Raw genomic sequence first — 125,624 nt, forward strand, 5'->3', positions numbered from 1 at the left:
CAAGTCCTCACGAATTTACTTTTGGTACCATTCCAAAAGGTCTCTTACCAATGAAGATATCTTATATGTATATAAACTCATGTCCATCTCTTATTTTATCCGATGTGAGACTTTGTTTATATCCAACAGAATCAATCAAACATACATAATTCATACGATGGATTAACTTTTTTTCTTCTGAAATTTGGTTTATAACCTAATATGCTGTCAAGTGTTGCGCATCAAGATTTTTTTTAAAGAAAAACTCAATATAACATCATTTTATCAGTTTATATAAAAATCTTAACTTTTCTTTTTTAAGAAATAGCAAGCAGTAGTTGAACAGAATATGAAATTAAGTTTTTTTTTTAAATAAGATTTTGTAATATGATTCTTTCATTGAATATTGTTGTATTTACGTTATTTATTGTTCTGTAACACTTTCTCTATAGATATATATACTCCATTATTATCTTCACGGAAGGATAGGAGATGGATAAAACATAATAGTTTAGAGAGAAAAACAATGACGGAGAAACTCTACAAGGTTTGTTTTAATTTCAAAACAACAATCACACTATCTTAGCAGTATGGGAATTTGGGTAATAAAAGGGCACGAGAGTTAGCTTTATTTTGACGATGAGAATTAGAGTTAGAGGACCTTAAGTTAGAAATTGTGAATACATCCTTACAAATATATATGGATATGAGAGGAGGATGTGCATGAAAGCTATATATTGCGTGGAAATATAAGGTTGATTGGATGATAAAGTTGGAAGAGATAGTAAGAAAAGTTATCTATGAAACTCTTTTACTAATATTTAGGAGATATAAAGTTAGTTCGATGGGTTTGAAAGAGGGTGAAGTGACAATGCGGGACGAGCTTGTTAAGATACAAACAAAGTCCTAAATAGAATAAAACAAGAAATGAATATGAGTTTATATACATATAAGATATCTCCCTTGATAAGAAGTTTTTTGGAGTAGTATCAAAAACAAATCCGTAAAAACTTATCTCTCCAGTGTGGAGATCTATGTGTTTAATGAACCTCCCTACAAGGCTAGTTCGTAGCATTGTCATTGAGAGTGGAAAATTAAGACATTCGAATAATGTGGTTTGCAGTCATTTGAATTATTTGAAATGAAAAAACTAGGTGTGTGTTTCAAGATGATGTCTTTTATAGTAGAAAATGGTTCAAGAAATTAGGTTTCATTGTTGAGGTTAAACTAATTCTTTGAATCCCAAGGAATGCCCGTAATAATAATCCTAAAAATTGTCTTAAAAAGTAACAAGTTTATATGAATTATGTATTTAGCCTATCAGCTGGTTTTAGGCTAGTAAACCATATGATTTGGTGGTATACCATGTTTATATTTTGTCCAAAGTACAAGTCTTAAACAAATATGAAAAAATTAATATTATATAAGAAAAAAAACATATAAATTTTATTATATTAAGGTTTTAGTTTTAAATGGGATCAATCTTTTATATAGATTAGATATCAGTTTCATTAATACTGTATCTTTCTAATAATTATTTTTTAAAGATTAGTCAAAATAATAATTGGTTGTATAATACTTTTTTATGAATGATTCATTTGAATACAAAATTATGTTTGCACAAATATTTTCATAGAGTTCTTTTTTCACCAAGTTAAAAGTAAGGATTTTATAAATTAGTTATGGGGGTAAGATAACTTTAATTTAAGGGTAAAATTATTTATTTATTTTCTTAAAAGTATATTTGTAAAATTGTTTTCTGACCTATGGAATTCAGTCTTCCTGGGAAAGGTTTAAAAACACCATGAAAGATTGGTTTATATACGATATATGATTCTTAATTTGGAAGGAGTGTTTGTTCTCTCCTTGCTAATTTAAAGATCATGACAAGATGCAGCTTTAGTTCCTTTTGAATGCTATGATCATTTTGGTTCGTTGATGCTTTTTGTGAGGGGTTCATCGTTTTGGGTATGTGCTGACATAAATATGTGCCTTTACCACACATATGTAGGTGTCTGTATGAAGAGGGTCCAATCAGATGATCCTTTTCTATGTGGACAAAATGTGTCCGTGAACCTTTTTCTACAGGATTATGTGTCTTCGTTGTACCAAACAATGGAAAAAGTCTTCATGGTTGGCCTTTAGAGTGAAATGAATCATAACCAGTATGCCCTTACGAGTTTTTCAACAACCATTAAAAGACCTACAAAATCTACTCACATGGTTAGCTCTAATGGAATCTGGCTTTTAAAATAATATGAAAATTTAAGGTTTAATTTTTTTAATGATTTGTAGTGTTTGTTTATATTTAGTGGACTTAAATTTTAAATATAAATTTAGATATCTTTAATTTATATTTTATTCAATTTTTTGTTTAGTACTTAAAATTTTTACATTTTTTAATTGAGTTATTAGTTTAATTTCTTTATAAATGAATTGACTGTTATTCTGTTCCATCATGGTTAAAAGATGTGAATTTTTTTATTAATATAATGACTTGAAAACCATAGAGAAACATCAACAACCTTATTGTCCAATATATTTTTAATGAAAATAAAAAAATTATTTATCAATTTATATTAATTATGATATTATTTTACATTTTATATTAGGCAAAAAAGCTTCATATTTCTTAATAAATTGTTTTTTTTAATAGGCCATGAAATTATAAATACCAAACTTTATTATATATCTAACTTTATTATAGACATGAAACTTAATTAGACTCATTCAAACTTATGGTTTTTTAAACATAACTTGTTCATTTATGATGTAGCATGACTAAATAAATAACTCATATTACTATTAACTTTTGCGAGTCTTAAATCTGAATAAACAATTTAACTCTTAAATTAGATTAAAAATAATAAAGGGCTAAAATGTGTAGAATAGTACGTAAATGAGAATTAAATCGATGACTTTAGGCAAAATAAATAAGGACGAAAAGGAAATAAAAAAAACACGGATACCTAGCAAATTTTTGCAACACACAAGTTACAATGTCAAAGTTCAATATAAGAAAGTAAACTATATAAAAAAATTAAAGAAAGAAAGAAAACAAAAGAAGAAGAATGAATATAAAGAAATGACAATTAAATAGTTAGTTTTGTTACGTTGTGGTGATATTGTTACAGACAAGGGAAATATATGAAAATCAATATTTTTGATTTAATTTATTTAGGTTTTAATCTTGGTATGAGGACTATAATGGTTTCTTCTCATTTGTCATGTTTGATAAAAGTAATTAAAATATCGTAAAATTATTTCATATATTGGTATAAGAAAAAGTTATTATTATGTTATATGTCACAAATATTCATTAATGTGATATCAGGACAAGTATTTAAGATGATTTGACAGATTATACGTTTCCATCTACCGAAGGGTAAACATTTTATTGACATCAAAAGGATATAATCATGTGTACGTCATGCTTCATAGCTCATGAAATAAATACACAATCAGAAGAATCGTGTTCCCTACATGTTACAGTACGTTGGATCTTATGGTCATTTGTGTTTGAGTTGAGTGGTACTAGTACTGGACCAATGTATTGACTTTATTTATTTCAAGGATAAATTCTTTGAATGAGATCCAAACAAACAAAACAAAAATATTAATATAAAAAAATTAAAAATAATTTATTTTTAAAAGTAATTATTTTTAGAGGATTTAAAATGTTTTATGGTTTGGTAAGAAATTTTGAAAGAAAATTCTAGAATTTCATTAGTAAATTTTATGTATAAAATTAAATAATTTCAAATTTAATAGAAAAAAAAGAAAGAATTTGAATATTTTTATATTTTAAAATTTATATTTTAATATTTATAATTTGAGTTAATTGAATTTAAGTCGATCTGGCTCGACTTAGGTAAATATATTTTGATCTGACATGAAATCAATTTAATTTCGTATAACATGGTCCCAACCAATGTCACGATTTCATACGGGTCAAACTAGATTTAGACAAAGCTGATTTGAATTGTCTTGGTCCAATTTGAGCTTCTAATCCAATTCGGTTGAATGTGAGTTTGTGTTAACCCGACTTAACTTAAATCCAAGTTAACTTTAGGTTTAACCTGGTTTTGATCGAACAAGATTCTACTTGGGCCTAACTCACCATGATTGAACATGTCTTGTTCAGGCCTCATATTAAAATGAGATCGTCCTAAACTCTACTTAGACTGACTTAGCTTGATTTAGACTCAAATTGACTTCACTTGACTTGGCTCACTCGGGTCAACTTGATTGAACCTAGGCTTGCTCGACTCAACTTGGACCAAGTAACAATGGCTTGACCTAGCTTGACTTCGTCTTGATCGGGCTTGGCCCAACCCGGTCTTGATTGAATTAAGACTAACCTATAGGACTAACCTAACTTGATTGAGTATGGGTAAGCCCTACCATAAATAAACATGTACTCATCTTGATTCAACTTGATGTAGGCTTGTCTCAATTAAGCTTAATTTGGGTCTAGATCAAATTGGTTCGACCTAGACTAGAATTGACTTGGCTGTACCAAAAGTGAAACTAACTTGTCTTGAGTTGGATCCAAATCAACTAGACTTGATCCTAGCTTGAAATAATTTGATTCGAGTTAGACCTAAGTTAACTTAGCTTAACTGGCGCTCAAATAAACTCAACTCAATTTGAATTCAGACCAACACGACTTGATTAAAACATGAGTCTACTTAGTTTAAGCTAGGTCGAAATCAAATTGAGTCAACTTAAACTTAAGTCGACTTGACATGACTCTGGTATAAGGTGACAAGACCCAATGTTATGTGTGTCTAACCTTATTAAATTGAAATACTTAATCAAACAAAATCAATTTTAATTTTTAAATTTAAATTTAAATTTATTTATGTAAACAAAATATCTAAAAAGTTAAATTCAAATTTAATAAATCTAAATATCTTTTTAAATTATGAATTTTCTTATAAAAATAATGTAAAGGTATCTCACAAAACTTAACACTCATTTTATAGTTGTGCAAATTGTAAATGTATAAACACATAAAGTTATAGGAAAATGATATATTAATATAGATTTTTAAATAAATGTATCATTTTTTCATTAAATTTAAAATATATCAATATAATAACAAATAAATTATAAATCAATAAAAAAAATGACATATATATATATTTAAAATGTTGTAAAAAAAATCTGTGTCATAGTATTTTTTTTTTCTTAAATTATATTATTATAGATGGTCTGTAGATAGACAGAGAAGTGTGACTCCAGGTCCCATTACCAATTTCATTGCTGTTACTATACGTCTCATCCTTTCTATCGGTTTTCTATACTATACATTTTCTCTCTCTATCTCTCTCCCTTTCTCTCTCTATATATTTAGTGATAAGTTTTGTACCTCCCTCATCAAACAAAACATTCAGATGGAAAAACAATTACAAAACAAAATGTAGGGACAAATGGCTTTACGTATGTAGCGAAAATTACACAATATAAAATCAATTTTAAATTTAATATTAAATACGATGATTAATATAATGTCTATTTTGCTTAGAGCTTAGCAAACAAATTAAAGTCTCTTATATATACCCGTGTTAAATGTATTTTTTTCAATGACAATTTTAAAACTATCCACTAAATTTGTTTTTTTTAATTTCATACACATTTAAACTTTATATGAAAAAACCTATATCGTGTTATCTTAATATTCAAAACTCCATATTTGAGTTTTCTTTTTTCTTTTTACGTTCTTTATTACTCAAATCGTTACTGGTAAATATTAGTTATTTGCGTATGTCCTGAAAGACGTACACCACATAAATGCAATGAATTAATCTTGTTCAAACTACCTAATAATCTAATTTAAAAATGTATTTGAATTTCTATTTTTATGTTGTTTTTTGGCGACGATATTTTGATAACATTTTTTTTACAACATTTTAATAATATGTATATGTCATTATGTAATTAGTCTATATTTGTGTTTATAATTATTATTACTAATTTAGAGTAATTTTAGACTAATAACAAAATTATACATGACAGTAAAAAAAATGTTGTCAAAATATGATGATAACTATAAAATTTCCAACCTGTCATCAAGAGTTCTGACAGGAAAAGCGCATCATGTTACATAATTCTGCAAAGGCCATTCAATAATATATGGGGGAAATAAATAAAACAACTCATGCCTCGTCTCATCTCAAAAATGCCTATTTGCAATCAAGAAAACACTGCAGATGGTACTATTCTCGTAAATACATATATGAGAAATCACTATCATTATTTTCATAAAAACATATGAAATCTCACCAGAACTGAAGATTATTTTTTTTTTCATAGAATGCTAATGATTTTTTCCCTAAAAAATATTGATATAAATGACATCAATTTTAATGAGTTTAACACTGAAAATAATTAACACTAAACTTGTGTCAAATAAGTTTTCCTCATTTCAAAAAATAAAATCCAATACTTATCTTTTTAACTTAATATTTAAATTTTAGAAATCTCATATCAATTAGAAATAAGATCAATTTATAATATATAAATAAATACAAACCTCATTTTAAAAACTGATTTCGTAAAATTGAGTTAAATTTGAAGTTATTTTTTAACTTGATATAAGAGCTGTATTAGTTAAATTAGTTTTTGTTATATGTTAAAATGTTTAACTCAGTGAAGAGTAAGTTAAATCTAGTAAGAGAAGTTAACTTTAACAATTAAACAGGATAATTAGTTAAACAGCTTATACATTTTGAAATTGTGTCATAATTTATAGAAATCATTGAACTTTTGGGTTATTTGTTTCATTATAGTTGGATGTTTGTCATCTGATTAGAATGTTGAATCATGTAGATTTATTGAATAGTTTTTCTTGCAATGAAGAAGTTAATCTAGGTATGAAATGCTTTTCTTAAAATTGATTTAAGTGTTAGATTCAAATGTACTAAATAAGTTTATTTTAAGTTGAATTTGACATAGTTTAGTTTAGATTTAATCATATAAAGTTCTTTAGATGTTGTCACCAACTTATTTTATTTGGGAGATGGCATATCTCGTTCAATTATGCATAGTTTTAATATCTTTTATTAAAACAAAAAATATTTCAGTGTTTGAATCATATTATATATATAAATTAGTATGACTTTAATTATTTTCATATGAAATAGTTTTAATATCTTTTATTAAAACAAAAAATATTTCAGTGTTTGAATCATATTATATATATAAATTAGTATGACTTTAATTATTTTCATATGAAATAGTTTGAGTTCTTTTATTAATTGGGTCATGTTTAAAAATGTTTTATTTAGTTATTATATAATTACTCTGTAAATCGTACATATATCTTGATCATTACTAGATGATATTGATTTAATATATGATGGGAAGGAAAAGTCTCACTAATCATGGTGAATTCGTTTTAAAAAATTATAAAAATGAATTGTTGAAAGATTAGGATATAAATGAATGTAGGGTATAGAATTTAGTTATAATAAGATAAATGACAGACAAGACTAGTTGAAAGCAATATAAACCAAAATTGGAGACTTTAATCAGAGCTTTAATTTAGGTGGTAGATCTCTGGCCGCGGATTAGGGTGCTTTATATTTAAGGGCTATTAATTTAGTAATGTGTAGCCATGCAAATGGAAAAATAAAAGTTAGGTTATGCGTGATGCACTGAATATGAGTTTGCTTTACCATTTCAAATTCTGAGGAAAAGGGAAGTGACGCTGCTGAAAATCCCTCAGTCTCTATCAGAATGCTTTTAATTGCTGAGAGAATAGCAAGACCACATGAACTGGGGCCCACCATCTTCTGACCTGTCTCCAATTAATTGCTGAAATTTCAGACATTGTAGGGACCCCACATGTTATCCTATAATATTATGCTATGCTATGCTATGCTGCACTCTTTTATTCTTCCTAAAGTGGTCAGCTTTTCCAATAACCATATCTCTTCATTCAATTTCTTCATTCAATTTTCCATCTTCTGATAATTCAAGCATCTCAAAACTCTACTGCATTCTTTCATCAATCATTGAAACGGAAAACACAACTGGGGTATGAGCCAAAAGCAAAAGGGTTTAAGGTCAATGTGTAAAAATAAATTTCAACTGATTCCTTCTATGGCCCCCTTAATTTTCGTTTTTAACTTGAAAAGAGAAAAGGGAAAGCTCCTAGTCACTGAAATCTCGCACTGCTTTGTCTTTTGAGAAAGATGATCTGCGTCAGAAGAATGTCTCTTCTGCCATCATCATCATACCATATCTCTCTATATATCTATATTTATATATATAGCTATATATGTAGCTATTACCTGCTATGTTTATCCTGAAAAAGAAAATGTAGCTGCTTATGGCGTGGTAATTACAAATCCAAAGCATGCAATCAACGTAGACAGTCTCACTTCCGAAAGCTGAATCAGTGACCCTACGAGTTTTGAAACTGATTGCCTATTACAGATATATCTTTCTTGTTTTGACACGTTATCTTTCCAAACATTTTTAACGTCTCTAGTTTTCTAAAGGCTAGAAATTGGCATAGCTTACTAGAATACTAGTTTAAAGTGAATGCATATATAGATTGATGTTAGTAATCACATATCAAACTTACTATTTATTTGTGCAGGGATTTAATGTTATGTGACTAGGATATCTGACGAAAAAATTACTTCATAGCTTTTGAGTTCTGAGAAAAGTTCGTAATTGAGCTTACGTCTATCAATTATGGAGTAGAATGAATAAGAACATACATTGATCTTAGTATTGGTTGATACTGGTGTGTAGGTTTCTTGTTTTTGAAGCAGATTAGGAAATTAGCCAAGGCCCTACTTATTGCAGCAGTAAATTTGCTCTAACTTCCTGTTTATTGGACTTGAGCAATTGAATCTGTTGTCCACTTCCCAAATGAAAGGTCCATATATTCTAAATGGACCCATATCAAATTTATAGATTGGGAGAGGCCCAACAAGAGCAGAATTTATTGTTAGGAAATCATGACTTCAGAAAGAGCATGGACTCATGAAAAGATGTGTGGATTAAGTTTGAATATATTTGATTGAATGTGGAAGAATGAAGAAGCTAATGAGGCAGTGATGCAGTACCAATCGACTGTTCAAAACATTATTCTGTGGTTTGGCAGCAGCAACGTGTAAATGAGCAATGTTTTGATGGAGAGGCTCAATGTCTCAGATGCATTTCTATTGTTAATAAAACTGTGTTCATGTGAATTTGATTGCAGATAATTGTCTCCTTAGACAAAAGGAATAGCAAACATTACTCCTTCAAATACATTTTTTTTAAGTTATTCTGTTTTATATTAAACTTAATTAAGTTTTAAATATATGATAATTTTTTTATATATTTAGTTTAGTTTCTATTAAATTTTTATGATCCATTGAATATTAATAAATTTATACTTCTTAATTAAGTTTTTACTATTTGATTTTACTTTTAATTGGATGATGAGTGGCATGTGATTTTATTTTGTCACATCTTATTTTATATTCTTATAATTTTACAATTTGACTATGTTGGTCACAAATCTTGTCACTAATATCAAGTATTACAATATTTTTCATTTTTTTACAATTAATCATTTACAAAATTAGTAAACTAAAATTACTAATTTAAATTATTACGTAAATAAAATTGTAATTACAAAATAGTAGACTTATATATTATGTATTCACAAGATGATTTTTTTTTTAATTAGAAAATATTTCATATTAATTAGAAGGAACGAAACAATATTGTAGTATATAAATATATACTTGGGTCCTTCCTATTAGTAAATTCTCGTATCATGCTACTTCTTAGTATTATTTATCTAATCATCTACTTTTCTTTAGGCGAAAACCATAACTACAAAATTTGTAAGGATAAATTAATGAATATCGTCCATGATTCCAACAATAAAAATTTCAAAAATTCTAATAAATATCTAACATATTATACCATCTTCACACTCACTAAAATAATTAACTTTATTTCACACATAACATTTATCATCCACATTTAGATTATCAATTCAACCACCATCACCAAATATCTATATATTATCGTCCTCATTATCTATTACAAAAAAATGTGACTGAAAACTATCCAAAAATATTGCAAAATTTATAATGATAGTAGAAAGTTATGTATATTTCCACTTACCATAACATGCAAATATTGAATTGAAACTAAGATTTGAAAGGATAAAATATATGTACTTTTAATAATATTTTATTTATTACTTTCTTACTTAAAAAATATTTAAATATGTAAAATTATTAATACAAGGGTTGAAAGTCTCACATCAACTAGAAATAAGGTCAAATTATAATATATAAATGGGGGTACAAACCTCACCATACAAGCCGGTTGAATTAAACTTAAAACTCACTTTCTAATATGATATCAGAGTTATGGTTGAAGCCATAGTTGTTATGAAATTCATCAACATCTTCAAAGTATTTTTCTTCTTATTACAATCTTTATGCAATTATCTTCAAATGTAAGTCAATTAAAAATGTGTTATGTTTCACATTTAAATATTTTGACTCTTTTTTAATGTTTTTATTTATTGTGTATTTTTTTCACATCTTAATAAATAAAGGTGAAAGATCCATCAACCCATTGCCATATGGGTAGATAGTGGTGTCAATCCCTTATGTGGTTAGGCTCATATTTCATTGATATTGTGTCTCCCAGTGAATCTTTTATTCGATAGACCCAACAATGATATCAGAACCGATGGTTAGTCTTGGTGACTGGCTTAGACGAGTACAATGGTTTCTGTATCGAAAGTCTTCCTGACGAAAGATTCCAGGTAAGTGTGTCCTGTTAAGAAGAACAACGGTATGAAAGGACACTTGTGGTTGGGAATGCTTCTGTTGGAGGAGGAGTATATCAATGTGGAAAGAACTCACCCTTAAGGAGAGATTGTTGGAAATTCAAGTGAGTCAAAGTTCCACCTTGGATAGAAATGAGAAAAAACACTATATAAATATGAAAGAATCATTAACTTATTGTCTTAAAGTTTTAGGTAGAGAGTGATGTTAGTCTCTTATATGATTGAACTCATGTCTCATTAGTATTGTGTTTTTCTTATGACTCCCCTTCTCTCGTAAATAAATGTTCAATAGCATAAACCTTTCATTTATTAAGTAATGCAAAAAAATTATCTTACTAATTTTTATTTTATTTCTTAAACAATTTGGTTAAATAACCATCCTTTCATTCAATTCGAAAAACAATTTGACTATGGAATTAAAAAAAAAAAACTTTTTTTGTTGTTAAATTTGTGAGAACAAAACGCATTAAAAATCACAAAATAATATACATTATCATACATCCAAATAAAAAGGCCCTCTTAATTTCTTAACTAGTGTTAATACCTTGAGATGCTTATTTACATTTATTTTCTTCTGTTTTTCATTTCTCTTTGGAAAATTTGTATTTGTTTGTCTGCTGTTTTTAAAATTTTAAGATATTATTCATTATTAATTATTTTCCTTTGTTGTATTCTTCCTTTTTTATCTATCTTTTAATTAATTGACATGTATAATTTTAATGATATAAAAATAAAAATCATTTCTGTTTAAATAAGATAAATAAAAATGTATCATAAGTTCTTATTTTGCATATAAAATTAAAAAGCAATAAAGGAGGAAATTGAGTACAGTGATGCAAGGATTCGGCCAGAAAATACCTAATCCAACTAAATCAAGATCCAATATTTTTGGCCACGTAAGTTGTGTCATGTGCGAAATAAATACTATTAAAATTAATCTCTCTCCTAATCTTTTTTTTTTTTCTGCACAACAGTTTTGAATAAGAGCCCTGATATAATCAGTTATCAAGAAAAAAATTATTTATTTTCACTTAATTTCTCGTTAATTTCCTTCCAAAAAATATTATCATTTTTTATATAAAAAATGGCTTATTATTATTATTATTTTTTTATCGGCATAAAAAATGCCTTATGACACCTTTTTTTTTTAAATTTTGAATCAAAGCAATTGCCAATCTACATTTTTAGAGTTTTTTTTATGCAAAAACTAACATGACTACACCTAAAAAATCATGAGTCAAAGTAGCCGTTCTAAAATTTTCATAAATGTTACTATCGCACTCTTTGTAACGTATTTTTATTAATTTAAATTTGTTAAAAATTATAAAATCATTAAATCAAGAATGAAGATTACTTATTTATCTACTATTGATAAAGAATATAATAAAACCTGTATTTGCATTACTTATTTACTATTGCCATTCATGTTTAAAATGAATTTTACTTACATATACGAAATAATATTTCATCGTTTAAAATATTAGTATATTTGAACTAAAAATATCTTTATTAAATGTTTTGATCTTAGTTTTGAAAGAAAGCTGATTTTTGACGTTTGTATCACTTATGATGGGTAATAATAAGGATATAATAATAAAATATTAATGGGATTTTAAATTTCTCAAACATCAATTGCTTTAAAATAAAGTAATAACTAATTTAAAATTGTTTTTCACTTGTAATTACTCAAAAAGAGTGTCTTAACAAATATGCTAGTACAAAGAATAAGTTAGACTATTTTAGATTTTTAAACCACACACACATATATAGATAGTACATGTATGATATGTTTAAAACTTAAGATATACACGTATAATATTTTTAAAATTAAAAGAGCATATATGTAATGCAAAATATGATAATATAATACTTTTAAAACAAAACTAAAATTTGTGTATAATAATTTTTTTTTAACATTAAAATATCAGGATAATTCAAGAAAATCTCGTTATGTCTGTAATTTACTATAGTGTTATAAAGATATGTATTATTTGACCATTTTCTCTTACCTATTTTTGTAACAAAAGTGAAGTATATGAAAATTTGAAAAGCAAGAGTCAAAAGTAGTGTAAAAGTTGTGTAATTTAGTATAATATTTTAAAAGATATTATCATTGAACATTTTCCTTTTGATTCTTTTGAATATGAAGAATTGAAAAGAAAGAGCCAAAAGTAAGGTGAAAAAGTCAAAGGAAGTTGTTGAATGATAGAAAATAAATAAAAAAATGGAAAAATAAGTGAGTTCTATGATTAAGAGATTTCACATTGAATTAGTGCATTGGAATAGATTAAGCTAATTAAAAGAATTGTTTTCATGGTTAGTGCATATGAAGAATTACATGCACACACTTAATTAAGAGAATGTTTTGATTTTTTTAACAAATACTTAAACCCTAAAATTAAAAATCGAATAATTTTCTATAAAATAAAGATTTCTTGTCTTAAATTTATTTAATTTTATTAAAACTGTCATTATTATCAATATATTTTTTAAAAAATGAAATAAATTCTTTACCAGTTGATAAACTCTTCTCTTCTGTAATTAAAAAGATTAGAAGAAAGCCAATGTAACTTCTATAACTTGCTTCTACACAGAAGCTTAATTATCCGGCGTTTGAAGAAGGTGAAGCTTCCAATGTTGGTTCCAGCTGCAAATCAACAGACACATAGAACAAATATCTGCAATAAAATAAGAAGTTAACTACTACAACAGCTTCAGAGTAGATCACTACATTCCAAAAGGTAGAAAGGGGTTAGAAGCTATTTAGCAAAGCGTTTCTTCATTAATCAAGAGCTCGACGGAACCATCGGAGATGTACGCCTCCGGAAACATTCCCAAAGGTGCGTTCTTGTTACCCCTCACTCTGTTTCTCATCCTGCTACTCCTTCCTCTGCTCAGAAACTTCATGCAACCATCTTCAAACACTTATGCCGCCACCAACTTGGAAACAAACCAAACAAAAAACTGCAACATTTTTTCCGGAGATTGGGTCCCATATCCCCACCAACCTTACTACTCTAATAAAACCTGCCCTTTCATACTAGACCAGCTTAATTGCATCAAGAATGGAAGACCGGACAGAGATTTTCTCAAATTAAGGTGGAAACCTCATGAGTGTGAGCTTCCACCATTTGATGCAACACAGTTCCTGGAGCTAGTACGAGGAAAGTCTATCGCCTTTGTCGGAGACTCAATGGGAAGAAATCAACTCGAGTCTTTACTGTGCCTAATAAATACTGTAAGTAAGCAATTCTATACGTTGAATCACAATTAGATTATTTTTCCGCTTTATTGATTTTTTGGATTGTGATTATCGGTAACTTTTACTTGACCTGTTTGGACTAGCTTCATAGATGTGGTTATTTCTTCACCTACTCTGTCAGGTTGCACATCCTGAGGATATTACAGCGAAGCATACATCATATGATGACATATTTTTCAGATGGTGGTTTGTGGCTGATTACAATTTCACTGTCACAACACTCTGGTCGCCCTTTTTAGTAAAGTTCAATGACTCCGATCCCAGTGGTCGTGCTTACTACAGCGCCACCAAGCTTTATCTAGACGAGGCAGACGAAGCATGGAGCGGCAAAATCAAGAATTTTGACTATGTGGTTTTCTCAACAGGACAATGGTTCTTCCGACCATTAACATTCTACGAAAAAGGGCAAGTTGTGGGGTGTCAAAAGTGCCAGAACTCCACAGAGCTGAACTTCTACGGTTACAAGAAGGCGTTCCAAACGGCCTTTAGAACGCTGAGAAACGTTGAAGGGTTCAAAGGGGTGGCGTTTTTGGTGAGTCACTCTCCGGAGCACTTTGAGAACGGCGCGTGGAATGAGGGAGGAAGTTGTAACAGGACAAAGCCTTTTAGCTCGGAAGAAAGAGGGGTGTACGAAAGTGGAGACATTGTGAAGGCCTTGCATGAGATACAAGTGGAGGAGTTTAATGCAGCAAGAGAAAATGGTTTGAGGTTTGGTTTGATTGATGTAACCGATGCAATGGTTATGAGGGCTGATGGACACCCCAGTAAGTTTAAGCCTGGGAATAAGAAGGTTAATGACTGTGTTCACTGGTGCTTACCAGGTGCTGTCGACACTTGGAATGAGTTTTTGCTGTATTTGATGAAGTTGGAAGGTGAAAAACGCAATAACATGTTGTGATCTTGTCCATGTTTTGCATTTTTTGGGGGTGATTTTCAACTTCACCAAATGGTTCATGAACAAGGATAGTTTGATTTTGTAAGTTATAACTGGTCAGAGTTGCTTGGCCTGGCTGGTTAATACCATTTTTGTTTGATCTCAAATCAGGCTGCGTACGATTTCTAACAATACTGTATTTGATATAATTTACCAGAAATGTATTTAAATATTGAAGATTGTAATTAATATTTGTCATTTTCTCATAGCAGTGGTCTAAAATGTTCTCTGTTTTGGATTAATGGTATTTGTATATTTTAATTAATTTTTTCTATCAATGGAGAGAGTCTAATGTTCAGGTTTTGTTTTTAGAAAATACACTTTTGTTTGGTCCCAGATAAACTTTGAACATTTTCCAGATACTTGACCCTGTCCACCAAATCCATGATGTCTTAATTTAATTTTTCAAACTTTTAGTTGGCTGAATATATTATGAAAGTTGAATAAATTGTGAGTGACAGATAACCTAATAACCTCAACTGCCCCAAAGAGCGTCATCAGGTGAAACAAGTATAGTTCGAACTACTTTTAGAATTGGGTAATTTGTTAAAGATTGCAATAGACAACCATGTCGATAAGTTTTAAGAATGGAGCTGGGTGTAGAAAAATGGTGGTACTGTCTTTTATACAAGTATTTGAAGTAAAGAAGCGCATTTTGCGATGATTATTAGGAAAGATTGATGCAATTTGAGATGAGAAATTAAAATGAGTCATTCAATCATTATGAAGCACAAGATCCTCGATATTCTTCGTAGAACACGTGCTAACTCTCTTATTAAACTGTGAGTATAACAGTTAGATCACTGAACAGAGCATAGAACAGAGTGTTGCAACGCAATTACCAAGGCAATGAATACCGACAGATGGTTTCTGAATTTTTTTCCAACGGAAAACTGTTTAATTTTTTCTTTTACCAAAATAACATACTATTCACCATATGCTTTTTTATTCTTATTGTCGAAAAAATAGATTAAAATTCGGTGGTCTATCCTGAATTTTCTAAATAACTGAAATTGAAGAAAATTTTAGTTTTCTAAATTATTATTTCTCATAAATTCCATTTAAAATATTAAAGTTAAATAAAAAAATAAAATCTATTTTAATAATAATAAATTTATAAATATATATGTCTAGTTTTATTCACACTTACTATATTTGATTTGATTGTGACAATTAATGAGTCATTCAATTAGTTCATTATTATGTGTTTAGTACTAGATACGTTGAGATCAATTTCTATATGATTTATAGATAATTTAATAAAGTCTTATTTAATTTCTTTTAGTTTCGTCTTTTTAATCAACTTACAAATGTTTTTACTAAACATTTTCATTAAACAACTTTTGATAATTTTGTATCAAATTTGGTTATTGTGACATTCACTACTGTTTCAGTAGAATTGTGTAGGCCGAGATATGTGAGCGATGAATCAACTCCGCTCCTTCCAGTGACACTATGGTCGTCGCGTCTCCTTCCTATAAAAAGCTCTTCGAGAGAAGATGGGCTGGGTACCTGCGAAGGCACTCCGACGCTCAAGTCAGAAAAAGAATGAATCTAACTATTTTCAGTTCAAAAGAAGAAGAAGATATTATTTTCTTTCTTAATTTATTTCTTCAGGGCAAAATGTACCTTTTTTCCTCCTCTCTTTGCATATTTATCTTAGTAATTAAGGTGAACCGTTTACCTTAAAATCCGGTTGGTTGAGAATATGACTCTGCTAAATATAACTGTTAAGTCGTGCTTAATACTGGGTCAGTTAACTCCGTGATTCGCGGCGTTATAATCGGATACATTCAACCGTTCTCTCAGGATTAAGATGTCAGTTTAAGATGTCAATTTTGACTGAAATTGACTTACCGCCCTTTTAGTTCGATCAATAGACGATCGTTAGATAACGATCGCTTACGATCAATAGTCGATCGTAAGATAACGATCGCTTATGATGGTTGACGTCAAGGGTGGCGGAGGCCAGCCTAGGATGTTCCTAAACGGTCGCTCCTTTTATTAAGTGGACGATCGTTTAAGGACCGTATGCTGTCGATTGGTTCAGGTAACCTGACCGTCTGCTGTCGATTGGTTCAGGTAACCTATTAAGTGGACGATCGTTTAAGGACGATCGTATGCTGTCGATTGGTTCAGGTAACCTACCATACAACTACCTTTTGGAAAAAAAAAAGGAAAATAAGTATTAGCACATTATTAGCAAATTGGTTTTCATTGTAAATTGAATTTAGTTATAATATTACATATTTATAATTGATTTGATTATTTTCAATTTTTCTCTTTTGTTCTATTAGGTTATATATGTACTTTGCTTGTAATACATTTAATAAAAAAAATTAATATGATAATTTATAATATGATAAGATGAATTTTATCACTCATTTCCAATTACTATGAGCATAAAATTATTTTCATAAAAAAATCATTAAGTTTTTCAGAATAAGTATTTTTTAACCATCATAATTTAACGTAATCTCCAATATTTTTCTTTCCTTTTTCTTTTCTTTTTCAATAAAATCTCCATGTCTTGGTTTGTATTATTTTTTACTCGTTTTGCTAATTTAGATTTGTGACTTCTTCTTATCGTCTTGATAAAAGATATTGTGTTTTTAATATTCAATTTAAAATTTGAATTTAAACTATTTTCAATACCTTAAATTTAATTACCAATATACTGAAACATTAAATACATATTCATATTAACATTAAATCATTAATTTAGATTATGACTTAATTTTTGCATTTATTATTAAGTACTTTTTATTCATAAAACAACTTAAAATGTTACTTATTTAAATCACAAAGTTTCATTACATAAAAATTTATATTTTAATGAATAATATACCTTAAAAATAGATAATTGTAACATGCCACTATAAATTAATTTAAATCAATATTGAAATTTCTAGTTTTACTTTCTGATATTTTTAACCAAATTTAAATATTAATTACACTTTAAAAAAATATTTAATTTTTTTAAAAATATATTTAAATACCAAAGTTGTAAAATAGTAACTATTTTAATTATTATATTTTTAATTTTTAAAATTTCATACAATTTTAACCTTTTTTAATAAATGAAAAATTAGGAAAGAGTTTACTTCTCACGAAACCAAATTCTAACTTTTTTTATGGTGGACTAAAACTTAAAATTTGATTTTTCAGTAACTAAATTTTATCTCAATATTATTTGGATAAAAATTATAAATAGATTATTATCTAAATAATTTTTAATGCTATTTTAGAATATTTTTCTCTAAATTATACACAAATTTATCGTTTCAATTTTTCTTTAAAGAAATTCTATTTTTTATTTATAATAAATTAATATACTATTTCTTCACCCATTTTATTTAATAAATATATTAAAAATATGAGACTGTTTTAATATAATTGTATACGTATTGTTTGTTTTTCTTAATTAATGCATAGAAGTTTTAAAATTTGATGGAGGCTTTATAAAGTTTGCGAGAAAATTAGTAGTTGATTTATGTTTCATATAAAAAATATAGCAACTATTTTAAATTTTGATTCATAAATATCAAATTAAAATAAATACTTCTTTAATATTGTAGAATATACATACACAGAAGGGTGGCAAAAGATGTTCCTACATAATATTTTTAAAATTTATAAATTTTATGTTTTAAATTTATACTGATATTCATAAATATTCGTTTATTTTTTAAAACATAAAATACCTTTTAAACAGATATTCATCCGATAATGGGATAGATTTTTTTATTACAAATTGAGTGACAAAAAAAAACATTATGTGTACTTAATCTATTGTCATTTCATATGTAAGCTTCCTTTCTTGGTGCATCTCATCTTGTAATTTGTTAGGGAACGGAACAATCCTTTTTCCTGCTCTTCATAAAGAGTGCAAGTAATTAATCATAATTATTATTTTTATTTGGAAGATAATCAAATTTAAAATCTCTATCTTAATTTCATCCTTAATATTAAAATAATTAAATAGCCACTTTGGGAATTTTAGTTATTTAGCTTGTAAATGTTCGAATTTTTACAATGAGTAAGAGAATAAAATTTCCAACCTAAGTAAAACCGTATATCTTTTATCCAGACCAACTTACCATACAATTTTGCACCGAACTCAAGAAATTTTAATCTCAAATAGCAAAGTATCAAAATTTCAACAAATTCAAAGCAACTCATAGATTGGGACTGGGATGGTATTCCACAATTATACTTTACCAAAATACATAAACATCAAAATACTAAATAATTGCTAGAGGAAAAAAAAACTATACATTTTATAAATGTCATGATATAATAGGAAGAAAAATAAATAAAAGAAAATGATAGACGTTGATGGAATATTTAAAAATAAGAAATGTATATGTATATGTATCATTGTTTTTCTAATCAAAGTATATCTAATATTTGTGAAAGTTTCATACCTGTCTTCAAATATGTTCTCACTCTTAAGGAACATAACAAAAAATGTGAATTGAACACTAATTAGTTTGACTTAAAAAGAATAATATAGTTATAAAATAAAAATAAACTTAATTTGTACCAAAATTATATATTGTGCTTTCATCTAGCTGGTATGACATGTTTGTAAAAGAATATCAGAAATAAATTAGAATTAAAGATACAGGATTGGGGGATGACTTGTAAGGAGGTGTATGAAAGGGTGATTGAGTTATTGTTTTTTATTTAATTTTGTAAACGATTCTTGTTTGGATAAAATAAAATAAAAAGTTTTGTTTTAATATTTATAATAACTTAATATATAGTTAGATATTATGGGTAAAATAGGTTACACGTGGTTTATATAACAAATATATAATCTAATTTAATTACTTAAGATTTAGATCAATAATAATAAGATAAACATTGCTTCTTTCTTTCAAGGAGTTTATATTTAGGAATTAAGTGTGAGTCCAAGTTCCATAATAAATAGAAATGAGAAAATAAAACACTATATAAGGTTGAAGATTTATTAATCCATTAAGGTTTTTGGTTGAGAGTGATGTCAATCTTTTATGTGATTGATTTCATATCTCATTGTTGTTTGTATCTTTCTAGTGAACATCCTCCTTGATAGACCCTACAGTTGTACCAGTCGCTGTCTTAATGACGAGTATAATGAAATGATAAAGTAGAACACTGTATAAGGTTAAAGAGAAATATCAATCTCTCATGTGAACAAGGAAGTGGATTTGAAAACGAGAGATATGATCTAAACTAAGAAAATTTTTGCAAATGAATCTTGTAATTATCGAATAACTCTTTTTTTTTTTAATTTTTTTTCATAGCGTATGAGAAGTTAGAGAAATGGAGTATGGGTAGGGAGAATATATTTCAGAGAAGAGAGAATAGATTATCATTAGGAGAGTATTGATTGAGAATCGATTATAAGGAGAGAATCGTGGTTTGTCTTTGATGATGTGCACATTGTGGTAGTTGGGTTGCTCCTGGTGTGGTCATAGGGGTGCTGCCTCTGGTGTTGGGATATTGTAGGTGGGGTTGTTGTTTGTGACCGTTATAATCTTATACATTGTTGCGGTGCTGTAGTGATTAATAATTAATAGTTAATAATTACTAACTAATAGTTAGTAATTAATTATTAACAGAAATAATTAATAATTAACAGTTAATAATTAATAATTAATAGTTAGTAATTAATAATTGACAGAAATAATTAATAATTAACAGTAATAATTAACAGTTAACAGTTAATAATCAATAATTAATAGTTAACAATTAATAGTTAGTAGTTAATAATTAATAATAATATTTACATTTAAATTTATATCATATTTATATCAATGATAAAATAATAATCATTTAATTTTATTTATTAAAATATTTTTTTAATCTATGATATCAATAAACTTTTATCTCAAATTCATCAAAATTAATTTTTAATCCAAACAACAACACAATTTTTTTTTATTCGTTGAAATTCATTCACTTATTCTATCCTAAATATTTTCTCCAATTCAAACTCACTTCAAGTTTGCCATCATTTTATTTATAATTGAGGCAATAGTTAGATAATGACAAAGGACAATGCTAAAATTAAATCTTATAAGATTGTTTCTTAAGAAATAATTTTGAAAGGATCGTGATAAAAAATTCAAAGCATGACTTAGATTCTTAATCAACCGAATAGACTTCCTACCAAAAGCTTTTTTAATTGACTTAACATCAAATTAAGCCTAATTAAATCACATTTAGTACGTGAACTGTTGGGCTGATTCTGACCTCTAATTTATTTCCTTTTCCAGAGTCCCACACTCAACCATTGACAGTGTTTGGATAACAGAATGGCTTCTGCGTCAAAAGCATCGTAAAAATTTGAAAAAAAAAAAAAAAGGTAACCATATATAAGCTATTTTGACTTTAAAGACAGAATTGAAAAAAAAAATTTAATCCAAACTATAATTAAACTCCTCACGTTTTGCTAATGTTTCTATGTCTCTAAATAGGATCACTAAAGTAAACGAATTATATATAAAAATACGCTAAATAGTTTTCAAATATTGAAATAATTTTTAAATTTATTTCTTTACTTTAATAAAATATTTCAATATTAAATGGATGCTTGTTTACTATTTAATAATTAAATAATTGAATTACTTTAAAGATCGTTCAGAAACAAAAAATTTAAAAATTAAAATTCTGTCGATTCTTTGTTGGCTGGGTATATTATTAGAGTTTAATATACGGTCACGACAGAGAACCTAATCTAAATAAAATAAAGCACAGCAATAAAAAAAGTACAAGCAAAATCATCAATATTCTCCGTATACAAGTGTCTAAGTATCTTATTATTATTTTCCCTCTTAACCAAGTAGTTCGGTACAGAGGGCTATGTAATCACCATGACAGTTCCAACCAAGCTGTCACAACTTATGATACATTAATTCTAATTGCACCATTTCAATAGCTAGGAACATTGTTTAAGGAACAAGGACCGACAGTATGCTAACAACTATATATAAACAGTTTGATAAAAGTTTATTAGTTTTCCAGCTATAGTTTTTATCAGAAGCATGAAAATTGAGGTATCGGAGGTATTGAAAAGCAATTATGCAGCAAAAGGCATTCCGAAAGGAGCGTTGGCACTACCACTGACCCTGCTAGTGGTGGTGCTGTTCATTCCTCTGATCATGAACATGCATGAATCGTATTCTAATCTTTATTATGATGGCAGTTTGGAAAGCACAGAAAATTTGACCTGCAACTTATTTTCGGGAAACTGGGTGGCTTATTCTGGAGGACCTTACTATGACAATGAAAGCTGCCCTTTCATAACGTACAAGCAAAACTGCTTCACGAATGGGAGACCCGACAGGGACTTCCTCAAATGGAGGTGGAAACCTGACGAATGTGAGCTTCCACTGTTTGATGCCAAAAAGTTTCTGAAGCTTGTTCGCGGAAAGTCCATGGCTTTTGTTGGAGACTCCATTGGGAGGAACCAGATGGAGTCATTGTTGTGCCTCTTAAATAGTGTATGTTTCTTACACTTTTCTTTTTAAATTGTCAACCTTTACTCCATGATCTTCCTTCGGGTTGAAACATTTCGTCGTCTAACTTGGTAATTCGATGCAAAAATTCAGTAGTTGCGGATTTTTTTCTTTTTATGAATTTTCAGTGCTTAATCAGAAAGAGGGAAAAAAAAAAGAATGAACATTTAATTTTGATGAGTTTGATTTCCTTCTTTTCTAAAACAGACAGTTAGCATGTATTTTCATTGTAATTATAAATTTATATCATTAGCTAATTAAAATATTATTAGATCATGTTAATGTTTAGTATTAACATTTATTAGATATAATTACACATTAATCAACGAGTTAATGTTAAATTTGACTTATTTATTGATTTCGTAAGATCGTCGAATTTCATTGATTAAGTCCTTTAAAACGTGCATTTACAATTTAATGGCTGATGTTGCAAATCATTTTATAATCGGGATATAAATTTAAATTTTAGTATTTTATTTGAAAGCTTTCTTTTATCCGTCGTAATAATTGAACAGAAAACTTTATAATAAGTCACCTAAAAATTAAGTCATACGTTTTAATACTAAAACTTCAATTTTATTTACCTTTGTGAGTACAAAATATACACGTAGGGCTAGTTTGATGGCTTAACTATAATTTTTTCCAAATTCTTTATTCTCGATGTGGGACTAACGGCGAAGCTACTCTTTCAGGTTGCTCGTCCAGAGGACATTACAGACAGATACACATTGAACGATGGAAAATATTTCAAATGGTGGTTCTACGCACACTATAACTTCACTGTTGCAACACTATGGTCCCCCTTTCTGGTGAAATCCAGTGAAAAATACCTGAACGACACTTCTTTCTCCAACGCGGAGAACCTTTACTTGGACGAAGCAGACGAAGCTTGGACCACCCACGTTGCAAATTTCGACTACGTTATTTTCTCAGGAGGACAATGGTTCTTTCGACCATTAACGTTCTACGAAAAGGGCAGGGTTGTGGGGTGTCAACAGTGCCATAACGTGACGACAGACCCGCTAAACTTGTACGGTTACAGGAACGCATTGCGAACGGCTTTTAGAACGGTGGTGAACCTAAAAGGGTTCAAGGGGATGGTGATTTTGGTAACTCATTCGCCGAACCATTTTGAGAACGGGGCGTGGAACAAAGGTGGGGGTTGTAACAGAACAATGCCCATCACAAAGGAAGAGAGTGCGATGGTGAAACCGTACGGTCTTGAGGAGATTTACGAGACTCAGGTGGAGGAGTTTAGGGTTGCGGAAAAAGAAGGGAGAGAGAAAGGGTTACGTTTTGGTTTGATGAACATAACTGGAGTGATGCTTATGAGAGCCGATGGACATCCTGATAAGTATGGACATAATTTGGATGCGAATGTCAGAATCAACGACTGCGTTCATTGGTGCATGCCTGGCCCTGTTGACACCTGGAATCAGTTCTTGCTCCGTCTCATCACAATCGCAACCTTCTAAATCTTCTCTATTTCATTGCCTCGCTGGGTATACTTTTATTTTCGTCGTAAATAAATTCAAAGTAAAATCGCTCATAAATTTGAAAAAAAAAATATATCTACATACTTTTATCTTTTTATAAAAGTATCTTTGAATCTATTTTTTAAAAACATATATAGTTTTTTTTTTTAATCTTGTATTTTGTTGATCAATTTAAGGTACCATTTTCAGATCTTGATGTTTAAAAATTAGAAATAATTTAATTGATCAAATAGTGCCGGAAAGACCTAGGATACTTATTTTTACAAATAGGTTCAGCTTGATACCCAATGATCATTATGATTTTATTTTATTTAGTGAGATTAAATGTGTAAATAAAAATAGAAATATATTGGTCCACCTTGTTTTTTATGTCCTTTTTCATTTGTATTTCTTCTGGATTTAGAATAATTCATGGATTTTTTTCATGTTTTTGGATTGGGACACAATGGCGGTCCTATAATATTGTGACTGTATCTCCATTCTCCAAATAATTTGCACAAACCCTCAAAACTTGTTCAAATTTATATTTCATATTGATGCATATGTTTGTAGTAAACGTGTTTAGATATAACAATTATGTGTGAATACAATAAGTAATGTTTTGTAAACATTCCACATTCACACACAATTTATCTAACTTTAACTATATATGGATTTTTCTTAGACTTCGTACCTTTTCCGAGTTTATGGTCACTTCCACTAAATTTATTACGTTGCATTATCCATAAGTGTTTATGTATATATCTTCCATTACTTTTCTTGCTACTTTAAAATACGGATTAAAATTTTTAATTAATGTGGTCATGCGTATATATGCATTTATGTGTGTGTGAAAGAGAGAAAAACACAAAATGCCTAAAAATAGCAATTACAACTAATGTTGAAGATGAGAAAAGGAAGTTAGGATGATGGAAATAGCATAGGGGGAAAAAAGTTGTCTTTGTGTAATAGGAAAGAGAAAATGAGTGAGTGATGAAGAAATATGAGAAAAATAAACAAGTGATGAGAGAGTTGTTAATTTATAAGGTTTAAAAGAAACAAATTTGCACGAATTGTAATTGATTAAAGGTTTAAAAGAAACAAATTACTTGGTTTCTTAATGTCTACACCTCTTTGATTTTCAATTAAAAAATAGCATCAATATGAACCAACTTGACCAGTTAATTTTTTTCGATATTCCAATACCCAACCTAAAACAAATCACTAAATATACATAAAATAAACAAATACACAAAACATACTTATAAATAAAAAATATGTTGACCAAGTAACTTCCACTTCTACATCATCTACTTTAAAGTACTATAAAAAACTAAATTAGCGTTCTTGACCTATTGAGTTTTTGACTCAAGCTTGAGTTCCCAAAACCCAATATTCTCATAAAAAATATACACTTAAAAAGAATTTTTAATTAGACAGACTCGATTAGTTCTTCACCAGGATTTTTATGATGAACTCTGATGTACAAAAGATGAGGGAATTTTTCATAAATCCAAAGAAAAATCATAAAAGAAGAAGAAAAAGAATTTAAAGAGAGATGATGATTTTTCTTAAATCAAATTTGAATTATTAACTTTTCGTATTTATAACATTTATGCTTTAATAATATAATATACATACTTAATTTCAGGTATATCACTTATGCTCTTTATTAATTTTCTAAATCCTTACAATTAAAATTGTTTAAATATGCCAACCTGTGTGATAAAAGAAAAGTCACATGAGAAGATGAAATTCATTCACCTATTCTGAAGTATGATGCAAATAATCTTTTTTTATTATTATTAAAAATAATATATATAAATTAAGTATATTATTTTTACTTTTCAAATGTAACAATGTGAAAAGAATTTATAAAAAATTGTGAAAAATTCAAATAAATATAAGTCTCATATTTAATAATTGTAAAAAGTTGAACTTGTTACAAGATAAAAGATCCACAAGATAATGCTAATTTTTTATACAAATTAGATTCAGATATTAATGATATTGTATTTATTCAATAAATCTTTTTTGATAAACCTATCAGTTTTTAAAAAAATTAAATTTGTTTTATTATTTTTTAAAAAGGCCATTTCTACCATGATTAAATGATAAAGGATTTGGTATTGAAATTTTGTTTTTGTATCGGGGGTTTTAAAGTTTCTTTGATGTAAGAAGAAGAGAATGCAATCAAACTTTAAAGTTATGTTTACTTGAATGTATTGGACTGTAGATGGAATTTAAGAAGATGAAAAAAGGATATTTTTTCTGTTCACTTGAAAGGAAATGAAGGTGATGTTGCGAATGGAAAAGCGGAATCAAGGAAAGTGCTGTACTTTTATTATATTACCCATATGATTTTAGTAATAATAATAATAATAAAAATAAAAATTATAATAATATAATTTTTTTTCATTTTAAAAATTAATTTATATTTTTTTCTCTTCTTATAATAATTTTTACAGTTATATATAATATTAACAATTATAATTTTATGTTACTTGTACTATTAAGTGTATTTTGATAATTTATCAATTAAATAATTTTTTTATTTGTCACATCGGTTAAATTCTACACTAATTTTTACAAATTTTACTTCCATATTTACTTTCACTCTCCTCCAAATATCTTCAAACAAACAAGAATCAATTCACTCTTAAATTTCCTCAAATTCATCCGGTCACTCTCTCCCAAATCAATCATTTAAAGTGAACAGACCCTTAAAATTGTGAGCAGACTTTTTCTCACGAAAAAAAAAATACAGAAAGACTTGAAAAGCATTCGGAAAGAAAAAGTACGTTTCATTATTTTGATTAGAATAAAGCAACTTGGTGCTTGTTTGTCTGCATTGCAATTAGAAAACAGATTAATGAGTTGGAAATGAGATAACTTTTGAATTGATAATATAAAGATTCCTTTAGTAAAGAAATGGGCATAAGAAATCATTATAAAAAAAGTGTTGCGTACCAAAAGGGAACTTGACCCACACACACTAAATATTAGTATTTGATGGAAAAAGGGAGTAACAAACCCGTCGGAACCTGAAAAAGTTGTGTTTGGTGTGATATGTAACAGTGTTATACTGTGTAATATATGTAGATACCAAATACCATCAGGAGCATGCATCTTCATTCAATCAATATCCACTGAAAATTGTATGATTCTTATGATGTTTTGTGCCTTTTCAAAAGCCGCAAAAAGTCTTATCTAGCTTACTTATTTTCCCAACTCACATGAGAGATAGATAAACACATTATCTTTATCCCATTGCACCACACCAAGCCATGTGAATTGTCCTTGTAAAATGTCATTTTCTTTCTTCTTACCAAACTTCTATTTATTTATTTATTTATTTATAGTTTATTATATACAATTGCTTTTTTTCTTAACTTTAATTTTTCATACTCTTCGCATGCAATAAATCCATTCTCTTACTCGTTTGAGTGAAAGTGAATTTAATCCTTTAAGTAAGATTTTTTAGATTTAACTTTAGAAATAGAAAATTTGAGTTATCAACCAAATTTTTCAACAAAGACAAAATTACTAAATACTTCCATTTCAATATAGTTAAAAGGATGCACTATCTCTATTGTTTGAAAAATATGAAGAATTTTAATTGACCTAACAGATAAAAGTGGTTTCAACTTTTAAGAAAGGCAGGAAAATCGTATGAGATATGCAATGCTGGATTCTCACGTCAATTCCTACAGATTTCATATTAATCACTATCGTATCTTTAACCCGATTGCGATCAATTATCTCTATTTTTACTTGATTTAAACATTTGAAAAATAATTTATTTTTATACGAATTTAAAATCTCGATTTGATTACTACTTAATATTATATTAGAGAATATCAACCTTTTATGAATTGAAGTGGGATTGTTTTAGTTTAATCCCTAATTTCAAATTTAGTATTAATATGCAGTCAGGGTCAATGTCAGTCTGAATGATAATAGCTAATCCTAATCTATTGTACTGCAAAAAAAATTATTATAAAATATAAATTAAGGTATACTTTACAACATACCTTTCAAAATAATTAATAATATATATATGTCATTAGCCTAAATTGAAACATATTGAAATAACTTGATCGTTTTTTCAAAATACATTGATCTAAATTATAAAGCTAAACAAAGAAAAATTAACACCGGGTCGAGTCAAATTAATAGAACAGTAGAATCATGCAGTTACTTAAATTCGTACTATTTTTGTCTATTTTTTCCCGATAATTATTTCCCTCCATTTTAGTTTTATATAGATGATGTTGAAAATCAGTTTTTGGCTGAATACATTTTTGCCTAATTTTTTGAAAATTTTGTTTTCTCTCCTCTCCTTCAATTCATTATTCTTCAACCAAATAGTATGTGAAACAAAATGGATAATAAACACGATGTCGTATTGGTCTGTCTCATAACCCTAAGGGAAATATTGGCATTGACACTAAGGTTTAGAAGATTAAGTGAAAATCAGTTATTACTAAGATTAGAATAGGGTGATGGAGCAAGGAGAACCAACCAACCGAAATGTCACATCCAGATGGCATATCTAAGTATCTTAATTATGTAAACAAAGAAAAATTTTGTGTATTAGTTTTAAGAACATGGTGTTGATTAGCAATATCCTTTTCCAGCAAACATCCATTTGTTCAAAGCTTCACCTAGACATTTCCTTTTGGAACTTTTCTACATACATGTGGCACTGTACGCAAATAGTAGAATGGTACCATTGCATTAAACCATTGATGTCTAAAAGCAAACTTAATATTGGACATGCCTTTATAATCTTGTTCTTGAATTATTTTAGGAAAACTAATAGGAAAGAGAAAAGGCAATACTTTTCAGCTAGTAAGATCTTTGAGCTACCTTACTTTTTGAAATAGAATACTTGAAGAATTTCGCTACAACAAGTTTCTTATTTCTTTCACACACACATATATATATATTATTATGCAAGTACATGCATCCCCTTTCCACTGCCTTTTGACACTTTGCAAGCGATCTATCTGGACTGGCCCCACCTTGTAGACATTTTAGCACTGCATGATCATAACGTAGACTAACTCCAGGGGATAAATAAAAAACACTTTTCGAGTTAAGTAATTATGTTCAAAGGAGAAACTAAGATGTATTTTCTTACCTAAAAATACTTTGACCTCCACACCTTCTTTTTCAGTTAAATATACAATTCTCAACAGATGTGGTAATTAAGTCTATTACGCAATAATAATTTTATTTACTTATAGCAGTTGAGCTTATTTGTTTATTTATTTATTTATTTATAGAAGCAACTGTTTCACCCTCTCTTATGTCACATTAACTTGGGAAGAAAATAAAGATAGTGCTAAGCTTTCTGCTGCATAGTACCCTTCTCTTTTCTCTTTAGTTGTTCTTCTGACAAAGAACTTTACACCCCACCTAAGTTTAGTTTTTGGCGCGTACCACGTGGATTTCATGCCCTGGTTTTATGATTGTACTAACTAACAAACACTTTTCGCTTTATATATCACCCTAAGCATATATATAAAAGCACTTACATAATAATTCTTCCCTCAGCGACAACAAAAACCTTCTCGGTTAAGAAAGAAAAACTCTCTCTCTTTCTCTCTGTTAGAAATGGCTGAGGAATCTCAAGGGATTAAGCTCTTTGGCGCAATGATTAGACTCAACAGTGAGGAGGTCAAGAAGGGAGAAAAAGGAAGGGAATACAAGAGGGAGGAGAAGAGAACAGAGAAGATAATACCGTGTCCTAGATGCAAGAGCATGGAAACTAAATTCTGCTACTTCAATAACTACAACGTTAATCAGCCAAGGCATTTTTGTAAGAGCTGCCAGAGGTATTGGACTGCTGGTGGGGCCCTCCGCAACGTCGCTGTCGGTGCCGGCCGTCGGAAGGGCAAGCCGCCGTGTCATGGTGCCGCTGAGTTCCCCGATGGGGCTGTCTATGAAAGTTCGGAAGACGAGAACAAATTTGAGATTGGAAGTAGGTTGGTTTCAGAAGAGGTTCACAATGATTTTCGGCAAATTTTCCCGGCGGCCAAGCGGCGGAGGACTCCATCAGGTGGGTGCTTATCTGTCTCATGCTCTTCTTATCTTATCTGTACTTTTTCTCCGGCGGCCAAGCGGCGGAAGATTCTTATGCATTCCTGTACATGAATTTAGAAAATATGTAAATTAGTTTTTTCACTCTAAAATTCATCATATTTTCCATGTTAAAAATAATTAAACATACACAGTTGGAAATTAAATATATAAATTCAACAAGTATATATATATATATATATATATATATATATATATATATATATATATATATATATATATATATATATATATGTGTGTGTGTGTGTGTGTTTTTTTTCACCATATTTGGTAAAAAATTACAAAGATTAAAAAAATATTTTTATTTATTTATTTATTTCATAAGGGTGAAATAAGCTGTTGGATATGTATAATAATTATTTTTTTCTTTTATCTCATATAGATAAAACTTGGAGAAGTAATCATATTCAGAGATCCAATGGGTATAAACAATGGCATCGATTTTTTTTTTAGCATAGTTTTTCTTTCATTTCTTTCTCTACTTCTGGCATATGTACATCACTATCCAGTTCAAATAGTAAAATTAGTGAAACTTTATTGGTTTACCCTATTCACATATTAGGAATGTGACTAATTATAAGATTATTATTATTTTTTTCATTTTGTCCATTAAAATGTGTTTCGAACGGTCCAAAATATTGTAAAGGAAGTGTTTGTTTGTACAGGTGAGCATGAAGGTCAATAAAATCATCTACGAATTGAAAGCACAGAACATGGTGGACTTATATAGGAACAAGAAGAAGAATTCAAAAACTACGGAGAAAAGCGTGTCGTGAAGATGTGAACACCTCAAAAATATTCCATGACATTAAATCAATGGATGATGCTAAGCTACGTGACACATTCACATTAGTTTTTTCCTCTATGCTAAACTCCATTGTCCATATCTACGAAGGTTTTATCTTTTAAGCCATCAATGTACTTCACATAATTGGCTGAGTGGGTTTCACACTATCTTTGACACCATTTCCATCCACGAAATTCATGTATATATTCATATGATATTCTTGAAATATTGCTCACTGGACAAAGAGATAGGATTGAAAAGGTTTACATCAAGAAAAGTATTATATATATTATATATTTTTCAGTGCAATTTGTCGTTTCAGCTTTTTAATTTATTCATCCTTTTCTCTTGAGTGTGGTTGTTCTAGAGGCCGGCGATAAACCTTACCAAATCAATAAAATTTTGAAGAAAGAATTTCCAATTTCGCAGAGCAAAACGAAGATTCCAATCTTATGCTTTATAACTATGACGTTATAAGTGGAAATATTTTGTTGAAACAATTATCGTATTGAAAAGGGCATTTCATCTTTCTTTTTTCATGATTTTTTAAATATTAAATAATATTTTTTTATGATTAATGACAGCTTGTGCTAATCATGTATATTACAAAACTGTTATATTATGTTGTGGTTGAGGCTGAATTTGTCCTTTTCTTTTCTTTGAATGAACATCAGCAACCAATAAAGTACATTTGTATAATCAAGCTATATGTTTAACCATCGACTTCTTAGAGATTAATTATAGGTTGCGTTTAGCTTAGTGTTTTCGTCTTGCTTTACTTATTCAAAAAGCATACACTTACTTTATAGTATTTTCTTAATTATTATGCTTTATCTGATTAGGTGCATGAGTTTATAATATTAGAGCCGTCATTTTATATATATTTTTCTTGTGATAATAATCTTTCTGGAATCACATTCCTTCATCCATGACGACAAAACATATTATTCATATAAGATAAACCGTTTGAAATGGGATATGATGTTAATTTATACGTTCCCTTGTTAATTAATATACTATTAGACATATTTTTATATCGCTTTATTTTCTTTTTGCCACTTGTCATATCATATATGTGCTGTTAGTCAGTAGATGAATAACAAAGCTTAAAATTATTATATCATTGTGAAAGTAAATGAAACGTCCTTTGAAAAAAAAAATAGATTTGATTCTGCTCACGGCACATGATCAACAGGTAATTTTAATATTCCTTAAACTTCGGTTCGGATGCACTAATCTGTAATTTGTGACTATAGACAATTATTTTCTCACAAAAATCCGTACATAAAAGAAATTGTTACAGTTATTGTCATTAACTGAATTTTAAAATTCCAAGGGAGAAATTTAGAATAATACATCAAATGTTAGTCAATGAAAGTAATGTTATTGCCAAATTTAGTTTCTGAAAATTATGAAACAAAATTATTTTAATTTTTTAAATTACTAAGAGTAGAAAAAATTACTTAATTTTATTGTGAGTCTTTTCTTTAACTCTAAACTAATAAATCAGATTAATTAAACTAAGTATATTCAGTTTTCTCTCCTCCCTCATTAATAAAAAAAGTAGACCATAAAAGGTCATAAAGTAAATAAGATGGTGCATCTCTCACCCCCCCTCTCTCTCTCTCTCTCTCTCTCTCTCTCTCTCTCTCTCTCTCTCTCTCTCTATATATATATATATATATATATATATATATATATATATAAATTTTAAAAGCAGAAGTATAAAGGAAAAAATTATACATTTTAAAACATGAATAAATATATATTCTAATTTTTCCAAGTGAATTTTTTAGTTTTTTCTTTCCCTCTAGAGTCAGAAGTTGCCCCTAATTTCCCACTTCCTATATTTATAGATCTAGAAATCGCAAGTGGGTAACTATTTTTTTTTTTTTAAAAAAAAGTCATGTATGCTAATACAACAACTTATACGAAAGAAGTTAAGTTATGCTGAAGAATTCTATAAATATTTTGAAGAATTTAATATTGAATCATGTGTTAGAATAGAGTTTGAGTTTAAAAAGTAATATCTACTATGTTAGACTTTTATAATGTATTATCATTTCTTTTTGCTTTTATAATGGGTAAATATGTTAAAGAGAAGTATGGAAATTACATATATTTAACTCTTATATATAATGGAAAATTTCATCACAAATATTTAACTCTATGGAAAATTTCATCACAAACATTCAATAAGCACAGTACACACACCTATAGAAGGTAAATAACTCGACAATTATTCATAAGCTCTCGATCAATTTTTGTAGGATTCAAAACACACAATAGGTAACTTGACCTTACACACATAAGTTCGACCACCACGAGAAACAACTCGTTTCATGGAAACAATTGTCTCCTCTCGATGTTACACATAACAATTGCATATCAAATTTAAATAAGTCATCAATCATCAAAATTAAAGAATATAAACATTACAAAACCATTCTTTCCATAATGTATATCCAACATTATCAACATAGCTCGTAAACAAAGTGTCGCATGAACCTCCAAAATTTCCAATCACTTTGTCTTCTTGGTGAATAACATGTTGGAAGTCCCACATAGACTAAACAGAAGACCAATTCATATTTTATAAATGGGTGTAAACTTCACCCTACAAGCTGGTTTGTTGGGGTTGAGTTACTTAAAGTCCACTTATCTCATGATATGAGAGTCATGGTTTGAGCTTTTCCTAACAATATTTCTTCTTTTTAAACATTTTTATTCCACCTGTTATCGGACCACCCCAATACACCTAAGAAATAACTAAATTTAAAGAGAATAAATAAAACAAAAACACACATTTTGAAATCTAGTATACTACTTAACCGAATTTCAAAATTCGGTAAACTACTTAATCAGATTAAGAGATTTCAATAGCAAAAGTTTCTAAATGAGAAATTAAAAAATTAAGAAAGTAAAAATTTACTTGACCAAGATTGTGTAGGGGGAGAAGATGAAAAGGACTATGATGCATGACCAAAGGGGATTGAGGTTGTGGGGTGAAAAGTGAAGGAAACAAGAAACACAAGTTGTGGGGTGCAAAGTTGGTGTATGGAAAGTGTGTGAAAGAAAGAGGTGTATGGAGAATGTGCTAGATTGAAAGTGTAAGGGGTGAGTGCTTCAATAATAAATATAAGAAAAGAGAAAAATTATGATTTTAAAAGTCAAAAGACATAGAAGGTCTTTAGAAAAATTAGGGTGAAGAAAAACGTGAGATGGAGAAAAAAAAAAGAATATGTAAATGCTAAATTAAAATTAACAAATAACAATTAATCAACATCTATTATTTTAAACATCTCATCAATATCTGTTACTTCTCTCTACCTTTCTTTTGTAATACTATATAATATATAAATTGGCAATGAGTTTCCTTATTATTTTAACAAAATTCAAGCTACGTTTGTTTCAACATATGGAAATGCACAAATTTACTATTCATGCAGAAATTAATCGATAGAGAAAAAAAGCCGACGGAAATCAAAACTTTTTTTTTAACTTTAACTTTCTCTTCAACACAAAAGAGACTTGCGACGAAAGTTAAATAATTTTATTTTGAAATAAAGTTAATTTTTATTTAAATTATAATAATAATAATAATAAAATAATTTAATAATTCTACAAATAACAATAATGAATACAAATAATGTTACTTTTCTATTTTTCTATTTTTTTAAACTAAAATATATTTTTAATCTATTAAATTTATCAAATCATTTACTAAATTTTATAAACTTTCTTCTCAAATTTTTTATTTCTTAATATCTTTTCTTTAATCCACTCTCGCAAATTTACCTTAAAATCCAAACACAAACCTCAGTATTTGAGTGATGTTGGAATCCTTGAACAAGATCTTGTTTTTTTGAATACAAGTTAAAAAGAGATACCTCATTAAAAGTGATTAGTTAACATGTGAAGTTCAATTAAAAATAAAATGAGGCTAATTAAAAGTAAATGATAAGATACACACAAGCTGAGGTTTACTCATTTAAAAAATTTTCTCTACTAAATATTTTTTAAGATTTATGGAGCATCAAATAATATTTAATTTACATAAAATCAATATAAATGAAAAAGACACGTTTACTCAATTTTTTAAGAAAACAAAAAGAAGAACTATGAACATATGTTTATTGTTATCATTCATAAAGGATATGTAACATAAATAAATCTATTAATTTTAAAAATATTTCATCTCAATATTTATTTTAGTTTTCAAAATAGTTCTTGATTAAGGAAAATTAGTAAGCAAAAACATTTAACCTAATTTTTAATACTCATCCTATTGTTTATTATAATTTATCAAAAAATGAATAAAAATAGTAGATATAGAAATACATAGGTATATTACCTGATTGGTGAATTCGATTTCAAAATCAAGTAACATGCTATCCAAATATATTGTGAAAAAACATTCAATTTAGCACCTATAATACATATCACACCCCCAACAATTATGGTAAGATGTCTTGCAAAAAATCGAGTGACGGTGTTTGCAAACAATAACACAACTAAGAAAACCAAATATAAAAATAATATAAACAACGTCAATGTTTGAATGTCGAATTTATAGTACTAATTGTTCGAGGGCTTAGTGTTACTCTCATTTTGGAAGATTTTTGGAAAAACTTATCTGGAAAATGATCAATAAAAGTCACACAGCTTGTAAATGTGGGTGTAAGTAATGACCAACTTAGTATTACATCTAAAATTTAAAAGTCCTAGAAAAAATATTGCATGTTGATTTAAATAACCAAAGTTTTCAATTTATGAGTTAATAATAATAATTAAAAGGAACTGTGTCAAAACTAATATATAATTTGTTCTTCTAGGTTATTGTTACAAATATGAAGTTTAAATTTATGTAAATGCATAAAATTGAAACATGATTATGCTATACTTTTTCTATTATATTACATTATATCTAGAAAAATAAACATAGAAATTGATGAGTTATATATTTGATAAATATGTAGTTATAAGTGTGATATTTGAGAAGATTTATTATATATAGTTGTTGAATTGTTTATTTATCTTTTAGCAAGGGATTGAGTCAGTTGTAGTATTGAAAAATGATCATATCTAAAGGAATTTATACAAAGTTTCAATCATTAATGTAAATATCGCATTTAACTACAATTACAAGAAAAACCATTCTTAAAATTTCTAACAAAATATAGGATACGATTTTAAATAGAATCATAATATTCTCTCATAAATAGAGTTAATTTAAAATGTTTACTTGCGCATGTGATATTTTTGCCTCCTATCACTCTATCATAGTTTTTCCTCAAATCTTTTAATTTCTCATCATATTTTCTTTAATCCAAAAACAAGCCTACATTTATTTCTTTTCCTCACAAATCCACTTCCTCATATTCATCTTCAAATCAAGATACAACACTCAGTTATTTGAGTGTTGGACTCCTTAAACGAAATCTTCATTTCTTGAATAAAAAAATTAAAAAAGACAACTCATTAAAAATTATTACAGTTCAATTAAAAGTAAAATGAGACTAATTAAAATTAAATGATAAGATACAAGGAGTTGAGGTTTACTTATATTTAAATATTTTACTCTACTAAATATATTTTAAGATTTATGAAGTATCAAATAATACAACTTTCATATATAAAACCAATATAAATGAAAAAAAGGAAAGTTTGCACAAATTTTTAGAAACCCTATTAAATTATTACATGTAGCCGAAATAAAAAGGAGTTGGTTGATTGCATGCTGCAGAATAAAGTGCATGAATTGAAAGAGCTGATTTAGTAAAATCAGTGGAATTAGAAAAGGAGAGAGTAGTACAAGGCAAAGGATGGTCTGAAAGACTTGAAAGTAGAAAAACTCATCCCAAGGCCAAAGTCAGTACATTACTAAGCAAACATCCTGATTATTTTATAAATATATAAAGGGAATGGCAAAAAAACAGCAGCAGGAACAAAACCTAACAGGGATACTTAGGTATGTGTGATGTATCCTATTCATGAGGTTTTGTTTTGGTATGTTTGTATTAGAGGGGTTGTTCAGTTGGGGATGGGGGTGCCATCGTCGTTGATTTCAAGCTCTTTGATAAGTTCCGCGCAGCCAGGGAGACGGTCCTTCTTGAGAAATCCAAGAGGGTTTGCCTGGCGAACGTTGGAGACGATTCCATTGTTCTTAGTGATGCTGATTCTGGCAGCCTGTAACAGGTGAGCCTCTCTGTCAATCTCGTTGCAATCTGATCTTGGGCTCTTCAGAAGGCTCACCTCGCAAGTGTCTTCCTCGTGGTCTCCGTCCACCTCCGTTCTGTAAGTTCCCAATGCATTTGTAGTTGCTTCTTTGTCGAATGTCACGTTCTTCGCGTTGTCAACTTGTGAGCACATCACACGCACAGTCGCACCTTCCATGAACTCAGACAACCTCGTCAGGAACTGAAGACGACATGTGTCACAGTAAACCGTGCCCTCTACAAAGAAGCGCTCTTTGGCACAAGCCGAGCTCAGGAAGGATAACAAGCAAAGGGCGGAGGCAAGGATGATGATTGAAGACTTTGTCATTGCGAATACTGTTTGTTGGTTTAGATGAGAATTATATGGAGATGTTGATGATAGAAGAAGAAGAGACTATTGCGTTTTATACCTGTGTGGTGAGTTTAACGTGAGATTGTCGTTCATCCTATATTTATTCATGGTTGAAAAGTTGTTTTGATCCTGCTTTTGCTCCTTTTTTTTCTTGCATCTATAATAACTCTTACAAGTAAGGATTAAATTCTTGGTATTGGAAATTACATATTGATTAAAATGACTAAAATATAGTAAATAAAAAAGCCTATATATTTTTTAAGATTTTAAGTTAAATTATATGTATGTATATAGCTAATATTATGTGAATTACTGAAATTTCTAATTTGAATTTGTTACCATTTAAATTGAATTCCATTTTCATTTAAGTATTAAAATAAATAGTAAAACTACCAGTATATTGTCAGTTTCTTTTCCTTCACACTTATGTTGGTCCCATAGTAAAAGGTAGAGTAAGTTCAGAAAAAATGATGATATTGTCTGTTCCTTACAAAGTTTTGGATACAGTCATCTTCACTGCAAGCAAGCTAGAAGAATATTTTGCAGATTGACACTTTTTATTTTAAAAAAGTTAAGTATCATCTTGTCTATGCGACCACGGACAATGGATTCAGTTGTAAATCTGTTAACAGTCAAGTAATATTTGATTTATTAATCCAATTTAAATTGTGAGATAAACTTTATCCGCAAAATGCATGGAAGTTTCTACTAGTTAAAAGAAATGTTTATGAAAAATGTTATTATTTGAACTATAGATAAAAAGCACCAGTGGTCTAGTGGTAGAATAGTACCCTGCCACGGTACAGACCCGGGTTCGATTCCCGGCTGGTGCATTTGTTTCAATTTTATAATACAAGGAACGAAGAACCCGTGAATCACTACCATTCATTCCATTAGGCAAACACACATCCACAGGTAATTTGAATGAATTGTTTTTAGTATATAGTATAATGTTTATTTTAGGTTAGAATTCGGATTTTGAAAAACTGATTTTTAAACTGAATTTTTTTTTCTAAATTTTCGTTTATTCTGTAGAAAAAAAAGAACAAAAAGTAAAAAGAAATTATATGTAAAACTATATTTTTTAATTAAAATTTGTGTAGTATTAAATTATATTTTTAAAAAGACTTATATGTTTATTAAATTAAAAAAAACAAAAGATTTAAGTGTAAGTTAATGTAGCAATTGTTGATTTCTAGTTTTATTCAAAATTTGCAAAATTAAATTTAAATGTATAGGTTACTAAAAATTATAGTTTAAAAACAAATGTGCAATTGATTTGGTGAAAATTTATTGTTGAAGAAAAACAAAATTCAATTAGAATTATATTTTAAATAAACATTGTTTTCTTTTATTTTTCGTTTTTTAATTTTTTTAATCATATCTAAATATATTTTTCTTTTAAAATTACATCTAAATATTATATTCATATATTTTTAATTATTGTAATTTTTTTAAATAATAAAAGTTGAAAATGTAAAATTTTATGGTTTAATAATTAAATTGTTAATAATTTAATTGTATTACTTTCTATAAATTTTATGAAACATTGTTTTGTACAAAAAGATGAGTTATTTAGTTAAAGTGAAAAAACTATTTGAATATTAAAGTATTTCTATGAAATTTTGTTATTAAGTTATTTAGAGAAGCGTAATTAAATTAAGAAAGTAGAAGTGAATATATATTTTATTGACTGGATGAAAAATAAAATAAAGATTGAATAAAGTTAATGGTGGTATTTGGAGTTACTAATATTAGGATTGTGAAGACAAAAATTTATTGTAATACTGAACTTTGACCTATGACATTTTTTTTATGTTCCTTTTCTCTTATGTCCATTTCAGTCTTGATTTTAGATTATTTGGATTATCCTTTAAGTTCCTTCTACTGGTAAATGTGGTCAAATTGTGAGCTTTGGTATGGTGATTAATATTTATCAAACATCTAACCTTTAGATCTTGTTCACTTAAATGGATTTGGGAGAGAGTGATTGAGGAGGATTTGAGAAAATTTGAAAGTAAATTTTTTTGTTGTTTATTTGAGTGGATTTGGAGGTAAGTGAGAGTGAATTTGGAAGTAAAGTTTGTGAGAATTACTGTAGGATTTGATTGACGTGACATATTAAAAAAATTTACTTTCAAATCCACTCTCAGTTACCTCCAAATTCACTCAAATAAACAACAAATAAATTTACCTTCAAATCTTCTCAAATCCCCTCAATCACACTCCCCCAAGTCCATTCAAGTGAACAAAGCCTTAGTGAAGACTGGTGTGCATGTTCAAGTCATGATCAACATGTTTGCAAGTTCTTAAGACATATGAACACGATATTTTTTAAACTTTCAACAATCACACCAGCATTCATCTAATGTGACGACAACTTTTCCCAAATGACGTATTATTTAAATCTTGTTGTATTTCTTTCAAATTATTTTTTATTTTCATCTCTATTGTTTAATAATGAAAATAAAAAATTATTTAAAAAATATAATGTAACAATATAAATAAATATTTTCTCATTAAAAAAACATATAATTTCTTTTTTTTTCTCCTTTATTTTAATAAAATTCACAAAAACAAAAAAAAAAAATCTGTTTAGAATTCGGTTCTCAAAAAGCAAATTTCTATTGATACTTCGACCACGATAAATCATATTAAAGGTTGGAATTTGACTATTCAAAAATCGAACTGTAACCTAAAATACAGAATATGCTATGCAAGAAAATACGAAGAACAATATGTTATTTAAGGAAATAAAAAAAGATAAGTGTGTTACTCAGAAAAAAAAAACCACTTTAAACACGTATAAACAAGTTTAAACTAACAGCACCGTACAAGAACCTTCGGGAATTGGACTTGATTGGGTTTTACGATATAAAAGTCCAAAAAAATATATTACATGCTAATGTGAATAACGAAAGTTTTCAATTTAAGAGTTAATAATAATAATTAAAAAGAATTATGCCTTCTAAATGTGTCAAAACTAATATAATTTGTTCTTCTAGTTTATTTTTAAAATATGAAGTTTAAATTTAGTATGTAATTGCATTAAATGATTCGTTGACAGTTCCAATTGTTAGAAATATCTAGTGAATCACAAGAGTTAAGATTAGTGATGATTAACTTAACCTAAAACACGACCATTATCAGTTGGATTGTAATTAAGTTAACACTAATCCAAAGTTTATCATGAAATATATAAATCATGTTTGAAGTATTGAGGTGGTTATATTCAATATGCATTTATTGCTTGACTGGTTAATCTTTGTTGACTTTAGCATCGGAGTAAGATTGATAATAATTAACTTAAGTTAAAGCATGATGATATTCAGTTGAATTGTTATTAAACTAACACTAATTCGAAGTCTATCTGAAATATATAAATACATGTTTAAGGTATTGTGGTAGTTACATTCAATCAATATTTATTGCTTGAGTGCTTAATTTTTGTTGACTTTAGCAATGAAATAACTTTTCGACGGAGTTAATGACAAACAACAACCTACATAAACAGTTAGACAAACTGAAATTTGAAAAACGGTTGACCTCAACCCCACAAACCGAAACATGCATGAAATTGAAACGTGGTGATATTATATTATGTTATATCTAACAAAAATATATGTGAAAATTCATGAGTTATATTTGATAAATATGTAATTATAAGTATGATATTTAAGAACATTTATTTTATATATAGTTGTATTTATTTATCTTTCAGCAAGAAAATTGAGTCAATTGTAGTATCGAAGAAGGATTCAGAGGAACTTATTCAAAATTTCAACCATTATTGTAAATAACGCATTTAACTACACATTATAGCCTACGATCATAAAAAAAAATTACAACATATAAAAATATATGTAAAAATATAATGATATTTTTGAAATTTTTAACAAAATATACGATAACATTTTAAATAGAGTCATAATCTATGCCCTATTGAATAGAGTTAATTTAACATTTTTTACTTGTCCTGCACATATCACATTTTTGTCTCCTATTACTCCGCAGTAGTTTTTTCTCATCATATTTTCTTTAATCCAAACAATCCTACATTTCTCAGAAATCCACTTCCTCATATTCATCTTCAAATCAAAATACAACCATCCAGTAATTAGAGTGTTGGACGCCTTAAATGAAATCTTAATTTCTTGAATAAAAAAATTAAAAAAAAGGTAACTCATTAAAAATTATTACAGTTCAATTAAAAATAAAATGAGACTAATTAAAAGTAAATGATAAGGAACAGATGAGTTGAGGTTTACTTATATTTTAAAATTTTACTCTACTAAATATTTTGTAAGATTTACAAAGTATCAGATAATATTCAACTTACATAAAACCAATATAAATGAAAAAAAAAAACATGTTTGCACAAAGTTTTAGAAACCCTATTAAATATGTAGCTGAAATAAAAAGAAGTTGGTTGATATAATAAAATGAGTTGAATTAGGAAATGAGAGGTATAAGGCAAAGGATGGTCTGAGAGACTTGCAAAGTAGAAAAACTCATCCCAAGGCCAAAGTCATACATTACTAAGCAAATATCCTGATTATTAAATAAATATATAAAGGGAATGAAAAAAAAGAGCAGCAGGAACAAAACCTAACAGGGATACCTAGGTATGTGTGATGTATATCCTACGCATGAGGTTTTGTTTTGGTGTGTTTGGATTAGAGGGGTTGTTCAGTTGGGGATGGGAGAGCCATCTTCGTTGATTCCAAGCTCTTTGATAACTTCCGAGCAGCCAGGGAGACGGCGCTTTATGAGGAATCCAAGAGGGTTGGCCTGGCGAATGTTGGAGACGATTCCATTGTTCTTAGTGATGCTGATTCTGGCAGCCTGTAACAGGTGAGCCTCTCTGTTAATCTCGTCGCAATATGGTCTTGGGCTCTTCACAAGGGTAACCTCGCAAATATCTTCCTCGTGTTCTCCATCGACCTCCATTTTGTAAGCTCCCAATGCATTTGTAGTTGTTTCTTTGTTGAATGTCACGTTGTTTGCGTTGTCAACTTGTGAACACATCACCCGCACAGTCGCACCTTCCATGAACTCAGACATCCTCGTCAGAAACTGAAGACGACATGTGTCACAGTAAACAGTGCCCTCTACAAAGAAACGGTCACTGGCACAAACCGAGTTCAAGAAGGATAACAAGCATAGGACGGAGGCAAAGATGATGATCGAAGACTTTGCCATTGCGAATACTGTTTATTGTTTTAGATGAGAATTATATGGAGATGAAGATGAGGATGTTGAAGAGACTATTGCGTTTTATACCTGTGGGGTGAGTTTAACGTGAGATTCTCATTCATCCTATATTTATTTATGGTTGAAACTTGTTTTGATCCGGCTTTTGCTCCTTCTTTTTCTTGAATAAAACTTGCATCTGTAACTCTTACACGTAAATATCTGATATTAGAAATTACATACTAAAATAATAAATAAAAACCTATATTTTTTTTAAGATTTTAAGTTAAATATGTTTACATATACTAATATTATGTGAATTACTGAAATTTCTAATTTGAATTTGTTATCATTTAAATTGAATTCCATTTTCATTCAAGGATCAAAATAAGTTGTAAATTATTTTAAAGTTTATTAATATTTTTATTTCAACAATTACAAATTATTTTATAATTTAATAAAGTTTTTGAAATTTTTTTTAAAAAACATGCATTTTCACGAGTTAGTATAAAATGATTTATTTTTGTAATTGTTTGTACGTATTTTACTGTCAATTTTATTTTTATTAATATAAATTAATTTTATTCTTTTATCTTTCTGATTTTATGATTTTTTTTAAAATTTAATAATTATCTTAAAAAATAGTTAGTATAAAATAATTATATTTTTATAAATTTAATAAAAATTATTTTCTATTTTATTATCATAAGATAACAACAGACACGTACAAATTTTCTTATTAGTATTAATAAAAAGAGTTATTAAATAATTATTTTTTAAAAAATTAAAATATAATTTTAACTGAAAAAAATAGTATTGAATTAGTATTCAACTTTTCATATAATGATCTTAATACTTTTTACTTTTATATTTTAGTTAAATATTTCACTTGAATATTTATTAACAAGTTATTATTCATTGATTGAAAAAATGTTGGTTGTCAAAGATATCCTTTTCTAATATTTACACCAACCCTATATATCATAATGTATAAATTGTGCAATAAAATTTTTGGAAGTAAATTGTGTACATCAATAATATATTTTATGGTATTTATGTATTAGTAATTAATATTTGTCCGTGTAAAATATTAGACCCGTTCTAAAGCACCGGATATGCCAAAACCGAGGCATATCAGACGCGTTCTAAAGCTGTTTTTTTACTGGTGTGTGAATGAAATTTATTCTAAAAAAAGTTATGAAAAATTATAAAATAAGATGATGTCTACTAGAATTAAATTTTGAGTCGGAATATTGATTAAGGTATTAATACACTACAAAACATGCCTAAAGATAATACTTTAAATAAATGTAAGAAAAATAACTATGAAAAAATAAAAATATTTTTTATTTAAAAATTAACCTTACTCTTAAGTATTCTTATTCAAAATGAGAAATTAACGTTATGCAATTTTTTTATAAAAGATTGTTTGTTTGGAAACGTTAATGATTGTAATTTTTGAAAAATTTTTATTTTTTTTTTGTATTTTTGACATGATTGAGAAATACAAATGATCACATAAATACTCATATCTTTAAAATGTAAAAAAAAAACCTTTTTTCTTATTTTCTAAATGTATTTTTTCAAAATTTTGATTTCTAATAATTTTATATTTATTTTTAGTCTTTATTTAAATTATTTGAAAATGAGTGTGCATGATAGAATAGACACAAAAGTAAAAAATGTAAATATTTTTTATTTTTTCAAATTATTCATTTTTTATACTTTTTTACAAAAAGAAATTTTAAAATGAGTGTGACTTGATGGTAGGATCAAACTAATACCACAATAAATGAGAAAACATATTTTGTTTATGATTTTTAGAACAATATATTTAAGAATTGTAGAACTTATGTCTCTAGAAGAAATTATCAAAGTTAAGTGTAAAAACAAAACGGATACAATATTAAAACATAATATAATGAAAATTTGAAATGCACAAATGTAAAGAAGAAAAAAAATGTAAGTTTTCCTAACTTTTAAATTTTCATATCTTTATCAAGCTATTTCTTTATTTGCATTACGATACCTTTCTCTCTTTTTGTTTCCTTTTTACAAAAGGAATAAAAAAGGAGGTGTGATTGTGAGAGTCGTGATGGGAAAAGAAAAAGATAAGTGTACAAAATCTCCTTGTGTATATGTGTATATCTTTTTTTCATATGATACATTATGTATTTATATACACACATTATAATGCAATGTTAATCCTAGTTTTAATGAAATTTGTCACACTACAAAACATGCCTAAAGATAATACTTTAAATAAATGTAAGAAAAATAACACTACGAAAAAATAAAAATATTTTTTTATGGATCAGACAAAAATTAACCTTACACTTAACTATTCTTATTCAAAATGAGAAATCAATGTTATGTAATTCTTTATAAAGGATTGTTTGTTTGAAAATGTTAATGGTTGTAATTTTTGAAAATTTTGGATTTTTTTTTGTATTTTTGACATGATTGAGAAAAATAAAGTAGCAGTATTAGGCCAAAGTCACATAAGTACTTATATCTTTAAAATGTAAAAAAAAAACTTTTTTTCTTATTTTCTGAATGAATTTTTTCAAAATTTTGATTTCTAATAATTTTATATTTATTTTTAGTCTTTATTTAAATTATTTGAAAATGAGTGTACACAATACACAAAAATAAAAAAGTAAATATATTTTTTTCAAATTATACATTTAATTTTTTTATATTTTTTTACAAAAAAAAAATAAAATGTGTGTGAGGTGATGCTAGGATCAAACTAATACCAAAATAAATGAGAAAAAAATATTTTGTTTATGATTTTTAGAACAATATATTTGTGAATGATAGAACTAATGTCTCTAAAAGAAATTATCAAAGTTAAGTGTAAAAGAAAAACGGTTAAATATTCAAACATAATGAAAATTTAAATGCATAAATGTAAAGAAAAAAATGTAAGTTTTCCTAACTTTTAAATTCTCATATCTTTATCAAGCTATTTCGTTCTTTGCATTACTATACCTTTCTCTCTCTTTTTTATTGTCTCCTTGTATATGTTATTTTTGTTTCTTTTTTTCAAAAGAGGTAAAAAAAGGAGGTGTGATTGTGTGAATGGTGATGGGAAAAGAAAAAGATAAGTGTATAGAATCTCCTTGTGTCTACGTGTATATCTCTTTTTTATATGATACATTGTGTATTTATACATACACATTATAATGCAATGTTAATCTTAGTCTTAAATGAAATTTTTCATACAACATGCATTGAACTCCTTTAGTCTTAGGTAGAAGACTGTAAATGAATATGCTCATCACCATGACAAAACATGCAAAGAAAATGAACAATCCAAACTTCATGTGACAAATTCTGGTGAAAATTTGGACAATGACAAAGGTAAATATCATGTTTACTGAGATATTGATACTTGTGCAGTCGAATGCATTTCAAGTGAAAAAATCTCACTTGGAACCAACCATCCTAGAGAACTGTAATATGAAATTATTGCCATGTACAAACATCCACACACAACCACCACAGTATACCACTTTGACAACATTCCTGGTTTCCATCAAGTTTAATAATTTATTTCAAACCAAATTAAAACAAAAAATTAATCATGTTATACTAGTAAAAAAACCTTGAAAGAGTGTTATAAAAAGATGTTACCTGACAAATAAACATCTATATTCCTCTTTCCAAGAAAAAAGTTTGTTCCCAAACTTGTCAACCGTGAATATGGAGACAAGAGTTGCAATTGTGTTGCAGCCTCTAATATTCATGACATACATGAGTGAAACAATAAATCCAAAGACGATGTTTGTATAAAAACACGAGCACAAAACATTATTCAATTCATGTCAATAAGTTGTTGAAGAAGGGATGGATATGAAAAATGTGAGTTGATGTCTGTCAATATTGTCTCTTTAATAAAAAAAAGCTAAAAGTGTTTAATTGTTTTAGAGGATTCACCCGCTGCTACAAGATCCTCAAACTTCTGCTCCACGTTCATAGTTCCTCGAATCTTGATAAGTACCATTTTGGCCTTCTTATCAATACCATGCTTGATCAAAGAACTTGATGAATTTGAAAAACAGTATACACCGTACATAATCATGATAACAAGGACGACTACAAAGCCTAAGCTTCAACGTCAGTGATAACTTTCTAGTTTTGTAATCTTGTATGTGTTTAGAAGTCTATGTTAGTCTATTTTAATTTTTAATGGTATATAATTAGGTTAGTTTTAAGAATTTTCTTTAAATATGTAGTTTTGTAAAATTGTAGTTAGAAATTAATTGTTTAGGAGAGATTGTTTTTTTGGTTTTGTAAATAATTAGAAAATTAGTATTTTTTGAAAATCGTTTAATAAAAACTCTTTTCTTTATTTTTGCTTAAATAGGTTTTTATTTTTTTTTTCAGTTGCTGAAATGCTCTCTTTTTCTTTAATTCCTGATTGACCCTTATGCATACTTGAATTAAAATTTTAGATTGAGACTTTGTCCATTTGGGTTGCATCTCGAGAGAATGGGATGGTGCTTATCTAAAGAGGGTGTTGCTCCCTCCACCACCACTCCTTGTTCTCTCCACCACTCCATTCCTGTTTTACCTCTCTCTTTATTTTTCCATTCCTATTTTACCCTTAGTAAAATTTTAGGGTTAGTATATTTTAACCTCTACCCATTCCAATCCTCTACATGTATGCAACGACAATTCTTCTTCCTCTTTATCGTTCGTCCCCTCATATTTTCATTGTGCTCTTCTTCCTCTTTTTCATGTTCCACTTCTTCCTCCCATTCTTTAATTGTGATAGAGATTGCAAGTGGTAGTGGAAGCAATTGATCAGTCGTGCCAAGATTGGTGTGTGGTGGTGCTTGAAGGATTCGTTGTGAAGGTGCGTAATAAACCCTAAAAGAATAAACGTATAATCTTTAAACGGATGTGAGCTTCCCTAGCGGATGTCAACATCCGTTTAAGGGAAAACATATATCGATATCCGTTTTGCCTTAAACGGATGTTGACATCTGTTCACGGATGCTCACATCCATTTAAAGTTACATGTTTATTTTCTAGTTTATTTTTTTATATTAATTTTGGAGATATTTTAATAATGTAATTTATATGTTTTGATGTATTATTTTTTAATATATTTTTGAAGTATTTTAATAATGTATTTTTGAATATCTTTATTGTTATTAGTTTATATTTATATTTTTTTTTGTATTTTGCAGTTATATATAATTAGTTTTTTGTTTTAATGTTTTTGTATAATATATATTTTTTATATATGGTTTTTGTATTCTTTAACAATTTTATAATTATATAAAAAATTATTTATTAGTTTAATTATATGAAATATATAATTTTATTGTATTAATATTTTTGTAATTAAAACAAACGGACTGGTGGAGTTTGGGGGTGAGAATATGAAAAGAGAGAGAAAGAGAGTTGGGAGGTGGGGCTGAGTGAAAAGTAAAAATGGATAATGGATAGAAAGATAAGGTTTGAGTTTAAAGTAAATAAATAGGATTAAAAGTAAAAAAAAGTTATTTTTGTAATTAAATTTTTTTTACAGAAGGATGGGGAGGTGGAGGGAGAAGTGGTGGTGGTGGTGGACGGAACAACACCCCACTCATCAGCGTAATGGTGTAGTTGCTTTGAAATTCAAATAGTCCAATGCAGTGTTGGAGTGCAGCGGCCTAAATTAAATCTCTTCATATGAGTGTTACTTCCTCCACCATCACATAGTGGTTTTCCACCTTTTCATTCATTTTCTGCCATTCCATAATATTTAACGTGGTAGTTAAAAATTTTAACTTTTTCCAACTTCCAACTCCTTCATTAATGGTTCCCACCAATATATGAATGCACCCCAACACTCCATCACTTTCAAGATAATCAAATATTTTTTTCTTTTCCTTCTCCTTGTGACTGTTCTTCTTTAAAAATAAAACAATTTTAAACAAAATCAATTAACTTTAATTAAATTAATAATAATTAATTCATTAAATAAAACAAAATTAATTTAATTATAAATACATAATTTACTTAGAATATAATTATAATTAAAATATAATTACTTAACTTTAAAAGTATCTAAAAAATAATTTAGAAATCAATAAATTAATAAACTAAAATTAAAAAAAATCCTTTCAGCTTTCCATGCTTTCTTTTATTTTATTTTTTTTACAAATACTTCATTTATAAATAAATAATATTACAAAAAATATTAAATTAAAATAAATATACAAAAATTAACAATCTAAATAAAATTAAATTAATAACCTAAAAAAACAAGAAAACGAAACCTTAAGACTTCAATGGATATGGGAGATCTTTTGGACCTTCAATGGAGGAAAACATCCAAAACGTTGAAAGGCTTCAACGGATATGGGACATCGGTTGCAGCTTTTGGCATTTCTCTTATTCGTTTAATACAAAACAGAGACACATGTAGAATTACTAACCTGGATTGGAGATAATAAGAAAGGAAAAGAGAAAGTAAGAATGTGGGAGTGAGTGTGGTGTGTTGTTGAGTGAATAAGAGTAAAAGATTAGAATTTAAAAAAAAAATAAAAATAAGATAAAGGGTAAAAATAATAAGAATATTTTTGAAATAAAAATGTAGGAAGTTGTGTCTGGTGATCGAGGGAGTAACACTTTAGGTTGCTGAATGGGGCCAAAGTTAATGAAACGTAGCGTTTCATTCTGAGTTGTTGCAATTGACTTCCTTGAAGTCTTTTGTCTCGCACATCATTTTGCAAAAAGAAAAGAACCCTCGAGCCAGACTTTTCACGAAGAGAGCGAGAGAGATGAAGAGAGGAGCATGAACCCTGATCGGAGACTGCATGTATGAAGGAGCCTGAATCGGCATAGAGAGAACAATATAATCGGAGGGTCCAAAGGTGTGGAGCGCGAAAAGAGAGACCGTTTGAAGTAAAGCAATATATGCATGAATAAGCGCTATTTGGGTAAAACTAAATATACCTAAATCTATATGAAATAATAAATTATTTTATCCTCAAAACAAAGCACCAGTGGTCTAGTGGTAGAATAGTACCCTGCCACGGTACAGACCCGGGTTCGATTCCCGGCTGGTGCATTGGGTTTTTTCGTAATTTTCTATTTTTATAAAGCAACGATTGTTCTTTTGACTGATAAAAGACAAAAAGGTTTGAAAAAATGAATTGTCATCCGACAAGTTTTACTGTTTCACTTGCATTCAGCACAAACCACCGAAGAGGTTCTTCCACGTTCGAAGAAATTGTAATTATTTCCTGTGCACATAGTAAGTTGTCTGCAGCCAAATTAATGAAAAGAAATTTGGTGAATTGGTTGAAGAACCCGTGATCACTTCACCATTGCTTTAGGCAAACACCTGCAGAGGTCCCTGGAACACGTGGTGCTCTATTGTTATGAACAAGTTCAAAATAACAGTAGCGTACAAGAACCTTCGTGAATTGGGCACATGATATTAGATCATCCCAATCAACTAAGTATTAAATTTAAAATTTTAAAGTCGTATAATAGAATATTACATGTTAATGTGGAAAACGAAAGTTTTCAATTTAAGAGCTAATAATCATAATAATAATAATGCAAAAAGCATTATGCCTCCTAGCCGTGCCAAAATTAATATATTTTGTACTTGTGGGTCTCTTTACACTTTTTGTCTTTGTGAGTGTGAAGAGTCATTGGATAAAATTGCTACAATGACCATAAATTTATATAATCGACCTATAAAATTCTCTATCATCCCTTTGGTGGCACTGCACTTGTGAAGCTTGTGCTAAACCTCCCACTTTCTATATTAATCACATTTCATTAGTGGGGCGCCCATTTTGACTATCAAATTCCACACGTGTGAGGACAAATCCAAAATGGTATCCTCAACTTGAGTCCCACGTGTGATGACTGATGACAAAATCCCTGTTCGGAGTTTGCCATGATATAACTCATGTGGTCTCATAGCCACATATTTATAATCCGTGAAGCTCTATCCATGGGTCTAACTTCTGGTGTTGTTATGGAGTTGCATTAACCAATAAGGATCGGCCGAATAAATTAGCTTAGAAAAGGAATTTAACACATCAGCACTCTGTTTTTAAGCTATAAAAGAGAACAAAAGATTCACATGTGTCAACAGTTTAAAAATATTGGGTTAAAGAATAATGTAGCCACATATTTATACTCGTGATCCTTTTTAGGGTATTGTGCTTTTCATCCATAATTGAACTTTATACTATTTCTATGATGATATTTCTTATTCTATACTGCAAAAATACACCCTTACAGTTTATCACTGATATTTCTAAAAGTATACCAAAACCTATGCAGGCATCTTTGAAGTAAGTTCTTATTAACAGTTCCAATTAACCTCTTGTTGAATATCATTAAGACGTCTATCCATTCCAATGTTTTAATCAAAAGAAAAAAAAGATTACCAAATATCTTTTAATGTAGCAATTACAAATAATATTAAACTGTTTTTGAAAGAATCTTAATAGTAAAAGCTTGGATAAAACTGTCAACTATTTTTCATTATTGGGTGATTTTGAATGCACTTTTTACTTATACTAGAGTTTTACTTCTTGAGATTACGCCAAGTTGAGTCTCAACTAATAATCAAAGAGTTTCCTTTAAGTAATGAAAATTAAGTTATGATAAAAAAACTGTATAAATAAATATACAAGATTGAAAATTAAATTCTCATTAACCTATTTAAATATATAATTATTTTATCAAATATATCGGCTTTATTAAAAATTAAAGTGGCTACAATTTATTTAATAGAATCGCATCCATTTGATCCACTAATACTTATGCTACTAATTTCTCTTATTTTAAAATCTCTACTATACATATCATAAAAAAAATAATAATACAATATTGTCTTTTATCTTTATCCTTTTTTGAATTACGGCATTTAATTATTAACAAAAATAGTACTAAACATAGTGTTAGTTTTAATCTCTACTGGGTCACGGGTGGAAAGAGATGATTCTGAAGATAAGAAAATCCTCAACCTTTACAATCTGACTCTACATAGTCTGGTTTAAAAAAAAAGAAGTAATAATTTGAAACTAAAAAAATATATTTATTTGATATTATTTTAAAAAAAAATAACAAAATTTTATTCAATTATGATCATTTTATTTTTATATTAATTATGTGTTAAATAAATATAAAAGTGTGTGAATCTATTATTATTCTTAAATAAAATAATATTAAAAATAGATTAAAGTGTGTGACACGTTGTGTTCCTCTCGTACTAGTGTTGTGTTCCATCATTTGGACAATGGTCATTATTGATGAAAGGAAAATGATACTTGAACAACCATTTTTGACAACATTTAGACACGCGCACACGTGTCAAAATCTGAGTGGTCCATTTTCATTTAATTTTTCCAATTGGACCACTCAGATTTTGACACGTGTGCGCGTGTCTAAATGTTGTCAAAAATGGTTGTTCAAGTGTCATTTTCCTTGATGAAATATCTCGTCAATCCTTCAATTCAAACACTAGCTTCATTGAGAAATACTATGCAATTATGCATCACCATCTTCGTCACCATACACATACGTCTTCACATGCTCTACAACAGACACGTTACATTTTGGATTTTTGTTTAACTTCACAAGAACTTACGTACAATTCCGATCAAAAGATTCCTCTGGGCGAAAAATATTCTTACTTGAAATTCAACTTTTAAATAACCTCGGAAAACACTCATTTTACGAGTTGACAACATGAATTTGAATATTAAATTTTTACAAGAAAATTACATAACTAAGGGGTTAATGTGATGTTTGAATTTTTAATTTAATATAATCAACTGTGTTAATTTATGATTATATTATTATTTTTATGTGATGTTTGAATTTTAATTGGTGAGTTGATAAGAATTTGACTAAAAACGCTAAAAAACAACTTATGTAATGAATAAAATTGCTATTGGCGCATTTTACCTTGCGTACAAAACACATTTGCGCACAAGCACACAGTAATAACATTAGATTCCGAGCATTTGCATACATTTGGAAATGTAAGCAAATTGTGTGCAAAGAGACATCAATTTACGGTCCGTGGCAATAAGAAACAAATGATTTTGGTATTACGCTAGTTCTGGGAGTGGCACACATCATATTTGCACTGTCACAAAGCCAAACTCAAAACGAAAATGTGTAACTGGTAATGATGAATGGGGTGCTTCCTTCACACGTGGGAAACTTCAGTGTCTGCAATTCACATATATTGTAGTGGACTCCAACATGGAAATGCTACAGCCATCGAAGTCTCAAATATATCTCTATCTCCTCACCCAAATAAGCAATACCATGATACCAATGTTTATCACTGTTATCATTTGTGGGTCTAAATTGGTGATGACTTAATTGCAGGCTAATGGTACAACTATATAACATAAACTATAGTTTATAACTCAAATACCTCATAATGCCGACATCAAACTAAAAGAATAGTATTTTCTCTCTTTTTTTTAAACTTGTCAATGAAGATGCTCTTTAATGAATGATTACCCATATCTATCTGGCTATTTCTTGGAGAATTCCACCAGCATAGGTACATATTCTCTCAGCTCAAATCTCTATGATACATCCATGAACTGCATGGTTTTAAATGAATTTTAATAATAAAAAATTAGGGGTTTTATTCAAGTTAATTGTTTTTTGAGGATCATATAATGGAGAAGGGAATCCACAAAATTAATGCATGAATGCCCTTCTTCCTCCACCCTTCATGGAAGGGAAACTTGGGATGATTAATCTCCATGCATGTGAGAATATCACAGGCACCGATCCAGATCAGATTGTGCAGCCAATGAAGGATCACGAAGAGATATATATTAAGTGACATTAATGTTGTCGCGTGTGCACTGCACCCAAATTTTATGGTTCCATGATGGAACAGATATAGGTCTCCCTGATTCTCACATGCAATGGACGTGGGCTTACATCAAAAACCAAAGTCTAAATCTGGTTAGTCGTTGTCTCTTTTAATGAATAAAATGCCAATTCATATTATGCAGCCTAGCTACTTGGGACCAGTGAACAAAGAGTTCCCATATTTTTCCACCCAACAAGGTCCCCAAAATTGAATTTGACCAAGATAGATCAATGCCATCTCCACTACTTTCTACACTAATTAATTAGGCCGAGATTCTGAAACGCTGCTGAAGAAAGACCCAACTTAGGTGTTAGTGATATTGTACCAAATACTTTCTTTATCCACAATATATACACAATGGACTTTTAACTGTACACATTTAACTACAATTAAATTATCAACCACTGCTACTTATGTCAGTATTATTTTAGCACAAATATAGTCACAACTGCGTAAATCATAAAATTAGCATCTTGTCTCTAGTGAAGCTCAGGTACGGAAATCTTTTTCATGAAAGAAATGATGCATAAATTCTATTACTTAATAAATGCATAATTTGAGATCTTATATCATAATATCATAATCCACCATTACATTAAATGGGACAGCACTGTTTTCTGCATGTGCTCTGTGCTTCCCCTTTATTTTTAAGTTCGCGGAGCTCTTCTAATACTCTTGTTTACTTTTCTCTCTCTGTCTCAAAGTCAGAAACAGAAACTAAGTTGTACAAGAACCAAACCCCAAACGCGCACTTTTTTCAAACTTCACCATCTTGCTTTGTTTTCTCCTTCCTCTTAAACATGTCAACTCCTTCATCATCTTCTTCTATTTGGGTGTTGTCAAACATAAAGCTTCAGTTCTTTGCCCGCATCAGACGCTTTCTCCAATCCAAAGCAACCAGAAAGCGTTTTGATCCCTCCGATCGGTTTGACGTGGCTAAGGGCAGTGGTGAACACAAGAAGGCTGAAAATATTGAAACAGTACAGGTTATGCAGAAGACTGAAGAGGAGGAGGAAGAAGTTTGTGCGATCATGTTCCGGAGAACTGTCAAGATGCTTCACTTTGGAAGCTGGGAAGAGAAGGAAGTGGCGGCAAAAGAGATTGAAAAGTTAGCCAAGGAAGATGTTAAGGTCAGAAAGTTGATTACAGAACTTGGGGTGGTGCCGGTGTTGGTATCTATGGCGGCGTCGCCAGTGGCTAGCCGCAGGCGAGCCGGGTTGACGGCGTTGGTCCACCTGGCTGATGGAACTTACACGTAAGTTTTGCTACCATATATGTTCTTTATTTTTATGAATGATTATCACATGAACCAATATGTTTAAAAATGTTTGAGAGTCGTACTTTCTTGTTTGATTTCAAAAGGATTAGAAATAAACAATTCCACAATATAAAACCTGTGTAATTCAGCTTGGTGTGGAACTCTGTGTTTGATTCAACTTTCAAACTGTTATTGAGTTGGTAAGTTCTTTAGATTTTATTGGTTGAATTGAATTTACACGAGATTAATTCGAAGAGTCTAAATTGTTGGGTGTAGCTGACATAGATATTCATATACTCGGAATACATGTCAATCCAAGATAAAATGAATGACTAAAATTTTAAACAGTTAAAAATCTGTGAGAAGGAATGATAAAGAAATTAGGACACAGGGTTTGTAGCATTGGTTATGGTCCACTAACTAGAAATCAAGGTGCACGATTTAGAACTAAAATTATTTATCATTTTGTTGTCTCCTCCTTTGCCATATTGTTTGATATGGACAAAAATGCAATCATATCATATAAAGAAATTGGTGAGAGTGGAGTTATTGTGAACCGCTCATTTTGACTTTTGGGTGATGAAGACAAGATTGATGCACACAAAGTGGCAATTGGCCTTGGCAGGTTTGGTTCATGACTCCATAGTAACCAAGAACAAATTGTTCTGTACAAAAAGATAAATATATAATTTCAACAAAGGCAGAGACATCATGTGGGTGGGTGTAGCCATTTAGAGTTACATTTATCCTCCAACAGGCTGTAGAAGATGAAAGTTATCAAACTAACTATACTTACTACGAGAAAGAAATTAGTCAACCTGAAGTGTCAACTGAGTTGCTGGGATGTTAGATAAGCTAGAGGGGACAAAGTTCACAATGAAGCGACATTTTTGTCCTAAAATTCATAAATTACAGATTATCATAATATATAGGGTGGTTGATCAGATTCCTTTATGATCTTTAAGGTGATTTTATGTTTTCTGTTTGACCATCATTTTCCAGCACAAATATTAACTTAAGATTCTAATTGACTTGGCTATGATATAAATAATGTTTTTAATTTAGTTGGTTTGGCCCTCTTATTCTTTAATACTCAAATTGCAGCAATCCAGTTACAGTTTATGCTGACTTTGAGAAATTATCAAATTTAGAGTAGTGGTATTTGTTTCTGACCTAACTTTGACTGAGTTGAAAAATATTTTTCTTCCTTCAGGAACAAGGCTTTGATAGTTGAGGCAGGAATATTGTCCAAGCTGCCAAATACAATTGACCTTGTAGATGAATCAACAACATGTAAATTGGCAGAGTTGCTTTTGTCACTGTCATCACTAGTAAACACTCAGTTCCCTCTTGCTTCATTAGACTTTATCCCATTACTTAGGCACATTTTTGAGACAGACACATGTTTTGACACGAAACAATCGTGTTTGAGTGCTTTGTATAACCTATCAACTGTATTAGAAAATGCATCCGCTATGGTTTCAAGTGGGTTGGTCCCTATCCTCTTGGAAGCGTCATCGTTAAAAGAAATTTCAGAGAAAGCACTTGCCACTCTAGGGAACTTGTCAGTGACTTTGATGGGGAAGAAAGCAATAGAGAACAGCACAATGGTCCCAGAAACCTTCATTGATATTTTGTCATGGGAAGATAAGCCTAAATGCCAAGAGTTATCGGTGTATATTTTAATGATTCTAGCACATCAAAGTTCGTTGCAAAGAAAGAAGATGGCACAGGCAGGGATTGTTCCTGTGCTTCTTGAAGTGGTTTTATTGGGCAGCCCTTTGGCTCAAAAGAGAGCAATGAAACTATTGCAATGGTTTAAGGATGAAAGGCAGACTAAGATGGGGCCACATTCTGGTCCACAAACACCAAGATTTGCAATGGGATCACCTTTAAATCAAAGAGAAGCAAAAGAAGGGAAGAAAATGATGAAGAGTTTGGTGAAACAGAGTCTGCACAGGAATATGCAAATAATAACTCACAGGGCAAATGCTGCAGGGGAGTCTTCTAAATTGAAGTCTTTGATCATCAGCACAAGTTCCAAGAGTTTGCCTTACTAAGGGTCATTCTTTTTACACTTTCGTTCCCATAAAAATTCGAAATTGACACAGCTTTAGCAGTTTAGGCTTTCCTGAAATGTGCTATAGTTTGGCACCAGCCATTGATGACATCAGCTTATGGGTCGAAAACTTGAAAAACTACAGAACGTGAAAATGTTACCTTGACATTTCGTGTTACAACATTTGTATATGTTGACAGGTATAAACGAAAAGTTTCCAGTGACAGGAAATAGTTAAGTTTTAGAAAGTCAATCTAATATTAAATTTCGCTTCAACGCTGAAGCCATTCCCACCAGGTCCGGGTCCCTGTTTACTCTTCGCTTTAAAAAAAAAATTAATTGTGTTTTAACTTTATATAAAAGTATCTCAATTAAGTTTTTCTTTTAAAAAATTATTAATTACTATGACACAAAATAATCTTAGTGGCACATGATAGAGTAATGTCATGTATTAGTGATGAATATATTTTTTAAAAATCAAGAATTTAAAACTAATATATTATTAGTTTATGTTTTTATAGAAGAAAAATTTAATCAATATGTTATATAATAAAAACGAAATTATATGTGTCTTAATTTAAAAAAAAGTAATCTATTCACTAATCTATCTATATAATAAAAGTAAACAACAAATAAAAACAATGATATGCGTCTTAAAAAAACAATTTAATATATTATTGAATGAAATTATATAAAAAAACAAATATATAATTAAATATATAATAAAGTAAAAAATATTTTAGAGAATTATACAAACTTTTCAAATATTAAACCAATTAAACTATTGAAAAATAATAAAAATTTAGGTTTAATATCTATTTTGGTTCCTAGGTTTTGGAGGGTTGTTTAAAGTGATCAGATATTCACAATTGTTCTATATTTTGTAAAAACAATTTGGTATGTTTGTTCAAAGTGGTCATACCTTCTTTTTCAGATGTTCACAGTTGTCCCATATTTTGTGAAAACGGTTCAAGTTGATTCTTTTTGCTTAGGCGTTAAAAACGCTAATGGTATAATTGTCCCCTGACCAAAGCTGAATGAGTTGTTCAGTTATTGATTGCATGACAGACTAAAGTCAATTGGCTTGACAATGTATGTGGAAAGGGTCTGGTTCTAGCAAAGTCCCACCATAGGGCCACCATGTCGCCATTAACACCATCACAGGTGCATCTTCTCGCGCAATTAAACCTCTATAGCCATCACGCCATAAACCTCCAGAACATCAGAACCATCATCTACTTTCATATGCACCTTCAGCAGCTATGGCGACCTGGACAAAATAAAAAACGCATCAAAGCCTAAATTGTGTCTCGTCCCGCCTTCACAGCAACCATGCTCGTTAAATCACAACAGTGCCTACAGAAAAATCTCAAACTAGAATCGTGATTCACCGCTTTGAACCCTAATCACGAGTTCTTTCTCCCTCAATTCAAAGTCTACATATGAAATCAGAAAAGCTCATAAACCAAATCGCCTAATTCAAATCTCCATGACCAACATTCAAAAGCCCTAACCTAAATCGCATTGTAACGGCGAGTTCATCTCCTCCGTCACCTTCGCGCATTGCAAGCAATTCTCCTTCATATTCTCCACGAACTCAAAGAACCCATATCGCGTTCTCGCGAACCACTATGGCCAATAAACATCTCCTTTATCATCTTCTTCATCGCAGAAGAAACACAGATGAGGGTCGAAAACCCTAGTTCGAGAAAGAGAGAGGTTTCTGGCACCACAAGTATCATTATGCAATTGTGCGAAACCCTAATTTGCCCTAATTTGGGTAAGAAGGAGTCCCTCATTGGTTGAACTTGCCACACAATCAATAATGGGAGAATTTATTCACTTTTGACTAGGAAACAATTAAACCATTTTTAACGTCATAAGAAAAAAAGACAAATTGAACTGTTTTTACAAAATATAGAACAATTATGAACATATGAAAAAAAAATAGGACCACAAACCTACCAAATCTAAATAGCAAAATAGGTATTAATAAAAAAAATTATATTAACTAGTAAATAAAATAATTAGACTATTAAACATTTCTTATCTAAAAAAACACAAATAATCAATAAAAATATTAAAAATAACTATTAAACTTTTGTTATCTGAAAAAACACAAATAATCAATAAAAATATAAAAAATAACTAAAAATATCGAAATAAAAAATATTTAATTTTATATAATTCATTTGAATATAATGACACAAAAATTATAATAACAGAAAAATATAACTAAAAAAATAATAAAGTATATATGAGTTTACTAATTTGTTAACTTATGTAATTTGTTAACTTATTTAACCAACCAAATTTTATTTCACAAAAAAATTCTTATTTATAGAAAAAAAACATACTTTAAACAAAAGATATTTTAATAATTTCTTTTAATTTAAAATAAAAAAATTAAGAATTATTTAAATATATTTTACCTAAAATCCTTAAAATTTAGAATATTTTTCTCAACTAAAATTTAATATATTTTAAAAATTACGTATTAACAAACCATATATATATATATATATATATATATATATATATATATATATTCTCGCACGGAAAAATCAAATATTATTTATACTGTTTTGAATACAAAAATTTCCTTTCAAACTCATTCCATACAGAAATTTCACATAAAAAACAGATATGGTTCTGTCGTCCCGTTTAGTATTTTTTTTTCTCGGCCATAGGTGCGACACAGTGGAGTAGTCGTAGGATGTTGGACAGAGTCCCAAAAGAAAAGTAATTTAGCTTACACAAGTTTTGCGAGCATGAGGGACACATGGTTGGGTCCCACCTTCTGTAATACTCTTCCCCTCCCCGTCCCAGTTTCTGCAAGAATCCTCTCGTCGTCGTTTTCTTCTTCGTCTTCAATGGCTGCCTCTTCATCACACCATCGCTTCCACCACCACCGCCGCTGTTACTCAAATCCTAACCCTCCTCACCCTCAGCCTGCCTTGCTAGTCTTCTCCGGAGGCACCGCCTTCAACGGCGTTATCGAAGAGCTCAAGAATTACACTAACCGCGTTGCTCACATTCTTCCTGTTTCCGACGATGGTGGAAGTACTGCGGAGATTGTTCGTGTTCTCGGTACGGCGTTTTGTTAATTAATAATTATAGATTATAATTACCAGTGTTTCTATTTTTGGCGATATTTTGCATTGTCGCGGAATCAAATTCTGGGGGCGAGGAATTAAGGATTTGGTTGATTGGGTGGATGCGTGTGCTTGCGTTGCAGGTGGTCCTGCTGTAGGAGACATACGTTCCAGGTGTCTGAGGTTGTCCGATCAAAGTACCGTTGAGGCTCTCGCCGTTCGGAATTTGCTTGGGCATCGTCTACCACTGGACCCATCTCAAGCTAAATCAGAATGGTTGGTACCACATTCTTAGTTTTTGTTTCTTGCCCAATGCCTGATACTTCTGGTTGAATTATGGATAATTTGGCTTGGTCTCCGCTTTCCATGTTACTTGCTTTAATGGTTAACATGTTGGGCCCAGGCTTAATGGATGTGTGCTAATTGCTAGGTTATATCATTTAGGGGTGGTGATTTAATGGATACCTGACTTGGGAGGTTGGGAGTCATGGCCTCTCCACTGTTTTTGAAAGGTTGACATTCTCTTGTAGTCTTTGACCCTTGTTTTCTTTTATATTCAGGAAAATGTGGAATGCCCTCCATCCCAATTTTTGGGGGTATAGGTTTAGGGAAGGGGAAAGGAAAGAAAAAGAGAGAGACCGTGAAAAATATATGATAAATGTTGGGAATTGAGTTGAAGATAGACGAATGAGGTCAAAAGGAGATGGGATCATGGTCAGAAGAAAGTGAGTGTAATAGCTATAAGTACCCACATATTCCATTGTTTGGAACTCGATGATCTTATTTTTTTTAAAGGTCCTTCCTTGTGGTATTATATTATCTTTGCATAATTTTTCTTTTTAAGTTTAATTTAAACCCTGATGACTTGTATAGGTACTCTATTGTGGAAGGTGATCACTTTTTATGGAAAGATGTGTCAAAACCCTACAGGGAGACTATTCGAGCTTTTCTGGTTTATTTCCAGAGTCAGGTGATTTCGACAAACAAGCTGGGGCTATTTTTTGAATATTTCTCGGTTGCCCCCTAAAGGATCTTTTCTTTTTTGCACATATTTTTATATGACTTTTTAAATCCTTTTATTTGTATTTTAATAATTTGTTTTTGAGACTATGCGCCTTGAGGTGTGGCATTAACTGCGATTGTGCCAATTATTTGTATTTGGGGGTAAATTACATCCATTTCCTTTCAGGTTTTCCAAAATACACTCGATGCCCTTTACGTTTTTTACCTTACAATAATCTTCCTCCTTTTATATAACACTAGAAATGAACCAGGCAGGAGTCTATATAGATAGAGTGGGTACACAGCATTTTGTTGTCATATAAACTGAAGTAGGTCTAAGTAGGGATAAAATAGCTATGGAAATGTTTTTGTGTATTTATATTGTTAAATAACATTTTATTTTCAAATTTTTAGTTAAATTATACTAATATGATGATCATAATAACCATTATTCATTATGATATTTGATTAGTTGCTTTAGATCAAGCTTTTTCAATCTTTTATCAATTTTGGTTTTGGCATTAAATTTGGACATTCCTTTTGGTCTTTTTATAGATTCTCCACCGGGCAGAAGAATCATTTTGTTTCAGCAACGGCAGGTCTTTTGTTTCTTATTCAGTAACATTGTTGTTGTCATTTTCTTGTTTGCCATAGTGTTTTCTCACCCTAAAAATACCTTGTTTCTATTGATTATATTTGTCATACTATAATGACAAAAGTTGTGTTGCGCATTAACTGTTACTTTGTTTCTTTCTTCTTTCTTTACTGGGAGGATAAACTTAAAGTTTTAGATTATGGAATGTGGCACTTGAGTTGGGAATATCCAATTGCAAGTTTGGGACTAGAGTCCACCGTTGGGAGTATGAGATTCTGGTATGGGGTTTATAAGGCCTAGGGCTCTCCAATTACAGCAGCTAGCTTTTGTGGTGTGGTTTTCGCCTCCCAAGGTCCAGCCAAACATTAGTAAATGGATCAGAAAAATTATAGGTTTATTGTAATGCAATCTGTTGCAGAAATGTCAAATAACGGATGCATAGCCAGCGTGCTTCATGATTGGTTTCATAATCAAATATGTCATGTCAGTTAGATGTATAATGCTCAATGCCTATTCCCTATTATTTGATCTTCAGTAAAAGTAATTAAAATTTAGATGGGTAGAATGTTCAATACATAATTCTTATAGGATTCCATTCCACGATCTTATCTGGTGTAAAACGGGGTTTTCCTGGCCTGAATTAAGTTAAAAGGGACATTATAACTGGTAGGGTTACTTCTTTCGTTCTCCACCTTATTGTTCTCTTTTTGTTGTTGTTGTTGTGCATGTGACACTGACTTAATTTTAGTTTGAAAGATTGGATCCTTCCAATCTTTTGAAGAGGGTAGTTCTATTCTAAAAGTATTACATGTAAACTTAATTAGCATCTTCCAGCATTGAAGAATAACTACACACCATTTATAAAGGATTTGGCAATCATTGCCAAGACCAATAGAATGGATTGTTCCAAGCTGTTGGAGATCATTTAATAGCTTATATAAAGCATCCACGTTGAATGATACTTGGTCATTCTCTCTAGTTCAAATAAAGACTTCATTCACATGTCCAAATTACACATAACAATATACCGCTTTTGCTGGTTGAGATTTTGGGTGTAACATTAAAACATTGTAACTGATTTTTATAAACTATGCAGCATTGGAAATTTCTTTTTTGCAGGAGCACGCATATTTTTTCAGTCCTTGGATGCTGCGATATTTTTGTTTTCGCGGGTTTCAGATATTCCCCCTGAAAGCCTGGTTCTACCTGTGATTTCAACCAATGACAGACTTACATTAGGTTGTGAACTGTGGGTATGCTGTCAATTTATTTAACTGTATAATTATGATTTCACAGAGGTTTATCATAATAATTCCGAGAGAAAATTTATTTGTTCCTGTGAAACGAACTTCATATAGGAATTCACAAAAATTATTGACCTGCTATTTCACTATTATTGCACTATCTTATTTTGTTCTCTAATATCCCTATAGGATGGAACTATTATACGGGGACAAAATGAAATTTCTCATCCAACCAGAGGAACAATTGAGCTTATTAAGAAGGTATGCTCTTGTATTTGTTGTTACATTATGTCCACTCCAATGATAATTTGTTTATATTTCTTCCATGGATGTCAAATGAACTTGATAACTTGTATATGTTTTGATGAGGGGGGAATTTTTCCTTCCAAATTATTGGTGGATTTGACTTTAAGTTGAAATATAGAATGATTAGTTTATTCCTTTGCTTTTTCTTGTTTTTTTTTATAAATTTTCGTGAGGGAATTTTACCTTCCAATGTAAAGTTGGATTATAATTTTAAAGTGAAATATAGATATTATTTTCCCTTTTACGTTTTTGTAATTAGTAATTGCATAGTGGTGATTGGAATGCCATTCTAGTGGATGTCTATGCAATTGATTGAGATTTTACAAAGTGCTGCTGGTTCTTAGTCTCTATAGAGTGAGAGAGGAAGAGACCCATTTCTTTAATGACTGAGCAAAGTAAATATAGGCTTTACAATTTGTACAGGATAAGATTAAAAGCTATATGATCACTTACAAAAGTTACGTGACTTTTTAAAATCTCACATTACATGACTTCTGTTTTAAATTAACCATTCACAATATGATCTAATTGTGCAAATTTACTTTTCTTATTCTCACATGAAAAGGCCCTCACGGTGAATAGATTTCTTATAAATATTTTATTTCTCGTGTTAACATTTTATATTTTCATGGGTAGGGAAGTTTTTCAACTCCAGCACTTCCTTCAAGAATAAAACGGGTGTTCTACATGTCCAGTGAGGGAAAAAATTTGCTGCATGAGGTAAGTACTGTCTCGTTTGACCCACTTATTTCACATGTTGAAGGATCTTTGCTGTGTGTATCACATCTTATTATGCGTTACCATCAACAATAGTGAGAATCGATGCATATGGAAGATGCAAACAGAGGGGGAATTTATTTAATTATATTTATTGTAAATGAAAATAAAGAAACCAGGGAAAGTTATCCCATAATTAGCATGGATTTGTATTCTGTCTTTCATTGAAGTGTGTAACATAATATTAGATTAAAAAATATTTTTTCATTTGTTAATCTAAAAGAATGAAGAAGTCAAATGAGATGGAGGTAAAGAGTAAAGACATGCTCTGTTGACAGAAAAGAAATGGTAAAAAAAAATAACAAATATGGATAAACTGATAACTTTCATTCTGATTTAATGCCAATTAAAGAACCTTACGTGGAGGAGAGCCATTGTGCATGGAATGATACTTACATACATAGATAGTCTAACTCTCCTTATTTGGTCCGAACTAGAGTTATTATCCTTTTATAACAAGGTTTCAACTTTTAGTCTACTTGAGGTTCAAACTTGAACTGGGGAAGGGGGAACACTTTTAACATGGAGCTAAATAAGCAACATGTATTTTGAAGGTGGGTACAGTTTTTATTTGTCTGCTTCCATTATGAAAATATCAATACTCGGTACCTTTTAAATTTGCTTATCTCACTGTGGAAATCTAAATATGGATTTGGATTTTAGGTCCAAATTTATAAAAAAAAATTATAATTGGAACTTCTTTTTCTCTGTGAATAGGTCTTTCCCTCCGTTAATGCGGCTGTGTTAGAGTGGTTAAATAATGTGGACTGCATTGTATATGGCATGGGCTCCCTTTTTACTTCAATCTGCCCCTCACTGGTAAAGATTCTTATTATTGATGATTACATATATTTGACAACTCTGATATTCATTTTAGCAGTTGAGGTTTATATGCTAGGCCCTCTACTTTGTCCATATTGTGTCTAAATTTTGGAAAACATGATTGCTCAACTCTTTAACTATTTATCGATTACTTGATTAATATGTAATAAATTAGTTGGAACAAACTTCTAGCTTCATTACTTATAACGATGGGTCTTTCATTAGATGTTTACGGAAATTTTTTGCTAGGTGTTACTGGGAATTGGGGAGATTATTTCTTCAAGGTCATGCCTCAAGGTATTTTTTTTACTGTTAGTTTTTGCTTTAGTTATCTGCTGAAAGTGTAATATACCTCCTACCTTGTTATAATAGAGAAATAAAGTTACCTTTCTTTGTGAAAGAAATAAAGTTATAAAGTGGTCTAACTTAGCTTGACTGCTGCACGAGACAAAATGGACCATAAGCTGCTGATATTTTACTATTGGCACAAATCTCTGCTTCCATGATTCCTTGCTTTCTGGTTCCATTGTAGTGGCATTAGGGTGCTTTCATCAACGAGTTGCATGCTTTATTTTTAAATATGTAGGCATGTTTCTAGATACACAAAGCTTGCTGTTATTAAGTGGAAATTAATTCTTTCTTGCATAGTTTTGCTGATAGCTCTTACATGAGATTCAGACTGTTGAATCAATTCTTTTAGGGTGTCTTCTTGGATTGGATTGCGAAATGGTAACATTCAAAAGTATACCTTTTCAGCTTACTAATTTGATTCAGAAAAATGGTAGGTACTTATGTTAAATGGTACAAGGGACCGGGAAACTAATGGATTTTCAGCTTCTTGTTTTGTAACTGCCATTACGGATGCTCTAAATCGAACATATGGAGAACCTGGCAATCGCTTACAGAATCTTGTGAGTGAAAATTCCTCTGTTCTCTATAATTCTTTTATTGTTTTCAAATTAAAACATTTGATTCAAGCAATTCTCTTAGAGAGATGTTATTATACTTTGCTTAATACTGTTTAAGTGGTACACTGTTAAAATAAATGCTTGATCGATCTCTTGGATAAATTTTACTGTCCCTTGAATGCTAAGTTAAACATTCTATAATAATATATTTTTTGTTTCGTTTTTGGTAACTCTACGAATTACTTATTTCCTTAGTGCCAAGGCTAATTAAGAATCACATTTTTTTTGAAAGACAGTTATATCCATTTCCTCATCTGCAGTAGTTGTATGAAGTGAAGTGAAGTGCAGTGTACCTTCTCCCTTGTTTTTAATTTTCTTAGTATTCTTCGTAATCTTTTCTTTAGTACTGGATTTTCCAAGAAACCTCACATAAAAATATGTAGAATGTAGGGATGCTTAACTGTGACTCTGTTACTATAATTTCCTTAATTAACTTCTAACGTCTGTCCCCTGCCTTCTCCATTCTTTTCACATATTTGACGTAATCCCCAGAAAAATACTACCTCATCTTTTAGTGTTTTCTAAATATTTCATTTGATACATCATGAAATACTCGGTATGTAAAATGTTCATCAACTTTAGATACAATTATCATATAAAATGAAAACCAAAAAGCACTGTACACAATGAATGATATAATATAGGTAATTTATGCGCTGTTAATGTTTGATGCAGCCAAATCACTATATAAATACCCTTTTGGTGCCGAGAAATGGTGAAATTCCAGTTGATACAGACAGTTTGGCTGCCCAAGGAATATTTGACGTGGTATGTCTTTTAAATCTGTTCATTTTGTGTTATGAAGTGGATATAATCTCTTCTGTGCAGGATGAAGATATATTCCAAGATTGTTTGTTTGAAATTTGCTGTGGACAAGTTCATGCATGGATTAGGCACTTGGTCTAAGAATTAGCGTTAATTTACTATTAATTTAAAACTTATGTAAACAGTAAACGTAGTGATTGAACAGGTATCAACTTTAAACAGTTGCTCTAAAGTCAGACTTTGATATTGTTACAAATTAGTGATTTAACACTTCATGGAAATGTATTGTTCTTATGGTACAGGATCCGTGGTAATTTTATGATGCAAATTACTTTGTGACCATCCTATTATTTCTCAAATTTGCAGATACTTGTTGACTCCATACGAGATCCTAAAGTGGGTATAATTTATGACCCGAGTTCACTGATTAGATCTCTAGCGGACTTAACAGACAGGTACATGAAGTCGCAAGTTAATGACTTAATTGATACCAGACGGTAATCATTAAAGAAGAGTCACTGAAATTATCATTATTTGATTGTGAATCTTCCTTTAGACATAACAGTGAGAAGGGAAAATGTATTATATGTAACTTTTTCCAGGATTACAAGTAGTTGCAGTTTCAGGAACTTGTTGTGAATGTAGTTTGATAACAATTTAATATGCTTTGAACTTTATTATTTATTAGTTCTTTTTCTTTTGTTATAAGTTTTTAGAATTTTAATTTTTGAATATTTTTTTTTCTAAATATATTTTATTATTATAGAATACGAATTCTCTAGGCCAGTACGCCATTAATGTGGAGGGCTATTTGACATTGTGCACGAGTGATGTCACTACAGCCAAATGGAATATCGGATCTAATATGCATTTTCTATTGTTGAGTAAAAGATGAAATATCGGTCCACGAAATATACTCAATTACATCATGTAACATCGAGAGTTTAATTATTTGAAAAAGTTAAAGATAAATTATCAATGATTAAGCGGTATAAGAACATGCACGAGAAAAACCAATTTTCTTGTTTGTCACTGCTTCAAGTCCGATTTCTATCTCGCTTATGCTAATAACATCTAAGATCTCTCCCACAATATACTCAATAAAGTGAACTTCATTTTGTTTCAGTGTACATAAATTTTAGAAAAAGTTGATTATAATCCCAATTTTAATTTTGTAAGAATTGATAATACTTTTCTATTATAATAATTTGTATATAAATTTAATGAAAGAAGAAAAATATTCAATTTTATATTATTAATATATTATTATGATGAATTAAATTATTTAACAATTTTATTATGATGAATTAAAAAGCTTATAAATTAAAAAATGGTATAAAAATAATTAATGCAATTATAATTAATATTAAAGATTAATCTAAAATTTAAAAATTAATGTTAATTTAATTTCGTTTGACTAAAATATTTAAATGTTTTCAAGTTTAAATTTCATTTGAAAGGAAGTTTTTTAAATTAAAATACTAGGATAAAAGCTTCAACTTCATCACTAATTTGTTGAGATTTTATTGGGAACCATTTTATTACAATGAGAAACTCTTAGCTCATGCATTATTAGCAATCTTTAAAAACTCCTTTCAAATATTTTCAACATTAAAAAAAGTAATTATTTTAATAATTACAAAAATCATTAAATTATTATAAATTTATGTCACTTTTTTACAAAATCCAAAGAAATATTTAATTTATTAAAATCCTATACTTATTTTATTTTTCATAAACCCAAAGTTAAAATTATAGTTTGTATTATAAATTATTATTTTTTATTTTTAAAATTTTTTCCTCCATTTTTAAAACGTTGCAAAAAAAGTAATAGAAAAAGCTAGAAAAAATTCAGTTCCTTACCTGTTTTCATATTCTGGAAATCACTGTAAATTCGATTCAAAGCCAAATTCTAAATGTGCCCAGTAAACAGGCCTAATTTTTAAAATAATGTGTTTAGTGGTCTATTTGGAACACTTTTTAATTTGGTTTATTTTGAAAAAAGAAAAATCATTTTTGAAGCAAATTAGAGTGTAAATTGGGAAGAACTATAGGGGACAAGAGAGATAAATAGCATACAAAAAGTAAACATAAAGGGTAGAAAGAAGGAGTGTTAAAAAAATGAAAAGCTTGAAATGCAGAGGAAGTTGGGAGGAATGAATGCATTAAAAGACTAACAGAAGAAAGTGGCGATAATGGAGACTACTTTCCACTATTTGGGTGGGACTTGGTGCAAAGAACTTTCCGTCCCTTGGCACGTCGTCGTCTTAAAATAGCTCTTCCACCTGGTGTGCTCATTCGTTTGCGGAAACCATGAGTGCGTGCCAATGATTTTCTTGATCTGTTTCTCTTTGTCTGACAAAGAGCAGCCTTGCCTGCCCTCACAACCAACCCACCACCTTTTCCTCTTCTCGCCCCAACATTAGATGTCAACTCCAATCCAAGTGATAACCCTTAACATTCACAATTTACTTCACATCAACAACAACTCCTATGCTCATATGCAAATTAAACAAATCTGTCAAACAGTTCAAACCCTGTCAACTATTACTAACAATTCTAACAACTCTAGTTTTCCGCCCTCTCTCTATCTTTATTTTTTGCTAAGTTAATTACTGTGAAGTTTCAATGCCAAAATATGTTGAATTGTAACCATAGATTGAGTTATTGCTCTAGTTCTTAAATGCTATCAACCATGTTAATGAAAGGATGCCATTGACATATTCTTAACGGATGCAAGCTCGGAAAAAGAAGAAAAAAATAAACTACCCAAAGATACTAAGAATTTAAATTGTACTCTGTCTTTCTAAATTTTGTGAGTCAATTTCTAAAGGACATTTGTCTCTTATTCTAACAGAAAATATTCACAAGTTTAACAATGACAGATAAGATCTATATGTAATCTTTGAACCATACTGGGCTCATTGGAGTCTCTTCTCCATCACAACCTACCAAAATCCTTTGAGCAAGGAGGATTAATAAACTCAACCTCCATATCAGTAAACAAACCAATTAAACCATAAAAGTTCTGGAATCATTTGTTCTTATGTTATTATTGGTGGTCAAGTCTGATTTAGAGTTTCCCAGCGTAAAAACGAGTAAATTTAGCAATATATAAGTGAAAAACATTCACAAATGCGTCTTTAGAATTTTCAATTATGGATGGTATCATGGTGTCCAGTTTGTTACCACACTCAAGGTACTACTATAACCAGATCACAAATCCTTAGAGTGAGAAGAAGAAAGAATTTCATTACAACAACTAAAAACATTGCCACACTCATTCAGCATCTTAAAAATTGCCATTCAGGGATACTGGTATGTATAGTCAAGTTCATAGGATTTGTTCAGGCTGGATAACATATTCAGACTTCAAAGCTACTAATTGCATTTAATCCGAAAACCCAAAGGTTAAAAATGCAAGCATTTTAAACTGGTATTATTGTTCTAAACAGTGATAAAAGGCTTGTTATGGTACTCATGTACTACATAAATATATTTGCTTGGCTTCACTTACAACCCATTTCATCGGCAAGTGGTGGCATCAACTCCTACAAGCTTAAATTGACACAAAGAAATCCCTTTGAAAACCCAGAAGAGTAACTTCCGTTCCAAATTGTGTCCATATTCAAGTTAAATTAAACCCAACCACAAAAGCATTTTCTTTCCAAAAACCCTTTAGCAACATAAATCCCTACATCCCTATTAAAACAAAGAGAAATCACTTCCAATTCAAAACTTCCAATTTTCCAACTAGAACGGCTATTAAAAAAATGTTTAAGCATGGCATACCATACATTGACAAGGAAGAATTCAGTACTTCCTAAATAAAACTAACAAAAACAATGATAACCAAGGGACAAGGAAATTCACCAAGAGTAACCGATTTCAAAAAGACCCAGTGTAATTAGCGAAGAATGAGATGGAAGAGAGATGGGAAATAAAGGTGAGGAGTGAGTACCTGTAAAGGAGGAAGAGAGATGGGAAGGAGAGGAGAGGAAGGAAGAATGGAGGAGAGGAGAGCGAACGTTGAAGAAACTGCTGCGGCCAACGTTGAGAGAGATTAAAGATGGTTTTGGGGCAGTGAGAATGAGAGAAGCTGAGGGAGTGGGCGTGGCTATGCAAAGCGATAAGGAAGCCATTATACACCTTTTTGGTTTCTTCACCCTCTGAATCCAAGTTTAACGGAACAATTGGGAGAATATGAATATTTTATTACATAAAGCTAAATTATATATGAAAAATCAATTGGGGATGTAGCTCAAATGGTAGAGCGCTCGCTTTGCATGCGAGAGGTACAGGGTTCGATCCCCTGCATCTCCACTGTTCAAATTTTTTTTTTTCCAATTTTTGCTTAATTATAATTACTATTGTTTCTACATTTGCCAATTCTGTGGCATTATCGCCGAATCAAACATTTGGTTTGGTTTCCTGCCTGTATTTTGAATCTAGGTGCTACTTTTATTTGCTTGCTTCTTCCACTATGAAAATTTCAATACTCTATAGCTGCTAAATTTGGTTATTTTACTGTAGAAAATCTAAATATGAATTTGGTTGGTAAGTCCAAGTTTATAAACAACTTATAATTGGAACTACTTTTTTCTCTTTGAATAGGTCTTTCCCTCTGCTAATGCAGCCGTATTAGAGTGCTTAAAACATTTGAGCAGTAGAGGATTAGATATTATTGTTGATGCAAAACATTAAGCCGTTGCTCAAAAGTCTAACTTTTTATACTTAAACATGGAAATGTGTATTCTTATTTTGGTGCAAATTACTTTGTGACCATCCTACATTCTCAGATTCGCAGGTAGTTGCTGACTCCCTAAGAGATCCTAAAGTGGGTGTAATTTATTTCTGGAACTCACTGATAAGATCTCTACCGGACTTAACACATTCGTACATGAAGTCGCAAGTTAACACCTTATTTCATACCTGACGATAATAATCAACAAAGAGCCGCTGAAATTGTCATCGTTTTTTCTGTCAATCCTATTATATGCATTTACTGTTCGTACTATATCAGAAACATGCACACAAGTTCCAGCAGAAGAAGCTGTTTTTATATTGAGAATATTACTTCAACATTTTTACAGACACAGAATGTGCAACGAATATAACAGACTACAGAGTAACAGAAAAAACTGTTTTTGACTTCATAGTTTTTTTTTTTTAATGGAAAGCTGATTATGTATTTGAATTTAATGTTTGGTTTTGTATTATTGAACCTGAAAAATGTTATGTTTTTTTTTAGTATTTTAATTTTTTTAATATCGTTTCTGTGGTAGATTTATTAGATTAATAAAATGAAAGAAACAAAATAACGTAATTTTATAGAAAAAACTGTTTCTTTCTAGAAAAAGGTTGGCCTGATGATAAACTTGTTAAATAAGTTGATTTATTTTAACAGGACAAAATTCATTCTGAACCATTTAAAATGTGGACTTTAAGGGCAGGACTTTAATCTTGCCTTTGAATAAGAGATTTCACTGTTTTTAAAACATTCAAATAGAACGATTTTGAATTCTTCCAGTTCAAATTATAAATTTTTCAAATGTTTTGTTTTAAAAAAGTAATTAAATTAAATTTTATCATTCTTATAAAGTATTTCAATTGTTAATGTGTACAAAATATATAAATATAAACACTTACTTAAAATATCAATATTAATTTTTTAAAATTTATTTGAGTTCATGTTTTTTTTTAATTAAAGTTCATCTAAATTCTTTTAACTCATGATAGTAAAACTATTTTCTTGAATGATATGGATTAAAATTATTTTTACATGATATTAGTTACAATTATTTAAACTCGTAATTGAGGTTATTTTAGTTGATTTTCAATTACAGGTCCATTGAAAACTTTCTTTAGCTAACATTAATAACAAACAACACTAAGAAATTTTTTATAAACTATGCAAAAAAGAATAATAAGAATAGGGTTTTTATGGATAAAAATAGTCATTACAAACATAAATATAAAAAAATATCAATAATGCGAAACAATAACTTTTTATTGGTTAAAATAATTGTAACTAATACCAAACCAAAAATGATAGTAAAGCAAATAAAAATAATCTTAACAACAAAAAAAAAATTCTATTTACATTAATCAAAAAAACCTACAGTAGATATTATCAATAAAATGTAGTTGTGCCAACCTTAATTAACATTGTTCGATAAATAACTTAAAACCTACATTATGTTGGAAAATTAACTTTAAATTGACATTAATTGAAAAAATATGTCTGATATGAGTTAATAGACACAATTAATGTTGATTAACAAAATTGTAACTTTGGTTGATAAATAACTTTGATTCAACATCATCAATAAAATACCTCTAATAATATCAGTATAATAAAACACACACGGTCAATAGTAAAAAAAATAAACCTTTACCAACATTTATGAAAGAAAAACAATGTTGAAAATATAATATTTAAATCTTCGTCAAACCAACAATATTTTAATTTTAACTAAGTGGAATTTCAATCAAAATCAAATAAAGAAAAAACACACATTTACAAACATAAAGAATGTATAATTTCTTACATTAAAAGATTAAAAATTATCTAATTTTTAATAACCAATTGTTCTTAAAAATTTTATTTCTTCTAAAAAATTTACCTAAACAATGATTTTTTTTAAAGTATTGTAAATTTTCTATAAAAATAAATTACTATTTCATAATTTTCAATCATAGTAAATAATATTTCCTATCTACACATAAATGAGGTTATGTTGTTTACCAAGTATATTTTCTCCCATTAAATAAGAATAGTGATACATTAAATAAGAGTAGTTTCACACCCAAATTTTTTTTATACTCATTTAACATTATCTTTTCTTACCTCTCACTTTTTTTCTTTTATAATATAAAAGTTCACTTTTTCATAACTGTTTTACCTTAAAATAAATAAATATATAAAGATCATTCTAAGTGTACAATAACTAAATTTTAAGGGTGTACTTATTATTTTTTAAAACTGACAATTTCTCTTCTTGTTACACTAGTGCAGCGAGGGGCTTTTACCGCGGTTGATTTTCACTATACGTCGCGGTTCTTGAACCGCGGCATATTCAGCCGCGGTAGTAAGTCAGACACTTTATGCCGCGGTTCGAACCGCGGTATATAGGCTGCGGAATATGCCGCGGTTGTCTAGGGAACCGCTGCCTAAATTCATTTTTTTTAAAAAAAAAAATTAAAAAAAAAAATTAAAAAATGCACTATATGCCGCGGTTGAACCGCGGCATATAGGCCGACGAGTATGCCGCGGTTAGTGTCAAAACCGCGGCCATATGTCTCGTTTTTAAAAAAAAAACGAAGCACTATATGCCGCGGTTGTGGTTAGAACCGCGGCATATTCCCCTGCAGTTTTTTAAAATTGCAGGTCTGTTTTTGTGATATCCACTACCACAAAAACAGACCTGCATATAAAAACATTTACAGAAATTCAATTTCAACATAACAAACACATGTTCAAATGTATTTCAACATCAAATAAAGTAGAGAGTCTAAGAAAATTCTATCTAATCAAATGCATTGTTTAAATCTAAATCTAAGAGCTATTGTATAATCTAACTATATACTTCGCAGCAGCGTTCCTAATGAATAGTAGTGACTTCTCAGGAACTGGTGTAGTAGTCTTGAATCTCTGCAAAAGACAATTCATTTTAATTAGTGTATATGAATTCAACATTTGTTAAAAAATCAAAATTTGTTAAAGTTAAATATTACCGTTTCCCAGCTTCTTGTGATGTGAGAACGAAAAATATGGGTCATCCAATACATTACATAGTATCCACACTCATATGACCCATTTTGTCTGTTACACTACAATATATCATCACAGTTGATAATAGTTAGTGAATAACATTTGTTATAAAACAATTATAACAAAGTATGACTTTAGCATATGTCAAACCTTGAGAGAAATCCAAGCAATCTTTCTACTCTTAACAATTGATCTCCCGTCCATCATCATACTTGCTGGAATAGAACTGTATATAAAAAAATGTTTTAGCATTCAGTTATATATCAAAGAAAGTCCAAACATTGAGGTTCTTACCAATCAATTGCTTGTCTGAGTTGTGTGGGAGGAGGCCTGTCCAATGAGCAGAACCACAAAGCATAGTTGTCTTGCACAGACATAACAAGAAGTTGCCAATGGCGCCTGAAATTCATAATAACGTAACTATTAAATATTAAAATCACATATGGAACATTATTATGTTAACAAAGTTCACTTACCCGGATATATAAGGCAAAAAGTATATTTTCTTGCCCCTTCGAAAACTGCTTATCATTCTCATGTTGATATGATCAAAATCATTTGATTCATGAATGTCTTGGGGATCAATGAATCCATAATCATCAGAACGCCCCAACTTATTAGTGACCCCAGACATATACCTGAAATCAAAAATTAACTTTGATATAAGGATACTTGATATATAAATCAATTTTATATATAAATAATTGGTCATAGACTTACATCGTCCATAGTTGAATAATTGAAATATTCAACTCTTGTGTTCCCGACGCAAGCTCACGGACATCTTGGCTATTAAGGTATATTGGGATCATGTCCTCCAATTTGTCTTCATCCGGTCGATCTTCTTCCATGGTGGAATCAGTAACATTTACACTTTGAGAGTCAGTGGGAAAATCCATTTCTTCGCCGTGCCAGATCCATGTTGTATAGCATCTTAGAAAACCATCACATATAAGATGTTCTCTAATTTGAGTTGCGTTCAACTTTCTCCCATTCAAACAGTTCACACAAGGACATCTAAACTTCACTCCATCATCAGTTCTCCCCTCATTACGTTGCGCAAATTGTATAAATTCCTCTACACCTCTCTCGTACTCAGCACTAATACGTGGTAAATTAATCCAATTTCGATCCATATTCCTAAATATTACATAAATAATATTTTAAGGTTTATAAATAATACAAGAACTACAACACACATTACCAAAACTATAGCAAAAACCATATCATACATTACCAAAACTATAACAATTTCATGCACTATCAAAATTAAAGCAAAAATTATACCAAAACTATAGAAACTTCATACATTACCAAAACTATAGCATTATGCAAAAATTAATGAAGAAATCACGTTAAAAATGCAAATGGACATAAATACCTGGAAGAGGAACGGCGGCGGAGAGGGTGAAAAACGCAACACAACGGCGGCGGAGAGGGTGAAAAACGCCAGGAAATCACGATTTTGAACGGCTAAAACTCGTTTTTATCGTCAAAAACGAATAATGACCGAACAATTTTGAGTTTAAACGGTTAAAAACGCAAAATCTGAGATGAAGGGTGGTTCGGAGGAAGAAGAAACGCGAAAACAGAGAGAACGCGCGAGGAAGACGATGCACTGTTCCAAGTTTTGTTTTTTAACTCTGAACGGGGGAATCTACCGCGGTTCACTACTTAACCGCGGTATAAAAGGGTTATATGCCGCGGTTTAACCCCCAACCGCGGCATATACTAATTTAAAAAATTATCAGAAATGGCATTTTTGAAATTATTTTCAAACTATATGCCGCGGTTCAGCGGGCAACCGCGGCATAAACCTCGAAATATTTCAAATAAACATTAAACTAATTTCATATAGGAGAATATGCCGCGGTTCCCCAGAGAACCGCGGCATATACCCCTGAAACGTGTTCAACACAACTGTCTCCCCAACTGCCTTTCACAGAATTCGAAAAGTTACAGGGGGTATATGCCGCGGTTCTCTGGGGAACCGCGGCATATACCCCCTGTAACTTCTGAAATTCTCTGACTGGCAGAGAAGTTGAGACGTTACAGGGGTATATGCCGCGGTTCCCCAGAGAACCGCGGCATATACCCCCTGTAACTTTTCGAATTCTCTGACCCAGTCAGCACCTGCAATAAATTGGCAGGGTATATGCCGCGGTTGTGCAGAGAACCGCGGCATATACTCTGTTATTTAATTTTTTATTCATACGTGGCGTCAAAGGCAATGGTTGACTGGGGTATATGCCGCGGTTCCCAGTAGAACCGCGGCATATAGGTTCGTTTTATTTACAAAACTGCCACCGCGCACCATTATGCTGCGGTTTTCGTTGAACCGTGGCATAATGTGCGCTGTAAAAACCCGATTTTTTACTAGTGTTAACTTCCTTCTCTAAAGAACAAATATATTTTTCACTCACTCTACTTCATTTATCTTTTTTTTTTCCAACATATTTTCTTCAATTTTCTTTCCTTTTCCAACATTGATTATGAGAATTGAAAAGACAACATTGAATATATATTTAAGAAAAATAATTACTTTGAAACATTTTTTACACTTATTTATTTGACATATTATTATTTACTTTCTTATTATAAAAAACATATAAAATGAATATAAATGTGTCAATCCACTATTGTCTTATTTTTAAATAAGAATATTTTAGAAAATAACTTATATATTTAAATGGGAATAATTGACAGAGTAACTTATATTTTTTACAATAAGAATATTTGAGAGGGGAACTAATATTTTTTTAATATATAAGAATATTTGAGGGAGTAAATTATATTTATGAATGCATGTAACAAAAACAAAACAAATTCATTCCAACATAATCCATAAACGACTCATACATTGCTTGATAGAAGAAACCAATAACTTCGAACGTATACAAAATAAGAAGACATAAACCTTGTTTGTAAAAATGGTAAAAACAACAGATACATTAGATTCGAGCCAGACATAGAAAGATCTACGAGATGTTCGAACTCGCCATAATACCATTACACAAACGGATTGGGTAAATTTAATTTGAAACCAAAGTTGGGTAAGAAGCTTGCATAGCGACGCCACAAACACCTCCGGCTTCACCACTTTCCCTCAGCAACTTCATGTATCCCTTCTCTCCCCATCTTTCACCCCATGAATTCTTGATCAACCAGTACTTTTTTCCGTCTTCGGTGGCGCCATAACCAACTATAGCAACTGCGTGGTTCAGCTGAGTGCCGCATGGTCCTTCAAATACATCGCTCTCGTAGGACTGAAAGTTTTGATTAACAGCAACCACTACTGACACGGGTTGGATCGCCACGGCTTGTAGTAGTTGCTCTTCATTATTTTCAGGTACATCTTCATATCCACTTATTTGAGCTGCGAGCTGTGTCGTCTGGCATGTTCCAACAGTTCCTTGGTATGGATAATCGCTTTCAGAAGCAATACCACCGTTTTCTTTGATATAGTTGAATGCATTATCCATGAAACCTCCTTCACACCCCTTGTTATCGTTATCACAGTCCACTAATTGTTGCTCTGAGAACGAGATCAACTTTTTGTTAGTTATTTGGAAAATGCCTTCTACAGCTGCCACGGTTGAAAAGGCCCAACAGCTTCCTGCAATTTAACCATGGGAGTAGACTAATGTCACATGTGAAAGAGATCAAATTATTCAGGAGGTTTTTTTCCTGTAATGCTAATATAAAACAGAAGATGAAGTTGTGATTACATACCACATCGACCTTGGTCCTTAACATCGGTGACGGCTCCTCTCTCTCTCCAGTCCAAGCTTGTTGGAATATCCTCCACATTCAAGGGTGTAGCTGATGTTGAACGTGGTAGGCTTGAGTTCAGCTTGAGTCCTGTGTGTGAAGCGATAAACTCTTCTTCGGTTAAGTCAGAAAATGGATTCAGCCCCAACTTGTAACTCTTGTTCCCAGCATTGTTGAACTTCTCTATGTATTCCAAGTTCTTTTCAAATATTCTGAACCGTTTTCCACTCTCTGCATCATCAGCGTATGTGCGTCCGTATTGGGACTTCCAGTGCTGGAATGCTTCAGCAACAGAAGATTCATACAAAGTTCGGGACATGGCTTGATAAGCACATGTCCACAACATCACAGCACAAACAGCAATGAAATGCTTCATTTGAACTGAAGTAGCCATTTTCTTATAGAGACAGAAGAAGGGATATGTTGTATGAAAAGTGGATATGAAAAGATAGCAGCGATTTGGCATACTTATAGCACATAAAATACTATTGCCTTGCGATAATCTCGGTATGTTTTCTCGTCACTCTAATCATTCCTTTTGCCCTTACGTTGGTGTCTTCTTGTTTATGATTGACGGGACACTGCAATTCAATGTGTCCAATAAATACAGCTCAATCAATTTATGCTTCTTTTATTTTATTTTTTAAAGACAAAATATCTGCAACTTTTATATGACACCCTATTTTAAAGTGAACTTTATTTTACAATCTGTATAATTAAAAATTTAAACCATCAAAAGTAAAAGTCTAGTTTTTAATTAAATAAAAAAGTACTTCGAATTATCTATTTTTTACTTTTTATAATTACTACGGATATAAAAACATTTACAATTTAATATTCCATAATTACCCTCTTTATATACACTAAGTCTTCTTATTACTACTTAAATGAAACTTATTTATCTATAATAAAATTATTAATTTCGAAATTATTTCCTGAATTTCCAAACTTTTTATTCATTAACTTGTTTGTATACAATAATATCAAATATTTTTCATAAAAATAAAATATGTATATAATATCAAATTTAATACATTTTTAAAGGTTTAAATTTGTCATATCTCAAGACTAATGATATTGATATTTTAAATTTAAACTTTAAATTTCATTCAAACTATAAATTCCTAAAATTTATTTGTTAGTGACTCCTTTCTCACACTTTCTCCTTATCAATATACTTTAAGAAGAAATTTAGGGTCTTTATATTAAAATAATAAAATAATATATAACAAATATAAGGAAATTATTTTTCCTCTATTTACTAATTAGTCTTAAACTCGTTTCTACCCATTGAACCATTGGTTTTTGTTTGTGCATTATTTTTAGATCAGTAAATATATGTTATATTAAAAAAATTAGAAGTTAAAGGAAGAAAATAATAAATTCATTTAATATTACAAAGGACAGATGATGTAAAACAATAAAAAGAATAGACGGTTTAAAGATATAAAAAATTAGACTATCTAAATAAATGTAATGAGATAAAAAAAAATACAAAAATTAGACTATGTAAAAGATTGTATAGAATAAATTCTTTAAAGTTACAAGATAGAAAATACAAAAAGATACAAAGCAAACTCAATACAAACAAAAAAGATTAAATGATGCATAAAAATCTAAAAAATAGATTATGTAAAACTATAAAAGACAGATCATAATTTTTTTTAAAGAATAGGATATATAAAAATATAAATATTAAATAATAAAAAACATGTAAATGGTAAATAATTTAATTTCCAATATTTTGTGAATGTCTAAAATTGGATATTTTGACCATAAGTACTTCTGGAAGTATGTAAATAATTTCTCATGTCATTATATTAGGTTTGAAAAATATACGTTAACACAGTTTTTTTATAATATTTTAACACAATACACGTATTATTTTTTTATTAGGTTTAGAATACTTTAATATAAGAATAAATAAATGATAAACCATTGAAAAATTTATATATGTATATATAAAGTTCAAACTAATTAAAAAATAAATGATAATTATTTATGTAATTGATAAAAATAATTGTTGTTATTTTAGATTTGAAAATACAATAATAAAAAAGTGTAGAAAGCTGAATAAAGGAAGATTGGCGCAGAGTCAGACGTGAATAATGGTTAACCCATCCTATACGAGAAGATGAAGGATGTCTTGCAATCCAAAAAATTAGCAAAACCAAAACTGTATTCAAGCGTGCCATGGTTGACACGTTCAAGTTATAGTATGTACTTTTACTTTTATATAATTGTTTTCAAATAATTGTTTTCCATTTGTTATGTTAATTTTATTGTTTATTTGTCAAACGGATAACACCTCATATATCGCTTTTTATTAATGAATTATAGCAAATAAAATACATTATTGGAAATGTAAATCTTTATTTGTTAAATCTTTTTGTTTACGTAAACATGGAGTACATAATTTTTTTTATTAAGAAATTAAATTGATTAAACGAATGAAAAAAATATAAGACCATATTTTAAGTTGATTACATTATATTCGCGCAATGAAACATGTGTTTCATTTTCTCTATGGACTGAAAATTATGATCGAAATGTTTTAAAGAACTGAAAACTTAATATGTTTTTGGAAAATTATAATTTCTGTAGATTTTTTTAATGACTAATTAAATACTAACAATTAATAATTCTCAAACTGAAGACAAGTTTAAGTCTTTCAATAAATACTAACAATATATAATTAAATAAAATACACGCTGATTTTATTTAATGATACCTTTTTTCAAAATCTTCTTCTATACATTAAGAATGAGCTGTATAATAAATACATTCTTTCTTCCTGGATTGGCGCATGCAGAGATATGGAAATAGACCATATCACAAATCTTCAATGAGCATATAAATTCAACTACAAAATATTTATGTACTATAACATTTGGTTAAGAAATTTTTTTAAGAGTCATGGTATTACAATTAAACAAGGAGGTTAGTTTACTACATAGAATGCTTGAATGACCAATTAAACAATAATAACTAAAATTATGATAAATTATTATTCTTTAACAACAACTAAACTAAGATTAAGAATGATATTATTTCATTTCAAAGACTCATAGAAGCCATTTACAGTAGCATAAATTAATAATTACCTTTAAATTATGCATTTATTAATATAATTATTATATACTCTAAATACATACTCGATCATCCAACTGTGCTATCGTAAATACCCTCTTAAATAGATCTGAGATTTAGAAATGTCATAGAATATCACAATCTATCATTTTTAATTCAATTAATCTCTTCTACTTATTAATTTCATCACTTATTCTTCATTAAGAATTTCACAATACTATCCAACAAAATAATATATTCCTATTATAATTTTTTTAAAATATATTAAATTACTATTTTTTTATATGGTAATCAGCAAACCTTATCTCTAATAACTTGAACAAAGACATGTGCATATTAAACATATTGTTAACAGACTTTACTAACTTGAGCAAGTCATTTGTCTAACTTAAGCTAAAAATTATAAGAATATCTGGAGCACAAAAGTTTCAGTAAAGTACTTAAATTTAAGATATAAGTTTTATATATATATATATAAAAACTTATTAAAATAGGTTGATATAAACATGACAAATGTAATAAAACTAAGACCTTTATCTTATATATTATTTTGAATCTTAAAAATAAAAAGAATAATTTTCCAACATTAATATCATGTTTTTTATAAAGAATAATATTAAAGTAACATCCAAATATAATGATAAAATTAATATTTTCAGTAGTAACAAATTGAAATACAAATAAGAAATTTTAAAATTGTGAGTTTTATAATCACTTAGACTAAAATTTGTAAAAACTATTTAAAAATTATGTGACATAACATGATTGACTTAAATTAGAAAAGAAAAAGTATTGAAAAATTGCTTATAAACTTCTTGCGTTATAAAATGTTATAAACTATTTTTTAAAAGAACATTTTGTCTAAGGAACCACCAACTTAAACAAACAATTTGAATAGACAACGATAAATCTAGATTGAGAGTCTTTATTACCATTTTATGTTTTTCCTTATTCAAGCTTACAATATTCATAATTTAAATTACACTGTTGAATTTATTTTCACTTATTTTGTGTAATAATATTCATAATTTAAATGAGAGATTGTTAGAATTTTTTTTGCGCCTTCACAAAATACATTAGAATGTTCATTTTATTTAAGTTTTTAAATAAAAACTCAAAAGACATTAATAGTCTAACATTTTAAACAATTAAAATCCAAAATTCAATATTATCACTGATCTGATTATCACTTTGACATTAAAGGCTGTTAATATTTTAGACGAAACAGAATAGATTAGTTGTTGGCTACTGAATGGTGAATAGGAGGCAAAGTAAGAAATTATTTCCAAAAGAAAAAAGTAATTAGTGTTAACGGATAGAGACAAAATTCACTTATATTATAAACTGGTTTAGTAATAATAAATTAAATTAAAATTTACTTTTTATTACGGTATTAGAGTTTACATTTAAGAGTTACTCTAACCAGATTTGTTGAGTCTATTTTAATAAAGTTTGTTTAACAAAGTTTCATTGCAATGTTTCCATCCGTAAATATTTAATTTCATGCCAATATCTGCATAGTGAGTGGGTGCGATGTATCTCATAAACTTACGAAAGATATTGGTTTCTGTAATTTAATTTACAAGCGGAGCGCATTACGGTTTAAAGACAATATATTTTAACAACTTTTTTTTAACAAATTTTTTATAATATTTTATAATAGATTATGTGTCACTGTATTTCTTTAGACTTTAGGCTTGGACTTCAATACTTTAAAAGTTTCTAATCATCTGAAATAATATTTTCCGACACAATCAATAATGTTTATAATTCATTTATCCATACACGAAGCGAATAACTTCGTACTTTTAAAAAGTAAAAAGACATCCAGAAACCTAGTTTGCAAATATGGTAAACGACGGGACAGTAGAGCGAGATAAAGAAAAGACAGATGCTTAAACTTACTACAATACTAGTTGCTCCTGTAACAACAGCATGCACTCACACAAACGGATTCAGAAAATTTGTTTTGAAATTACTGAATAACTGGGTAAGAAGCTTGCATAGCGACGCCACAAACACCTCCATATTCACCACTGTCCCTCAGCAACTTCATGTATCCCTTCTCTCCCCATCTTTCACCCCATGAATTCTTGATCAACCAGTACTTTTTTCCGTCTTCGGTGGTGCCATAACCAATTATAGCAACTGCGTGGTTCAGCTGAGTGCCGCATGGTCCTTCAAATACATCGCTCTCGTAAGCCTTAAAGTTTTGATTAACAGCAACGCCAACTGACACGGGTTGGTTTGCCACGGCTTGTAGTAGTTGCTCTTCATTGTTTTCAGGTACATCTTCATATCCACTTATTTGAGCTGCGAGCTGTGCCGTCTGGCATGTTCCATCAATTGCATGGTATGGGTAGTGACTTTCGTTAGCGATACCCCCGTTTTCTCTGATATAGTTGAATGCCTTATCAGGTAAACCTCCATCACACCCGTTGCTATCGTTATCGCAGTCCACTAATTGTTGCTCTGAGAATGAGATCAACTTCTTGTTAGTTATTTGGAAAATGCCTTCTACAGCTGCCACGGCTGAAAAGGCCCAACAGCTTCCTGCAATTTAACCATGGGAGTAGACTAATGTCACAAGTGAAAGAGATCAAATTATTCAGCAGTTTTTTTCCTGTAATGCTAATATAAAACAGAAGATGAAGTTGTGATTACATACCACATCGACCTTGGTCCTTAACATCGGTGACGGCTCCTCTCTCTCTCCAGTCCAAGCTTGTTGGAATATCCTCCACATTCAAGGGTGTAGCTGAGGTTGAACGTGGTAGGCTTGAGTTCAGCTTGAGTCCTGTGTGTGAAGCGATAAACTCTTCTTCGGTTAAGTCAGAAAAAGGATTCAGCCCCAACTTGTAACTCTTTTTCCCAGCATTGTTGAACTTCTCTATGTATTCCAAGTTCTTTTCAAATATTTTGAACCGTTTTTCTTTCTCTGCATCATCAGCGTATGTGCGTCCGTGTTGGGACTTCCATTGCTGGAATGCTTCAGCAACAGAAGATTCATACAAAGTTCGGGACATGGCTTGATAAGCACATGTCCACAACATCACAGCGCAAACAGCAATGAAATGCTTCATTTGAACTGAAGTAACCATTTTCTTTTAGAGACAAAAGAAGAGATATATGTTGTATGAAAAGTGGGTATGAAAAGATAGCAGTGATTTGGCATATTTATAGCACATAAAATCCTATTGCCTTGCGATAATCTCGGTACGTATTCACGTCACACTAATCATCCCTTTCGCCCTTACGTTGCAGTCTTCTTGTTTAAGATTGACCTGAAACTGCAATTCAATGTATCCAATAAATACAGCTCAATCAATCTACATATGCTTCTTTTATTTTATTTTTTAAGGACAAAATATCTGCAATTTATATGACACCCTATAATTGTTCTCCTGTTAAATTGGTTTGTTTTAAAGTGAACTTTATTTTACAATCCTGTATAATTAAAAATTTAAATCATAAAAAAGTAAAGCTCTATATTTTAATTAAATAAAAACATACTTCGAATACTAGTAACAAAGAAATATAACATCACCTGTTAAGAAAATGATATAATAGAAAATTATGTGACAGTTTTGTAAATATTGGAAATATATAATATCGTTTGTGTAGGTAATAGAGATGTAGTATAAGTTTGTATTCAAAGCATGTATTTTTTTCCTTCTTATTTTTCGTCCAGTTCGTTTTTCTCTCGCACCTGGTTCCAGTAGTTCATCACTTACTAATACCTTTTTCACTTCGAAACATCTCTCGCCTCTCTCCATTCAAAATGTCTAGCAACAATTGTTTTTGGACCTCCATTTTTACTTTTTAAATTATATCGATTTTGACAATTTAATATGTCTTCCAGTTATTACGTCACCTGAAACAGTACTCATTATAAAACCAATATAATATCTCTTTATTTTATTAATGGAACTATCTAAATTTTACTTTTTATATAAACTATGAATATAAAGACATTTATAATTTAATATTCTACAATTACCCTCTTTATACACTATCTAAGTCTTATCCTTACTTAAATGAAACTTATTTATGTATATTAATAAAATGATTAATTTCACAATTATTTCTTGAATTTCTTTGTTTGTATACAATAATATCAAGTATTTTTCATCAAAAATAATAAATGTAATATCATATTTAATACATTTTTAAAGGTTTAAATTTACCATATTTCAATACTAATGATATTGATGTTTTAAATTTAAAGTTTAAATTTCAATGAAACTATAAATTGCTAAAACTTTTTTGTTAGTGACTCTTTTCCCACATTTCTCCTTCTCAATAAGAAGAAATTTATGAGCTTTTATATTAAATAAACAAATAAAATATTGATATATAACAAATATAAGGAAATTACTTTTTCTCCATGCACATTCTTGTTTGTACGTGTTAATATATATATTTTATATTAAAAAAAAGATTAAAAGTTGAGATGAAAGAATAATAAATATTTTTAAGAATATAAACTTTGTAAAAAATGAAAGAGTGAACAATTTGAAAATATAAAAGTTAGACTATTAAAAAAATATATATAAAGAAATCCAAAAAATAAATATTAGATGATGAAGAAAATTATATAGAATAAAATTTTTAAAAATGCAAAAAATAGAACATAAAGAAAGTTTTATAGAATGATTCTATAAAAGCAGAAAGATTAAATGATGTAGAAAAATGTAAAATAATAAATTATCTAAAACTATAGAGGATAACTAATGTAAAATATTTAAACAATATACAAAATAGAAAGTAAAATTATTAAAAAAATAAATGATAGTCAATCTAATTTTTAATATTTTTCTTGTCTTTTTGAAGTTGGATATTTTGACCATAATTAGGACTTCTACAATTAACTAACTAATTTCTCATATCAAAATATTATTATTATAATGGAGTCGGTACGATTTGGCTATTTGCAGAGGTATACGTGAAAGATGGTTAACCCATCCAACACGAGAAGATGAAGATGTCTCACATTCCAAATATTAGAAACAACTATACTCAAAGATGTGATGTGTGCCCCACCTGTTTCACTCGTTTGTCACATTATGCTTACAATATCATAAATTTATTTTTGCATGCTTTTAAACCTCAATTTCATATAATTATTTTTATTCTTTTAAAATAAATATATAAAAATTATTCCTCCAGAAAATATTACACCTCTTTTTAAGTAATTAAATAAAATATGTACTGATTTTATTCAATGATACTTTTTTTTTCAAAATCTTGTTTTATATATTAAGAATGAGCAGTTCAATAAACATAATCTTTCTTCCTGGATTGGCGCATAATATGGAGTTCTTTCTGCAGCTAGAATGTGATAATTCATATGACCTGACTTTCATTTAATTCCAAAACAAATTATATGAGACCAGAAATATTCAGTTTACTGAGCATAATAAGTTAAAGCTAAGAAATATTCAAATTGTAGAAAATTCTGAATACTGAGACTTGAAGGATTTGCAGAAGCGTTAGTGGCTTGATTGCCGGATTTTGAGCTTCATTGAGCTGTTATACAAAATGTGTCATCCAATGCAAAAACTTACTGCCAATACTAACTAACTGGATTAAATTTAACCTTCTACGAATTTTCATTTATTTTTTTAACAAAACTTGTGAAAACTGCTTTTAAAATTCTTGCATCGTAAATGTTCTAAAGTACGTTACAATGACCATTCTTCTAAGGGAATTACTAACTTAAACGAACATTTGCACTAGATTAAGTGAACAATAAATCTAGATGGAGATAGTTTTTATTGTCTGTTTAAATTTTTCCTTATTCAAGCATACAATATTCATAGTTTAAATGAGATTAATGATTTTTTTTCACTTATTTAGGTTAACAATATTTATAATTTAAATGAGATTGATCAATTCTTTACTTTGATGAAATTAAACCCTAAAAAAAACATATTAGAATTTTCATTTTATTTGAGCTTTTAAATAAAAGACTAAGAAACATTAATGGTCTAACGTTTAGACAATTAAAACCAAAAATAATATTACCAATGATTATGTTAAAGACTTTTCCTTTTAGATGAGTAGCCATAATATTTTTAATGATGGTTGTATTCTTAGGTATTTATATATGTCAAGTTAGATCTATTTTGGGTTGAATTGAGTCGGGTATCCATTGAACTAGTTAAGTTAAGTTTTGGATGATTCAAGTGGAATTAAATGTATTTTGGGTTGAGTCGAGTTGAACTCACATCTAGTCATAAGTGTTAAAAAAGTGGATTTTAAGCCTAACTCAACCCCACAAAATCAACTTGTAAAGCAAGATTTTCACCAACTTATATATTATCAATTGACCTTATCTCTAGCCGATGTGGGACTTCCAACACACACCCCTCACATCGAGGTATAGACATCATCTCAAGCGTGTGGACTGTAAGCCTAACTCAACCCCACAAAATTGACTTGTAAGATGATGTTTGCACTCACTTATATATTATCAATTGGTCTTGTCTCTAGCCGGTGTGAGGCTTCTAACAATAATAGTATTGAGTCGAATCGTGTTGAGTTCATATCGAATTGAGTAAAATTTGTCACACATTAAGCCAAGTCAAATTATATGAAACCATATCAAGTCACACAACGTCGAGTCAAATCAAATCGGTTTGAGTCAAGATGATTTGAGGTCCAATTTAGATTAAATCATTTTAGTTTAATATTAGATAAAATGGTAGAACTAATGTTTGACAATGACAAACAAGTTAAATTTAATCAAATAAATTAAGTGGATCCATAACCTTCCAATTAAGTTACAAATAATAAAAAATTAATTATGGACCAATTTATAATCAATGCAAAATATTTAGGGATCAATTGAAATACTTTAAAAAATCAGTAAAATTCTAAAAGATATTTAAAAATTAAGTTGTGTTATTATTGATAAAATTTACTTTGATCATGATGTTAATCCTGTATAAAGTCTTGTGCTTAATATTTTTTTTTCACCCATTTATTTGAGGTCAATAAGAAAACTATTTTAGAAATGAGTTAAAATTGACAAATTAATTTTACTAGTATATTTTTTATTAGTAATAAGAAATTTAGTTTCAGTTATGCAATGTGCTTTCACGCGTTTCAGTTATGCAATGTGCCATCTTACTCTATCACACTAAACTCCCATACTTTATCTATTTGGAATAAATTTCAATAACTTTAAATAAATTGTCAATAATTAAAAGTAATTTTACATCATAATTTAAAGTGTTAATAATGTTTTTTTCCTTAAAGTATAATATAGTTGTAGTTTTGTTTTTATTTCAAAGTTAGATTATCTAAGGTGTTGATACTAAAGTGTATATCATCTTTGTCTCTTAACGGCGTTAATTTTTTTTATAAGGTTAATCGTTTGTCACGTAAAACAAAGTTAACGTAGTTAAACAAAGAAAATTATATACATACATTTCTTTAATCTATATATCTAACATGACCCAACTTTGAAATATGAATAAAATTTAAGATCGAATTATAATTTAGGAATCTAACATGACCAATCTTTGAAATATAAATAAAGATCAAGATCGAATTATAATTTAGGAATCAAAGTATAAGTATAGTTCATCCTAATTTAAATTATTATGTATACATTTAGAGTATGGTTTTGCACTTAAAATAATTATTTAGTATTAATTTTAATTATTTTATTTTTTATTAGCTAATACAATAAATATATATAAGAAAAAAATAACTTGAATCATATCAATGCAAAAATCATAATTCACTATAGCTTGAAATAAAATGACTCGAATAACTACCCAAATCAATCCATAAAAAAATAAGTGTATTGAGCGATAGATTCCCCATACAAATTTTCATGTATATGGATCCTTCAAATTTTCATTTACTTCTGTAAGTTTTTCGTAGTGATTTGATATTTAAGACACAAACTCAATTCTTTTTACCTTAAATACAATTGGACGATTCTTTTTACTAGCAATTCGATTCAAAACTACATATACAGAATTTTCTTTTAGAAAAATTACATCCAAAAACAAAACATGTCAAGTGGACACAACTTTGTTACGAAGAAATCGAAATTACCGATATGAATTTTCTTTTAGAATAAATACATTCAGGAACAAGACATGTCAAATGGATACAACTTCGTGGTAAAAAAATCATTATCACTAAGAAACATGACATGTGTAATGGATACAATTTCATTGTGAAAAATTCATTATCACACTATACGACTTTTGAAATGTGAAAATAAAATCGTGTACCCGATTTCTGTTTTAATATTAAAGTCCTGAAACAACAAACTACTTCAATTTTAATTAATTACATTTAATCAAATTTGTAAAGGCTCATACGATTTCAGAAAACCTTAAAATTGTGAGGCATGATATGACTTCTACCAAAATACAGGAACATTGAAGTCGTAACGACCCATTTTCATATTCTAGAAATCACTGTCCACAATTAGAAATTCGATTCAAAACCAAATTCTAAATGTGCCCAGTAAACAGGTCTAATTTTAAAAATAAAGTGTTTAGTGGTCTATTTGGAAAACTTTTTAATTTGGTTTATTTAAAAAAGGAAAATCATCTTTGAAGCAAATTAGAGTGTAAATTGGCAAGAACGATAGGGGACAAAACAGATAAATAGCATAAAAAAATTAAACATAAAGGGTAGAAAGAACGAGTGTTAAAAAGATGAAAAGCTTGAAATGCAGAGGAAGTTGGGAGGAATCAATGCATTAAAAGAATAACAGAAGAAAGTGGCGATAATGGAGACTACTTTCCACTATTTGGGTGGGACTTGGTGCAAAGAACTTTCCGTCCCTTGGCACGTCGTCGTCTTAAAATAGCTCTTCCACCTGGTGTGCTCATTCGTTTGCGGAAACCATGAGTGCGTGCCAATGATTTTCTTGATCTGTTTCTCTTTGTCTGACAAAGAGCAGCCTTGCCTGCCCTCACAACCAACCCACCACTTTTTCCTCTTCTCGCCCCAACATTAGATGTCAACTCCAATCCAAGTGACAACCCTTGACACATTCACAATTTACTTCACATCAACAACAACTCCTATGCTCATGCAAATTAAACAAATCTGCCAAACACTTCAAACCCTGTCAGCTATTACTAACAATGCTAACAACTCTAGTTTCCCCACCTCTCTTTATCTTTATTCTTTGCTAAGTTATTTACTATGAAGTTTCAATGCCAAAATATGTTGAATATTAATTATAGATTGAGCTATTGCTCGAGTTCTCAAATGCTATCAACCATGTTAATGAAAGGATGCCATTCAGATATTCTTAACTGATGCACCTAAGATCTAGATGTAATCTTTGAACCATATTGGGCTCATTGGATTAATAAATTCAACCATTGCTACCAAAATTCTTTGAGCCAGAAGGATTAATAAACTCAACCTCCACAACTAAACCATAAAAGTTCTGGAATCATTTGTTCTTATGTTATTATTGGTGGTCAAGTCTGATTTAGAGTTTCCCAGCGTAAAAACGAGTAAATTTAGCAATATGTAAGTGAAAAACATTCACAAATGCGTCTTAAGGATTTTGGATTATGGATGGTATGATGGTTTCCTGTTTGTTACCACACTCAAGGTACTACTATAACCAGATCACAAATCCTTAGAGTGAGAAGAAGAAAGAATTTCATTACAACAACTAAAAACAATGCCGCAATCATTCAGCATCTTAAAAATTGTCATTCAGGGATACTGGTATGTATAGTCAAGTTCATAGGATTTGTTCAGACTGGATAACATATTCAGACTTCAAAGCTACTGATTGCATTTAATCCGAAAACACAAAGGTTAAAAAAGCAAGTATTTTAAACAGGTATTATTGTTCTAAACAGTGATAAAAGGCTTGTTATGGTACTCGTGTACTACATAAATATAGTTGCTTGGCTTCACTTACAACCCATTTCATCCGCAAGTGGTGGCATCAACTCCTACAAGCTTGCTTAAATTGACACAAAGAAATCCCTTTCAAAACCCAGAAGAGTAACTTCGGTTCCAAATTGTGTCCATGTTCAAGTTATATTAAACTCAACCACAATAGCATGTTTTTTTCAAAAATCCATTAGCAACATAGATCCCTACATCCCTATTAAAATAAAGAGAAATCACTTCCAATTCAAAACTGCCACTATCCCAACTAGAACAGCTATTAAAAAAATGTTTAAGCTTGGCATACCATACTTTGACAAGGAAGAATTCAGCACTTCCTAAATAAAACTAACAAAAACAATGATAACCAAAGGACAAGGAAATTCACCAAGAGTAACCGATTGTGTAATTAGCGAAGAATGAGATGGGAAATAAAGGCGAGGAGTGAGTACCTGTAAAGGAGGAAGGGGAAGAGAGGTGGGAAGGAGAGGAGAGGAAGGAAGAATGGAGGAGAGGAGAGCGAACGTTGAAGAAACTGCTGCGGCCAACGTTGAGAGACAGTGAAGATGGTTTTGGGGCAGTGAGAATGAGAGAAGCTGAGGGATTGGGCCCTTTCGTGGCTATGCAAAGTGATAAGGAAGCCATTATACACCTTTTTGGTTTATTCACCTCTCTGAATACAAATTTAAGGGGAACAATGGGGAGAATATTAAAGTATAAGTATATAAAAATAAATTATATATGGAAACTCAACTGGGGATGTAGCTCAAATGGTAGAGCGCTCGCTTTGCATGCGAGAGGTACAGGGTTCGATCCCCTGCATCTCCACTTTTATTTTCATAAAACATTATTTGTACCATTAATTGATATCAATTACCATAATAGTTATTTTTTTCAACAAAATTTTGTTATCATTTTTTTATTTTGACATTTATTACCATCATCAACAATTTTACTACCACCTTTATTATTATTATTATCACTATTAATATATAATTTTATAATAAATTACACTAAACATTAATGAGAATTAATATTTACCTTATTTTTATTTCACCAACTTGTATATTGGTCTATCACCAGACTTTTATAAAGGATATGGTTTTTAGGTATAAAATTTTAAAACAAATGGAAATATGAATATAGTTCAATTACTTGTAGTTGGATAAATTTAAATTCAAACTTGAAATGGTTCATACTCTCCCCTTTTTCCAAAGTATGTTTTGTCTATTTATATTCTTTTTGAAATGATTCTTACTCTCTTCTCTCCAAACTATCATCACTTAATTTTTATGGTATCTATTACTATTCTTTTTATTGATACAACTATTAACTATTATATTTAGTTTCAATAATTTTATTAAATCTATTATTTTAAAAATCATTATTATTACTATTGTTATATTACATTTATAATCATCTTGTTATTATTATTTTTAGCACTATTACCATCATATTTATTTATTTTATAATTTTTGTCATATTTTTTATGGTCACATTCATTACCATCATCAATAATTTTACTACAACCATTATTTTTATTATCATCATCACCACAGCAATATATTAATATATAATTTTTATAATAAATTACAATAACATTAATGAGAACTTATATTTATCTTATTTTTATTTCATCAACTTTATTTTGGTCTATCACCAAATCTTTATAATAAAGGAGATGTTGTTTAGGTACAAATTTTTAAAACAAAATGAAAATATAAGTGGACGAGAGTAGTTCAAAGGATATATTGTTTAGATACAAAATTTTAAAACAAATGGAAATATGAATCTACCATAGTAATTCAATTACTCTCCTCTCTCCAAACTACGATTTGTTAACTCATTTTTTGAAATTGTTTTGTCTGTTCAGGTTCTCTTTTAAGATAGTTTTTATCATGAGATGACATCATAAATGTTGTACTACTCATTTTAAACACATTTTAATAATAGCTGAGATTATTTTCAATAAATGTTAGTCTAAAGATTGTTTTCAACCAATCATTATAAATGTAGTTAAAGTTATTTATCAACTGGCATTATATATTAGGTCTTTCTGACCAAAATATTAATTAGCTAAATATATTTTTTTATTGAAAGTAACCTTTTTGACCAATAAATTAAAATCATACTTCACTTCGAGAGTTATTTTCTACTTGAAATGAAAAGAATTATTTATTTATTTATGTATATTATAATTATTTTTTAATTAATAATTATAATTTATAACTATTATGTCGATGATTTATTTTTCAGTAGATATTAATTATATTTTTCCGATTTAAATTTATAATATTTTTTTTGTGTCATTATTTTTATTTTATGATATTTTTTTTGTATTTGATAACTATTTATACCATAATAATGACGGGGATGATCACGATATTTTTTTGTTTGGTCTTGTTAGAAGCGTTGAAGGTAACCAGACCATTCTCTCCGTCCGAAATTCCTTTTTTTCATAAAAAGAAGCCTCCGGAGAGAGTTGTAATTCATTATCACTGCTGAGAATGCTGCAACATATGCGTCGGTTAAAGGACAATTTGGAAGCTCTATTTTTGCTCTTGAGAAGGGGCAGAAAAAGAACAATGAAACCATGATCACACAGATCAGATTTATCATATGGTGATACTTTTAAAGAAGCAGTGTTCCAATCTTTGCAAACACAACGAAAACTGAGAAAGTCAATAAGCCCTAGACCATTCGCAATTTGCGAAAGCAGGTCACCAGGTAGATCTGACCACTTCCCAGTCATGTCTCTCCTTCAATCTGCCTTTCACATCGTCATATATATTGCACCCTGCATCCTACAAATATACATACACATAAATATATACATCTACCTTTCAATATATATACAATACCAACCTTACTCTCCTCACTTTCAGTGAAGTTTGTTTTCATTTTCCGTTACAGAACAAAAAATCTCAACAACTTCAACATCTCGGTAAGATATTTTCAATTTATATGAACGCGTTGGATTATTTGATTAAAATTGAGTTTAGGTTGCATTCTTACAAATTCATGACAAACTCATATACATTTATGAACATTCCCAAACGTAAATACAATCTTTAAATAATTATCACACAAATAAAAAATCTTAATTATTATTTCCTTTTTCTATAAGATTATAACTAATTTTCTCCTATTAGGTCCACTAGCCACTATTCTAGTGACTGTCACCATGGCCAGTGTCATCAGGCCGTGGTGGTCAGTGATCATGGGGAGCCTAAACTTTTCGATGTACAACACAAATTGAAAAACTATGATATTTTAACAATTTAAAAAATATTTTTTCTTGCACACATTTTTATTTATTTTCTATTTTTATTGGCACATATTATCATGCTACGAAAGGAATATCAAGTGCAAGTATTGTAATAGCCATTTCTAATAATAAAATATAAAATTTAAATGACAAAAAAAACTAAAATAACAATAATGATATATATTTATTAGGCGGTTGTATAAAAAACATGGGAATTGTAAGACTAAGCTAATCCGTTGTTCAACCCCCTGAAAGTTGAGTTTTTTTTACTGTGAAGTACTATTTCCTTTTTTTTTCTTTTACTCTCCCACTTTTATTTCTAATTTAAATTATTTTTAATTTCTATTTCTTTTGTTGGAGTTTACATTTATAAAGATCGTGATTTCTTTTATAATATATAATAATGTTAAATTTAAAATTATAATTTTTAAAAAATTAAAATTTCGTTGAGAATTGAAATTGAGAGGGCTCAGAGGCAACACTGAGATAGATAGATCGAAAAGAAGGAATGAAGGACAAAAATAATAAAGTAACGATCATACAGAATATTGACACGTGGTCAGTTTAGAATAATGAAAATGACGGGATGATCTAAAATTTCAATATGTATAGAAAAAGGGGCTCGTAGACAAAATTGAAAGAGAAGTTATATAAAGGTAAAAAAAGATGCTAAGAAAGAGCAACACTCTATTTGATTTCTTTTATCAGTTTATTTCATTTTTTTGGTAATTTTGTTTTTTTGTATTTACATTTCTTGTATTTTTCAAACATCTTTTATTTTAATCCACTTTCGTCTATACTATATATTTTCATTGCATGAATTCTTAATTAATATTTACATAAAAAGATAATTCAGAAAATTATATTTTTTTTTGTGAAATTGGTATAAACTATTTACATATCGATTTTGTATTAATCGTGGAATCCTGAATGAAAACCTTCTAATTTAGTTTCAAAAATAGTTGTTCGCTAATACACATATCCAAACCAATTCGAGAGACAGATACATCTTAATGTTTTTTCTTGAAAATAAAGTTTTGATCGTTTAAATATTACTATTAGTTTTTATTTTCAAATTACCTTTTAATTTTACACATAGAAAGCTGTTTTTATTTTTAATGAAAAAGTATAACATCAGTTTGAAACCACTTCCGTCCATTTAATTTTCAAAATCTACCAATTGGCGTTGACGATAAAAAACATTTAAAATTACTTTTAAAACTAAATATAAAAAAATATTTAGGTTAATCTTTTAATTTATGTTTTTCTTTTTTAGTTCCGAGCCTATAGTACCAGTTTATATTTGTAAAATAATAATTATTTTTTATTGAGATTTCAAATACAGTTTTATTTGAAAAATTATGTAACTTGTGTTAATTATATATTTTAGAAAGTGAAAAAAAAATCTAAGTATTACATCAGAGTTATCTATTATTTATATCATAATGTATAAATATAATTGATTTTTGTTTTTTCATTATGGATAGATATTTTTTATTCTTTTTATTTTATTTTTGTTATAATTTATTTGTTAATAAAAATGAATAAAATTATTAATATGTATTGTTATGTAGTAAGATATTTATTACATAAAATATTTTAAATATTATATTTATTACATAAAATATCTTAAACGGTTAAGATATTTATAAGCCACTAACTATATTTTTTGGTAAGGTGATTATTTTTATTTTGCTTATAAATACAATGACAGGCAAAAGTTCAGGTATAACAATTGCAGAAGAGCAAGTATCCCAGACAGCCAGGAGCAACAAAGACATACCGGACAACATTGCAACAAAGACATACCGGACAACATTTACACCAAAACGTATAAACTAATTATTTAACGCTATAAAAAAGACTAAAAAAATATTTAATTATAATGAATTAAAAAATGAAACTATCAACCTAAATCTGATTTAATTTAATTCAATTTCTTTTACATTTAAATCGAACTAAATCAAACCAAATATTGTTTAAATATATTTTGTAATAAAATTAAACCGGAGATCCTTTGTTTTTTTCTTCGATGTAAATTAAATATTTTTTTTGGGTTTAAATATCTTCTAAAAACTTAGAATCAATGAATCTTTCCTTTCAGGCAAGCTCTCTAACGTGCAGTTTATCCTTTCTTTATTAATTAGAAACATACCTTTCGATTTTGATGCGCATTTAAAAAAATAATAATATTTTTAGTTTTATAGTTGATTCATTTTAAATTATTTAATATTTTAAAATAAAAGTATCAATTAATTAGTGGTATTAGATAGATATTCAGTAGAAAATATACCCAAAAAAAATCTGCAAATCTTATTTAGTATTAAATTATTGAATGCTAATTAAGGAACCAGAATTAGAGAGTAGGGATTAATTATAAAAACTCCAAATCCTTAACCATTAGATGGTTTGGAACTACGGGCAATTAAAAAAAATACCGAGCAATGAAATATATATTTAGAAAGAAATAAGAAACCCGTGAAAGAGTGAGCCAAAGGGAAAAAACTGAAACCCTAACAAGTTACCATGTCTGATCTGGAGGAACATAGCAATATTTAGGTTTGATCCATACTCCTTTAAGATGACGGCTTTCAGATTCCTTGGGCGCCTTTATGCTTTCATTCCCAATTAACAAGTCATAATTACCAGTATTGCGTGAAACTGTAGTTCCCACAGTAGAAATTGAATCATTTGCCTCTAAGAATGTCCCTTTACCATTATTATTACGGTGTTGAAAAAAGTTCTCACTTATCCTGTAGCTCAAAACTACCACATCTTCAGGACTAGCTGTTGCTGGACGCAGATAATAACTCTTCCATTCACTGCTTTTAGAATCGAAGCTAACCAAACCTTGTTTCCCGTCCAAAAAGTGAAACTCATCCCCTTCGTAGAACAAAGCTGTCCTCATTGTTTTAAAATTGTAACCCTCATACGAGTGCCTGGTCCACACCGTCTCTCCCCTGCAAACCATGAAAAGTTGTAACTCAAATTGACTCAAACGGTTAAGCACAACAACAGTGCAATTTGGAGCAGTGGGAGCAGATGAAAATGCTGCAACGTGGTCGGTTACTTCGGCGATTGGACAATTCGGAAGCTCTATTTTTGCCTTTGAAAATGGGCAAAAAAAGAACAAAGAGCCCTCACGAAACAGAAGTAACCATCCTTCATACGATGCAAGGCATGCTGCCCCTTCCAGTTCTAGGGTATGGCTGATGTAGCGTTTATGCTTGCTGCTCAGCAACGAACACTGAGAACCTTCTCCTTCGTAAACGAGGAACCAAGGTTCACACGTAGACGAGTTATCTTCGTGTGAGACTTTTGAAGAAGCAATGTGCCAATCTTTGCATACACATCGGAAACTGAGAAAGTCCATGAGCCCTAGTTCACCCGCAATTTTCGATAGCAGGTCATGCGGCATATATGACCACCGTTCTTCTTCCACTGTCATTCTGCTATCAATTGGAGTTGGATCAACGTCTGAGTTTGATGGTTCTATTGGACTTGGATCAACGCGTGTTGAAGCATGTGAAACTTTGAAACAAAGGATATTCCAAAATGCTTGAAACACATCAATGCAATAGGTAAGTGCCCTTAAAGCAACTCTCAAAACTCGTCTCATCGTGGTTTCTTTTATAACCTAAAAAATTTGTTGAAACAAAAGCTGCGAGAAACTTGCTAAACTTTTGTTCACAGGTGATTTTATATATATATAAACAGTCAAACAACAAAATATAAAGAGAACAGTAACAGAAAGATATTATAATATACGAATATCAATAATATACGAATATCAATAATATCTTTTTCCTTTTAAAATAATATCTTTTATTTTTAAATGAAAGTGCCGCATACTACACTTTAAATGCGAATGACTTTTTATTCATTTTTTATGAAAAATTTTATTATATTTAATTATTATTATTATAATAATAACAACAGTTAAAGTATAATTATAAATATATTATAATTGTGTTATCTTGTAAAACTATTAAATAACTATAAAATAGGCAGAATGATAGACTATTTTGGTTGAAGAAAGGTAGTGGGAATTTGGGAAACAATTAGAGGTAACTCGAAACGGTGAGGAGGAAAAAAGAGATAGGAAATTAAAAACTGAGAGCGATGTTGGGAAAATGAGTTGCGATAAATGAGGATAATAAATATAAACATAAGAGGATTTGGGAATGTAATTAAATGGAGATGTATTAAGGAATTAAGAATTAAGGAGTCAGTATGATTTGTATTCAAGCAACCAACTTTCATGAACTGAATAAAGATAGATGTTATGAACTTTGGGATGATAATAATATAGAATGTATACATAACGAAGTTAAGAAAGAATAGGGGATACTTACTATGTGGCATACAAATATATTGTAATATGAGAGGAAAGGGTTGAGCATATGAAGAATTAGTAAAAGAGAGATTATAGACTTCAATGACTACTGTACTGAAAATTTTGAAATGTTTGAACTCCCTTACGTAGGAAGAAAGTACACATGGTATATACCCAATGGAATGGATGGACCAATGATCTAGTTGTAAACAGTATATATACTTCATAGGCATTGTAATAAAGAATACATTAGTAGATTGGGGTCCAAGACCGTTTAAATGTCTAGAAGTGTGGCACACTGATAGTAGATTTAGAAACTTTGTGAAATAGAAATGGAAAAGAGTACAAAATACAAGGTAATAGCATGTGGGCAGTAAACGAAAAATTCAAAAGGATGAACACGAATTAAAGATTTGGAACAATGATATTTTTGGTTATACTGGTAAAGTAAAAATGGGTATAATTACGAGAGTTGGAGAGTTTGGAGTAATTTGGATGAGGAAAGCAAGGTTGAGCGTATAGAACTACTTAGTCAACTTAGGTTGCTAAATCTAAAAAATAATCAATAATGCAACAAAAATCTAGGATTAAGTGGATAGCACAGGGAGATACTAACTCCAAATTCTTCCAATCATATATATTAAATGGAGATCACTCAAGAACAATATCAAAGGGTTGGAAATATTATGAGAGTGGTGTGAGGAACCTGAAATTTTAAAAGAAGCTGAGGGAGCTTTATACAAAGAAATTGTTGGCAACACAGGATATTGGAATTAGGCTAGATAATATCCATTTCCAACAAATAACGGAGGAAGATAACAATATGTTAATTAATAGATTTGATGAAATGAAATTAAAAAGGCAGTATGGGAATGTGGTAGCAACAAGAGCCTTGGCTCATATGGATTCAACTTCAGCTTTATCAAGAAATTTTGGGATGTTATAAATAAGAAAATCATATTAAATTATCATCATATTATAAAATTACAAGATATTAAATTATATATTTATTACGTTATAATTTATAAATAAATTTAAAATTTTATTTATATTTATTTTTGTTAGTTAAATATAATATTATTATTAAAATAGACTGTAAAATGAAAGTAAAAAAAAAAGTGGATTTCAAAAAATAATAATGTCAAACTGATCCTTTCTTGACTATTATAAAGGTTTACTTTAATATCTTATTATTATTTAACTTTTTACTATCATTTTTCCAATTTTGTTTTTAAAATTAGACAATAAACACGTAAAAAAAATAATGAGTGTATTCTTATTTTATTCCTAAGATTAGATGATAAACCCATTAAAGATGGTTACTCCCTCCACAGGTTGCTTCATGCATTTCCTCATTTCTATTTTGTCCTTAAAAGCTTTTTCTTATAATGCAGTTCTCACCTCTACACAAATAAACATTTATAAAATAAACATTTATAATGTTCACAAATTAAAATCTACAAAAAAAAATTAATAAACTAAAAAAAAATTAAAGAGTTGAAACGCAAAGGCTTGAACAAATGTGGAAAATCTGTTCAGCCTTCAACGGATTTCTCACATCCGTTCAAGTCTTCATGTTTCTCTTCTTCTTACTCTTACACATCACACCACATACATCCATTTATAGAGCATATATACAAAAAGAATGAAGCCTTAACCACAAAAATATGCAAGGAAAGAATAAACCAAGAGAAAGAGAGAGATAGTGAGGGGTGAGGTTTGTGTGTAATTAGAGAAAAAAAAAGTGAAGGGGTAAAGACCGCAGAATTAGAGTTTTGAAAAAGATAAAAAAAAATTAAATGATAAAAATTAAAAAGTTTTTGGAATAAAATAAAATATGGAGAGATGTAAGAAGCGGTCCAGGTGTGGTGGAGTGAGTAACTCTCCCCCATTAAATTGTAATGACAAATGACAGCTCATTCTCTAAACAATAAAAAAAAAGATCATTAAATACTTAGAAAAACATAGAAATCACGTAAATAGAAAAAACATTTAATTATTCTTGCAAATACAGGAATAGAAATTATATTAAACCTTTTTAAAGTTTAGCTTATTAATAAAATGAGTTAAAGTTAAGTTCAATACTGAGTTGTGTTAAAACAAAATGTAACTATGTAAGTTTTATTCATCTGATTTGTAAATTCACCCAAGTACACAAACTAAATAATTTTATTTTTCTTTTACATAAAAATAAAAAATTATTAATCATTTTTTTTAATATTAAAATTTAGTTTTATATTTTTGAAGTTCTTAACTATTCTTTTTTATAAATTAGAACATATTAAACTATTTAATAAAATATATAATTTTATATGTATATATAAATGATATTATTTTTAAAAGTTAAATAAAGTTTTGTAATGAGACTAAATCCACTTTAACCTTAATCCTAATTCATTTGAGAAGGGGTTTTAGGAGTTAGTTTTTTCTTGCCCCACTTGAGAGACTTTCTAAGAAGAAACTTTTTTAAAAATGGATTAGGATTGATCATGGATTATGAGTCAAGTTGACAACTCAAATCATATATATATATATATATATATATATATATATATATATATATATAATTAATAAGGTGATGGAAGAGAGATAAACAAAAAAAAGTGAGATAATGATAAAGATAGATTATAAGAAAACATGTGATTCGTTAAGTTGGGATTTTCTCTATCATAGGATAGAGAGACTATGTTTATATAGATAGTTGATAAGTTAGATTAAGAAGTATAATGCATATATGTAGTGTGTATAGCATAAAATGATTTAATGGGAATATATTTGGATGAAAAAATAATTATAATAGTGTGTATTACATGAAATAATTTAATTAATTAGACTGTGTTGAGATTAAGTTGCTTGATATATGATGATTGTGTGAAAGGAAGTTACTTAAATATTAAGTTTGAATGTTATAAATATACACTACCTTAACTTTTAGTTTAGTAGTTAAAAGAGTTCATCTAATTAATATAGTTGAGATTTTACAATCTTATTATTTATTCCTTAGTACTTAGTTATTTTTATCTTATTTTGCACGAGGCAGAATTTTCTTAATTTTCACTTTTTAAGAAATAAGGTATTAATAATGACAGAAAATAAGTTTTATTTTATTTTATTTTTATTATAATTATATGAACGTTTCAAGATATATATTAGGATTTACGTATAAGTATTTTAAAGGTAATCACTCTTCCTTATTTAAAACCAATACAGGTATGAAAATAGTATATATTCATGGTTCTTAATTAATGTCTTTTAATTACTATTTGGTGGAAAATTTAGGAAAAACTAACTATAAGCATATCATACAAAAACTGTAAACTCGAGAAATTCAAATGAAATAAACGAAAAGTAGATTGAAAAACGTAACAATATTAAAAAAAACGACATTTAACATTTTTTTTTGTAGAAGAAGCTCGTATTTTGAAACAATATTGCAAATACAAGAAAAACATAATTTTCATTCTAAATAATTTGAATATAATATTATGAAAATCTACTCAATTATTGATTCCATTGAAATTTTGGATTAAAGGACTAATATATTAGGTTGTTGATTGACCAGTCTGTATTAAAAAGTATTATACATATTTAATACAATTTGAAAATGTAAAAATAATTTTAAAATTTATGTGATAACAGAGTGCTGATTAATATATAAATTTTATATATGTGTATTCAGATCTAAATTTTAAAATATTTATAATAAAAAAAATGAAATTTCAATAATAAACAAAAAAATGAAGATTGATGGATGTTGTGGCAAGATTTTAATAACTGGGTTTGAATTATAGTGAGTTATTAATGTGAGTGTGACAGGATTGAGTGGAGGTGTTTATTTGAGTGACGTAATTTTGTAGGCAGATATCAGCATAACTTGTTAAAAGAAATATTATGGTAGTGACGAAAGAGACTTAGACTGGGTGACAAAATTTGTTATCGGGAGTTAAGATGTGCACGTTTTAACAGCCACAATTGACTATTGCATGGATAAACAAGATGATGAGGTTAACAGAGAGAGTGGAGTATGGGTCCTGAGGGCCCAATTTGGTGCATGCTTTTGGATCAGTCTAATCTGTGGCCGACATGGGTTGCGTGCTGCTCTGGGTTTCTTCAGACCTCTAAACTAAAAGAATCTTTTGGGCTTTGGGCTGTCAGAGAGGAATGGAGGGTGGCTAATCACACCGGAGTTGGTGGAGCTTCCACCTCCACTTGTATGGAGGTTGCACTATGTCCGACGTAACATTTCATACTACATTTTTTAGTCAAACTTCAAATCACACAATTGCAAATACAAAATTACATAAATTCAGATATAATATATTCATTATATGATTCTATGCACAAACTTTACTATGATATTCATTATTTTACATCTTCTTATGTATCATTGATTAGAAAAAGTTTTTTAACAATTTTTTAATAATATTTATACACTGTGTTATAGCTCTTGATTGATCCATTTTAAATATATATTCTAAAAAAATAATGATATATAATTTATTATTAAAAAATTATTAATATATATTCCTGTTTAACTATTAACACTTTATTAAATATTAGAGATGTTTATCGGTTTTCACCACGTTAAACATTTATCTATATGATTAATTAAATCCTTTAAAATAATAATTGTGTGAAACATCAACAATCTAGTAGTATAATATTGATTGTTTATTCTTGTCATCTCAGCATCCTCTATCATACAATTAAGCATGGAATGATCATTCTTTAATCAATTATGAATAACTAAAATTTCGAACAAAGAAAATTAAAGAAAAGAAACATAATAATAGTTGCGTATAATATCTTTTGCATTGCATGGACGTCTTTTTCTTTTATAAATGTTTGAATAGACATCTCTGTATGACCTGCCCTTTTATTTTATTGGAGTAATTTTCTTATTATAATTATAATGTAATGGATAAATTTAATTAAAAAAAATTATTCATTTGTTGAGCAACTTTAATTTAAACATTATCCTTAAACATTTTAAATGAATTTGTGTACTCTTACAAGACCATTATTATACTAATGAAATCGTGACCAAATAACTGAGAATTTCATATTGACAATTTGATGACCATGAAGTTTGTATAATGGAAGTTATCAAACGAGTTGAATCATACCTAAATCAATAATTACTATATTTTCATTCTAACAATTTGATGAATCAAATATTATATGAAAACTTATTTTAAATACTCAAATTCAGTATCCCCTTTCTGAAAAATAATTTAGCTTCTATACATTTTAATTAGTTAGTGTGAATATCTAATAAATTTAATACTATTAATCTATTTATATATGACTATGAGTTTACTGTTTTTTTTTCATTTATGGTAAAAAATTTATTTTATTTTTACATTTTTTTTACGTCAACTTTTTTATTGTGATAAATCATAATATTTTTTATTGCATTGTTTATTTTAATCTACAACTAATTACAATACTTTTATTTCACAATATTCACATCATATTAAAAAAAATATATTATCAATTTTTATATTATACTAGTACTAACGACCATTCTTTCAACTTAAAATATATTATTTTATTTTACTTATTTTAAATTTGATTTAAAATTTTTAAAGAATTAAATTGATAAAAATAGCATAAGTATGAAAATAATATATAATAATATAAAATTTAAAACTATAATTAAAGATATTGACATGTGTAGAAAACAAATAAAAATAGTGTGGAATTGAATAAGTTATTGTAAATTAAAGTAATTTCACATGATTGTCAAATTCATCAAACATGAAATATTACAATTTTTATTATTTATGTTGAGAACAAGATAATTACTAAGAGATGATTTAGATGAATATAAGACATTAAAAGAGTACTAGACAAAGAAATTTTTGGAATTGAGATCTCAATATCAAAATCAAATATTTTTTTCTCTCATCAAGTATTAGATTATTGAAATAAATTAAGATGAGATGACGTGTAAACTAACAAATTCTCTCATTGAAGGAGAGTTGAGGTTATGCATGAAGAAAGATCAAAATCTAATTAAGAGGGAGAGTTATCAAAGATTTATAGGAAAGTTGATGCATCTCTTTCGCCCCAAACCAAATTTAACTTATGTTCATAGTGTGAATAGTTAGTTCATGCACAATTCATACGAAAAATACATACAAATTCTAATGTATAAAAAAATTACTCATGAAAAAATAGTTTTGTTGAAGAAGAATTCCAACTACAATGATCAGATGAATTATATTGAAACAAAATAGGCAAGTGTTCTTAATTATATAAGATCAATGGACACTTCACATCTGTAGGAGATAATTTTGTCTTCAAACTCGACAAAGGTTTATGCATTAAACTACAAACTAAAAATGTATATATAAACATGACATTCAATTACATTGTGATAATAAAAGTGTACGTGATATTACAATTTTTATCAATATGATCACATGAAACATTTGGAAGTTGATGGTGTTTTCATAAAAAAAAACTTGATAAAAACATCCTAAAGTTTTCAAAATATTCTATTTAAAGGTAATTAATAGACAAACCAAATTTTCAAAAAATTATTAGACAAATTAGAAACATGTAACGTTCCTTTCTAGAGAGAGTTTTGAGATAAAAAACATTTTATTAGCCAAATGATAAGTTTTGTACAGTTTAATTTACTATTAATTTATAAAAGTAAAATGTTATAAAAAAGTTTCTTATATATATATATATATATATATATATATAATATGAATTAAAATTATAAAATAAATTCTATTTTTCAGTTAATTCGACCTTTTAGAAACAAACACAAAAATTTAAAGGAAGAAAATATAAACGGTTCTTAATTCAACTTTTAAATAACATAAAACTTTTAATATGCAGAAAAAAGGAGAATACCAATACTATCACAAAATAGATAACAAATATAAAGCATCAGCGCATTAACCTACATATCATTATTTTCAATACCAAGTAAGATAAAGTTTTATTTTCATTACTATAATGATACATATTTACTTTAAATGATTATAAAAGCGCGATAGTAAATAAAATTTGTCATAGGTATTAAAAGCATTCCATATTTGTAAAAAAAAAACACTTTAGAATTTGGTAGACTGATTATCATATTATATAATATCCAAATTCATTCGAAATTTAATGATTTATTATTATATAATATCGTAATTAACGAGTGTATATTTTGATTGAATAAATGAATTAAATCATTAAATCCGATATTTTATATATTACAAAAAAAATTACGTTTTATAATTTTTTAATATTATTTATAAAATATAATGTTAGAACAACGTATAAATTATTTAGATTTAAAACAATTCAAAATACTCCGTGAAACTTAAAAAATAATTTAGTTCCATTCCAAATTAGGTTCACCAAAATTATTTTATCATTTAGTTTCGACAATTTATATTTATTGTTGAATATTCTTTCATAATTTAATTCAATTCAGTTTGGTGTTTGTTTCCCATCCCTCTCAACTTAAATGAAGCTTATAGGTAAATATCCTTAATTATTACTATTATTATTTAAGATAGATTTGTTTAGCAGCCCAAGATTTTCACAGTACTAAAATTGTTTCTAATATTCGTCAACACAAATTGTCCTTAGTAATATTGATAAAGACCCATTATTTTAATGACAGGAGTCGCCATGTGGTTTTAGATCACGAATTTATTATTTTATTTAATATTAATTATTTATTTTAAATTTTTAAAAAGTTGAATACTTTTTTTAGTTTATGAAAAAATGTATTTTAAAAGTGAGAGTTAGTTTAAAAATAATAAGATTCAATTATTTTAATGTTAAAATATTTTAATATAAGTGGTTTTGTTAATTAGTTATGTTATTCTAAAATATATTATTTTATTTTATTTATAGTAATTTTTTTTTTCTATTAGTGTGATGTGATTGAAGAATTGAGATTATAAGATTGATCTTTGTGATAAGTTTTTTAATCTAGATTGGTCAATTTATTCATTCGAATAAATTGGATTTTAATCTTCTTTTTTTTGGGTCTTTTGGTTTATCTGTTATATATGAGTTTTTTTTTTCCACTTGCATGCATTATTTTAGTCATCTATAGAAGTATTTGTTGATTAGTAATCATAACGGTATGTCGTTCTTATGATGATTATATGTGTAGATAAAATATCTTTGAAGTTATTGGTTAAGGTCGTGTAAGGTCTTAAGTCAAGTAAGGAAAACTTCTTTTTGGTGTGCATGAGTTTGATAAATTGATGAATGCATGTTGATGGTTGATTTTTATGTTGAGAATGAACTTTAACTGTTTTTAATAAATTTGATTTGTGTATGAATGATTTAATTTGTATGGTTTGAATGATTGGTTCATGATTTTTGTTTGTTTGTGCTTGATTTTGTGAGACTAAGAGAATTTAAAAATAAAGCAAGAGCGTAAATTCATACAAGTTTTCATGTTTAAAATTGTTTTGAACCAATGCACCGAGAAAATAGTATTAATTTGAGCAATTGATATGGTGAAAGTTCACTTAAAATCACAAAATGCATTTGTTGTCAACTAAGACGATGTTGAGTGTATTAGAGTGGCGTTGGACATTAGCTTGAGTTGTAGGTCTAGGAACATTTTTAGCTCCAGTGCGCTGAGTGACAGACTGTACCGTTGAACACCACCTTTTGTGAATGGTTTAATGTTGATCAACGTCAAGATGCTGTTGAGCGCCATATTTGTATAACAAGTCTAAAACATTTTAGCTTCACGACACTGAGTGCTATATAATATCTTTGGGCACAAATTTTTATTAGAAGAACGCCAACATATTGTTGAGTGCTACTCTTTGTGAAGAGTTTGACATTAAGCTCTACATCTAAATAACAGTTTGTATGTTGGATCTATGATGAACCTAATATATTTTTATAATATTGTTTATTATTAATTAAGGTGATGATACGATTGTGGACTTGTACAGTGATAATGTTAAAAAAATTTTAAAGATAAATTCTTTGTAGTGATGATTTTAGTATATACATTAACATATATATGATTCAATAATAGAAATATCTTAATATTTTGCTAATCTTTCAATTCATATAAAGAATGTATATGAACGCCATAAATAAATTATATACAAAGGTAATTATATTTATTTAGACTATATTTTAAAAATATGTTTACTAGGAAAAATAATATAAAATATTTAATGATTAAGAATAATTTTTTAGCACATGCCAATATTTACATTTTTTCACATATACACATGTATATATTAAATATTAAACACGAGTTATTAAACTATTAAAATGTATTTTTCATTATATTTTAAGAATTTATTCACTTTTAATTAGTATTTTATCACAAGTTTAGGAAAAAAAAGTAACCATAGAATAACAAAATTAGAATTATCAAAGAACGTGTACATATTTAAATATAGGTTTTTTCATCGAAACAGGCAAGTGATTTTGAATTTACGTATTTAGACAATTATTTAGAAAAATAAACAAATCGTGAGAGACTCAGAAAACTTTAAATGACGAAGTTGTGTATCTACACGACTTTAATCTAATATATAAATAAAAGTAATTTAGATTAATTAAATTATATAGTTGAACTCGTTTACCTCTTTACATCTTTACTTTTTTTTAAATTTAATTAACCTAAATTATATCTACTTAATATAAATTAATGAAAATATAATTTAAATAACATAATTTTAATAATATTATCTAAAATTAATTAATTGACAAAATTACAAAAAAGAAAATTTAATTACAAACATAATTAATATTATCAAATATATATAATTCATTATATTTAAAAATATAAATTATTAATTAAAAATAATTTAGATCAATTAAATTTTTAATTAAAACATAAATTTTTAATTAAAACATAAATTATTAATTAAAACATAAATTATTAATTAAAAACATAAATTATTAATTAAAACTTAAATTGTTAATTAAAACTTAAATTATTAATTAAAAATCATTTAGATTAATTAATTTTTTAATTAATAATTTATGTCTTTAATTAATAATTTAGGTTTTTAATTAATAATTTATGTTTTGGATTAATAATTTATGTTTTTAATTAATAATTTATGTTTTTGATTAATAGTTTATGTTTTTAATTAATAATTTATGTTTTTAATTAATAATTTATGTTTTTTAATTAATAATTTATGTTTTTTAATTAATAATTTATGTTTTTAACTAATAATTTATGTGCTTAATTAATAATTTATGTTTTTAATTAATAATTTATGTTTTTGATTAATAATTTATGTTTTTAATTAATAATTTATGTATTTGTTTAATAATTTATGTTTTTAATTAATAATTTATGTTTTTAATTAATCTAAATCATTTCAATTATTAATTTATGTTTTTAAATATAATGAATTATATATATTTGATAGTATTAATTATGTTTGTAATTAAATTGATTTTGTTTTATAATTTTGTCAATTAATTAAATTTAGACCATATTTATTAAAATTGTTATTTAAATTATATTTTTATTAATTTATATTAAGTACATATAATTTAGATTAATTAATTATTAAAAAAGTGAAGATGTAAGGGGTATACCACGTCAACTAAATTACTTTTTTTTTATATGTTAGACTGAATGGATACAACTTCTTCATTTAAAATAGGAATTTCCACAACTTGTCTATTTCCATAATTTTTTTTGTCTAAATAGGTAAATTTAAAATCATTTTGTCTATTTCAGTGAAAAAATCTGAAATATAATATTGAATAAGCATAGAACAAGTTAGTCAATCTATTAAACATGAATGTATTTTAGTTGGTGCTAAGTTTTTAAATGTAGAAGAAAAATCCTTAAAAAGGTAAAATCTAAAAAGACAAAAACACAGCATAACGTAATTGTTTTTTCTAGATTTAGGATTAATATACTGAGGAAGTAATAGCAGTTGTTTTCTAATTTATCGAAGGAGATTCCTTTTGGCCCTGGACATTTACACTACTGTGCCAATGGAATGAAATGGACACAACATTTCAGTTCCCAAGCTAAATGGTAAGTAACATTTGATTTTTCCCTTAAAAACAAAACATTTTCTTTTTCGAATCCCATAACGACCGCACACAGCATAGACAAAATCCATCCAAGATCCCTCCTTGTAAGAGAGAGAAAATCAGTGTCCTACAGCACCCACCATGGGAACCCACCAAGCACTTCTTTTTGTTGAGTTTCTCCGTCCTATATATGACCCATAAGCACACACAAAGTTTCATTCACATTTTCTTTATCTTTCTCAGCTTTTAGTCTATTCATTCTTGTATGGGTTTCAGGGTCTCTACTCTGAGCTTCCTCACCCTGTTCTGCTGCCTCTTGTCCCTGCACCAAGCAAGAGCTGCAAAATTCCACAATGTGAGTGGCTTGGGAGGGAAAAAGACAGTAATAGCAAATGGGTGCAATTTTTTCACGGGAAGTTGGGTGGTTGACCCTTCTTATCCTCTCTACGACTCTTCAACCTGCCCCTTCATTGATCCTGAGTTTGATTGCCTAAAGTATGGAAGACCTGACAAGCAGTACCTCAAATATGCTTGGAAACCCGATTCATGTGCCTTACCCAGGTAGTGTCAACATTCTCAATCCAAGTGTTAGCTTTATTCCCGGATTCAATATTTATGGAAAAAAAACAAAAAAGAAAAAAACTTTCAATGTAATATCTTAATTATTTCTTAGTACTATTTTCGATTAGTATTAAAACTCTATTATAGGTGGCATAGGTTGCCATAAACTCTTGTTTTTTTTTTTTAAGTACATGATGTCTAAACAGTTGCATTCAAGTTTTGTTCAATAAGAGAACATATTTGAGTAGTATAGTTAGTACTGACAACATTGAAATACAGCTTTCATATCTTGTGTCTCCGTTTCTCCACAAGAATAACGTGAAATAGTTTAGCAGCGTGTTTGGATTTACAAATAGAATAACACTATAGAAAAATTATCGTTAAAACAGCAATTGTTGCTTCAGAAAACAACTGTCAACCCACCTTTTACCAAACATACACCAACCGAGTTAATTTTGGAAGTTGTTTGATAAATGTGGCAAAAAGTCTTAAATTTGATTCCGTAGAAGGGACCAACCATTTTTGTTTCCAGTTTTCATATTGAATAGCACAATTAAGAAACACGTCTTAACTTTTGCCCTTGTACAATTTCATATTGTGAATCAGCCTACTTAAAAATTTTTTTGCCCCTGTATTATTTTCTTCTGCCGAACTAAAAGGAGACAAACTAGAAAAGCTCTTGTGGAAAGCGTTTGATAAATGACATTTACTGCAATTTTTCTGGTGTAGGTTCGATGGTAAGGATTTCCTGAACAGGTGGAAGGGTAAGAAGATAATGTTTGTGGGTGACTCGCTGAGTCTCAACATGTGGGAATCGCTATCCTGTATGATTCACTCGTCGGTGCCAAATACCAAGAGCAGCTTTTTGAGGAAAGAATCACTGTCTACTGTAACCTTCCAGGTTAGCTTTTGTGTTTACTTTTCTTTTTATAACTTTGTCTCATTTCTGGTTTTTTGTCAATCACCAGGCGTCACTCTATACGATCCTCCCTCCTTTTCTTCATTTTTAATCTCCTTGTTTGTTTCTCTATCGCATCATGTGACTTCTTTCTTTCATAGTTTATGCCGTGTTGGTTCTTCCATCATTAATTTCCTGAGTTTTCTCCTACCCCGGTTATTATATTTATAGTTTGTTTACAGAATTCAAGCTAGATTTTGACATAAAGCTAGAAAAAAAAAAGAGAGTTTCTTATTTTGGTACACTAAAGGAACATAGATTTTGAGCTTGCAAAATACTCAATCTCCATACCAATATGATATATTTAGAAAAAGCTAACCATACATCAAAATCAACCTCTTGCACCTCTCTATCATACTTGTCACTTTTAAAATAAAGATACAGAGAAGAGGTAGGAATGGAGAGGCTGGATTGAATTTTCATTTTCTTTTCTTTTTTTGTGTTTTATTTTTAAAAAGTTGATGGGTAGAAGGTTGAACTACATGGATTTAAATATACAAAACCCATTGCCCACAAAGTTAAACAGAAATGATGAACCAACGCTTTAATGATATACCTTTGAATAGTTCCTTGGACAGGAGAAGATTCCTTTTGCTGGGCCAGGGCAATCAAATATTCAAAATAAAGAATAGAAATAAAAGCAGCAGTGATCCCTAAAGAAAAAGTGGAAGAAAAACAGCACATAGTAATTCACGTTGCAGGGAAGCCTAAATTCTACTTAATAGAGAAGGGTCTGAGTTTGACACGAAATTGTAGAGTTTAGTTATGGTATATATATGACAGGCTGGGCATGCCAACCTGTGATTACAACTTGGAGGCTCCTCGCAATTATTTTGTTCATTATCTTATTTTGCTTGGTATCAATCATAGAACATGACACAAGTTGGCTAGCCTCTTCTGTTTGAAAACGATCTATATCGCATGCTAATATTGTTAAGCTACAAAATCCATAATATTATAAAACTCGGATAAATTTCATATCTCAATCAGTAGGTAGCAATTCCTTAGTGCATTCAGGTTAGATCGATTAATCAAATGAAGTGTTTTATTCTAAGAACTATTCACGTGATTACTAACAAGTTGACAAATCTTAAGTTTGAATAATCACCGTTTTCCAATGTTTAAGATAATAATTTCAATAAATATACGCAGCAACATATTCCCTCAACTTTAGATTTTTTTTTCATAATAATAATTTCAAACCTTTTGTTATTATATCTCTTTCCCGTTAACTGTGCTGAAAATTTATTGTTTTTATTCATTACTGATATATTTAATAATTATAGCTATTAATACTTATAAAAAGATGGTATTATATTATATTGAGAAAGTGACGTTGACAGAACAGAGCATGTTTGTTGACAGTTATTATTTTTCACGTGATCTTTTGTATGCCAATTCATGCTTCCCCTTTTGAAAACGATGTTATGGTAAAGTACTTTAATCACTTTTATACTGTGCTTATGATTGAAAGAAAATTAGAGATGAAGCATGGTAGAATAAGATAGATATGATATAAAAATAATATATGAATATGAGTTGACTTTTATTAGAATTGGATAGGCATGAATGTCTGTAGTGAGTGTGAGTCGTGGTTGTTTTGCACTTTATTGTGTGGTTTGTGAAATATCTCATACATGTGAATGTGGGTTTGATGTAATTGGAATTGAATCTGAGCCATGGAAAGTGGATAGATAATGATTAGTGGTTTGGTGAGTTTGTGCAGGACTATGGAGTAACTATACAGCTATACCGCACCCCATATTTGGTAGACATAATTCGAGAAAATGTTGGGCGAGTCCTTACATTGAACTCCATTGTTGCTGGAAATGCGTGGAAAGGCATGGACATGTTGATTTTCAACTCCTGGCATTGGTGGATCCACACTGGAAGATCTCAGGGGTATTATGCGTTTATGCAAAATATTTAATGCATATTATTAGGTGAAAGAGGATACAAAATTTCAACATAACCTTGTTACATTAAAAGTTAACATGGGAGGGTCCATTTGATTGTATTGTATAACCTCATTCTCTCTCTGCCCCTTTTTGTTTTTGGGTCTGACCTAACGGTTGTTGGTGATTTTCATATTCAGATGGGATTATATCAGAGATGGACCCAATCTGGTTAAGAACATGGACCGTTTGGAGGCATACAATAAAGGATTAAGCACTTGGGCTAAATGGGTTGATCAGAATGTTGATACCACCAAAACTAAAGTCTTCTTTCAAGGCATCTCTCCAACTCATTATCAGTAAGTAACCCCTTCGCTCATTTTCAATCAAATTCGTTTTGTAGTTTGAAAAAATGAAAATCATTACTATGTTAATGTATACAAGGAAAGGGATTTAAATGTAGACCATAAATATAAACTGCATGAAATGAATACTCTTCGTGACTATCAGAAAGCAACAGAGGAGGAATTAGAAAAAATTGGATTAGAACATTAGAAGCATTTGATATGTGCAAGTGCAGTATTGAAGTGCTGAACAAGTATTTTGCGATATCTTTGTAACTATAACAGAGGGAAGGATTGGAACCAACCAAAGAGAAGCTGTAGTGGAGAAATTCAACCACTGTCTGGATCAACATATCCAGCAGGTCTACCTCCAGCAACTAGCGTATTGAACAGTGTATTAAAGAAGATGAATACTCCAGTTTATCTGCTTGATATCACACTGCTTTCACAATTAAGGAAAGATGCTCACCCTTCTGCTTATAGTGGGGATCATGCAGGCAATGACTGCAGCCACTGGTGCTTACCAGGATTACCTGACACTTGGAACCAGCTCCTATATGCAGCTCTCACCTCATGAAGGTGAAACTCCACACAAATTATTGATCCTTTTCTTCATCCCTTGGTTATATATTCAGCTAGTGTAAGAGATTTACTTGATTGTTTGGGGGATAGATACTGTCAGAGGGGTAAAAATCAATTGTAAAACAAAAGTATAGGATTCTTGAAGAATAATTTACTAAACAAATAAGTCAGGGATCAAAGTGTTGCATACCTAGATAAGTATTTTCTTTACAAGGGTGTAATATAATTTTATTGAATCACAGAATGATGTTCAACTCTGTCAATGATTGATACATACTTGTGGAAGCTACAAGTTTGTAACTAGAAACTATTTCCTTCCTTCCAAGACAGAGGGCCTTTTTGCATTTACCTTTGGTCTTTTTCTTTACACAGAATCTAGTGGTTTTTTTGTGCTTTTCTGATACTTAATATTAACAACCTATTATCTCAGCAGTGACTGGGCATTTTAACAACCGATTATCTCAGCAGTTGAGTTCTGAGAAAAGTTATGGCAATCAATATGCAAAAGGACTTCTTATGGCATCATTATTGCTATTTCTGTTTCAACAAAAAGTGAGTTTAACAATAATCGGGAAGAGTAAGTAATCATAATTTCTCTCTGCGATAGAGACAGCATAATTAGGACATGAAATCCTGATTGCTAAATTCATGCCATGATATCTTTACTCATGAGCTAACAAATAAGTATCTACTCGCTGTAGTTTATATAAATGTTAAGAACATATTTAATAATATTTAAGTTTTTATTGATTAATTAATGTTTCTAATTACATAAATTAAAATAATTATTATATTTATATGTTGAATTACTTCATTATAATTAATTATTAAAATTTAATTCATTATAATTAGTAATTAAAATTTAATTTATAAATATTGATGATTTAAGCTGTAATATTATTATATATTTGTAATCTTAAAAAGAATATATAATATAAAATTATTATTTTTAAATTAATTTTATTTTAAATTTTAATTTTAAAAAAAGGGCGTCAAACCATTCTATCTTGTCAAATTGACTAATTAATGACAAAATCAGAAAATCATAACTAAACTAATTATAAAGTTAAATATTTCAATCCAATCTATCAGTTAACAAGTCAATTCAAGAATCCTAATCCACTTTATCATCCTAATTGAATATGAATTTAATTTATGTAAGTTTTTATTTTATTTTATAAATACTTACAAATAACTTTATCAAAACAAAATTCCCTTTAAGATTTATTATTTCCGCGCTATGTAAGATTGCTAGATAAAGTTAAATGCTAAATGCAAGTCAAACAAGAAATACCCTGTCTTACATGTAAAATATGTAACAAAACTAGATTTTTTATAAAAAAAATAATATATATTTCGAATTTCAATTATCCAAATGAAGAAAAAAAAAATAGTGGTTTAAGAATAAATGTATTCTTTAAGTTCTTGTAACTAAATCCAAACATGTAATTCGAGTTTATTGATGAAAAAAAGTTAACTAAGCAATTATTTAACTCATTTGTCCTGGCCAAGCTTAGTGAGTGAAAGGACAAAATAAAATGTGTAAAATTCATAATTGCATTATTAGAATTTCGTATATATGTTATAATACTTTCTTTAGTGGAATTATAAAATTTACAAGAAAATTTATAAAATCATTTTATTTCTCATCAATTTGTATAACAAATTTCATATTGCATAACATAAACTTAAAAATCTAACTAATCAATTGAAAGTGTTATAGGATAGGAGTTATAGGTGATCTTAACTTATTTTAAGTCTTAAATCTTAAATTATCCTTCCTAAATTAAAGAAAAAAAATATCTTTTTTTCATGTTAGAATTTATTCTCAAGTGAAATTAAAATTTGAAATTAAAAATGCATCAATCAACATATACATTTATTATATTAGCACTCACAATCTAAAATATCTTATATTAATAATGGATCCAAAAATATCATAATAAAAGGACTAAAGTTAAATATTGAAACATTTAAAAGATATCTAGAAAGTTTTAACTCAATTAACTTATTTGTTATTTATTATGAATATTATAATATTAATGGAACAAAAATTTAATGATGCACCAACTTTTTCAGTAACAAGTTACAATCAAATCATTTAAATTGTTAAGTTCTTATATAAAAGAAATTATGTGTATAAGTTATAATTTTTTTTATCTAATAAGTGTTTAATTTAATAATAATTTGTATGAGAGTTGACATATTTTTTTTTCTTTTTTTTAAATAAAATATATATAAATTTTTACATTCATTTAATGTTATTTTTTTATTCCTTTTCTTATTAAAAAATACAGAATTTAATTTTTTATAATTATTTTATTTTTATATTATAAATCAAATGAATATAAAAATGTGTGTGCCATTTTCCTTCTTTTCAAAATATGGCCTGTAACCATAGATTTCAGTGGCAATTGATAGGACAGGACTTCACCAAAAAAAAAAACATTTACCAGTCTTGAGGGCCCAAAGGAAAAAGGTTCACAGTCTTCAATCTCTCATTGTACCAAAATATAAACTGGAACTGAGTGGTATACAGCATCTCAAACTAAACTCAAGCACCATATTCATTTTGTTTGTACTAGAGATTTTATCCTCATAAATATTGTCATCTGTTCATATTTATAGTCATTATTGTGAAGAATTGTTGGTGTTTTGAAAATTCAATGATTTCTTTACAATAATAGACATTATTAATATTTTGACACCTGTGTAATCAGAAAACATTGAGACACAAATTTCTCACCTCAATAAGACCATCTATAGAGAGAGAAATAAAATGTTTCTTGAAAATTATACAAATAATTTAAAATAGAGAGGAAATTTACAAGTTTCATAGGATAAGCTATTTATTGAATATAAAAGAGGTTTGTCTGTGGATAATGATGTAATACCTCATGGGTCATGTTGATCCGTTCATTATTCATCATAAAAAAATGTATGAAACGTGTCAGATTTTAAGTTTCTTAGTTTCTCACAGAATTTGTAATCCATATGAACTAAAATATGGGTTCATTCTATCGGTACCATTCTACAACTGCATTAAATACTTTTAATATGTCACTTTTTATGTAACATCATTTCTATGTTGGATATAAATAAATCTTTTTTATCTATTATTTTATAATACACTTCTTTTTATTTATTTCTAGTAAATGAAAAATTAATCATCTTTAATTTTTTTTTATTGTAATTGTTATTCTTGTACCAAATATTAGCTTTCCTATTATTGAAATTTAAAATTAAAAAATTTATAAAGAATTTTGGTAATTTTCTTTTCATTTTTTAAAAATTCCGATTAGCTGATCCACAAATATACTTCGTTTTATCATTAAAGCGCTTAATATGACTACTGTTTATCTTTCATATACTAATTTGACTACTTAATCAATAAAATCATATTGTTCTCATAAAATTAAAAAAAGTTGGTGCTAATTAATATACTATACACGGCTCCAATTTTTTTATTAAATATTTATGTACTACTGTCTTCCTTTATGTTTTAAAGAAAATTGCATTAACTGTTGTCTTACAAAACCAACGACACGTTAAATATTCCTGTTTCTAGACTACCCATAATCCAAACTCATTAAGAGTATTCCTTTCAATTCTTGTAAATGAATAATTAATTCGAAAAATAAAAACATATTAGGAAGTAACATATAAAATATTAATTATATTCTTTAATACAAGTTTTAAGCTATTAAATGTCATATAAAATCAGATGGACCAATTACTGTTTTTATAAACTATTGGGTTCAATTACATGACTGCATTGAATTAATATAGAAGGTTTTATTGGCCATAAAAATAGTCTGAATTAACTCAATCAACGGATATGAATGAATCATGCAAACAAAAACAATTTACTAGTATTAGAGTCGGGAAGAAATATAAAAGACACTAGTTTTAAGGAAGTGGTAACAGCAACGTGAGTGAGAGGAAACAATTGGTGTTACTGATTGAGAGGTTGCATGGTTTCCCTATCCAAGTCGTTCATTAATGAATGGGTGAATTATGATTGCGTCTGGGTAAAGTGATGGCCATTCTATTGGTATTCACAAGCAAAATGTCACTATCTATACATCAAAATCGGTGCTACTATTTTCTGAAGCTGAGTTTGCTCCATCTCTAGTAGGTTGCAGACCTGCAAAGAAATTTCTGTTGCTGGCTATGGCATTGAAGTTGGCATGACCTCGCTTTATCTCTCAATTCTTGGAATGCTCTCATTGTCTCCACATCAAACCCCCCAGCAAACTGCCAAACATCAACAGCTCATTATCATTTCAGATGGCCCATTATGCTCTATCTGTATTAGAACAGGCACCTGTTTTGTATTATCGTTGAAACATATCTGTAGGATTTACCTGATGTACTCGAAAAGCAAATCTAACTCCTTGGACAATGAGCTCCTCTTCTTCAGGACCACCACCAACTGTCTCAAGCTCAGCAGAGACTCTCTTCATGTACTTCATGGCTAGTTTCACAGATGCCAGCTTGATCTGTCATGACATAAAGTTGAAGTTGCAAAAGAAAAAAAATTGAATAAGGTAACCAACACTTGAGAATTTAGCTTGTCATTCTTCACTGTATAACACTAGAAATTGTAAATAGCAACCTAAGTACGAAGCTATCCATATCTAATTATGTTTGTTTATTCGCATGTATGAAGGATGTGGCCTTTTTGTTTACTAATGTAATTTAAAACGTATTAAATGTGTACTATCCATGATCCATCTAACTGCCATTTGAATGCGACAAAGATATTAATGGTCAGGAATAAGGAATCTCGTTTTCTTTATTCAAGTTTAAACGACTGAGCAGACAAACAGATGGATTTTAGAGATCTGTGATTTCACATGTGCTCATGCAGAAATTTGCAGAGACAAACAAGTAAGAATCCAACCTTTGCCTTGTCGTTTTGCTACCAGCGCTGCATCTTGGTGTTACATTAGGCATCACATACAGTAGTTAACTTTATCAACGAAATCTTTTATTCCGACACGATGAAATTTAACGAATTGATATTTATAAATAGGCTTACTTAAAGAGAAGTAACGAACGCTATTAAACAAATAGGACCGAGATAATTCTTTTAGAAATCTACAAAATTAATCATTTGGAGTAGTCTAAATCAATCGAAACAACTGTTGGTCACTGATACGTCGAAGATAGGCTGAGGTTATCCACACTGGATGTAGTTAAAATTAAGTATATGTCATTTCCCAATTGATCATAAAAATTACCTGGCTCACAAAACCATTGTCAAGCATCCACTGTACAGGTATGTGGAAGACTTTGTATCTATTTGTAGCTGACTCTCCCATTCTCGAGATATTGAAAACTCCATGCTCTAATCTGCCATAACCCAATTTTTAACCCAACATTAGAGTGTTATTTAAGGTTGTGTGCAAAAGAACGTTCAATTAACATTTTACAGATCATGTTGTTATCATATTCCCATGTGGGTCAAGGATACGCATACTTTTCAAAGAGAGCCTGCATCTTTTTGAGAGCTGGACCACATGGCTGCCGAGGATCATCACGAAATGAGGAAGCCTCAGATTCTATCTTCTTCAGATCACAATACCCAAACGCGGCCTCGCGCAGCGCATCGGCCTTCTTCTCCGGCCAATCGAAGTGCTTTAACACTGCTCGTTCATCCACCTAAAATAAAAACCAACCATAGCAAATGAGTCTTCTTCTTTTCTATCTTAATCTAAATGCTATTTGCACATGAAGTTCTTATGCCAATTTGCACAATATATTGTTGTAAAAATTCTGTTTAGAAATAATATCATCCAACAATACATACCAAATAGGAAAGCTCGTCATCTAGCCATTTAACAAAGAGCACAACGTCTTCAATGTCTGTAAATGCAGCACCCTCCACTTCTTTGATTAAGCATCTAATAAAGTCTCCTTGCGTCTCGACATCTGTTTTAATCTGAAAAAAAAAACAAGGAAATATTGCCGAGGTGATCACTCAAGAAGCCATCTTTATTAATGCTAAACTAAATTAAATTAGGCTCTAACCAAATAACTAAACGCAATAACTCTAGGACATAGTTAATGGAGGATCTTCTTTTCCCTTTTGTAGTTCGACAATTAAAAAAGTGATTCCATAAAGTGCCTATCTACTTTGCGGCATTGTCAAAGTCGTGGGCACCCAAATTCGAATTTAATTGCTGTCTTACGTTAAAAATAAATAAATCAATTTCAAATTAAAGCATGGGAGTCAGCATTTTTGCATTTGACAGTGACACCAGTGGCACATTCGTAATTTCTGCAAAAAAAACATGTAACACACTTACCGCGAGCAGGTGAGACGAACGATTCTCGATTTCACCGATCATGTCACGTGGATTGGCCGCAGGAGGCAGTTCTACCACGCCGGAGAGTGATTCTCGCCGGGACTGCGATTCCCTCCTCATTAAGGAATGATAGAACTCCACCACTTCCGGCACCTTCCTCACCTTTGCCGTAACCTGCCTACTCCCCTTCGGCGGCGGAGGTGGAGGAGGCGGAGCAGCCTTCAACGCAGCCTTGAAAGGAGGAGGAGGCGGCGGGGGAGGTCGTGATATCACTTTCTCTGTTTCGACATTGCCGTTCTCCGACGCCGCAGAATCGGTGTACCGCGAGCGCATTGATGAAGAAGACAACGATGGTCTCGGTGGCGGTTTGGGAACGCGAGGCGCACGTGATCTTGTTAAAATGGACTCAGTAGAATCGGCGAGCTCCCCCGAGTCACGACGCGGCCTTTCACTTTCAGCCATTTCTGGTTTAAAATCTTGAACAGTTGCTTCAAACTGCTTGTGGTTCACACTTCTATGATCCGACGTCGTTTTCTTCAAACTCTTGATCAAAGTGGACCTCGCTGGCACCTCCAAAGGCGCTTGAAGCCTCACCGAAGAATGCTCGTCGTTTTCCATCGAAGAATGCACTTCATTTACCAATGCCTTGCAGACATGATCCGACGCCGTTTTCTTCAGCTCTGCAATCTCATCCTCCAACGCTTTAGTTTTTTTCAGGTTCTCTATTTTCTCTTCTTCCATTCGGAGCTTGAGTTCTTGGAGCTCGTTCCTGAGCCTCCGGTTGTCTGCCTCCACTTGTTCCATTTTGTTGTTGTTACTTTCTATTTGTGCGTCCCTGGCGGAAATCTGGTTTTCGAGAAGGGGAACGATGGCAACGGTTTCTTTGAGGAGCTTGTGTTCGAGAAGCTCTGTTTTGAGGCGAGACTCTCTCTCGCGGAGGTCCTCGACGAGGCGGAGGAGGTCGAGGACGTCGGAGGGGCGGGGCTGAACCTGAGCGGAGGAGCGTGAGAAGTAAGTGGCGAAGGAGCGCGTGAGGGAGGATTTAGTGGCGGAGGAGTGGGGAGGAGTGGGGGGCGCAGGGGACTTGGGGAAAGCCATTGAGAGCTTGACCTTGCCAGCTACCATTGAGGTGGAAAAGGAACAGGAATAAGAATGGGAATAGGTAGGATTTGATTTTGGATTAGGGTTGTCTGGTTTGCAATGTCATTGGAAGTGAAAGCTAAAACTAAGAAAGATGTCGCTGTCCGAATGTCTGTCTGGGAGTGGGAGGGAGACAGAGAAAGAAACAAGTGAAGGTCCGGGTAGAGAAGGAAGAGATTCCTGCAAAAGAGGCAAAATTGTAATAAAGTGGGTCTCCATTTACGATCATCAACGGACTTCCCTTCTACTGGGGCCTCTTCTTCACTTTGCCTTAACTGCTTCACACATCAAAATAACCTTTATTTACTCTCTTTTTTCTTCTCACTAATCTTACTATTTCTTAATACCTTACTTTCCTTCTCCCAAATACATGCTATTATGAATTAAGACACGCCATTATAATTTATATACATAATAATCAGATATGCACTCACTATTCAGTAAACTTCAATCAGAACGGTGATCCATCTTATCAGTCACAAATTTCGAGTCTCGATGATTAACTGAGTCGGACAATTATCTAAGATACTGAATGGTGGTTTATCATATCCAAGAGTTTGAATATCATCAAAGTAAATTAATTAATGTTTCGGCGATATTTAGGTCAGTTTTAAGTTATACATTAATTACAGTATTTATTATTATTTTTTTTTAACTTTATTTAATTTTCACATTATAGTATCTTTTACGTGTATTATTTGAAGAGTTTAGATGTAAAGGAATTTTTTTTACTGAACAAAATTTTGATTTGAAATGACACGTCGATGACCCAATAATTCACCATGACCCTACACCTCAAACAAACTAGTTTCAGAAGAAAAGGAAACGTAAATTATTTTTGTATGAATCAAAACTAACTTATATATGAATTACAAATCAAATTTTAAAGAAATTAATAAAATTAATTTTTATAACTTGATTTGTGCATAGTTTAATTTTAAACCATACAATTTTTTTTGGTTATTTTTCCTCTAAAAGGGCTCATACTATTTTTCCAAAAATAATATAATGGATGTTTATTTTTGTGATGGATTATTTTATTGTAGAAAACGTTAGTATCATATTCTTAATGAATTGAAATTTATTTAAAATAGACAATAACTTTTTTTATATCTTGTTTGTTTATTGACTTTTTCTAACTTATAATAGAAAATTTATTATTTTCATTAAACATGGAAGGATTTTAGAAAATAATTAACAGCAATAATGATCTTTTATAAATGAAGTTTAAATATTTTATTATTAAAATGTAAGTTTTATAAATTGAAAAATCAATTAGTTGAGATTTATTTTACAAAGACAAACTATCTTTCAGAAACTATTATTTTTATCTTTCTCTACATTTTTTCTAAAATTCTAATCAATCTACTCATTTATTTTTTACATCAAAGTTTATCATAAAATTTTTAACATAAAATACAATATTTATGTTGGATCAAAATTTTCATTATTAACTTCATCTTTTATTTTTTCTAAAATTCTAATCAATCTACTCATTTTTTTTACATCAAAGTTTATCATAAAATTTTTAACATAAAATACAATATTTATGTTGGATCAAAATTTTCATTATTAAATTCATCTTTTATTTTTTATAAAGTTATTTTTAGAAGTTTTGCATGTATACGCTATAAAGTGGTAACATGTGACTCAAAAGAGTTTAAAATTGTAAAGTCCATAATTTATTTATTTTAATAAATAGTATCAATTTTTCTTTGTTAGTAGTAATAATTTTTAAAGGTAGAAAATATAATTAATAAGAAAATTATGATAAAAAAATTAAAAATTTAGAATAAAGGATTATAGTAATTTTAGAATAAGGAATTCAAAACTTTGAAAATTTTTAGAAGGTTATATATATATATATATATATATATATATATATATATATATATATATATATATATATAATTAAAGGGACAAAACCCCTTTCAGAAGTGGAACGAGGAGAAAAAAACTTTCAGTGGTGATGGAAGTCAAAATATATTTTTTAATAAAATATTATTTTAATAAAATATAAAAAAATTTAAATAGTGTCAAATCTTAGCTTATAAATAGCAAGCAAGGGAGAAGGCTGAAATTGCACGAAAAATTGAGAAATTATGAGAGAAGAAAGAGTTGGAAGAAATTCTAGTTGCAAAGGTGAAATTTTGAAAGTTTTTGGGAACAATTTATAAGCAGGAGATTAAGTTTGGAATAGAGGTAAGGGGAGCTAATTTTCCTAGAATTTTATGTTAATTATCTAATTACTATTCATGTATTGAATTATTTTGTATGTTTATGTGTTAGTGTATCTTTTTCTATTGCATGTTTCTGGAAGGATAAGAAGATATCTAACCGGCTATGCTATGCCAGATTCAACTTCTTAGTTCCCTAGAAGATTTATTGTTTTTCTTTTTCTATTGCATTTTTCTGAAAGGATAAGAAGATGTTTAACCGGCTATGCCAGATTCAATTTCTTAGTTTCCCATGAAGGTTATTTTTTTATGGTAAGATAGAGGAATCTTAAAAACCAGAGTTGGTACATCCCTGATCATAGAGCAGTCTTGGATTGATATAATAAGTTGTGACTAATCATATGTACTTGCGTTTTGATGAGTTTGATTCGACAAACATTTGATTCTTCTCCAGTGACCACTTATAATAATATTTTATTATTGTTAATTTGTTTTGTGATATATTCATTTTGTATGATTTCTATGATGAATGTATTTTATGATGTTGGATATGAATTTATGCATTTGAAAATAGTATGAGTCTCGGGGACTATAATAGTAATAAGAGACTCATTCCAAATAAAAGAAGCTAGATTTAAAATTTTAGAAGTTTTATGTAGTAGTTGAAGATGGTTGTAGAAATGTTGTGATCACCACACTTGATCTATGTTATTTGGTGATTGTTGAAATTTATATGATATGGTGAATAACGATGTCGTGGTATGATTTGAGTGAAAATTCGATTTTTGAGAATAAAAAGAATTGAGGTCCTTTTACTTATTAATCAAGTCAAGACTTATTTTTAAACCTTTAAGACTCTTATGAGCTTGGTTTGCTAAGACGAGTATATCATTTATTGAGTGAAACTTAATTTATAAAAATTCAACGAGCTTATGATGGTTAGGTCACTAGACAAATATAGTATCTATGAATTTTCTTATTGAGTAAAATTTAAGATTTTAAAATTCAAAAAACTCAAAAAGATTGGTTTTCAAGTGATAAATATACTTTTAGGAATGTTTCATTGACTGAATAAGGACGTTATTTGAACAAACCTTTGTTTAAAAAATTCTCAACAATATTATTAATATATTATTAACTTAAATGATCAAATTATATGACATTTTTAAAAATAGATTTCTAATTAAGACAAATAAAAATGTGAGATTTCATATAAAAAAGAATCCAATGATACAATGAAACCTTATTAATTAATTAAAATATAAATATAAGTTGTTTGTTTTTTAAATGTAACAGTCCTAAAAAAATTGAATCCAATAAAAGTACATTTTTGACTTGAGATAAAAAGAAGATAATGTTTTTTTAAGAAATGATCAACGAAAAGTAATAATTGTTTGTTTTTAGAGTGGATAATTGGGGTAATACAATATTAATAGAATATGAATTTAATCTATACCTATGACATATTTTAACATCAATGATAATTTTATAGAATTTTTTGATGTTTAATTTTTTAATTTTTACTCGACATACGAGACTTAGATTCATATTTAAATTTTTTAATAATTTTTGTTGTGTTATTTTTTTTCACTAGGAAAAGTTTGTCCCAAGTGCAATAAATAAATATAATAATTTTTTAAATATTGATGTGCTACTTGGATTTCTAAATATATTTATTCGAATTAATGCGAAGTTTGAGTTAGCGTGCTGTAAAGGAAACCGGGGAGTTTTAGTTTTCAAGAGACCCAAAAGTGGGCGATTTTGTTGTGGGCATGAAGACTTTTTCTTTGTTAGATTTAAGGGTTCGAAAGTTGAAGTGTAATTAAAAGTGAAAATTGCTTTGTTAGTTCATTTAGAATTGGGCGGAAAACTAATTTGAGTTGGGATGGAAGAGATTTTGTGATACCGCATGGATTGCATGACACAAAAGATAATCTGGAAAAAGGCTTTACACTGTTTAAAAAGGAAAGGACACGGAATAAATATCATATATGTTAGGGGTACAAATATTTATTTTGTAAATATATTTGAAAATAAAAAGTAAGGATTAAATAAAGGAGAGTTTATAATTATATATTGTAATATTGATTTTGTGCATTGCATGA

The 125,624-nt window shown here is 29.2% G+C and overlaps 14 protein-coding genes, 4 non-coding genes and 1 pseudogene across 19 annotated transcripts; 11 read left to right on the forward strand and 8 right to left on the reverse strand.

Annotated features, from left to right (window-relative positions):
* The first annotated feature begins 13,376 nt into the window (after window positions 1-13,376).
* Window positions 13,377-15,205, forward strand: LOC124840997 (protein trichome birefringence-like 19). The gene is made up of 2 exons (XM_047317156.2): window positions 13,377-14,039; window positions 14,185-15,205. Exons 1-2 carry the CDS (start codon window positions 13,614-13,616, stop codon window positions 14,959-14,961), a joined length of 1,203 nt encoding a protein of 400 aa, XP_047173112.1. The 5' UTR covers window positions 13,377-13,613; the 3' UTR covers window positions 14,962-15,205.
* Window positions 15,206-21,954: 6,749 nt separating this feature from the next.
* On the forward strand, window positions 21,955-24,356 carry LOC124841010 (protein trichome birefringence-like 19). Its single transcript, XM_047317172.2, has 2 exons — window positions 21,955-22,490; window positions 23,198-24,356. Exons 1-2 carry the CDS (start codon window positions 22,032-22,034, stop codon window positions 23,978-23,980), a joined length of 1,242 nt encoding a protein of 413 aa, XP_047173128.1. The 5' UTR covers window positions 21,955-22,031; the 3' UTR covers window positions 23,981-24,356.
* A 5,021-nt stretch (window positions 24,357-29,377) lies between these two features.
* LOC124841005 (dof zinc finger protein DOF1.5-like) lies at window positions 29,378-31,184 on the forward strand. Its single transcript, XM_047317168.2, has 2 exons — window positions 29,378-30,047; window positions 30,754-31,184. The coding sequence occupies exons 1-2, from the start codon at window positions 29,603-29,605 to the stop codon at window positions 30,771-30,773; spliced, it is 465 nt and encodes a 154-aa protein (XP_047173124.1). The 5' UTR covers window positions 29,378-29,602; the 3' UTR covers window positions 30,774-31,184.
* A 5,425-nt stretch (window positions 31,185-36,609) lies between these two features.
* LOC124841016 (olee1-like protein) lies at window positions 36,610-37,448 on the reverse strand. Its single transcript, XM_047317181.2, has one exon. It carries the CDS (start codon window positions 37,419-37,421, stop codon window positions 36,909-36,911), a length of 513 nt encoding a protein of 170 aa, XP_047173137.1. The 5' UTR covers window positions 37,422-37,448; the 3' UTR covers window positions 36,610-36,908.
* A 759-nt stretch (window positions 37,449-38,207) lies between these two features.
* TRNAG-GCC (transfer RNA glycine (anticodon GCC)) lies at window positions 38,208-38,278 on the forward strand. Its single transcript has one exon. It is a non-coding gene; the product is annotated as a tRNA-Gly (tRNA).
* Window positions 38,279-41,860: 3,582 nt separating this feature from the next.
* Window positions 41,861-42,714, reverse strand: LOC124841020 (olee1-like protein pseudogene; annotated as a pseudogene).
* Window positions 42,715-49,639: 6,925 nt separating this feature from the next.
* Window positions 49,640-49,710, forward strand: TRNAG-GCC (transfer RNA glycine (anticodon GCC)). Its single transcript has one exon. It is a non-coding gene; the product is annotated as a tRNA-Gly (tRNA).
* A 4,510-nt stretch (window positions 49,711-54,220) lies between these two features.
* On the forward strand, window positions 54,221-57,119 carry LOC124840999 (ARM repeat superfamily protein). Its single transcript, XM_047317158.2, has 2 exons — window positions 54,221-54,769; window positions 55,986-57,119. Exons 1-2 carry the CDS (start codon window positions 54,315-54,317, stop codon window positions 56,830-56,832), a joined length of 1,302 nt encoding a protein of 433 aa, XP_047173114.2. The 5' UTR covers window positions 54,221-54,314; the 3' UTR covers window positions 56,833-57,119.
* A 2,336-nt stretch (window positions 57,120-59,455) lies between these two features.
* MEE18 (maternal effect embryo arrest 18) lies at window positions 59,456-67,092 on the forward strand. Of its 2 annotated transcripts, none has more exons than XM_047317159.2 (12): window positions 59,456-59,921; window positions 60,070-60,202; window positions 60,800-60,896; window positions 61,484-61,527; window positions 62,620-62,776; window positions 62,957-63,028; window positions 63,710-63,793; window positions 64,568-64,669; window positions 64,922-64,969; window positions 65,458-65,583; window positions 66,316-66,408; window positions 66,772-67,092. In XM_047317159.2, the coding sequence occupies exons 1-12, from the start codon at window positions 59,603-59,605 to the stop codon at window positions 66,904-66,906; spliced, it is 1,410 nt and encodes a 469-aa protein (XP_047173115.1). In that variant the 5' UTR covers window positions 59,456-59,602; the 3' UTR covers window positions 66,907-67,092. The 2 variants fall into 2 exon arrangements, with proteins under 2 accessions (XP_047173115.1, XP_047173116.1); XM_047317160.2 differs by having other exon boundaries at window positions 62,620-62,772; window positions 63,715-63,793.
* A 1,364-nt stretch (window positions 67,093-68,456) lies between these two features.
* LOC124841009 (large ribosomal subunit protein bL34c-like) lies at window positions 68,457-70,570 on the reverse strand. The gene is made up of 2 exons (XM_047317171.2): window positions 70,367-70,570; window positions 68,457-68,858 (listed from the first exon to the last, which is right to left on the reverse strand). The coding sequence occupies exons 1-2, from the start codon at window positions 70,545-70,547 to the stop codon at window positions 68,608-68,610; spliced, it is 432 nt and encodes a 143-aa protein (XP_047173127.1). The 5' UTR covers window positions 70,548-70,570; the 3' UTR covers window positions 68,457-68,607.
* Window positions 70,571-70,655: 85 nt separating this feature from the next.
* TRNAA-UGC (transfer RNA alanine (anticodon UGC)) lies at window positions 70,656-70,728 on the forward strand. Its single transcript has one exon. It is a non-coding gene; the product is annotated as a tRNA-Ala (tRNA).
* A 6,259-nt stretch (window positions 70,729-76,987) lies between these two features.
* Window positions 76,988-78,386, reverse strand: LOC124841019 (senescence-specific cysteine protease SAG39-like). Its single transcript, XM_047317184.2, has 2 exons — window positions 77,912-78,386; window positions 76,988-77,795 (listed from the first exon to the last, which is right to left on the reverse strand). Exons 1-2 carry the CDS (start codon window positions 78,342-78,344, stop codon window positions 77,212-77,214), a joined length of 1,017 nt encoding a protein of 338 aa, XP_047173140.2. The 5' UTR covers window positions 78,345-78,386; the 3' UTR covers window positions 76,988-77,211.
* A 4,395-nt stretch (window positions 78,387-82,781) lies between these two features.
* Window positions 82,782-84,183, reverse strand: LOC124841018 (cysteine proteinase EP-B 1-like). Its single transcript, XM_047317183.2, has 2 exons — window positions 83,709-84,183; window positions 82,782-83,593 (listed from the first exon to the last, which is right to left on the reverse strand). The coding sequence occupies exons 1-2, from the start codon at window positions 84,139-84,141 to the stop codon at window positions 83,016-83,018; spliced, it is 1,011 nt and encodes a 336-aa protein (XP_047173139.1). The 5' UTR covers window positions 84,142-84,183; the 3' UTR covers window positions 82,782-83,015.
* A 5,476-nt stretch (window positions 84,184-89,659) lies between these two features.
* LOC124840996 (large ribosomal subunit protein bL34c-like) lies at window positions 89,660-91,615 on the reverse strand. Its single transcript, XM_047317155.2, has 2 exons — window positions 91,387-91,615; window positions 89,660-90,059 (listed from the first exon to the last, which is right to left on the reverse strand). Exons 1-2 carry the CDS (start codon window positions 91,577-91,579, stop codon window positions 89,809-89,811), a joined length of 444 nt encoding a protein of 147 aa, XP_047173111.1. The 5' UTR covers window positions 91,580-91,615; the 3' UTR covers window positions 89,660-89,808.
* A 74-nt stretch (window positions 91,616-91,689) lies between these two features.
* On the forward strand, window positions 91,690-91,762 carry TRNAA-UGC (transfer RNA alanine (anticodon UGC)). The gene has a single exon. It is a non-coding gene; the product is annotated as a tRNA-Ala (tRNA).
* A 4,961-nt stretch (window positions 91,763-96,723) lies between these two features.
* LOC124841002 (F-box protein At4g00893-like) lies at window positions 96,724-97,821 on the reverse strand. Its single transcript, XM_047317164.2, has one exon. It carries the CDS (start codon window positions 97,819-97,821, stop codon window positions 96,724-96,726), a length of 1,098 nt encoding a protein of 365 aa, XP_047173120.2.
* Window positions 97,822-98,640: 819 nt separating this feature from the next.
* On the forward strand, window positions 98,641-99,256 carry LOC148198836 (uncharacterized). The gene is given in 4 exon segments (XM_088115931.1): window positions 98,641-98,668; window positions 98,768-98,859; window positions 99,009-99,084; window positions 99,087-99,256. Coding segments are annotated over 4 exon segments (366 nt in total).
* Window positions 99,257-109,629: 10,373 nt separating this feature from the next.
* LOC124841004 (protein trichome birefringence-like 38) lies at window positions 109,630-114,262 on the forward strand. The gene is made up of 5 exons (XM_047317167.2): window positions 109,630-110,109; window positions 110,839-111,010; window positions 112,794-112,969; window positions 113,163-113,321; window positions 113,592-114,262. The coding sequence occupies exons 1-5, from the start codon at window positions 109,814-109,816 to the stop codon at window positions 113,881-113,883; spliced, it is 1,095 nt and encodes a 364-aa protein (XP_047173123.1). The 5' UTR covers window positions 109,630-109,813; the 3' UTR covers window positions 113,884-114,262.
* Window positions 114,263-117,699: 3,437 nt separating this feature from the next.
* On the reverse strand, window positions 117,700-121,633 carry LOC124841022 (protein INCREASED PETAL GROWTH ANISOTROPY 1-like). Its single transcript, XM_047317188.2, has 6 exons — window positions 120,203-121,633; window positions 119,704-119,835; window positions 119,374-119,555; window positions 119,135-119,246; window positions 118,256-118,390; window positions 117,700-118,145 (listed from the first exon to the last, which is right to left on the reverse strand). Exons 1-6 carry the CDS (start codon window positions 121,325-121,327, stop codon window positions 118,020-118,022), a joined length of 1,812 nt encoding a protein of 603 aa, XP_047173144.2. The 5' UTR covers window positions 121,328-121,633; the 3' UTR covers window positions 117,700-118,019.
* Between the last annotated feature and the right edge of the window lie 3,991 nt (window positions 121,634-125,624).

Source organism: Vigna umbellata, chromosome 5, assembly GCF_029865625.1.
Source record: "Vigna umbellata cultivar VRB3 chromosome 5, Vumbellata_1.0, whole genome shotgun sequence".
In the NCBI taxonomy this organism is placed as follows: domain Eukaryota; kingdom Viridiplantae; phylum Streptophyta; class Magnoliopsida; order Fabales; family Fabaceae; genus Vigna; species Vigna umbellata.

Excerpts from the sequence above, each read along its gene's own strand:
- LOC124840997 (XM_047317156.2), top strand. The coding sequence starts at position 13,614 with ATGTACGCCTCCGGAAACATTCCCAAAGGTGCGTTCTTGTTACCCCTC. Across the intron at positions 14,040-14,184 it reads TACTGTGCCTAATAAATACT|GTTGCACATCCTGAGGATAT; the intron begins GTAAGTAAGCAA and ends CTACTCTGTCAG.
- LOC124841010 (XM_047317172.2), top strand. The coding sequence starts at position 22,032 with ATGAAAATTGAGGTATCGGAGGTATTGAAAAGCAATTATGCAGCAAAA. Across the intron at positions 22,491-23,197 it reads TGTTGTGCCTCTTAAATAGT|GTTGCTCGTCCAGAGGACAT; the intron begins GTATGTTTCTTA and ends CTACTCTTTCAG.
- LOC124841005 (XM_047317168.2), top strand. The coding sequence starts at position 29,603 with ATGGCTGAGGAATCTCAAGGGATTAAGCTCTTTGGCGCAATGATTAGA. Across the intron at positions 30,048-30,753 it reads GCGGCGGAGGACTCCATCAG|GTGAGCATGAAGGTCAATAA; the intron begins GTGGGTGCTTAT and ends TTGTTTGTACAG.
- LOC124841016 (XM_047317181.2), bottom strand. The coding sequence starts at position 37,421 with ATGACAAAGTCTTCAATCATCATCCTTGCCTCCGCCCTTTGCTTGTTA.
- LOC124840999 (XM_047317158.2), top strand. The coding sequence starts at position 54,315 with ATGTCAACTCCTTCATCATCTTCTTCTATTTGGGTGTTGTCAAACATA. Across the intron at positions 54,770-55,985 it reads CTGGCTGATGGAACTTACAC|GAACAAGGCTTTGATAGTTG; the intron begins GTAAGTTTTGCT and ends TTCTTCCTTCAG.
- MEE18 (XM_047317159.2), top strand. The coding sequence starts at position 59,603 with ATGAGGGACACATGGTTGGGTCCCACCTTCTGTAATACTCTTCCCCTC. Across the intron at positions 63,794-64,567 it reads GAAAAAATTTGCTGCATGAG|GTCTTTCCCTCCGTTAATGC; the intron begins GTAAGTACTGTC and ends CTCTGTGAATAG. Across the intron at positions 65,584-66,315 it reads GCAATCGCTTACAGAATCTT|CCAAATCACTATATAAATAC; the intron begins GTGAGTGAAAAT and ends TGTTTGATGCAG.
- LOC124841009 (XM_047317171.2), bottom strand. The coding sequence starts at position 70,547 with ATGGCTTCCTTATCGCTTTGCATAGCCACGCCCACTCCCTCAGCTTCT. Across the intron at positions 68,859-70,366 it reads TCTCTCTTCCTCCTTTACAG|GGTTATCACTTGGATTGGAG; the intron begins GTACTCACTCCT and ends GTGAATGTTAAG.
- LOC124841019 (XM_047317184.2), bottom strand. The coding sequence starts at position 78,344 with ATGGCTACTTCAGTTCAAATGAAGCATTTCATTGCTGTTTGTGCTGTG. Across the intron at positions 77,796-77,911 it reads TAAGGACCAAGGTCGATGTG|GAAGCTGTTGGGCCTTTTCA; the intron begins GTATGTAATCAC and ends GTTAAATTGCAG.
- LOC124841018 (XM_047317183.2), bottom strand. The coding sequence starts at position 84,141 with ATGGTTACTTCAGTTCAAATGAAGCATTTCATTGCTGTTTGCGCTGTG. Across the intron at positions 83,594-83,708 it reads TAAGGACCAAGGTCGATGTG|GAAGCTGTTGGGCCTTTTCA; the intron begins GTATGTAATCAC and ends GTTAAATTGCAG.
- LOC124840996 (XM_047317155.2), bottom strand. The coding sequence starts at position 91,579 with ATGGCTTCCTTATCACTTTGCATAGCCACGAAAGGGCCCAATCCCTCA. Across the intron at positions 90,060-91,386 it reads TTCCCCTTCCTCCTTTACAG|GGTTGTCACTTGGATTGGAG; the intron begins GTACTCACTCCT and ends GAATGTGTCAAG.
- LOC124841002 (XM_047317164.2), bottom strand. The coding sequence starts at position 97,821 with ATGAGACGAGTTTTGAGAGTTGCTTTAAGGGCACTTACCTATTGCATT.
- LOC124841004 (XM_047317167.2), top strand. The coding sequence starts at position 109,814 with ATGGGTTTCAGGGTCTCTACTCTGAGCTTCCTCACCCTGTTCTGCTGC. Across the intron at positions 111,011-112,793 it reads TGTCTACTGTAACCTTCCAG|GACTATGGAGTAACTATACA; the intron begins GTTAGCTTTTGT and ends GAGTTTGTGCAG. Across the intron at positions 112,970-113,162 it reads CACACTGGAAGATCTCAGGG|ATGGGATTATATCAGAGATG; the intron begins GTATTATGCGTT and ends TTTCATATTCAG.
- LOC124841022 (XM_047317188.2), bottom strand. The coding sequence starts at position 121,327 with ATGGTAGCTGGCAAGGTCAAGCTCTCAATGGCTTTCCCCAAGTCCCCT. Across the intron at positions 119,836-120,202 it reads GTTCGTCTCACCTGCTCGCG|ATTAAAACAGATGTCGAGAC; the intron begins GTAAGTGTGTTA and ends TTTTTTTTTCAG. Across the intron at positions 118,391-119,134 it reads ACAATGGTTTTGTGAGCCAG|ATCAAGCTGGCATCTGTGAA; the intron begins GTAATTTTTATG and ends ATGTCATGACAG.